The sequence below is a fragment of the Pseudophryne corroboree genome, chromosome 1 (assembly GCF_028390025.1).
Source record: "Pseudophryne corroboree isolate aPseCor3 chromosome 1, aPseCor3.hap2, whole genome shotgun sequence".
Taxonomy (NCBI): domain Eukaryota; kingdom Metazoa; phylum Chordata; class Amphibia; order Anura; family Myobatrachidae; genus Pseudophryne; species Pseudophryne corroboree.
The window spans coordinates 77477984-77622162 of record NC_086444.1 but is presented as its reverse complement, the minus strand read 5'-3'; the positions used below and the strand labels follow the sequence as shown (position 1 = coordinate 77622162).

Here is a 144179-nt window from a genome sequence, read left to right as displayed (position 1 = left end):
AAACGTTCGGTTCCCGCAGGGGAACGTCTAAATGTCCAACCGCAAGAAAAGGACACACCTGCCGTCCATTTAAAGAGGGAGCCCCACAATGACCACTTATGCCTGTGTGACAGCTGGTTGGCAGCGATTTCCCGCCACCAAGGTTTTCCAAACCGCCACCGCCATCCGCAAACAGAACCTTAACCAACCAGAAACTAACTAGCTCTAACGAAAAAGACCGAAAATATCTTCCAGAAAAAACTGCACTCCTTCCGGAGAAAGGTGAACCCCATCGTCTCTATAGAACTGCCTGTTCCGCAGCACCAGCAGAGGATGCTTAATTGCCACTCCGCCTATGGCCTTGACAAACAGAGACACCGTCGAGTTCACCTTTTTGCGTGCTTTCTCCAGCGCCGAGAAACGCACCGCACCACGCCAATGGAAACGGGGCACCATTTCCGACCAGACAATGCATACCCCAGGCCAGTGACAACGTATCGCCACCACATCCGCCTTTATAGACAAAATCAAGTCTATGCCTTTAACTCGGCCCAGATCATTACCACCCAGATGAATGATAATACAACTGGGGCGACCCCAGCGGCGCTCCCTAGAAAAAAGGATGCGCAACAAATCACCCCATAACATGCCCCTAACACCTAACCATCTAAATTGCCGGGACCCAAAAATCTCAGTCGCCCTAGATGCCATGGGATGTTTCTCCGCCCAAAAAACATATGAATGACCAACCATCCATATGTGGTCTCCAAAATTGCTGACAGCTGTAAAAGAAAATATCCTAATGTCAGATTATGCACATAATCTGTAACTTAAACACAACGTAACCAATAAAACCCAAGTGAAGGAGAAAACTCAAAAAACCTCCCGTGGACCTTGGTAGAACAGCCAATTGAAATTAGGCCCCCTCGGAGGAAAAATTTTAAAAATTCGCTTCACACCCTCGATTCCTGAACGGTAAGCGTTCAAAAACCGACGAGTAAACACGTTTTGGGGTTAGCGCAACAGGCGCACTTATAACTTATCTATACGGACATAGGACTTATAGGAGGCCGACTTCCAGCGACCCAACTCCCGAATAGCCGCTGGTGATGAACCAGCGGCCGCCGCATGGGTAGCCGCCCCAATCCGAAAGGAATGAGTACCGAAGTCCGCCTCCTGCAAGCCCAACGCCGTCAAACATTTCTTGAACACCGATGAGAACTGAAACTTTGTCAGAGGGTCCAACTGCGCGTGCACCAGCAACTGGTTGCCCCCCGGAGGTCTTAACCGCACATACTCTTGCGTCAACCGCAGCGGGCAAACGCCCATACCTCCCTGAGCCTCCAAGGACAACCAGCGACCCCGACCTGTTTGATCTGTCTTGGACCGCACAATCCTACAGAGCAACAGGCCCTCCTGCAAGCGCACATTCTCGTAGAGCAGACCCGATTCCCGGGACGCCTTGCTGCTCGCCACTAGCTCGCTCACCCGAAAAGCCCAGAAAAAGGCCAGGGCATACGCGCTACTAAACAATGCCACCTCAAATTCCGAGGACGCAATCCGAGGTAGCACACGCAGCAATTCCGCTAGCAGCTGCAACGTTATAGGCCTACGTGAATCCGCAGGCGCCGGGTGCAACCTAGCCCAACCTTTCAGCGCTCTGGAAAGGACAAACGACCCCGTGGGGTCCGTTGTCCCGTGGAGTCGCGAGTGAAAGGCGATGCCCGCAAGGGCAGTAGCCATGGCCGCTTTTGACCTACCGTTTTGGTAATGCTCCCAAACAAAGGTCAACAGGGCGTCGGCCGAGGACTCACCTGCTACCCCGTACCTACTCTGAAAGGCTGACCAATCCCGCCATGCAGCATCATACGCTCGTAGCGTAGAGGGAGCCAGTGCACACCTGGCCAACGCCGTTAAACCGCTTCGACCATCTGCCAGACAGAAGGTGGGCACTGTAACCCCTCTGCCTCCGCTCCCGGAACCAACGTCCTGAATTTGTCAAACTGGAACCGGGACAATGCATCCGCAATTCCATTGTCAACTCCAGGTACGTGGCGAGCCCTAAAATTAATATTGCGCTGCAAACAAACCAACACTAAATGCCTTAGCAATTGCAGCGCCTGCGGAGATGAGGAACGCTGGTTATTAATCGCATGCACTACCCCCAAGTTGTCGCAAAGAAACAAAATGTCCCTATTTGCGAACCGTCCGGCCCATAACTCAAGCGCCACTAAGATCGGGAACAATTCCAGCAGAAGCAGGTTCTTGGTAAACCCACGCGTTACCCAAGATGCCGGCCAGGCCGCAGCGCACCATGAGCCAGCGAAGAACGCGCCGAAACCTCGACTGCCTGAAGCATCCGTGAACAACTGCAGCTGCTTACTGGAACAACAAGGAGCGGGCCACAACACTTCCCTGTTGAAGGACACCAGGAACGAGACCCAAATCCGCAAATCATCCTTGATCTCGCGGGAAAGGTACACGGAGTGATTCTGTCGAACCGTCCCCGCGGTGGCCCGCTCAAGTTTGCGACAGAAAATCCTACCCATGGGGATAATCCGACACGCAAAATTGAGAGAACCAAGCAAGGACTGCACCTGTTTAAGCCGAACCCTGCGTTTTCCTAAACAGTCTGTAATCAAACCCAATAGTTTCCGCACCTTATCCTCGGGCAAGCGACAGCACCCCCCTACCGTGTCAATCTCGATACCTAAATAGCTAAGACAAGTGCAAGGACCCTCGCACTTATCCTGCGCAACCGGTACCCCTAAAGCGCAGAATAACGACCTGGCCACCGAGAGAATGTCCCCACAGACCGAACTGTCTCCGGGGCCTACAAAAAGAAAGTCATCCAGGTAGTGAGCCACCCCCATCTGCCCGGAGGCGGTCTGGACGCACCAGTGCAAAAACGTGCTAAAGCACTCAAAGTAGGCGCAGGAGACAGAGCAACCCATGGGGAGACACCGATCGACGTAGAATTCGCCCCCTATTTTGAAACCCAGAAACCGCAGGGAATCTGGGTGTAGCGGGAGTAGCCGAAAGGCCGACTCCACGTCCAATTTTGCCAACAGACTCCCCGGACCACAATCCCGCACTAATCGCAGCGCGTCGTCAAACGACTGATATCGAACTCTGCATTGGGCTTCCGGGATAGCGTCGTTGACCGACAGCCCCGGCGGGTGCGACAAGTGCTGTATCAAACGAAACTTACCTATGGCCTTCTTGGGCACTACCCCTACTGGGGAAATGCACAAGGAGGGCAACGGGGAAAGGGCGTAGGGCCCAGCCATGCGCCCAAGCCCAATCTCCCCGTCAACCTTCCGCCGGACTTCCTGCGGGAATTCCCGAGCCGATCTCAAATTCTGGCGTGCAACCACATACACCGAATCCGGGATTGGCAAACGAAAACCGTGCTGAAAGCCCTGCAAGAGAAACGATGCCGCCGACTCATCGGGGTACAAGGTAAGCCAGCGCTGCAACTCGGGAACTATAATCGGGGAGAAGGCCTTACTTGCCAATTCCACCGGCCTCGGTGGAAGCGGCAGGCTTACCGCCTGTCGCCGCGGTGCATTCCTTGGCCGGGTGACTGGCTCCGCACAACCTGCATGAGTGGCGAAAACGACAGCCCGTTCCTTTGCCGCATTTGCCGTCGTTGTAGGCAAAGCACTTGCCTTTTCCCGTCAATCGAGAAGCCACCGCCCCGGCCGCCCCGGGCTTCTTGGCCGTGACGTCCGGGGTGGGTTTGACCTGCTGCGTGACCTCCAACCACACCTCAACATCCTTAAAACCCGCGGGCAGGATGGGGTTGCCATCCTGATTGCGACGAAACTTCTCGTCGTAATCCCGCCACGCGGAACCCTTGGATTTTAAGTACATATCGTGTACTAAAAACAAATATTTCACCAAGTTGGCATATTCCGCGGGACGCGATTCCGTGTAGCAAGCCATGAACACCAAAAACCCACGCAGCCACTGGTGAAAATTGCGAAACGCATTTTCCCCAATACCACCCGGTTTCTTGGCCGCGTCAAAACCCTGCCGCATTTCCTCTGTAAGGGTGAATATGTCTACATACTTCCCCTTACGTATTTTTTCCCGCATGCGCTTACGAACCCCTCTTGTCACTGCCGTGTTGGCGCAATGTACCATCTCGCCGTAACGGGGAGGGTCGGAGGGGACCACCTGCGCAGGAGCGGCCACCTTGTGCGCCTCCTTGGCCATTCGCCGCGCGATGAGCCTAGCTAATTTACGCGGGCGCCGCGGAGAGCCGGATGATACGCTGCTAGAAGACGAGGAACTACAAGTTGAAACGTGTAAAGGAATATTTAGCTCACCGGAGTTTGAAGGACCCGGAACTGCGTCGTCCGCTGCACCCGCCTCCGCCGATGGCCGTACCTCCACGTTCGCAGTCGCGCTTGTCCGTGACCTTCGCCTCGTGACGGGCGTAGCCCCTGAATTAGACGGAACCTGCAAGGGAGAAAAAGAGGGGACAACCGGCACCGGGGGAACCAGAACATCATTAACACTTGTCCGCAAATGCGGAGGCGGAGAGCCCGTCCCCCCGTTCCGTGGCGGATGGCCGCCCGGCAGCTGCAGGGAGGGGGCCCCCGCCGAGGTGTACCCGATCGACTGCGTAAAGGCTGACCCGCTCACTGCACCGAAACTCGCGGGGTAAGACGGCCGCCACGCCGTATGCGGCGGGCAGCCGCCCGCCCCCGCCCATCCGTATGACGCCGGAAGGAACTGAGGGGGCGCCGCGAGAGGGGGCCAACTCTGTGCCACCTGATACCCACCGCCCGGTGCCTGCCCTGACTGCAGGCCCGCAAAGGCCGGCAAGGGCACCGCGACTCGGGGGCCACCGACCGATCACGTGGACTGCACGCCGGCGCCCGCGCTGGCCCCGTGCGGGGAAAACTGTGTGCCGGACACCGTCATGAAGCCCATGGAAGGCATGCTGGCGGCTAAGGGGAATGCTGGAGCCGGAGGCCACGCAAAACCCCCGGGGAAGGACTGGCTCCCCGCGAAGCCTTGCTGCGCTGCTACCGAAAGCGCCCCGCCGGGCGTCATATAAGCCGCCGAGACGGATGTCTGTGTGGACCCAAACTGAAAAGGACCGGGAAGGGCGTGGAGAGGGGTTTGAAAACAGACGAGCGGGGGCGCCGTTAATGGCGTCGGGGCGTCTGACACCCAGGAGGAGCCCGAGCAGGCCACCGAGGCCGGGGGAAAACCCTGCCATGTGACTGCCGCCGGGGCGGGTGTGGCGGCCGCCGCTGCCACGTCCCCCGCCCCGGCGACACTAGGCCCAAACGGCCCAATATTATTTAAATTGAGGTGCGGTGTGCTAAACCCCCCGCTGGAGGGGGGTAGTATGGGGCCCTGTATTGTCCCGGGGACAGCGGGAGCCGCTACCCGCTGCCCTGGGCTCATATCCCCCAGCTGCATATTGACCCCCCCCTCGCCCCCCGCAGCTCTGCCGCGGCCGTCCGGCACAGCTTGTGCCCCCAGGACGCCGCCGAGAGCCGACCGCGGGGATGGAGGAGGAGGGCCGGAGGCACTTATGGAAGGAGGGAGGGAAGTCGTTTCGCCCGCGGGAGGCGCCGGGGAGCGCGGCCCAGCCGGACCGCGCGCACCCGCGCCACGTGCAGAGCGGCCGCCGGCCGCCGGAGGGGAAGTGCTGCAGACGCCCGAGGCAGGAGGGAGAGGAGAGGCCCGTCCCGCTGCGAGCGCCGGGACGCGCGGCCCGGCCGAGCCGCACGCATCGGCACCACGTGACGAGCGGCCGCTGGCCGCCCGTCTCCGTGCGGCAGGGGAGCGGGCTGTAACTGCCCGTCCCCGCCGCCTGTCTGAAACAGGGGGAAGTCCTCTCTGTGGCGCAACGCTCGGGGAGCGGGAGCGGAAGGCGCTCCCCGCATCCACGGGCGCCGGGGGGGGGGAGCTGCACGTTTTGGACGAGGCATGGCAGAGGGGGGAGAATCTGCAAAAGTAGACAATGACACGCAGAGAGGGGGCACAGCACTGTATAATGCCCTAGAGAAGGCAAATGAAATTCAAAAAAAAAAAAAAAAAAAACAATTTACAGGCAGTGAAAATAAGCAATAGTACTTATCCTTCCTGGGGCATAAACTGAAAGGCAAGAGGGAGTCTAGCAAGATGGCCACCCCCTATATACTAACCTAAGACCCTCCTCTTCATCCTGATGCACAACCCCTTAAACCAATAGGAAAAAACCAACTGGGAAAACTGATCTGCCTAGCAACTGCTTAGTCATTTAACAACCAATCACAAAAAGTTGATCGCTTATATGGCCTCAGGCTTATGCAGCCTTCAGCTTATCTAAGCTGTGTGAGCTGAGCAGTCAGACAGATATATATAATATTATATATAGATAATAGATGATGCAGCACACTGGCCGGAGCCTGAGCAGTGCACACAGATATGGTATGTGACTGAGTCACTGTGTGCTGTGTATCGCTTTTTTCTGGCAGAGAACGGATTATAAATAAAACTGGTGGTCACTATCAGCAAAACTCTGCACTGTACTGAGTACTCCTAATGCTCCCCAAAATTAGTAAATCAAGTGTCTCTCTAATCTATTCTAAACGGAGAGGACGCCAGCCACGTCCTCTCCCTATCAATCTCAATGCACGTGTGAAAATGGCTGCGACGCGCGGCTCCTTATATAGAATCCGAGTCTCGCGATAGAATCCGAGCCTCACGAGAATCCGACAGCGTCATGATGACGTTCGGGCGCGCTCGGGTTAACCGAGCAAGGCGGGAAGATCCGAGTCGCTCGGACCCGTGAAAAAAAACATGAAGTTCTGGCGGGTTCGGATTCAGAGAAACCGAACCCGCTCATCTCTAATTAAGACCAGAATTGACATTGACAGCCTAACCCACTCCCCCCCGCAGCTGAACCGTAACCTCGCCCCACATCCTAACCCTACTCCATTCAGAGCCCAATCCTAACTTCACCCCGCAGCCTAACCCTACTCCCCCCCGCAGCTGAACCCTAACCTCGCCCCACAACCTAACCCTACTCCATTCAGAGCCCAACCCTAACTTCACCCTGCAGCCTAACCCTACTCCCCCCCCCGCAGCTGAACCCTAACCTCGCCCCACAACCAAACAACTCCATTCAGAGCCCAACCCTAACTTCACCCTGCAGCCTAACCCTACTCCCCCCCGCAGCTGAACCCTAACCTCGCCCCACAACCTAACCCTACTCCATTCAGAGCCCAATCCTAACTTCACCCTACAGCCTAACCCTACTCTCCCCCCCCCGCAGCTGAACCCTAACCTCGCCCCACAACCTAACCCTACTCCATTCAGAGCCCAACCCTAACTTCACCCTGCAGCCTAACCCTAACCTCCCCCGCAGCCTAACCCTAACCACCTCGGGGTGGCAGCTAAAGATACCCCCTCTGCAGCCTAACCCTAACCGTCCTGGCTATACTTACCTTTAGGATTCTGGGTGTCGGTATTCCAGCCTCATGATCCTGACCTTTTCTGGATTCTGGCGTCGGTGTTCTGTCGGGATTCCGGTGTCTGTATTTTGGCTGCTGGAATCCCGACAGTCGGGATCTTGAACGTAACCTGCACAGCATCATTATAGCCTGCTTATTACAGATATACAGCATCTAGAAATATATAAAAGGCTAACAGTACACTCACACTCTCAGCATCTCAGCACGACAGACCGCCGGCTCCCAGCAGCAGAACTTCCAGAAACCCGATAGCGAACCCCACCCCCCTTTTCCCTATAATCCGGTCCCGGTGTCCATCATTTTGACAGGCTTTTAACCAGTACTTACATAAATGGAGGTAATAATACTATTATGCCATTACTTCTGTTTCCAGTACATTGACAGTATATGACAAGAGCAGCACTTCTGCTCTTTATGTTCTCCTCTTACAGTTTTAGCCTTACTATTGGGTATCTGCTCATTAGAGCAGTTATTCTGTCTTTTCTTTCTCGTTGCTGTGGAGCGCTGTGAAGGGGAGAAGCTGCAGGTATGACATGAGTTAACGTCTCTTTCATGCTCTATTTAGCTGGTGGTGAGGGCTCATGTTTTAAACCATCAGGCTTTGCATGACATCTTTTAAAATCTGAGGAGTAAATGAATCAGCCAAAGTGCTGACAATGTATGCCACAAGTTGCCTTCCTCTAAATAAGAGATTTGCGCAGTGGTGGACTTTATCTTTGGGCAAGGGTGTATCTACCCCTTGGCCAGAACGGTACTTATTAGGGGCGTCGGTAGAGGAGGTGCAACACCCGGCGGTGCCACCCACAGTCAGGAGGTAGAATGACATAGTAGAGGCGGTATCCGGACTCCAGGTCGACAGCACAAAGGTCGACACACCTTAGATCGACGCCAATTGGTCGACACACCTTAGGTCGACATGGACAAAAGGTCGACAGGAACAAGGTCGACATGGAAAAAGGTCGACATGAGTTTTTCACAATTTTTTTCTTTTTTTTAACCTTTTCATACTTAACGATCCACGTGGACTACGATTGGAACGGTAAAGTGTGCCGAGCGAAGCGGTAGCGGAGCGAAGGCACCATGCCCGAAGCATGACGAGCGAAGCGAGCCATGCGAGGGGACGCGGTGCACTAATTGGGGTTCCCGGTCACTCTACGAAGAAAACGACACAAAAAACCCATAAAAAACTCATGTCAACCTTTTTCCATGTCGACCTTGTTCCTGTCGACCTTTTGTCCATGTCGACCTATGGTGTGTCGACCAATTGGCGTGGACCTAAGGTGTGTCGACCTTTGTGCTGTCGACCCTCAGTCCCAGAGCAAGTAGAGGCAGTACCTGTGTGCCCTCCTGGCTCAGAGATGGTTTCCGGTGCTTCAGTCGCATTACAATGAAGAAACAGTAAATAAACTACAACTCCCAGGAGCCCTTGCTGCCGGTAGTTTATTTAGCATTTCTTCATTGTAGTGCGGACGCTGTGCGTTGCTGGACAGTGGCTCCAATCACAATGGCTGCGGCCTACTTTGCTAGTCTCCAGGCCTAGCACTGCCCAGTAGGGCACACAGGTAAATGTGAGATACTGTGTATAAATAGCAGCTGCTGATACCTGCCATGGGCATGGGGAGGGAGAATAGGGGAATGACATTTTCTATGCCCTAGCATGTACTGGAGGTGACGACATCCCAGCAGGAGCTGGAGCGCACACACAGTGTGTAAGGGGCACTACTGTGTGGCATAATGTGTATAAGGGGCACTACTGTGTAGGGTAATACTAATACGAGGCTCTAGTGTGTGAGCAAAAAGTATAAGGGGCACTACTGTGAGGCGTAATGTGAATAACGGACACTACTGTGCTGTGTAATGTGGGTAAGGGGCACTACTGTGTGGTGTCATTTGAATTTGGGGTACTATTGTTTGGCCACGTGCCTTTTTCGGACTTTCCCCATTTCAAATATGGGGTGGGACGCCAGTCCATTACTTTACCAGTGGCAGTCGGAACCCTAGATACACTGCTGTTTTTGTGTTGCAGGACTGCTGGGCTGCGATTAGCCGTAGGAAACCACTCCCTGCCTCGTCAGCCCTAGATAGCTTCTATGGGCTGCAGCCGATGCAGTCCGTAGAAGCCAGTGAATTGCACATGCCCAGTACGGCCGCCGCTGGTGCGCATGCGCCAGTCCCGGCACTAGCCGGCTGATGGGCTGACTGTCTCCTCTTCTTCTCTCCCCTCTCCGGGCAAGCACGGGTAGCGGCAGCCCCCCTACCACCATCAGCTAGGAGTCGCCGCTGGATTCAGGCAAATGAAAGGTGTCTGATGGTGATTAATAAGGACAGGAATGCCCCTCTGGCCAACATATGGCGCATCGGGAAAAAATGAGGCCACACCCTTTTAGGGCTCTGAAAATATGAATATTGGGCCACTTATCTGGGCATGTATGGATTGCAGTTCAAAGAGATGGCAAAAGCAAAATCTCTCTTTCTTCACTAGTTTCTTTAAGGGAAGTAAGGGCTGAGAAGTGTAGACTTAAGTACATTATATAATATGGCACCAGGAGTGCTTTAGTTCTATTAATAGCATTTTCTGTAGAAAATGTTCATCTTCCCAAAATAGTGTGCACGTTTTTATTTGGAAGATAAATTGGCTAAAGGGAAGAGATCTGCATTTCTCAGGCTCATCCTAACCCTCCTCTTGCAACCTAACCCTAACCTCCCCCACGCGGCCTACACCCCCCACACCGCAGTCTATACCTAACCTTTACATCTCACAGTCATCCCCAATGTCGACATTTTGACAGTGCTGACACTTCACCTGTTACTTCACACTTTAACATAACTGTCAACATTGTGATGTGGACATTTTGAATTTTGACATTGAGACTGTCAACCTTTTGAGTACATCCCAATAGCCAGGCAATGCAGAAGCAACCCATGGTCTGACTGACTTGGAAAAGGGTGGCGATATTGGTGTATACTGTACCTGGCTCCTGTTCTCAGGAAAGTAAGAAACCTGATGATGCCTTATTATACTTGTCTGAGAAGGAAGCTGGGAAAAACAATGCCAGCATACTAGCATAGCCACCCCACATTGTTACTACAGAGGGCTTATTCTGGGTAATACAAATTAGTTTTAACCAGTTGTCTGAAATATAAGAACCTATATGACTGTGTGTAGATAGGGGTGTAGGCGAGATCCTGAAGGTCACAATCATGAGGGGTGGTCTTCAGTTTGCCGGCTGTTGGGATCCCGGTGCACAGTATACCGGCGCCGGAATCCCGACACCCGGCATACCGACATCTTTTCTCCCTCTTGGGGGTCCACGACCCCCCTGGATGGAGAATAGATAGCGCGCCACCGTGCCCACAAGAGGTTCATTTGCGCTTGCCCTGCTGTTGGTATGCCGGTGGTCAGGATTCCAGCACCGGCATACCATACTACACCCATCCTGAGAGATACCTACAGTGAGTATCAGGGTTAGTTTTATGGTTAGGCACTAGGGGGAGGATTAGGATTAGTTTTAGGGTTAGGTACAAGAGGATGGTTAGGGTTAGACTGCGGGAGGTGAGAGTTATGGTTAGGCTACTGACGGGGATGGTTAGGGTTAGGCTGCCGAAGGGGATGGTTGGAATTAGGCTTCGGGAGGAGAGGGTCAGAGTTAGGCTGCCGAAGGGTCAGGGTTAGGCTGCGAGAGGAGAGGGTTATGGTTAGGCGGCTGAAGAGGATAGTTAGAGTTAAGGTGCCCATACACTAGACAATATTATGAGTGAATGGGCCATTTTCCGACGCATCGGAATGACAAAACATTCATAATAGTGCAGATCGTTCAGTGTCTATCAATGTTAACGATGCGCGGTCCAGCAGGACGTTGGTCAGATGTTCTGATCTTCCCTGCTGCAGGGAAGATCTGAAGTTATCTTTAACGACAGCATGCTCCTGGATGTGGTCACTACTAGATCTTTTGCAAGGTCTTTAAGATATATCTTATGTGTAGAGGTGTGCGCCTACCCAAATCTTGGGCTTTGTATTCTTGTTTTAGATCTGTATCTCCTTCGTGTTTTGGATCTGTATTTGTTTTGCCAAAACCTTCCCTGCGAGTTTCGGATCTGTATTTGTTTTGGATCTATTTAAAAATAATAATCATAAAAACAGCTCAAATAGCAGAATTTGGGCCTGTTTTTGTTCCTACAGTATTATTAACCTCAATAACATTCATTTCCAGTCGTTTCCAATGAATTCTGACCACCTCGCAGTTCACAGTATTGTTTTCATCCATTTTAGGCCAAAGGTTGCAGCAAGCCGGCTGGTCACTAATGACACAGCAGAGGCACAAACACGCAGCAGTTTCTAACACATATATGAAACATTGCCAAATGGCAGTGCAGAGAAGAAAAGTGGTGCAAGATGGAATTGTCCTTGGGCCCTCCCTCCCACCCTTGTGTTGGATATTAAAAAGAACATGCACAATTTAACAAAAGCAAGCACTTCAGTAACAGGAATGTACACTTTTGTGTCTGAAGTGCTTGCTTTGTTTGGACCCCCACAATTTTTTTTTTAGAAGGACTAGCTCCAATCACTAATGATGAGGATGTTGATGATGAGCGTGTTAATTACATTATAATCTTGTATAATAAATTTCATGTCTTTGCCGCAAATGACATAACATGGAGGAGGTGCCTAGATGGCTAACGTTCCTACCTCTACTAACTTTGGCCTCCAAAATGGACCAGATGCCTTCACAAACATTGTCAGGATTGGGGTAAAAATAATCCCACACCCAAAGGGGGGCTTATTTGGTCTTCTTTCTTTTTATCATGGTCAACAACTGCAGCCACTAGTGGCTGACTTACACAAACAACATCAGCATCAACATCCTCACTGTCAGACAGTATACACATATCCCCTCGGATCCTGTCCTACTTTCACACACGAATCCTGAAGTTCTATTATGCCCTCCTCATCATCACCATCTTTACTTGTAGTGATCCCCACGTGCAAATGGTGCAGAAATGGTGGAAGGAGGTGAAAGAGACTTCTCTATGAGGACAGTGTGAGAAAAGTCAGACTTACACATAGCTGATGTGGTCACCCCTAAACATTCCTCAAGAATGTCTGATGGTTCTGTATGCACAGTTTGTCTAAATCTGTAGCTAACTTTCCTTTTTATGTTTTTTCTTTACCACTGTAAAATTAAATGATTTTACATGCGCTGACTTAAGCCCTCTATGCCCCTGGGCATTAGCATTAGTAGGTGACATTGACGGACTTGTATTGACATGACTGGTGGCAGCACCTGCACCCCTAATATGTGCTCCCTGCTCTCCTCTCCCTCCATATCTATCCACAAACACAAAAGAAGTGGGGTACAGCACACGCCACAATTTGTACAAAAAATGTAATAGTTACAAATAGTAATCAAACACTGCAGTTTAATTTCACCAACAGTGTTGCACTATGTGTGTTTGAATCAGAAATAGTAATCAAACACTGCGGTTTACTTTCACCAACAGTGTCATACAACACATGTATGAGTCAGAAATAGTAATCAAACACTGCGGTTTAATTTCACCAACAGTGTTGCATAATACGTGTAGGAGTCAAAAATTTTAATATAGTGCAGTCTGACGAGCAGTGTCACAGCTTTTATGAAAATAAAATAAAAATGGTATAGTACACTGGGGTACAGCACAAACAAACAAACAAAAAATATTTTTTAGAATTATATTTTAGGCATTTTAGCTTTTATTATTTTAATTTTACACTGGGGCAGTGCCCCTGGATGGACGGACAGATCACCCCTAGAATGGACAGATCACCCCTTGTTGTCAGATACACCACCAGACGACAGACAAAGCACCTCTGGACTGATACTGATACATAGGACACAACAGCCCCTTGATGTACACATGGGTCTGGGACTCAAGGTCGACACCAATTAGGTCGACGCCACTTAGGTCGACAGCAATTGGTTGACACACCTTAGATCGACACCTGAAATAGGTCGACATGGACAAAAGGTATACATGGACAAGGTCAACATGGAAAAAGGTCGACATGATATTTTTATGATTTTTTGGTGTCGTTTTCTCCGTAATGTGACCGGGAACCCCAATTAGTGCACGGTGTCCCCTCGCATGGCTCGCCATGCTTCGGGCAAGGTGCCTCGCTCCGTTACTGCTGCGTTCGACACAGGTTACCGTTCCCAGTTGTAGTCTATGTGGATCGTAAAGTATGAAAAAGTAAAAAAAATGGGGAAAAAAGTGAAAAACTCTTGTCGAGATTTTTCCATGTCGACCTTTTTCATGTCAACCTATTTCAGGTGTCGACATAAGGTGTGTCGACAAATTGGTGTCAACCTTATTGGTGTCGACCTGGAGTCCGGATACCGTACACACACAATGTACGGAGATATTTTTTTTATCACTGGTGCCCGCCAGTCACCGGGACCTTTATAGAATCCAAAACCATGCGAGAATCCAACAGCAGGATGATGACTGTCAGTAAAGTTCTGGCTGTGACTGGTGATTCCAAGCTGGATTGCGGTAGGGAGGCGGACTCTCCTGTACGGAAGCGGCCTGAAGGGTTAAAGTTCTCAGTGGACCCTGGGTTGACAACTGTGATCGAGACCTCTAAACTAGGTTCCAGTTGAGAAGTGGCCCTCTCTGGGATGGAAGCGAGCTGGTTGAATAAAGTTCCTTCTCATGTAGTGCGTGAAATTTGAAGATCCTTGGAGGACTGCGGACACTGACGTACTGTGATCTGGAACTGGATCACCCCCTCGCAGGCTGGAGCGGTGACGGAGGCAACTGTAGCGGAGGCGTGTCGGCTGTTGGACTTACACGGTGCCGGTACAGGTCAGGAAGCATGGGAGCTTAAGCAGAAGGAGACGCAGAAGAAACAAAGCTGTTATTAACAACAGGAACCGGGAGCGAGAGGAACTGGGAGCACAAAGCACTAGCTGCGTCAGACGTTGTACTGGCGTCAGACTGCCCCAGAATGCTCCCACAAATACCCAGTGCCTACCTGGGATTAGTGAAGCAGGAATTACCTGTCTCAGGCCTCTGATTGGTCCCTTGAGTCATGTGGCACATTAAGATTGCGACGCCCTGTACCCAGCACCGCCGGGACTCCAGCCACACAGAGCTCCGTATTAGCTTGCTCTCGCCCTCCTGCCACCCGGGCCAACAGCTGCACACACCAGCCCCCGCTCCCGCCACGGTGCTGCCGAGGGAGAGCCCACAGCGCCCAGACTGGTTAGCGCCGGTTCCCGGCAGCGCCGCTACAACTGGCCGTGACAATGTCGTTTAGTCTAGTTTTGGTATCCGAGTCTGTCGGGAACCTCCGAGCCGCACTCGAAACCGCTAATCTCTGCTTATGTGTATCGTTAGAACAGGACTGCTGGGTAGTTCAAGGGAAATCATTACCGAGATTGCAACGTTTACAAGTCGTCTAGTGTATGGGCACTATTAGGCTGCGGAAGCAGAGAGTTGGTTGGGTATGGTTAGGTGCCGAAGGGGACGGTTAGGGTTAGAATACTCACCAAGATCTGTTGTCATTGTGACTGTTGGGCTGCCGCTGTCTGGATTGTGACAGTTGGGATCCTGACCACAATAGATACAGTATACCAGCTGCAGCCAATATAACATAGGCCATCTACAGGTTCTGTATGGTATCTGAAGGATCAAAGGGGGGAATTCAAATGTTTGAAAAGTTAGTTGGGGGTCTGTTGGGGGTCTGTTTTTTCCTGTCTATTAGATAGGGAAAAACAGACTCCCAACTGACTTTTCAAACAATTGAATCTCCCCCAAAGTTTCAATGTTTTTAAAACAAGGTGTAAGCTCATGAGTACTGTATAAACAATAGATTGGATTTTATACAAAGGGCACAAGTGATACGGTGATGGAAATGTAATAGCATATTTAAGAATAAACTGAGCAAAATCTCAGCAGATACTGTACTTATCATGGCCTGAGGCTTTGCCTCTGGTATTACATAGCATGAGAGACACTCCCAGGGCTCCTATTAGTCTGTCATCTTTTGAAACCTATTTGGGGAAAAAACAACATGTGATAATAATAAGCCCAATCAACTCAAAGAAATGAAAACTCTATAGAGAAAATACTGTATTCCTCTAATGTACCCAGTAACAACTGCCAGTCAGTGGCGTTAAGAATGAGGGTGGAGGCGCGTGTACAAATTACCCGGGCCCGGGCTGCTGGAGGGGTCCGTGCGGGGGGGGGGGGGGGGGGGGGAAGGCCGCTAATACCCTGCCACCCCCCCAACCAGAGTACACCTGTGCTGTTGCCAGCCGATGGTGGTCATATCTTCAGGAAGATGGCGCCGCACATAGAAAGCAAAAACTACGGCACTGTACCAGAGTCTTTGCTCTCTAGTGACCAGCGTCATCTTCCCAAATATTACTGGGGAGATGGCGCTGGCAGAGGAGGAGGGACCCGCTTCCAGATCAAGTATGGTAGGAAGCGGGTGCCCACAAAGCCTCCTCCCTGCCCCCACTGTGTTAAAACGGCACCCCCGCAATTATTTTATTTTTTAAATAATTTTATAATAAAAGGGTAAGTAAAGCACACTGTCTTAAGCCACCAACCCCGCCCCTATACAGGGGCCCAGCGTGGCTCTTGATGACCCTGCTGACAGTACGTAACCCATAGACATCAGATTCACATTACAGTTTGTCTCTTACAGGCTCATCTTCTGTCAGTGTGTAAAAAATGTCTGCGCAACCTACATACGTGTAACAGTGACGTGCGGTGATGTCAGTGGCTGGGGAGGCACAGACAGCTAAACACTTACCCCCCACCCCCCCTTCCTATTGAGGAAAAATAAAAATAAAGTGTAGTCCCCCACACATCACTAAAACCAGCACCAGGCAGAACCAGCCAGGGGGGGATAATGCCATAGCAGGGGAGACACTCAGTGTGGGGTCCCCCTGCCATAACATTAAAGTGCCCCCCAAGCCAGTCAGCCCAGGGCTGGAATTCTCGGAAAGCGGGGCCCCCAAAAAATTAAATGGGGTCCCCCCTCCCGAGCAACAACCAGCACTGGGCTGAAAGCCCAGTGCTATGCCACGCACCCCTGGTGGCGGTGGGTGCGGGGTTCATTGTGTGTTGATATTGTTCTTTACAAGTGGCCTACAGGTCCCAGCAAGCCTGCCCCAGCATGCTGGCACTTGGAGAACCACAAGTGCCAGCATGCCCGGACATAAAGGGCCCGCTGGCACCTGTAGTCCACCTATAAAGAATATATAAAAAAAAAACACAACACCGTCTTTAAAAAAAGTTTTATTACTCAGGTTCTTCACCTGGGGGCGGCGGCCTTTAAGCTCTTATGCGTGGCCGCCGCTTTCCCAGTGTCTTCACCTGGGGGGCGCCACCTCCCCAGGGCTTCCGGCGTCTTCCCGCGGTGTCTTCACCTGGGAGGCGGCAGCCTTTGAGCTCTTTTGCATGGCTGCTGCCTTCCCAGGGCTTTCGGCATCTTCACCTGGTGGGCGGCGGCTGTTAAGCTCTTTTGCATAGCCGCCGCCCATCCAGGACTTCCGGAATCTTCTTTCTTCAGGAGCTCTTCACTGCTCCTCCTCTGCCATCGGTCTGATGCCGCTGCCTCGCACTGTCTTAAATAAGTCAGCCGGAGGGGGGCGGGGCGATGACGTGGTGAGCCGTGATTGACTCGCGGCGGCCATCTTGGATTTCAAAAATGACGCTGACCGTTGAAACTGGTACCGTTCCGCTGCCAAACTCTGGAGAATGGCAGGCAGGGATCTCAGATCCCTGCCGCGTCCTGCTGCCACCGCTGCCCGCACCTCTGCCGCATCCCGCCACCTGCACCTCTGCCGCATCCCCCCACCGCCCTCACCTCTGCAGCATCCCACCGCCCACATCTCTGCCAAGCCCACCAAGTGATGACAGTGACGGATCCGCTGGCCAATCACTGTGGCTTCACTCACAGGGGCGTGCTTTCATTGGTTGAAAGCACGTCCCTGTATGAAAGCGGCACCTCTAATGGTGCCGCTTTCCTATGTAATCTGAATGGGCTTTTACTGCCCATGGCTTGGCCCTGCCGGCGCCCGCCCCCCACACCTTTCCCATTCACAATGGGAGGCACCACGATCGGTGCTTCCCAACCCCATTTTACACCGTGATAATGATTAGAATAATATAAAGGAGATACTTATGACACAGAATATGTGTCATAAGTATCTTCTTTGTATTATTTTAATTATTAATGACAGGTGGGGCACTGCCTCCCCTGCCTCTCCTGACAGCACGTCCCTGACGTGTAATGTACAGCAGCGATGGGTCATCTCCATTTAGCAGGCGATGTGCACACTAGTCGCTCAATGTTATCCCACTAGAGTGTGTGCACGAGGAACCTCTAGAAACAAAGCTTTATGTGAGTTAATGTGTTTTATAATATTGTGTAATATTGTTTAATAATATTTAAGAATTTTTGTTTAATAACATACAGTAATATGATGAGCTGACAGCGCGCCGCCAAAATGGGGGCATGGCCTCACGGAAAGTGTGCGTGGCCTCATGGCTCTACCCCGTTTTCATCATCCCAGGATATGCTGAGCTGCCCCAGAAACTTGTTGGGCTGCTCTGCCGGCTCTTATACTGTGACGTAATATCACAGTGCAGCACCCATCTCCTGTTACTGAAAAGGAACTGCCATTTTCGTGTCACCCCTTGGAGGGTGACAGTGACACCATACTTGCCTACTCTCCCGGAAGCTGCGGGAGGCTCCTGTTTTGTGGGGTAGCCCCCCGCACCCCAGAAAGAGTAGGCAGGTCTCCCGCATCCTGCTCGCACCCTAGTGATGTGGGCAGGATGGAGATAATCTCCCGTATTTGCGGGTCATGGGGTGGAGAAGGGGTTAAAATTACGTAAATCGCGTCATTTTAGCCCCTTTCCGCGGACCCACGAATCGCGGCGTTTCCCGATGTGGGAGCGGGGATTGATGATGTCACAGCCCAGCCTCGCCCTCCGAAGTCTTCTGCAGCGTCTCCGCTCCAGGCTTCTCCCGGAGAGGAGAAATGTAAAGTAGGTAAGTATGAGTGACACCCTGATGTGGTTCGCACCCCCCTAGTGACACCACTCCTTTCAGCAATCCTTAGAATCTGCAAATCTCAAAGAAGAGTCCTGCAGAGTGATAATCTGCTCATATGTAAGAGATCATTAAGTAAATAAATAATGTGTGGTGGGCTACCACTGGGTGAGTTTTGTGTATTGTATGAGTGGCGACACCGTGATCAGTGACACCCAGTGCGTCCAATAACACCTCTGGCACGTGTGATCAAAAAGGGGCATGGCTTCGCTGGAAGGGGAATGGCCTCATGGGAAGCCCCCATTTACATTACTCCTAGGATGTGCAGGCCCGACAACAAGTGGGGGTCAAAGGGGACACCAGTCCCGGGCCCCGACGTTGTGAGGGGCCCCAAGGTCCAGCTGCGGCAGTGTGGCGGCAGCAGCATGGCATGGATTTATCTAATTGTATAAATCGTGGCATCGCGCTGGCCGCTGTGCACCCGCTGTGTAGTTAAAAGGTTTTTACTAATACCTTTTTCTGTGATTCAGCGGCCCCCCCCTGTGGTAAAGGCCTCACTGCCCCCGGCCAAGCCCCCAGGTCAGCTGTCCGGAACTCGGCAGCCAGTCCCCATGTGCAGTGACATAGTGCTATGCACGATGCTGCTTTCTCCCCTCCTCTCTTCCCCGCCGCCCTGTCGCTGCTGAGAGGAGCGGCAAAGTAGGAGCTGGACTGCGGCTAGAGACTGCAAGCTTGTTGTGGGGACTCGGAGCCTGGTTCATATAGTGGCGTTTGGGGCTTTGGGTTTGGTTTGGGCACCTGTCATGGGGGCATGAGAAGAATTACTCCGGTGGCTATATATCTCCTATATAATAGCCCAGATCTGTGACTTTGTGATTCATTTGCTAACGCTGGGCGGAGTCACAGTCACAGATCTGGGATCAGGGTGGCTGGATGCAGGCCAGGAACAGTCCCCTCCCTCGGTCCGCCCTTCCCAGCCCAGTCCCCTCCCAATCTCCGCCCACTCCCCTCTCTCCCACCACCCCGTACACTCCCTGCACCCTGGTGACACTGCAGCCGCTGACTGCTCAGCTGCCGCACAGTCCGGAGGAGAATGCCGTGGACGACCACTGACTGCTGCCCCCGCCCCCCTCCCACCTGCGGCACCCACAGCCTTCACAACATCCGCCACCCACCCGCGGCACACGCCCCGCACCCTCCCACCCGCGGCACCCACCCATAGCAGCCACATCTGCAGCACCCCCCACCCCTCCCCCACCCGCGGCACTCCCGCCCCTCCCCCACCAGCAGTAGCTGCCCCTCCCCCACCCACGGCATTCCCGCCCCTCCCCCACCCGCAGCACACGCCCCTCCCCCACCCACGGCACTCCCGCCCCCTCCCCCACCCATAGCACCCACACCTGCAGCACCACCCGCCGCACTCCCGCGCCCTCCCCCATCCGCAGTACCCCACGCCCCTCCCCCACCCGCGGCACACACAGCACCCACGACATCTGTCCCGCACCCACGGTACACGCCCCTCCCCCACCCGCACCACTCCCGCCTCCTCCCCCACCCGTAGCACCCACAAACCGCGCCGCCCCCCTCCTCTCACACCCGTGGCAGCCCCGCCCCTCCCCCACCCCCGTACCCACCTCTCCCCCCAACACCGCCGCACCCCTGCACCTCCCCAACCCCATACCCACCTCTCCACCCCACCCCCCCGCACCTTCCCCACCCGCGGCACCCACAGCATCCACCACATCTGCCCCCCACTCGCGGCACACGCCACTCCCCCGCCAGCTGCACCCCCTCCCCCACCCGCAGCACCCTCGCACCTCCCCCATCCCACCCCCATACCCACTTCTCCCCAGCGCACCCTCCACCCCACCTGCCCCTCCCCTAGACACTGCACCCACAGCATCCACCACATCCTCCCCACCCGCGGCACATGCCCCTCCCCCACCTGTAACTAACACCACCCCTCCCCCACCCGCGGCACCCCCATACCCACCTCTCCCCCCATACACCACCGCTCCCTCCACCCTTCCTGCCCCGCCCCTCCCCCACCGCCCCTCCCCCACCCGCGGCACCCACCACATTCGCCCCCCACCCGCGGTACTCCCGCCCCCTCCCCCACCCATAGCACCCACACACGCAGCACCCCCTCCCCTGCCCGCAGCGCATCCAGACCCCACCACACCCCTGCAGCTGCACCTCCCCCACCCCCACCTCTCCCCCGCACCCTCCACCCCACCCGCGGCACCCACAGCATTCACCACATCCGCTCCCCACCCGCGGCACACGCCCCTCCCCCGTGCGCTGCCCTCCTGCCCTCTCCCCCACCCGCAGCACCTTCGCACCTCCCCCACCCCACCCCCACCTCTCCCCCCCCGCTGCACCCTCCACCCCACCCGCGGCACCTACCACATCCATCTCCCACCCACAGCACATGCTCCTCCCCCACCCGTAGCACCCACAACCCGCGGCACCCCCTGCCCCTCCCCCACCCGCGGCACTCCCACCACTCCCCCAGCTACACCCCCGCACCATAAAACCTGCCCGCCCCTCCCCCACCCGCGGCACCCACCACATCCTCCCCCCACCCGCGATATCCGCTTCGCACCCCCTACCCCACCCGCAGCACCCACTGCCCCTCCTCCACCCACGGCACCCACCACATCTGTCCCCCGCACATACCCCTCCTCCACCCACGGCACTCCCGCCCCATCCCCCACCCGCATCACCCAAAAACCCCAAACCCCCCCACCCCTCCCCCACCCGCAGTACCCCCGCACCTCCCCCACCTCTCCCCCCGCTACACCCCCGCACCCTCCCCTCCACCAACCCACCCCCATACCCACCTATCCCCCCCCGCACCTCCCTTCCCCCCACCCGCGGCACACACAGCATCCACCACATCCACCCCCACCCGTGGCACACGCCCCTCCCCCACCCGTGGCACCCCCGCACCCCTATACCCACCTCTCCCCCCCGCTACACCCCCGCATCCTCCACTCCACCCGCCGCACCAACAGCATCCACCACATCTGCCCCCCAACCGCTGCACATGCCCCCCCTGCCACCCACAGCATCCACCACATCCCCCTCCCACCCGCAGCACTCCCGCTTCCTCCCCCACCTGTAGCACCCACACCCGCAGCACCCCCCGCCCCCTCCCCTGCCCACAGTGCATCCGGACCCCCAACACACCCCCGCAGCCGCCACTCCCCCAACCACAGCACCTCCGGCCCCCTCCCCCACCCACATCATCTATAGACACCTTCCCCCATTCGTGGACCTACCACACTTCCCCACCCGCAACACCACCGGACCCCATCCACGGCTCCCCTGCAGCTACCCCTCCACCCGCAGCACTTCTAGAACCTATCACCCAACCTCACCCCCCCTGCAACCCCACCTCCCCAAACACCCCCCCACTACATCGCCCCTCCCCCATGCACACCACCTCCAGACCCCCTCCTTCATCCACAGCCCCCCGCACCAACCCCTCCCCCACCAACAGCATCTACACTCCCCTTCTGCACCTGCACCTCCCCCACCCGCAGCACCTCTAGACCCCTCCCCCATCCGTGCCCCCTCCACACCTACGCCTCCCCCATCCACAGCACCTCTGCACCCTTTCCGCCATCCGTGTCACTGCACCCACCCCTCCACCACCCGCAACACCTCTGGACCCCCTCCCGCACCCACCCCTCCACCACACGTAGCACCTCGGACACCATCCGCAGCCGCTACAAGTGATTCCCTGAATCGGGGTGATCAGCGGCATGGATAGGCACCTCCACCTCACTGAACCCACCCTCTTTCCAAACCCCCCACACACACACTGAACTTCTGTGAGTATAGTTGCTACCAATGGACATTGGATTAATTAAAAAAAAGTAATACTGTGGCCATTATGTGTCTAAGCGACACTGCTACCTGTGGCCATTGTGTATAAGTGGCACAGCTCCCTGTGGCCACTGTGTGTATACGTGGCTCTGGTACCAGTGGCCATTGTGTGTGTATAAGTGACACTGCTACCTGTGGCCATTGTGTGTATAAGCGCCACTGCTACCTGTGGCCATTGTGTGTATAAGTGGTGCTGCTACCTGTGGCCATTGTGTGTATAAGTGACACTGCTACCAGTGGCCATTGTGTGTATAAGCGGTGCTGCTAAAAGTGGCCATTGTGTGTATAAGTGGTGCTGCTACCTGTGGCCATTGTGTGTATAAGCGGCTCAGCTACCTGTAGCCACTGTGTGTATAAGTGCCTCTGTTACCTATGTGAATTGTTTGCAGAAGTGGCACTGCTACCGGGGTCCATTGTGTGTATAAGCAACACTGCTACCTGTGGTCATTGTGTGTATAAACTGCTTTGCTACCTGTGGGCACGTTGTGTATCAACGTCTCTGCTACCTGTGGGCACTGTGTGTATCAACGTCTCTGCTACCTGTGGGCACTGTGTGTATCAGCGGCTCTGCTACCTGTGGGCACTGTGTGTATAAGCGGCTCTGCTATCTGTGGGTATTGTGTGTATAAGCTGCCCTGCTACCTCTGGCCACTGTGTGGATACGTGGCTCTGATACCTGTGTTCACTGTGTGTATAAGCTGCGCTGCTACCTGTGGGCACTGTGTGTATCAGCGGCTCTGCTACCTGTGGGCACTGTGTGTATAAGCGGCTCTGCTACCTGTGGATATTGTGTGTATAAGCTGCCCTGCTACCTCTGGCCACTGTGTGGATACGTGGCTCCGTTACCTGTGGCCATTGTGTGTATAAGCGGCTCAGCTACCTGTGTCCATTGTGTGTATACGCGGCTCTGATACCTGTGGCCACTGTGTGTATAAGCTGCGCTGCATACACTAGCAGTATATACTACACTATGTTATTCATTGTGCCCTGCGGCCACTCTTTACACCCTCACAAAGGGCTACGCCCCCTTGACAATCGCACGCCCTACCCCCTTGCAATATTTACCCAATAGCATAAACTTTTTTGCAGGTAAAACTCCATATAATTACAATTATAGCACAGCTGAAGCCCGTGCAGGGGTTAACGGGTCGTAGCCTCTTGCAACGGTATTTTCTATCTAACACCTTCCCTCTCTTTATCCTCTCCCTACCACCCTGACTCTCCCTATCCTTTACCGATCGCACCGCGTTTCTGTACATTCCCTTTCTCCCCCACGCCTCTCTATCTTTTCTCAACCGGACACCATTTCTGTATGCCCTCTATACTGCCCTGTGTTTCTTATTCTGTTATCTACCGGCCTGCGTATGTCCAAAGGTGTGCAGGGGTTAACGGGGCGTAGCCCCAAACAACGGTGTGAAGAGCGCCCGTAGGGCGCGATGAATCACCTAGTATGTATATATATATATATATATTAGTGCTGGGCAACGATTAAACTTTTTAATCGCAATTAATCGCAGAATTTCATGTGATTAATAGCGACTAATCGTATTGTTAGCCGACTAAAGTCAATAATGAATTCAAAAGTGGTGTATTGCGCACTTTTAGTGCTTCTATATGAACAACAGTGCAATAACATTAAACAACACTGCAATAACATTTGGTTTGCAGTTTTCCCTTAACACAGTAGCATTTAAAAAATGTTAAAAATTAAAATTAAAAATAAAATATGTTTTCTGAGAATCTAAATCTGTTTTCTTTCCCAGATTTTTGTTCCCACCAGATTGGACAGATATATTTTAGGTGTGTAACCTATTTACTGCTCTGCACCAAGCCAGTTGCTAAGACACACAAGGTTATTTACATTTTCAGATGATAAAGAAACTCTCTTCTTCTGTACAATATGACCAGCAAGAGAAAACAACCTTTCACAGGGTACTGATGTTGCAGGTGTGGCCAAGTACTTCTGTGCAATGGAGGCCAGCCTGCTGTGTGAGCCCGCATGTTTGGACCACCACTCTAATGGACAGGACTCTGTACTGATGGTGGGCTCCGCTCTGAATCGACGCACACTGTTCTCAACTGAATCTTCCTCCTGTTCAGAATCAGACTCTGATGAAGCAGCCAATAGGGCTAACTTTTTATTTGGTGGCTCTGATGTTGTTGCTTCCACAGGTTTCTCTGCAGCAAACCTCTGTTCCTTTAGTAAGTTGGTGACTAAGGCCCACACCTCACCCCTCTCAGCTCTGGGTATACACTTGAGGTCCTTGAATCTAGGGTCCAATGCGGTAGCAATCTTCAGATATGCAATGTTGGCATTTTCTTTGCGTGTCTCCAGGTCTGTTCTGAATGTAGACTTAAATTTGACCACGTAGGCAGGGTCATCATCTGAACTCTCCGTGACCCGAGAGAGATGGCAAAAAGCAGGCAGAACCACAGACCATGAAACATACTTTTCTCCTCCCAGAAGTTCAGTCACATACCTGTAACAGCAAAAAAAAATCAAACCCATTTCTTTGGGTACGGGAGAATGCTGGTGGTCAGAAGACCGACTGCGGCATCCTGGAATCCAGATACCCAAAAGTCCCCGGTAAGTATACTAACCCTCCCTACCCTTAACCCTCCCTGCATAGTGCCTAACCCTAAAAGTCCGCTGGTGCTGCCTAACCCTAACTCTCCCTCCATGCAGCCAAACCCTAACCCTCCCTACTAACTCTAGCCCTCCCTGCTCCCTACTAACCCTAACCCTCCCTGCTCCCTACTAACCCTCCATGCTCCCTACTAACCCTAACCTTCCCTGCTCCCTACTAACCCTCCCTGCTCCCTACTAACTCTAACCCTCCCTGCTCCCTACTAACCCTCCATGCTCCCTACCCACCACCAGTAAGTGCCTAAACCTACCTAACTACATCCCATTCATGCTATATTTTTTAAAGACAGGACAGTGGAAAAATGAAATATATGAAGTATGTAAAATATACCTGCAGGGCTCCAGTAGCGTTTCCAACCTCTGCAGTTTGTCCATTTCAGCTGTAGTTGGCATGGCAATCTTGGTGTTGTGTGTGGTGAGGACATCCCTCAGTGGCTGTTCATTTCTACAGACACTTTTTATCATGTCCAGAGTCGAATTCCATCTGGTTGGAATATCTTGTATAAGCGACTCCTTTTGTCTATGTTGAATTTGTTGCTTTTGTAATTCTGCAGCACTTGCTGGACTGTGTTTAAAGTAGAGATGAGCGCCTGAAATTTTTCGGGTTTTGTGTTTTGGTTTTGGGTTCGGTTCCGCGGCCGTGTTTTGGGTTCGAACGCGTTTTGGCAAAACCTCACCGAATTTTTTTTGTCGGATTCGGGTGTGTTTTGGATTCGGGTGTTTTTTTCAAAAAACACTAAAAAACAGCTTAAATCATAGAATTTGGGGGTCATTTTGATCCCAAAGTATTATTAACCTCAAAAACCATAATTTACACTCATTTTCAGTCTATTCTGAATACCTCACACCTCACAATATTATTTTTAGTCCTAAAATTTGCACCGAGGTCGCTGTGTGAGTAAGATAAGCGACCCTAGTGGCTGACACAAACACCGGGCCCATCTAGGAGTGGCACTGCAGGGTCACGCAGGATGTCCCTTCCAAAAAACCCTCCCCAAACAGCACATGACGCAAAGAAAAAAAGAGGCGCAATGAGGTAGCTGTGTGAGTAAGATTAGCGACCCTAGTGGCCGACACAAACACCGGGCCCATCTAGGAGTGGCACTGCAGTGTCACGCAGGATGGCCCTTCCAAAAAACCCTCCCCAAACAGCACATGACGCAAAGAAAAAAAGAGGCGCAATGAGGTAGCTGTGTGAGTAAGATTAGCGACCCTAGTGGCCGACACAAACACCGGGCCCATCTAGGAGTGGCACTGCAGTGTCACGCAGGATGTCCCTTCCAAAAAACCCTCCCCAAACAGCACATGACGCAAAGAAAAAAAGAGGCGCAATGAGGTAGCTGTGTGAGTAAGATTAGCGACCCTAGTGGCCGACACAAACACCGGGCCCATCTAGGAGTGGCACTGCAGTGTCACGCAGGATGTCCCTTCCAAAAAACCCTCCCCAAACAGCACATGACGCAAAGAAAAAAAGAGGCGCAATGAGGTAGCTGACTGTGTGAGTAAGATTAGCGACCCTAGTGGCCGACACAAACACCGGGCCCATCTAGGAGTGGCACTGCAGTGTCACGCAGGATGTCCCTTCCAAAAAACCCTCCCCAATCAGCACATGATGCAAAGAAAAAGAAAAGAAAAAAGAGGTGCAAGATGGAATTGTCCTTGGGCCCTCCCACCCACCCTTATGTTGTATAAACAAAACAGGACATGCACACTTTAACCAACCCATCATTTCAGTGACAGGGTCTGCCACACGACTGTGACTGATATGACGGGTTGGTTTGGACCCCCCCCAAAAAAGAAGCAATTAATCTCTCCTTGCACAAACTGGCTCTACAGAGGCAAGATGTCCACCTCATCTTCACCCTCCGATATATCACCGTGTACATCCCCCTCCTCACAGATTATCAATTCGTCCCCACTGGAATCCACCATCTCAGCTCCCTGTGTACTTTGTGGAGGCAATTGCTGCTGGTCAATGTCTCCGCGGAGGAATTGATTATAATTCATTTTAATGAACATCATCTTCTCCACATTTTCTGGATGTAACCTCGTACGCCGATTGCTGACAAGGTGAGCGGCGGCACTAAACACTCTTTCGGAGTACACACTTGTGGGAGGGCAACTTAGGTAGAATAAAGCCAGTTTGTGCAAGGGCCTCCAAATTGCCTCTTTTTCCTGCCAGTATAAGTACGGACTGTGTGACGTGCCTACTTGGATGCGGTCACTCATATAATCCTCCACCATTCTATCAATGTTGAGAGAATCATATGCAGTGACAGTAGACGACATGTCCGTAATCGTTGTCAGGTCCTTCAGTCCGGACCAGATGTCAGCATCAGCAGTCGCTCCAGACTGCCCTGCATCACCGCCAGCGGGTGGGCTCGGAATTCTGAGCCTTTTCCTCGCACCCCCAGTTGCGGGAGAATGTGAAGGAGGAGATGTTGACAGGTCGCGTTCCGCTTGACTTGACAATTTTGTCACCAGCAGGTCTTTCAACCCCAGCAGACTTGTGTCTGCCGGAAAGAGAGATCCAAGGTAGGCTTTAAATCTAGGATCGAGCACGGTGGCCAAAATGTAGTGCTCTGATTTCAACAGATTGACCACCCGTGAATCCTTGTTAAGCGAATTAAGGGCTGCATCCACAAGTCCCACATGCCTAGCGGAATCGCTCCCTTTTAGCTCCTTCTTCAATGCCTCCAGCTTCTTCTGCAAAAGCCCGATGAGGGGAATGACCTGACTCAGGCTGGCAGTGTCTGAACTGACTTCACGTGTGGCAAGTTCAAAGGGCATCAGAACCTTGCACAACGTTGAAATCATTCTCCACTGCACTTGAGACAGGTGCATTCCACCTCCTATATCGTGCTCAATTGTATAGGCTTGAATGGCCTTTTGCTGCTCCTCCAACCTCTGAAGCATATAGAGGGTTGAATTCCACCTCGTTACCACTTCTTGCTTCAGATGATGGCAGGGCAGGTTCAGTAGTTTTTGGTGGTGCTCCAGTCTTCTGTACGTGGTGCCTGTACGCCGAAAGTGTCCCGCAATTCTTCTGGCCACCGACAGCATCTCTTGCACGCCCCTGTCGTTTTTTAAAAAATTCTGCACCACCAAATTCAAGGTATGTGCAAAACATGGGACGTGCTGGAATTTGCCCATATTTAATGCACACACAATATTGCTGGCGTTGTCCGATGCCACAAATCCACAGGAGAGTCCAATTGGGGTAAGCCATTCCGCGATGATCTTCCTCAGTTGCCGTAAGAGGTTTTCAGCTGTGTGCGTATTCTGGAAAGCGGTGATACAAAGCGTAGCCTGCCTAGGAAAGAGTTGGCGTTTGCGAGATGCTGCTACTGGTGCCGCCGCTGCTGTTCTTGCGGCGGGAGTCCATACATCTACCCAGTGGGCTGTCACAGTCATATAGTCCTGACCCTGCCCTGCTCCACTTGTCCACATGTCCGTGGTTAAGTGGACATTGGGTACAACTGCATTTTTTAGGACACTGGTGAGTCTTTTTCTGACGTCCGTGTACATTCTCGGTATCGCCTGCCTAGAGAAGTGGAACCTAGATGGTATTTGGTAACGGGGGCACACTGCCTCAATAAATTGTCTAGTTCCCTGTGAACTAACGGCGGATACCGGACGCACGTCTAACACCAACATAGTTGTCAAGGCCTCAGTTATCCGCTTTGCAGTAGGATGACTGCTGTGATATTTCATCTTCCTCGCAAAGGACTGTTGAACAGTCAATTGCTTACTGGAAGTAGTACAAGTGGGCTTACGACTTCCCCTCTGGGATGACCATCGACTCCCAGCGGCAACAACAGCAGCGCCAGCAGCAGTAGGCGTTACACGCAAGGATGCATCGGAGGAATCCCAGGCAGGAGAGGACTCGTCAGAATTGCCAGTGACATGGCCTGCAGGACTATTGGCATTCCTGGGGAAGGAGGAAATTGACACTGAGGGAGTTGGTGGGGTGGTTTGCGTGAGCTTGGTTACAAGAGGAAGGGATTTACTGGTCAGTGGACTGCTTCCGCTGTCACCCAAAGTTTTTGAACTTGTCACTGACTTATTATGAATGCGCTGCAGGTGACGTATAAGGGAGGATGTTCCGAGGTGGTTAACGTCCTTACCCCTACTTATTACAGCTTGACAAAGGGAACACACGGCTTGACACCTGTTGTCCGCATTTCTGGTGAAATACCTCCACACCGAAGAGCTGATTTTTTTGGTATTTTCACCTGGCATGTCAACGGTCATATTCCTCCCACGGACAACAGGTGTCTCCCCGGGTGCCTGACTTAAACAAACCACCTCACCATCAGAATCCTCCTGGTCAATTTCCTCCCCAGCGCCAGCAACACCCATATCCTCCTCATCCTGGTGTACTTCAACACTGACATCTTCAATCTGACTATCAGGAACTGGACTGCGGGTGCTCCTTCCAGCACTTGCAGGGGGTGTGCAAATGGTGGAAGGCGCATGCTCTTCACGTCCAGTGTTGGGAAGGTCAGGCATCGCAACCGACACAATTGGACTCTCCTTGTGGATTTGGGATTTCGAAGAATGCACAGTTCTTTGCTGTGCTGCTTTTGCCAGCTTGAGTCTTTTCATTTTTCTAGCGAGAGGCTGAGTGCTTCCATCCTCATGTGAAGCTGAACCACTAGCCATGAACATAGGCCAGGGCCTCAGCCGTTCCTTGCCACTCCGTGTGGTAAATGGCATATTGGCAAGTTTACGCTTCTCCTCCGACAATTTTATTTTAGGTTTTGGAGTCCTTTTTTTTCTGATATTTGGTGTTTTGGATTTGACATGCTCTGTACTATGACATTGGGCATCGGCCTTGGCAGACGACGTTGCTGGCATTTCATCGTCTCGGCCATGACTAGTGGCAGCAGCTTCAGCACGAGGTGGAAGTGGATCTTGATCTTTCCCTAATTTTGGAACCTCAACATTTTTGTTCTCCATATTTTAATAGGCACAACTAAAAGGCACCTCAGGTAAACAATGGAGATGGATACTAGTATACAATTATGGACTGCCTGCCGACTGCAGACACAGAGGTAGCCACAGCCGTGAACTACCGTACTGTACTGTGTCTGCAGCTAATATAGACTGGTTGATAAAGAGAAGATGTCTATGTAACTATGTATGTATAAAGAAGACTGAAAAAAATCCACGGTTAGGTGGTATACAATTATGGACGGACTGCCTGCCGAGTGCAGACACAGAGGTAGCCATAGCCGTGAACTACCGTACTGTACTGTGTCTGCAGCTAATATAGACTGGTTGATAAAGAGAAGATGTCTATGTAACTATGTATGTATAAAGAAGAATGAAAAAAAACCACGGTTAGGTGGTATACAATTATGGACGGACTGCCTGCCGAGTGCAGACACAGAGGTAGCCACAGCCGTGAACTACCGTACTGTACTGTGTCTGCAGCTAATATAGACTGGTTGATAAAGAGAAGATGTCTATGTAACTATGTATGTATAAAGAAGAATGAAAAAAATCCACGGTTAGGTGGTATTACAATTATGGACGGACTGCCTGCCGAGTGCAGAGACACAGAGGTAGCCACAGCCGTGAACTACCGTACTGTGTCTGCTGCGACTGGATGATAAATGATATAAAAAATATATATATATCACTACTGCAGCCGGACAGGTATATATTATATATTATATAATGACGGACCTGCTGGACACTGTCTGTCAGCAGAATGAGTTTTATTTTTATAGAATAAAAAAAAAAAAAACACACAAGTGAAGTCACACGACGAGTGTTTAACTTTTTCAGGCAATCACAATATAAGTATACTACTAACTATACTGGTGGTCAGTGTGGTCAGGTCACTGGTCAGTCACACTGGCAGTGGCACTCCTGCAGCAAAAGTGTGCACTGTTTAATTTTAATATAATATGTACTCCTGGCTCCTGCTATAACCTATAACTGGCACTGCAGTAGTGCTCCCCAGTCTCCCCCACAATTATAAGCTGTGTGAGCTGAGCAGTCAGACAGATATATAATATATATAGATGATGCAGCACACTGGCCTGAGCCTGAGCAGTGCACACAGATATGGTATGTGACTGACTGAGTCACTGTGTGTATCGCTTTTTTCAGGCAGAGAACGGATATATTAAATAAACTGCACTGTGTGTCTGGTGGTCACTCACTATATAATATATTATGTACTCCTGGCTCCTGCTATAACCTATAACTGGCACTGCAGTAGTGCTCCCCAGTCTCCCCCACAATTATAAGCTGTGTGAGCTGAGCAGTCAGACAGATATATAATATATATAGATGATGCAGCACACTGGCCTGAGCCTGAGCAGTGCACACAGATATGGTATGTGACTGACTGAGTCACTGTGTGTATCGCTTTTTTCAGGCAGAGAACGGATATATTAAATAAACTGCACTGTGTGTCTGGTGGTCACTCACTATATAATATATTATGTACTCCTGGCTCCTGCTATAACCTATAACTGGCACTGCAGTAGTGCTCCCCAGTCTCCCCCACAATTATAAGCTGTGTGAGCTGAGCAGTCAGACAGATATATATAATATTATATATAGATAATAGATGATGCAGCACACTGGCCTGAGCCTGAGCAGTGCACACAGATATGGTATGTGACTGACTGAGTCACTGTGTGTATCGCTTTTTTCAGGCAGAGAACGGATATATTAAATAAACTGCACTGTGTGTCTGGTGGTCACTCACTATATAATATATTATGTACTCCTGGCTCCTGCTATAACCTATAACTGGCACTGCAGTAGTGCTCCCCAGTCTCCCCCACAATTATAAGCTGTGTGAGCTGAGCAGTCAGACAGATATATATAATATTATATATAGATAATAGATGATGCAGCACACTGGCCTGAGCCTGAGCAGTGCACACAGATATGGTATGTGACTGAGTCACTGTGTGCTGTGTATCGCTTTTTTCAGGCAGAGAACGGATTATAAAGTAAACTGCACTGTCCTCACTAGTAAACTCTCTCCACTCAGTCTCTACACTTCTACAGTAACAGTACTCCTCCTAGTCAGCTCCAGTAAATCTCTCTCAGTCTCTTATAATCTAAATGGAGAGGACGCCAGCCACGTCCTCTCCCTATCAATCTCAATGCACGTGTGAAAATGGCGGCGACGCGCGGCTCCTTATATAGAATCCGAGTCTCGCGATAGAATCAGAGCCTCGCGAGAATCCGACAGCGTCATGATGACGTTCGGGCGCGCTCGGGTTAACCGAGCAAGGCGGGAAGATCCGAGTCGCTCGGACCCGTGAAAAAAAACATGAAGTTCTGGCGGGTTCGGATTCAGAGAAACCGAACCCGCTCATCTCTAGTTTAAAGTGGCCTACAACTTTTCTGCATTTGGCCAGGAGATTGTCAAACGCACTGTTCTGCAGAGATACTGTGACAGAACGCTGGAAACTGTGCGCAGTGCAGGGGACATGTTCAAAAGGCAGGTGTCTTGCAGCAGCAATCATATTTCTTGCACTATCTGTGCTAAGTGTGCCGACTTTATGTATTCTTCTTGTGATGGTGCGTCTTGAGGGAGGCTCATACGCGCTGTCATTCGTTGCGATCCTAAGAACGTTCCTCAGACCGACATCTTCGACAATACTAATTGGCCTGCAGTTTGTAGCTATCCACTTCGCTATGTTTTTTGTTAGCTTTTCTTGCTTTTGTTTATCTATACTTCTCCCATACGCTGTATCCAATGTAGTCTGCCGAAGCTTCCCTCCACTGTTTGTTTGAGTGGGTGAGTTGCTGGCATCAACGGTGTGTATTGCATTTAAGTGATACTTCAGACTCGAAGTACTCCGGTGATAAGAAAATTCAGCTTTGCAGTGTTTACAAATAACTTTGGTTTTATCAACTGTGCCATCTGGTAGAGATTTAAAATGAAAATGTCCATGTAAGATTTCGGTTCCTTTCTCCATTTTCTGTGAAAACATTTTTAAATATGTGATAAAGAGACCGCTCCCCCTGTCTTCATATGGGAGGGAGAGGGGGGCGTGGTTCAGGTTGGCGCCTGAATCGGAATTAAAAATGGCCACTGAACAATCTTGGGGGGTGGGGAGGTTGTTCACTCTACCACCATCTCCCCAGTAATCAGCGCGTCTCACAGAGCCGCTTCTGACCCCCGCCAGCGTGCGCGCTGTGGGACCCGTCACATCCAGTCCCACAGCGGCGTTGATGGAACCAGTGAATAGCCGCTGGCGAGGAGAAGTGCTTCCTGCGCTGTCTCTGATACTTGCGCTCCGGCCAGCGCACACGCTGCGGGACCATTCTCATCCAGTCCCACAGCGGCACCCGCCAGAGAAGGGCTGCCCTGCGCGCTGCATCCCACGCGACCGATGTTTCTCCTCAGCCGCGGGACCATTCTCTAAGTTACCCAGCTCCGGCCAGCGCGCGCTACGGGATCCCACTCACCCAGTCCCACCGCGGTGCAGCTCCCGCTTGTGTTCTAACTTAGAACACAAGCGGGAGCTGTGCCGTGGTGGGACTGGGTGAGTGGGATCCCGTAGCGCGCGCTGGCCAAAGCTGGGTAACATCTAAGTTAATCGCTTAGAACTTCTAAGTTAATCGCTACCTATCTAACTAAAAACTAAATGCTAAAGAGCAGCTATAAGGGAATCCTATGCCTTTGCTAGGGCCCTGTATAAAAACCAGTACTCACAGAGATATTGTGAAGATGTCTCAGTCTCAAGAGGTTATAGCGGCTGGCGGCTTCCTCTTCACCGGCGGCATCCGGTGGCTTCCTCTTCTCCGGCGGCATCCAGCGGCTTCTCCATCAAGGGGGTCAGATGAATTACTGCTTCCGGCGGCTTCTTCCGCTACTGCTTCCGGCGCAGCAGCGTTAACGGCGTTAACAATATTATCGCCGTTATTGCGTTAACGCGTTAATAACGCGTTATCTTGCCCAGCACTAATATATATATATATATACACATATTTATGTGCTATTTTTTTAATACCACCCTCTGAATTAAAATGGGGGTCAAGGAGGGTTGTGGGGGCCCCAGAAATATCTTTTGTACCGGGCCCCAAGATATCTGTTGCCGGCCCTGAGGACATGCCCAATATTCCCTGAGATGCTGGGTTGCCCCCAGAGACTCAGCCTGCACAGTGACAGGAGCCGGGAGATGCATGATAATGTCACAGTGCAGGACCCGGCACCTGGTCACCCCCTAGTGACGCCTCTGTACTGTACAGTATGTAAGTTTTGTGGTCATCTACCAAAGAAGAGATGTACTGTATATTATGATGCTAAAATAACCTGTGAAAATGTCTCAGATTTGTACGGTATGTAAGAGGTAACATTAATTATGGGTGTATGGTTAACAACATAACATATATGACCATTCTTTCAGGTATGTAGGCAAGAAATTGCAAGTCTTTAAAAAATATTTTATTATTTTATCTCTGTAAGGGGAGAATATGGTATTATTGAAATAAATTTGAAGCATACTTGCCTACTCTCCCGGAATGGCCGGGAGGCTCCCGAAAAATCTGGTGACCATCCCGGCCCCCACGGAAGAGCAGGCAAGTCTCCCGATTTGCGGGGTCCCCAGTGCCCGTCCGCCCACGTAGTGTGTAAAGTGGGCGGTCCGGGCAGTCGATGACGCGATTCTTGCTGAATCGCGTCATCATAGCCACGCCCCCTGCAGTGTAATGCCAGTGATCGTGGCATCACAGAGCGGGGCTTAAAGGAGGTGTCACTGTGACCCCGCCCTTGCTCCGCCCCACCCTTGCTCCGCCCCCATCCCGCCTCCAGCCCACCCCCTTCTCTACGTAACAGCCTCCCCTGCCCGCCCTCTGAGCCGACCTGGCTGCTCTCTCCCACAGAGAACAGCCAGAATGTCGGTAAGCATGATCTAAAGTAACTGATCACACCCATATCATCCGCTATACAGATATTTCTGCAGAGGTAATTGAATATAAAGTAGCTGATTAAAACACTGCATGATTTTTATACAGTAATTTGAATCTGCAAAAATATATTGTCCACATGAAGTAGATTTTGCAATATTGGTCTTTGCTGTATTCTTATTGGTATGCGGATTAATGAAATAAAGAGGAGAGGTATTGAATAAAAATAGATTCTAAAGTGAATGCCAGAACACTAAGTAGTAAGGCAATTTAAAATCATTGGAAAAATACCTTAACTGTAAAACTGTGGGGCAGATTCATTAAAGAATCAGAGAGACAATAAAGTACCAACCAATCAGCTCCTGTCGTGTTACAGTCTTTGGGGCATATGTATTAACCTGGAGAAGGCATAAGGAAGTGATAAACCAGTGATATATGCAAGGTGAGAAAGGCAGCAGCCAATCAGCTCCTAACTGTTAATTTACATATTGGAGCTGATTGGCTGGTGCCTTTATCACCTTGCACATATCACTGGTTTATCACTTCCTTATCCCAACTCCAGGTTAATACATCTGCCCCATGTTTGAAAAATGACAGTTAAGAAATACATCACACCGCTGCATTTACTACAAGTAATATCTCTTGCTAACCTAAGTCTCTTTTTAAGATAAACACTTAAAATGGCTGCTGAGGGTGATGTGATAACCATACAGTATGTGGGTTGGTCCTGTGTTCACACTGAAACTACACGTTGTTTACACAGAAAATGGCTACACAAAAGGAAAGGAGCATGGCAATGGCTTTACAAAGTTTCTAAACAACACATTGGGGTCCATTTATCACCATCCACATCTGAGGATGTGTATATGAGGTGATAACATTGGCCCAATCCATAATTCGATAATTGATTACTTTGCATGGATGTATCAATTATCGCATGCAGGGACAGGGCTTGTGCAAAAGCTCTGACCCTGCGATGCTACACCACAGCCGCAGCATACGCCGCCGACACCACCTGCTACCACCGCCAGATGCACACCCCCATCGCTACTACTCTCTGCACCGATACCCCCCCCCTTCCCCGCATACTTACTAGAGATGTGCACCGGAAATTTTTCGGGTTTTGTGTTTTGGTTTTGGGTTCGGTTCCGTGGCCGTGTTTTGGGTTCGAACGCGTTTTGGCAAAACCTCACCGAATTTTTTTTGTCGGATTCGGGTGTGTTTTGGATTCGGGTGTTTTTTTCAAAAAACCCTAAAAAACAGCTTAAATCATAGAATTTGGGGGTCATTTTGATCCCAAAGTATTATTAACCTCAATAACCATAATTTCCACTCATTTTCAGTCTATTCTGAACACCTCACACCTCACAATATTATTTTTAGTCCTAAAATTTGCACCGAGGTCGCTGGATGACTAAGCTCAGCGACCCAAGTGGCCGACACAAACACCTGGCCCATCTAGGAGTGGCACTGCAGTGTCACGCAGGATGGCCCTTCCAAAAAACACTCCCCAAACAGCACATGACGCAAAGAAAAAAAGAGGCGCAATGAGGTAGCTGTGTGACTAAGCTCAGCGACCCTAGTGGCCGACACAAACACCTGGCCCATCTAGGAGTGGCACTGCAGTGTCACGCAGGATGGCCCTTCCAAAAAACACTCCCCAAACAGCACATGACGCAAAGAAAAAAAGAGGCGCAATGAGGTAGCTGTGTGAGTAAGCTAAGCGACCCTAGTGGCCGACACAAACACCTGGCCCATCTAGGAGTGGCACTGCAGTGTCAGGCCGGATGGCCCTTCCAAAAAATACTCCCCAAACAGCACATGACGCAAAGAAGAAAAAAAAGAGGCGCAATGAGGTAGCTGTGTGACTAAGATAAGTGACCCTAGTGGCCGACACAAACACCTGGCCCATCTAGGAGTGGCACTGCAGTGTCACGCAGGATGGCCCTTCCAAAAAACACTCCCCAAACAGCACATGACGCAAAGAAAAATGAAAGAAAAAAGAGGTGCAAGATGGAATTGTCCTTGGGCCCTCCCACCCACCCTTATGTTGTATAAACAGGACATGCACACTTTAACCAACCCATCATTTCAGTGACAGGGTCTGCCACACGACTGTGACTGAAATGACGGGTTGGTTTGGACCCCCACCAAAAAAGAAGCAATTAATCTCTCCTTGCACAGAGGCAAGATGTCCACCTCATCATCATCCTCCGATTCATCACCGTGTGCATCCCCCTCCTCACAGATTATCATTTCGTCCCCACTGGAATCCACCATCACAGCTCCCTGTGTACTTTGTGGAGGCAATTGCTGCTGGTGAATGTCTCCATGGAGGAATTGATTATAATTCATTTTAATGAACATCATCTTCTCCACATTTTCTGGAAGTAACCTCGTACGCCGATTGCTGACAAGGTGAGCGGCGGCACTAAACACTCTTTCGGAGTACACACTTGTGGGAGGGCAACTTAGGTAGAATAAAGCCAGTTTGTGCAAGGGCCTCCAAATTGCCTCTTTTTCCTGCCAGTATACGTACGGACTGTCTGACGTGCCTACTTGGATGCGGTCACTCATATAATCCTCCACCATTCTTTCAATGGTGAGAGAATCATATGCAGTGACAGTAGACGACATGTCCGTAATCGTTGTCAGGTCCTTCAGTCCGGACCAGATGTCAGCATCAGCAGTCGCTCCAGACTGCCCTGCATCACCGCCAGCGGGTGGGCTCGGAATTCTGAGCCTTTTCCTCGCACCCCCAGTTGCGGGAGAATGTGAAGGAGGAGATGTTGACAGGTCGCGTTCCGCTTGACTTGACAATTTTCTCACCAGCAGTTCTTTGAACCCCTGCAGACTTGTGTCTGCCGGAAAGAGAGATACAACGTAGGTTTTAAATCTAGGATCGAGCACAGTGGCCAAAATGTAGTGCTCTGATTTCAACAGATTGACCACCCGTGAATCCTTGTTAAGCGAATTAAGGGCTCCATCCACAAGTCCCACATGCCTAGCGGAATCGCTCAGTGTTAGCTCCTCCTTCAATGTCTCCAGCTTCTTCTGCAAAAGCCTGATGAGGGGAATGACCTGACTCAGGCTGGCAGTGTCTGAACTGACTTCACGTGTGGTAAGTTCAAAAGGTTGCAGAACCTTGCACAACGTTGAAATCATTCTCCACTGCGCTTGAGACAGGTGCATTCCACCTCCTATATCGTGGTCAGTTGTATAGGCTTGAATGGCCTTTTGCTGCTCCTCCAACCTCTGAAGCATATAGAGGGTTGAATTCCACCTCGTTACCACTTCTTGCTTCAGATGATGGCAGGGCAGGTTCAGGCGTTTTTGGTGTTGCTCCAGTCTTCTGTACGTGGTGCCTGTACGCCGAAAGTGTCCCGCAATTCTTCTGGCCACCGACAGCATCTCTTGCACGCCCCTCTCGTTTTTTAAATAATTCTGCACCACCAAATTCAAGGTATGTGCAAAACATGAGACGTGCTGGAATTTGCCCATATTTAATGCACACACAATATTGCTGGCGTTGTCCGATGCCACAAATCCACAGGAGAGTCCAATTGGGGTAAGCCATTCTGCGATGATCTTCCTCAGTTGCCGTAAGAGGTTTTTAGCTGTGTGCGTATTCTGGAAAGCGGTGATACAAAGCGTAGCCTGCCTAGGAAAGAGTTGGCGTTTGCGAGATGCTGCTACTGGTGCCGCCGCTGCTGTTCTTGCGGCGGGAGTCAATACATCTACCCAGTGGGCTGTCACAGTCATATAGTCCTGAGTCTGCCCTGCTCCACTTGTCCACATGTCCGTGGTTAAGTGGACATTGGGTACAACTGCATTTTTTAGGACACTGGTGAGTCTTTTTCTGAGGTCTGTGTACATTTTCGGTATCGCCTGCCTAGAGAAATGGAACCTAGATGGTATTTGGTACCGGGGACACAGTACCTCAATCAAGTCTATAGTTGGCTCTGCAGTAATGATGGATACCGGAACCACGTTTCTCACCGCCCAGGATGCCAAGGCCTCAGTTATCCGCTTTGCAGCAGGATGACTGCTGTGATATTTCATCTTCCTCGCAAAGGACTGTTGGACAGTCAATTGCTTGGTGGAAGTAGTAAAAGTGGTCTTACGACTTCCCCTCTGGGATGACCATCGACTCCCAGCAGCAACAACAGCAGCGCCAGCAGCAGTAGGCGTTACACGCAAGGATGCATCGGAGGAATCCCAGGCAGGAGAGGACTCGTCAGAATTGCCAGTGACATGGCCTGCAGGACTATTGGCATTCCTGGGGAAGGAGGAAATTGACACTGAGGGAGTTGGTGGGGTGGTTTGCGTGAGCTTGGTTACAAGAGGAAGGGATTTACTGGTCAGTGGACTGCTTCCGCTGTCGCCCAAAGTTTTTGAACTTGTCACTGACTTATGATGAATGCGCTGCAGGTGACGTATAAGGGAGGATGTTCCGAGGTGGTTAACGTCCTTACCCCTACTTATTACAGCTTGACAAAGGCAACACACGGCTTGACACCTGTTGTCCGCATTTCTGTTGAAATACTTCCACACCGAAGAGCTGATTTTTTTGGTATTTTCACCAGGCATGTCAATGGCCATATTCCTCCCACGGACAACAGGTGTCTCCCCGGGTGCCTGACTTAAACAAACCACCTCACCATCAGAATCCTCCTTGTCAATTTCCTCCCCAGCGCCAGCAACACCCATATCCTCCTCATCCTGGTGTACTTCAACACTGACATCTTCAATCTGACTATCAGGAACTGGACTGCGGGTGCTCCTTCCAGCACTTTCAGGGGGCGTGCAAATGGTGGAAGGCGCATGCTCTTCACGTCCAGTGTTGGGAAGGTCAGGCATCGCAACCGACACAATTGGACTCTCCTTGTGGATTTGTGATTTCGAAGAACGCACAGTTCTTTGCTGTGCTTTTGCCAGCTTAAGTCTTTTCATTTTTCTAGCGAGAGGCTGAGTGCTTCCATCCTCATGTGAAGCTGAACCACTAGCCATGAACATAGGCCAGGGCCTCAGTCATTCCTTGCCACTCCGTGTGGTAAATGGCATATTGGCAAGTTTACGCTTCTCCTCCGACGATTTTATTTTAGGTTTTTGAGTCCTTTTTTTACTGATATTTTGTGTTTTGGATTTTACATGCTCTGTACTATGACATTGGGCATCGGCCTTGGCAGACGACGTTGATGGAATTTCATCGTCTCGGCCATGACTAGTGGCAGCAGCTTCAGCACGAGGTGGAAGTGGATCTTGATCTTTCCCTATTTTTGGAACCTTAACATTTTTGTTCTCCATATTTTAATAGGCACAACTAAAAGGCACCTCAGGTAAACAATGGAGATGGATGGATACTAGTATACTTATGGATGACGAGTGACTGACGACACAGAGGTAGCTACAGCCGTGGACTACCGTACTGCGTCTGCTAGTATAGAGATGATAATGATATAAAATATATATATATATATATATCACTACTGCAGGTATATATAATATAATGACGGACCTGCTGGACACTGTCAGCAGACTCCTAAACTACTAGTATGAAGAAGATAGAAAAAAAACCCCCACCACAGGTAGGTATACAATTATGGACGAGCACTGACGACACAGAGGTAGCTACAGCCGTGGACTACCGTACTGCGTCTGCTAGTATAGAGATGATAATGATATAAAAAATATATATATATCACTACTGCAGGTATATATAATATAATGACGGACCTGCTGGACACTGTCAGCAGACTCCTAAACTACTAGTATGAAGAAGATAGAAAAAACAAACCCACGACAGGTAGGTATACAATTATGGACGAGCACTGACGACACAGAGGTAACCACAGCCGTGGACTACCGTACTGCGTCTGCTAATATAGAGATGATAATGATATAAAAAATATATATATATTACTACTGCAGGTATATATAATATAATGACGGACCTGCTGGACACTGTCAGCAGACTCCTAAACTACTAGTATGAAGAAGATAGAAAAAAAAACCCCACCACAGGTAGGTATACAATTATGGACGAGCACTGACGACGCAGAGGTAGCTACAGCCGTGGACTACCGTACTGCGTCTGCTAGTATAGAGATGATAATGATATAAAAAATATATATATATCACTACTGCAGGTATATATAATATAATGACGGACCTGCTGGACACTGTCAGCAGACTCCTAAACTACTAGTATGAAGAAGATAGAAAAATAAACCCCACCACAGGTAGGTATACAATTATGGACGAGCACTGACGACACAGAGGTAGCCACAGCCGTAGACTACCGTACTGCGTCTGCTAATATAGAGATGATAAAGATGATAGAGATAGAGAACAAAAAAAATATAACACTACTGCAGGTAAATATTTATATAATATAATGAATGACGGACCTGCTGGACACTGTCAGCAGAATGCGTTTATAGAATAAAAAAAAAAAACACCACAGGAGTGTTTAACTTTTTCAGGCAGACAATAATAAGATTTTACTTACCGATAAATCTATTTCTCGTAGTCCGTAGTGGATGCTGGGGACTCCGTCAGGACCATGGGGATATAGCGGCTCCGCAGGAGACAGGGCACAATAATAAAAGCTTTAGGATCAGGTGGTGTGCACTGGCTCCTCCCCCTATGACCCTCCTCCAAGCCTCAGTTAGGATACTGTGCCCGGACGAGCGTGCATAATAAGGAAGGATATTGAATCCCGGGTAAGACTCATACCAGCCACACCAATCACACCGTACAACCTGTGATCTGAACCCAGTTAACAGTATGATAACAACGAAGGAGCCTCTGAAAAGATGGCTCACAACAAGAATAACCCGATTTTTGTAACAATAACTATGTACAAGTATTGCAGACAATCCGCACTTGGGATGGGCGCCCAGCATCCACTACGGACTACGAGAAATAGATTTATCGGTAAGTAAAATCTTATTTTCTCTGACGTCCTAGTGGATGCTGGGGACTCCGTCAGGACCATGGGGATTATACCAAAGCTCCCAAACGGGCGGGAGAGTGCGGATGACCCTGCAGCACCGAATGAGAGAACTCCATGTCCTCCTCAGCCAGGGTATCAAATTTGTAGAATTTAGCAAACGTGTTTTCCCCTGACCAAGTAACTGCTCGGCAAAGTTGTACAGCCGAGACCCCTCGGGCAGTCGCCCAAGATGAGCCCCCTTCCTTTTGGAATGGGCTTTTACCGATTTTGGCTGTGGCAGGCCTGCCACAGAATGTGTAAACTGAATTGTATTACAAATCCAGCGAGCAATCGTCTGCTTAGAAGCAGGAGCACCCATCTTGTTGGGTGCATACAGGCTAAACAGCGAGTCAGATTTTCTGACTCCAGCCTTCCTGGAAACATATTTTTCAGGGCCCTGACAACGTCAAGTAACTTGGAGTCCTCCAAGTCCCTAGTACCCGCAGGTACCACAATAGGTTGGTTCATGTGAAAAACAGAAAACACCTTAAGGAGAAATTGAGGACGAGTCCTCAATTCTGCCCTGTCAGAATGAAAAATTAAGTAAGGGCTTTATATATGATAAAGCCGCCAATTCTGACACACGCCTGGCTGAAGCCAGGGCTAATAGCATCGTCACCTTCCATGTGAGATATTTTAAGTCCACAGTGGTGAGTGGTTCAAACCAATGTGACTTTAGGAAACTCAAAACAACATTGAGATCCCAAGGTGCCACTGGGGCACAAAAGGAGGCTGTATATGCAGTACCCCTTTTACAAACATCTGAACGTCAGGCACTAAAGCCAGTTCTTTCTGGAAGAAATTCGACAGGGCCGAAATTTGAACCTTAATGGACCCTAATTTTAGGCCCATAGACAGTCCTGTTTTCAGGAAATGTAGGAAACGACCCAGTTGGAATTCCTCTGTAGGGGCCTTCTTGGCCTCACACCACGCAACATATCTTCGCCAAATGCGGTGAAAATGTTTTGCGGTTACATCCTTCCTGTCTTCGACCAGGGTAGGGATGACTTCATCTGGAATGCCCTTTCAGGATCCGGCGTTCAACCGCCATGCCGTCAAACGCGGCCGCGGTAAGTCTTGGAACAGACAAGGCCCCTGCTGGAGCAGGTCCTTTCTTAAAGGTAGAGGCCACGGGTCTTCCGTGAACATCTCTTGAAGTTTCGGGTACCAAGTCCTTCTTGGCCAATCCGGAACCACGAGTATCATTCTTACTCATCTCCCTCTTATGATTCTCAGTACTTTTTGTATGAGAGGCATAGGAGGGAACACATACTCTGACTGGTACATCCACAGTGTTACCAGAGCGTCCACCGCTATTGCCTGAGGGTCCCTTGACCTGGCGCAATATCTAGTTTTTTTTTTTTTTCAGGCGGGACGCCATCATGTCCACCTTTGGTTTTTCACAACGGTTTACAATCATGTGGAAGACTTCCCGATGAAGTCCCCACTCTCCCGGGTGGAGGTCATGCCTGCTGAGGAAGTCTGCTTCCCAGTTTTCCACTCCCGGAATGAACACTGCTGAGAGTGTTATCACATGATTTTTCGCCCAGCGAAGAATCCTTGCAGTTTCTGCCATTTCCCTCCTGCTTCTTGTGCCGCCCTGTCTGTTTACGTGGGCGACTGCCGTGATGTTGTCCCACTGGATCAATACCGGCTGACCTTGAAGCAGAGGTCTTGCTAAGCTTAGAGCATTGTAAATTGCCCTTAGCTCCAGTATATTTATGTGGAGAGAAGTCTCCAGACTCGATCACACTCTCTGGAAATTTTTTCCTTGTGTGACTGCTCCCCAGCCACTCAGGCTGGCATCCGTGGTCACCAGGACCCAGTCCTGAATGCCGAATCTGCGGCCCTTTCATAGATGAGCACTCTGCAGCCACCGCAGAAGAAACACCCTTGTCCTTGGAGACAGGGTTATCCGCTGATGCATCTGAAGATGCGATCCGGACCATTTTTCCAGCAGATCCCACGTAAAGGTTCTTGCGTGAAATCTACCGAATGGGATCGCTTTGTAAGAAACCACCATTTTTCACAGGATCCTTGTGCAATGATGCACTGATACTTTTCCTGGTTTTAGGAGGTTCCTGACTAGCTCGGATAACTCCCTGGCTTTCTTCTCCGGGAGAAAACATCCTTTTCTGGACTGTGTCCAGAATCATCCCTAGGAACAGTAGACGTGTCGTCGGAAAAAACTGCGATTTTGGAATATTTAGAATCCACTCGTGCTGTCGTAGAACTACTTAAGATAGTGCTACTCCGACCTCCAACTGTTCTCTGGACCTTGCCCTTATCAGGAAAGCGTCCATATTTCTTTTAAGAAGAATCATCATTTCGGCCATTACCTTGGTAAAGACCCGGGGTGCCGTGGACAATCCAAACGGCAGCGTCTGAACTGATAGTGACAGTTCTGTACCACGAACCTGAGGTACCCTTGGTGAGAAGGGCAAATTTGGACATGTAGGTAAGCGTCCCTGATATCCAGTGACACCATATCGTCCCCTTCTTCCTGGTTCGCTATCACTGCTCTGAGTGACTCCATCTTGATTTGAACGCTTGTATGTAAGTGTTCAAATATTTCAGATCTCACCTAGCCGTCTGGCTTCAGTACCACAATATAGTGTGGAATAATACCCCTTCCCTTGTTGTAGAAGGGGTACTTTGATTATCACCTGCTGGGAATACAGCCTGTGAATTGTTCCCAATACTGCCTCCCTGTCGGAGGGAGACGTTGGTAAAGCAGACTTCAGGAACTTGTGAGGGGGAGAGGTCTCGAATTTCCAATGTACACCTGGGATACTACGTGTAGGATCCAGGAGTCCACTTGTGAGTGAGCCCACTGCGTGCTGAAACTCTTGAGATGACCCCCTACCGCACCTGAGTCCGCTTGTACGGCCCCAGCGTCATGCTGCGGACTTGGCAGAAGCTGTGGAGGGCTTCTGTTCCTGGGAATGGGCTGCCTGCTGCAGTCTTCTTCCCTTTCCTCTACCCCTGGGCAGATATGACTGGCCCTTTTGCCCGCCTGCCCTTATGGGGACGAAAGGACTGAGACTGAAAAGACTGTGTCCTTTTCTGCTGAGATGTGACTTGGGGTAACAAAAGGTGGATTTTTCAGCTGTTGCCATGGCCACCAGGTCCGATGGACCGCCCCTTTATACGGCAATACTTCCATGTGCCGTCTGGAATCTGCATCACCTGACCACTGTCGTCTGGCAGATATGGACATCACATTTACTCTTGATGCCAGAATGCAAATATCCCTCTGCGCATCTCGCATATATAGAAATGCATCCTTAAAATGCTCTATAGTCAATAAAATCTTGTCCCTGTCAAGGGTATCAATATTTTCAGTCAGGAAATCCGACCAAGCCCCCTCAGCGCTGCACATCCAGGCTGAGGCGATTGCTGGTCGTAGTATAACACCAGTATATGTGTATATACTTTTAGGATATTTTTCAGCTTCCTATCAGCTGGCTCCTTGAGGGCTGCCGTATCTGGAGACGGTAACGCCACTTGTTTTTATAAGCGTGTGAGCGCCTTATTCACCCTAAGGTGTGTTTCCCAACTCGCCCTAACTTCTGGCGGGAAAGGGTATACCGCCAATAATTTTCTATCGGAGGAAACCCACGTATCATCACACACTTCATTTAATTTATCTGATTCAGGAAAAACTACAAGTAGTTTATTCACACCCTACATAATACCCTTATTTGTGGTACTTGTAGTATCAGAAATATGTAACACCTCCTTCATTGCCCTTAACATGAAACGTGTGGCCCTAAAGGAAAATACGTTTGTTTCTTCACCGTCGACACTGGAGTCAGTGTCCGTGTCTGTGTCGACCGACTGAGGTAAATGGGCGTTTTTACAAGCCCCTGACGGTGTCTGAGACGCCTGGACAGGTACTAATTTGTTTGCCGGCCGTCTCATGTCGTCAACCGACCTTGCAGCGTGTTGACATTATCACGTAATTCCTAAATAAGCCATCCATTCCAGTGTCGACTCCCTAGAGAGTGACATCACCAATACAGGCAATTTGCTCCGCCTCCTCACCAACATCGTCCTCCTACATGTCGACACACACGTACCGACACACAGCACACACACAGGGAATGCTCTGACAGAGGACAGGACCCCACTAGCCCTTTGGGGAGACAGAGGGAGAGTTTGCCAGCACACACCAAAAACGCTATAATTATACCGGGACAACCCCTTATACAAGTGTTTTCCCTTATAGCATTTTTATATATGTAATCATATCGCCAAATAAGTGCCCCCCCTCTCTGTTTTAACCCTGTTTCTGTAGTGCAGTGCAGGGGAGAGCCTGGGAGCCTTCCTCACAGCAGAGCTGAGCAGGAAAATGGCGCCGTGTGCTGAGGAGAATAGGCCCCGCCCCCTTTTCGGCGGGCTCTTCTCCCGGAGTTTGTGAGATCTGGCAGGGGTTAAATACATCCATATAGCCTCAAGGGCTATATGTGATGTATTTTAGCCATAAAAGGTATTATACATTGCTGCCCAGAGCGCCCCCCCCAGCGCCCTGCACCCTCAGTGACAGTTGGTGACTGTTGGTGAAGTGTGCTGACAACAATGGCGCACAGCTGCAGTGCTGTGCGCTACCTTATGAAGACTGAAAGTCTTCTGCCGCCTGTTTCTGGACCTCTTCAACTTCGGCATCTGTAAGGGGGGTCGGCGGCACGGCTCCGGGACGAACCCCAGGGTGAGACCTGTGTTCCGACTCCCTCTGGAGCTAATGGTGTCCAGTAGCCTAAGAAGCAAATCCATCCTGCACGCAGGTGAGTTTTCTTCTCTCCCCTAAGTCCCTCGTAGCAGTGAGCCTGTTGCCAGCAGGACTCACTGAAAATAAAAAACCTAACATAAACTTTTATTCTAAGCAGCTCAGGAGAGCCACCTAGATTGCACCCTTCTCGTCGGGCACAAAAATCTAACTGAGGCTTGGAGGAGGGTCATAGGGGGAGGAGCCAGTGCACACCACCTGATCCTAAAGCTTTTATTATTGTGCCCTGTCTCCTGCGGAGCCGCTATATCCCCATGGTCCTGACGGAGTCCCCAGCATCCACTAGGACGTCAGAGAAATACTGGTGGTCACTGGTCAGTCACACTGGCAGCAAAAGTGTGCACTGTACTCCTGCTATAACTGCACCCCAGTCTCCCCCACAATTCAGCTGTGTGAGCAGTGAGCACTCAGCACAGTCAGATATACATAGATATATCATGCAGCACACTCAGTGGCAAACGCAGGATTTGCATGGGGGGGTTTCCAGAACTGGGCGGAGCCAATCACGGGGGTGGGGACTGAGGTGACCCAGTATATGCTGGGTCCGTAAAACTAGTGTGTCTGTGTGTATATATATATATATATATATATACAGAGTGAAGAAGAATGGATGGCACTCCAGCAAACGAATGAATACTCAGGAAACCAGGTAATAAGCCAATAAATATATATATACACATATATCTACACACACACATATATATATATATATATATATATATATATATATACATACACACATACATATACACGGGTGGTCTTCAGTATGCCGGCGGTCGGGCTCCCGGCGACCAGCATACCGGCGCCGGGAGCCTGACCGCCGGCATACCGACACTTATTCTCCCTCGTGGGGGTCCACGACCCCCCTGGAGGGAGAATAGAATAGTGTGGCGCGCGTAGCGTGGCGAGCCACACTGTTGGTAAGCCGGCGGCCGGCCTCCCGGCGCCGGTATGCTGGTCGCCGGGAGGCCGGCCGCCGGGAGATCGTAGTGAACCCATATACACATATACATACATAGCATATTAAACAGGCATACATATATATATATATATACACACACACATACAGTACACATATATATACACATGTATATATATATATATCATATGTGTGTGTGTGTGTTTATATGTATGTATATACATGTGTATATATGTAGGCACATGGATATATATGTACTATAATTAAAATAAAGTAAACTTTTATTGCACTTGCAAGTGCCACCAGGAAGACAGCAGGCTGCAGAGGACGCTAGACAGTCATTAATAATACTCATGCAGCTAAAAAAAAATAAAAAATAAAAAAAATATTTTTTTTTAGTGGTGGGGGGTTTCTGGGTACTCGGAAACCCCCCCTGGGTGCGCCACTGAGGCTGAGCACAGATATGGTATGGAGCGTTTTTTTCAGGCAGAGAACGGATTAAAAAAAACTAGCAAAACTCTGCACTGACTGTACTCCTCCTAACAGCTCTCCCCAATCCTCACCACAATAAGCTAAGCAGCAATCAGATCAACTAACTACTAACAGTAACTATAAACGGAGAGAACGCCAGCCACGTCCTCTCCCTATCAATCTCAATGCACGTGTGAAAATGGCGGCGACGCGCGGCTTCTTATATAGAATCCGAGTCTCGCGATAGAATTCGAGCCTCGCGAGAATCCGACAGCGGGATGATGACGTTCGGGCGCGCTCGGGTTAGCCGAGCAAGGCGGGAAGATCCGAGTCTGCCTCGGACCCGTGTAAAAAGGCTGAAGTTCGGGGGGGTTCGGATTCCGAGGAACCGAACCCGCTCATCTCTAATACTTACCTGGTGATTGAGGCTTCCCGCACTGTAACCCAGACATCTGACGCTGTAAACTGCTGTAAATGCCAGTTTACAGCAGATGACCGAGGTCAGAGTGCAGGAGCCGGAGATCACATGACCGGGCAGCTGGAGGAGGGCATGTAAGAAGGAGGGACCGCAGCATGTAAGAAGGAGGGACTGCAGCAGGTATCTTCCATTTGCAAAAGAATATTTTAAAATAATAAGGTATTGCGCTGACTCACTGGTAGAGAAATAGCTTACTTATAATTCCCTTTCAGGGGTATTCTAATAGTAATGCTGCGGCTGCTACCCAAAATGAGGGATGTTTTGCGCCCCTCGTGATTATGATAGAAACAAGAAAACAAACAGAGTGGGAGCGCTGCTAGTATTACTGCAAAATACAACCTTCTTTAGTCATATAATTAATACTCATTAGCGGTGTAAATAATAAATTAACTTTTAATTATTCACATAAAAAACAAAAATAAAAGAAAAAGAGAGAAAAAGAAAAAAGGAAAAGAAAAAGAAAAACAATATTGATGACACCAATGATAAAATCTAATGCTGAGATGGAATACCAGATCAGAAATGTTTTATCTAATTCACATAAAACATATGAAAATCCTGTGCAGGCTATAATAGTATTGCACAAAGCCCTCGCTTAATAGCGTAGTCCCATAGGGTAGTTCAGATAGTTACTTGTTGCTGGCCAAAAAGAAACATTGTTTTATTTTTCCATGAAGATATAAATACTTTGATATGGCTACGTCCACATGTACCACAATATAGCAGTACGGATCCAGCTGAATACAATGTCCTTTATAGAAATAAGGATCCCTTGATCACACAGTCTCTATATTGAAGTTACCTGGGTCCCACGGCACTGGTGCTGTTCCTCTATTTAACTCCTACTGGACCTGCCAGCGTTTTACAACAATGGAGGAGGGTTTTTGTCCGTATGTGCTCCGTGGTCCCGTTCTCTTCACTGACGTCAGTACTGTGTGCAGGTGATGTGCTCAGCGGTGATGTGCTTCCATTTGCGTCTGCAGCCGCATCCCCCATAGGTTTCTATGGGGGATGCATTGCTGCCCAATGTATCAATATCGGGAATGCTAAGCATTTCCGATATTGTTCCCTTCAGCTACTGCAATCTTTTGACTGCAGTAGCCTATTGTAGCCTATGGGCTATAGATGGTGGAAAGAAGTTCCAACTGGGTTCCCCAGGAACCCTCCACCAGAAAGCCTCAGTACATTGCGCATGCGCAGGACCCCTGGCCGCCCGCAGAGCACATTTGGTTCCCTGTCCCTGCAGGTACCGGGTGATACATTCACCCGAAGGGATCGCATATAGCAATCGCATTCAATATGTGATCATTGATAAATGGGCCCCAAAATCTCTCACTTCCTTATTCCCACACCATATTACATTCCCCCCATTATCTTCAATGACTGGAAATTGAAGGAAGAGCCAGAATATACAATCAGGCATTGTGTAATTTAGTTGACGTGCTTTGGACCGGTTGTTTACTCTGTTATAAATCCTATATAATGTGTAGTATTATCCTACTCTGTATCCACTCCATTTATTGTTTTATTATGTATACAAGATAATTCCACCCATTGGATGCAGAGCATTCTGGACTGATATGCTGATATTAGACACAATACATACCCAATCTGCCTAATCTAGAGCCATACACAACAGGGGTTAAAGTGGGGTGGAACGAGGTGGAACTGAGTTCCACAACCTGTAGTGGTAGGGGGAACTAGTTCCACCTCCTACATTGCCCTGCACAGTAATTCCAAAAGAAAAGCCTGCCCCATCACCTACGTCACTCAATGATAAAGGTGGCAGCAGTGTTACTGATGAGCTGCAGCCACCTTCCCCTTTCTCAGGTCCTGGTGGCTCCATGGTCCTCCTCCATCTACAGCTTTTATCCCCTCCTCAGGTTGGAATGGCATCCTTTTTCGGCACAACGTATGTGATGTCATGCTGACACTGTTGCTGAAGTGAAGACGAGCCATGAAGAGGAGTAGGCTCTTTGCATCTTGAAGACAAGATGAAAGGGGCTGGAGAGACAAGAGAGGTGGGGAAGCTGCTGGAGGAATACAGGGCATGGAGCTGCTGTTGGGACACAGGTGGTGAGCTGCTGGATTGACAGAGGCAGAGATGTGTATAAGGGGCATTACTGTAGGCATTATGTGTATAAGTGGCACTACTGTGGTCAATATGTGTAAGGGGCACTACTACTGTGGACATTCTGTATATAAGTGGCACTACTACTGTGGGCATTTGTGTATAAGCAGCACTTTTGTGGGAATTATGTGTATAAGCAGCACTACTGTGGTCGTTATGGGTAAGGGGCACTACAACTGAGGGCATTATGAGTAAGGGGCACAACTACTGTGGGAATTGTATATAAGGGGCACTACTGTGTGGCATAACGTGTATAAAGGGTACCATTGTGTAGCACAACGTGAATAAATAATAAATGAGTTCCACCACCTCTCCAGGACCACTTTAAGCCCTGATGCACACAGTGCGATTCTGCCTATGTGGCAGATTTGCACTGTGTAATTTCCCTTGATCAACCCCAAAGCTGTATACACACAGTGCGATATGCACTATGTTTACTACCAGTATGGACTATATACTGTAGTTGGCCCCTTAAATGTAGCAAAAACATAATTACTTACCTTTAATACATGTGATAGGGATTATAGATAGTAAATTCTACTGGGGCAGGGACTGATGTGAATATGTGTGCGCTATATACTGTAAATAGCTTTTAATCAACAATATTTCTAACGAGAAAAAAACATATTTTTATTGTTTACAAAGTGTCACCAATTACACAGCACTGTACAGGGACTATTTGCCATTCATATCAATCCCAACGGAGCTTTCAGTCTAGTTTCTTTTAATTTCTCCCTTTTCTAAAAATCCATTTAATATATGGCTCCCTGTTAGGGGGCGTATTAAATATTAAACTGATAAGAACCGATTTAAAAAAAAATCAATTTATTGAAGCCCGAGGTGCGTGCTCCAGTCACCCCCATCCGCTCGAAGTCAAAACGCCCCAGTGATGTGAACAAGAATCTTCATGTCCCCCTTTGCCAAAGCTAGGGCAAAAGGGTAAGGGTCTCCAGGCTTCCTCCTACAAGTTTTATGGAGCATGGGAGGAAATCAGAGAACCTGGAGGAAATTCATGCAAACATGGGGAGAACATGCAAACTCCACACATATATGTCCCTTGTCCAAAAATGTACTTATGCTTTGAGGCATTTTGTAATATCTATGTTATCAGTTGTGTTATCATAGTACAATACCAAACAACTACAAACTTTATTGTGCCATAGTTCTCAGAAGAGGAAGAAGATATAATGTACAGTACTTGTTCTACCTAGGCACTGAGCGACCTTCCTGTGTACATCTTTTCCCATTGTTATCAACACTCATCACTTCATACCCTGCTAGTGTTTCTTAGTGACCTTACACCCAACCTTTAACATCTTTAACTTTTAAAGGAACAGTGTTCTAATGTTTCTGGGTCAGAGTGGGCTGAGATCTGGAACACCACCTATTAAGGTTCAGGCATGTAACAAGTTTCCCTTTCTTCCAGTCATGCAACACATCTCCAGAAGTCCACTGTGTAACAGGAACATGATTCAAGTTTGCATCAGTCAATCATCAGCTCCCGTCCAGCAGCTACTGCGTGTTTGCAGGGAAAGAGCTCAAGAGTGTCTCGAGTGTCGGGATTAGTTTCGCATTGCTGAAATAAATATACAATGTAAGGGCTGCTGTCTATTTGAGGGCAGCGATGTAATCTGACTTACTAATCTTTCCCTTCTTTTTCCTTTTCTCTCGTTACCAGATAGAAGTTCAGCCGTAGTGTGCGGCCCAGAAAATGATCACAAAATTAGTATTCCAGTCACGGCGGCGTTGACAGTATAAGCCAGAGAAGGTGCAAGCATGCAGAAGTATTAAGAAACCTCCCTACAGTATATCTTATTTATATAAAAAGTGCTACTGCGTTTACAAAATTTTACGGTATTGAAATTGGCCGTCTCTGGGCCTTGTTCAGGTTTGTTAGCAAACCAAAAAAGCACACTAATGGGCAAATCCATGTTGCACTGCAGGTGGGGCAAATGTAACATGTGCAGAGAGATATATATTTGGGTGAGGTCTGTTCAAACTGAAATCTAAATTGCAGTGTAGAAATTAAGCAGCCCGTATTTACCCTGCACAGAAACAATATAACCCACCCAAATCTAACTCTCTCTGCACATGTTACATCTGCCCCACCTGCAGCGCAGCATGGTTTGCCCATTAGTGTGCTTTTTTTTGTTTGTTAACAAACATGAACAACCTCCCCAGTCTGCCAATTACAGTAAGAAACGGGGACAAAACCATAATTACATCATAGCAGTCAATCCCAAGGGAGCAGAAATCTGCTGAATAACTGCAGGTATTGGTTTAATAACATTATATTGTAGTTAGAGATGTGCGCGGTCCCCCATGTTTTGGTTATGATTCTAATTCATCATCGTATTTTGGTTTTGGCAAAACCACCCTCTAGTGTTTTGGTTCGGATTCGGGTTTTGTTGCTGTTCGATTTTCAAGAAATACGAATCCACCCAAATTTTGTGGATTTGAACAGAACCAAAACCAGGTCTGGATCTCCCAAGGAGATTTGATCCGGACCAAGTCCCGGTTCGGATCTTCATGTAGTTCGGAATTCATATTTTAAATCTGAATTTCGGATAGCAAAAATTACATGCTTTTAGCTGTTTTTATAAATTTTTATAGATTTTTATCAATAATTTATCAATTTTTTTATCAATTTTAAACAAAACCAAAATCCGAACCAATGACACTTAGATCTCTATTAAAAATCAATTTAAAATAACTGATACTGATTGATAAAAATAATAAAAAAGTTTAAAACAGCTAAAAACATGGATTTTTTGCAATCTAAGACCCAAAATTCAGATTTAAAATACATATTCTGAACTGCAGGAAGTTCCGAACTGAATCCGATCGTCCGTGGATCCCAAACCGGGTTTTGGTCGGTTCAGATCCACAACATTTGGGTGGTTCAGATCCACAACATTTGGGTGGATTAGGATTTCTGGAAAACCGCACATATCTAATTGTAGTTTGAAATTGATTTGAATAAGGTGGTAACTGCGTAACATGTACACATGAGGCTGATTATACAGCCAAGATGTCTTCCAGCATCTCAGGTCATCATACTGTAACTAATAGTCTGGAATGGAAATTGTGAAATCCGCCCACCTGACTCATCTGTTTTCTCAATAAAACTGACCCTATAAGATATTTTGCTTAACAGCAGAATAAATACATTTTTTAACAGAATGGTTTCATTTTTCATACATTAGTCAGAAGGGAAGAGATACAATGGGACCTTTATTTAATGAATGCAGAGGGCCTGATTGTGAGTCAGACTCAAAGGGACTATTTCTGAGCGTAACCATAGAATCCAATTTCATGCTAATGTGAGGTTCCATACAGCTAATGTGAGATTCCGTACGGCAAATGTGAGGTTCCATATGGCTAATGTGAGACTCCGTATGGCTAATGTGAGGTTCCGTATGGCTAATGTGAGGTTCTATACAGCTGATGTGAGATTCCGTATGTCTAATGTGAGGTTCCATACAGCTGATGTGAGATTCCGTATGTCTAATGTGAGGTTCCATACAGCTGTTGTGAGATTCCGTATGTCTAATGTGAGGTTCCATACAGCTAATGTGAGATTCCGTATGGCAAATGTGAGCTTCCATATGGCTAATGTGAGGTTCTATATGGCTAATGTGAGTCTCCGTATGGCTAATGTGAGGTTCCGTATGGCTAATGTGAGGTTCCGTACAGCTGATGTGAGATTCCGTATGTCTAATGTGAGGTTCCATACAGCTGCTGTGAGATTCCATATGTCTAATGTGAGGTTCCATACAGCTAATGTGAGATTCCATATGTCTAATGTGAGGTTCCATAAAGCTAATGGGAGATTCTGTACGGCAAATGTGAGGTTCCGTATGGCTAATGTGAGACTCCGTATGGCTAATGTGAGGTTCCGTATGGCTAATGTGAGGTTCCATACAGCTGATGTGAGATTCCGTATGTCTAATGTGAGGTTCCATACAGCTGATGTGAGATTCCGTATGTCTAATGTGAGGTTCCATACAGCTGATGTGAGATTCCGTATGTCTAATGTGAGGTTCCATACAGCTGATGTGAGATTCCGTATGTCTAATGTGAGGTTCCATACAGCTGATGTGAGATTCCGTATGTCTAATGTGAGGTTCCATACAGCTAATGTGAGATTCCGTACGGCAAATGTGAGCTTCCATATGGCTAATGTGAGGTTCTATATGGCTAATCTTAGACTCCGTATGGCTAATGTGAGGTTCCATACAGCTGATGTGAGATTCCGTATGTCTAATGTGAGGTTCCATACAGCTAATGTGAGATTCTGTATGTCTAATGTGAGGTTCCATAAAGCTAATGGGAGATTCCGTACGGCAAATGTGAGGTTCCATACGGCTAATGTGAGGTTCTGTATGGCTAATGTGAGACTCCGTATGGCTAATGTGAGGTTCCGTATGGCTAATGTGAGGTTCCGTACAGCTAATGTGAGGCTGTGTACGGCTAATGTGAGGCTCCATACGGCTAATGTGGGGTCCCATACTGCTAATCTGAGACTTTGTATGGCTAATGTGAAATTTTGGACGGCTAATATGAGGTTCCGTACGGCTAATGTGAGGTTCCGTACGGCTAATGTGATATTCCGGACAGCTAATGTGAGGTTCAATACATATAATGTGAGGTTCAATACAGCTAATGTGGGGTTCCGTACGGCTAATCTGAGACTCTGTATGGCTAATGTGAGATTTCGGACGGCTAATATGAGGTTCTGTACGGCTAATGTGAGGTTCCGTACAGCTAATGTGAGGATCAATACAGATAATGTGAGGTTCAATACAGCTAATGTGAGGCTGTGCACGGCTAAAGTGAGGCTCCATACAGCTAATGTGAGATTCCGAACGTCTAATGTGAGACTCCGTCTGGCTAATATAAGGTACTGTACGGCTAATGTGAGGCTCTATACGGCTAATGTGGGGCTCCGTATGGCCAGGGGTGAATTTAGAAAACAGGGTGCCCCTAGGCACAACTGTAATGGCTGCCCCCTTCTGCCTAATTTTATTATTTTATATATAGTGTGTATCAAATTGACTCTACACTATGTTTGGCACCTGCTGTTTTTTTATAACCGCTACAGATTACATCAATTGTGTGTTGGCAGATATCCGCTATATATGACTCCTTTAACTTTGCAAGTGTGCACTGTGCATCTCTATGGGGTGGGAGGAAAAGCCTGCGATGTGGCTGACCAGATTGTGCCTTTCAGGAGAGGCACATTGCATCTGCAGAATTTAATGGGTCCCAAAGGTTTTCAGGGGGCAATTCAGACCTGATCGTTGCTGTGCGTTTTTGCACAGCAGGCGATCAGGTCTGTACTGCGCTTGCACCGCAATGCGGCGGCGCGGCGGACTCCTGGAAATTTGGTGAGTTTTGATCAGAGATGTGTGGAGAAGATAACCAGGTGAGGCACTGCTCACCTGCCATAGACTTTTTACTCCAAGGTTTTGGCTATAAAAATTATTAGAATAATACAAAGAAGATATTCCAAACATATTCTGTGTATTTTTCATATACTTTATACAGTCAAAACTCTGGCACAAACGTTAGTATGACAGGAAAGGCTCTGCCTCACCTGCCTCACCCCACCGCACGTCACTGAGTACTGCGTCTTCAGGAGCTCTGAGATGATGGCAGGTGGAGTCTTTTTCCTTCAGATGGAAGGCTCTCTTTTCTCAGACATTTAAGCTGTTTCTGTCCCTCCATAGATATGTATTTAACATGTAAAACAATAATCTGAGCATAGCGCTACAGTATGTCCATACAGAAAAGAAGCTTTAGTCATTCAGCAGACGTTGGGGAATATTCTGTCATAATGGCTTACACACAGAATTGGATTGCTGATCAGAAATATGCTGTTGCAGCCATGTGAGGATGTTTTTTTATCCTCATTGCTGCAATAAGCATACATAGACAGTATTCCTGATCACAAGCTCAATACTGCGAACTGTTTCAGTTAGTTTGAGTCATCAGATGGTTTGCTTACCTCCTATTGATCCATTAACCCTCCGTCAGGCGCACCTCTGGGACTCCCGGGTTCAGGCGCGGTGCGCCTGACAGGCGTCTGTTAGAAAATCGTCATTAGCACCTAATTAACTCAATTCTAACACTCTTAAAGTGATCAGTGACCTTCACTAGGACGTACAAAGAGGGAAATCGTAGGTTTTACGGCCCATTTCAGCAGAAAATCTGAAGCAGAAAGGACAAAACACGAACATGAGTATAAGATTGGGCGCAGTGTGCCTGAGAGGCCCCCCTGGACAAACCTACATATTTCCACATAATATCCACAACCTTTGTCATTTTCATTCATAAAATGAGCAAAATAAACAATTAATAGTTGAAAATAAAAGGAAAAACTAACTTTCAAAATTGGGAGGAGTTTGGGCGCAGTGTGCCTGAGAGGCCAGGAGGGTCACTACTGCACTCCACGCAGCCGGCGGGAAAACTGACTAGGGGGGTTTCAAACAGCACCTAGAGATAGGAAGGTACTAGGAGGGATAGCGGGGGGAGCGAGAACAGCTTTGCGGCGCCTGTCAGGCCAGCTGCGCCTGACTGAGGGTTAAGTGCAATAGAACTAACACAATGAAGGAAGTATCATGCAAGAAAACTGGTAATAGCTATACCTTAACCCTTTTCTTCTCTTAGAGGAGGAAACAATTATGCTGCTACCAGGGACGGACCGGGGCTGTTATACAGCCCTGGTGTTTTATTGTGCAAAAAGAAGTGGGTGTGGTCATGACTCACAGGGGTGTGCCGTGAGTCAAAGGGGAACTGGCCTCATGACATACCCCCTTCTCTTGGGAGGCAGAGCTACTTGGCCAACCATCTATGTTAGCTGGGCAGTCGAACACAGCTCTTGGAGGCTGAGCTGCTCGGCTAACCCCAGTCTCTCTACATGGCTGGACAGCCCATCAGCAGACCGGAACTTCTGGCATTTGCCATAAGTGCCAGATAGGCAGTCTGGCCCTGGCTGCTGCAATCAGCATGGCCATTCCCATCCATCTTCCCCATTGTCACCGCTCCTGTACACAGGAAGTGCAATCGCCTTCAATTCCTGCTATAGTTATTGCATTAGTTGACCAGTAAGTGATGGCTGAGTTAGGAGTAGGGGTGGTATAAGAGCGGAAAGGATCCATGGGCTGACTCCGTGCTGACACCCTTCTCTCTGGCAGTGCAGACTGTAGCTTATGTTCCCAGAAACTTCTCTACTGCAAATCTGCGCCATTTTCCCCGTGATCCCTGTCTGCAGCACCAGCCAGCGTCGGGCTTCGGAGAGGTATGTGTAATGAAATGGGTGCAGGGTGTTAGGTGTGAGCCCCTCTGGACCCAGGAGCCTGTGTGCTCCACACACTCTGCACCCTTTATAGATACGCCAGTGATTTGGGGTATCAAGTTTCCCTCCCTCCAATACCCACAGCATACCTCCCAACTGTCCCGATTTTCGCGGGACAGTCCCATTTTTTGGGGACTGTCCCGCTGTCCCACCCGCGGGCCGCAGTGTCCCGCGGTGGGGGGGACAGTTGGGAGGCTCTGTCTGTCGCTGCCCTGCAGCGGTGAATAGACACTGTGCGCATGCGCACAGCGTCTATTCAGTGCAGACAGGGGGAGAGGGGGCATGCCAGTGGCTCACAGAGCGCTGGGCATGACCCCTCAGTGACGAAAACGGGGCATGGCTCGCGATCGCGGGTCCTCCCGCGAATCCACGCCCCCTTTTCATAGTCCACACCCCTTTTGGGGAGCGCACGCGAATTCGCCGCGCGTGTGTCCCTCTTTGGAAGGGGGCAAAGTTGGGAGGTATGCCCACAGGCATTTCCTTTGCATTTAAAAATGTAGGTTCGGTGGCCTGGCAGGTGTGGGGGGTGGTTGTGCTTCTCCTCTGCTCCTGCAGGCATAGCCCTTTTAGTGTTGTTAAAACCCCTATCTGCCCCCGAAGTTTGCCAGAGGCCCCCCTGTGTCCTTTCATGCCTGGCTGCTGGTGTCTGGGGGACCCGCGGAGTCGGGGAGCGCTTTTAAGTGCTCCTGCGGATTGCGGCCTTTCCCCCAGACGGAAGCCGGGGCCTGGAGTTCGGTGAAGGCCCGGACTGGCCTTCCGGAGGTGCATCCCTGCCGGGAATCGAGTGCTGGCGGACCCTGCCCTCGTTCTGCGGAGCTGCCCGGACCCCCTGTGCATTACCTGGGGAGAGGAGATCCGAACCTGTCTGCCGGGGTGAGTGTGCTCCTCGCTTGGGGCTCCGTCTGCGGCCGCCGCGCCTGCTGTCCCTCCGGAGCCGCCGGGACGCCTGACGGGCTTCCCCCCCTGCCTCCTCCTTCCGCCCGGCCGCCAGAGTCCCGCGGCGCTGTGAGATCTGCCACCCGGACTCCTCGGCTTCCTCTGTACCAGTCCGCTCTGCGGTGAGGGCTCCGGGGCTCCATCAGCGGGAGACGCGGCTGTCGTCTTGCGCGCTGCTGCGGGGGTCCCGTGGGCTGCCTGTGGGGGAGACTGGGCTGGTGTGCTCCACGGCCAGCTGCCAGTCATTGCATGCCCGGGTCCTGGGGGAGCGCGGGCGACTGCTAACACTTACTGTGCCAGGTTGGGCCCTTTTCCCCATAGGCTGCCTGGTCGCGCTGTGCGCCCCCTACTGCTCTCCTTGCTGGGTCGGCAGACACTGGGTGCTCCTAGGAAGGCCCCTTGGTGTCGGCACTGCTCTCGCCACCCCCCCGCTATCTGGTTGATCTCAGCCTTCCGAGTGGCACCTGCACTTGGTGGTCTGGTGGGGGCTCAGTGGTGCCCAGCTGCCCCGCTGTGTGTCTGCGCCCCCCAATGCCCGATACCCTCGCGGGGTACTACGCTGGGGCCCCCGCCTCATTCTGTTGCTACTGTACCCGCACCTCACTGTAACTGGACTGCTCCTCATTTACATGCTTATGTGCTCCTGCCCCGGGCTCGCTGACGGGATGTGAGTGTGGCCGCTCTCCACTGGCTATGCTGTTCCACTAGTGGGGGAAATGTGCCCCCCGCCATCCGCCATCCACCCTGCTGCGAACATGGTGTTGTCCTCCTGATATGGTCCTTTTCCACCCCCTCTTCTGATGGCCAGAGGCAAGAAAAATCAACAGGGAAAATCCGCTCGGTCTACACGTAGTACCTCGTCTCAGTCGAACCTCCGATCCTACTTATCTGTACCGCCGGTTGCTGATCCCTCTCCACCTGTACCTGCTGTGGGTACTGACCCGGCTACGATGGCTTCCTCCCCCACAACAGGTGATCTTCGGGCTCAAATGACCCAATTGAGGGGTGAGATAGGGGAAATTCTGACTCATGTCCGCTCCCTTCCTTCCAAACAAGATATGCAAGCCCTCGAATGCCGACTCCAGGACTCCATTCAGGCCCAGATCTCGTCGGTGCAATCTGATATTAAACACCTGGGCACTAGAGTCGTCTCTTTGGAAGAGGAAAGGGACACAGTTGAAGACCGACTTATCCAGCTTCGAGATACGGTCGCTCAGCAGGGGGCGGACATGGCAACGATGCAGAACAAGCTCGACGACCTGGACAACAGAGGCCGTCGGAATAATATTAGGGTCCGGGCCTTCCGAAAGAGGTGCCTCCATCCGGCCTCGTCGACGGGCTCACCAAAATATTCGGTGAAATCCTGGGCCTGGATCCCTCTGATACGATTGAATTCGACCGTGCACACAGAGCCCTTAGGCCGAAAGGCACGTCCTCTGATCCGCCGAGGGATGTCATCTATAGGCTCCACTATTTCTCACAGAAAGAGGAGATTCTTCGTAAGGTGCGCGACTTGGAAGGAGTCGATTTTAACGGTACCCGCATCCAAATCTTTCAAGACCTCTCCTGGCGTACGCTCCAACAGAGAAGGATGTTGAAGCCTTTGACCGAAGCATTACGCAAACATGGCCTAAAGTACAGGTGGGGATTCCTGTTTTCCCTGCAAGTCTCCAATGCTGGCAAGGCCCTCCGTCTCCAATCTCTGGAAGATCTACCTGGATTCTGCTCCACACTGAGACTAGGGGATGTTTCCCTTCCGGACTGGCGAGCTTTCACTCTTCCCGCCTTGGCCTCTGCCAACCCACCCAGGAGAGAACGGTGGCATAAAGTCCAGAATCCGAAGAGGAAATCCAAGGGCGAAGACCCCCCCCAAGTGTTCGACGCTACCTGATAAGGGCCCGGCTGTAGGGTCGTGTTGGTTCTTTTTTCTTCGTGTTACGGCCTTGATGGCCTCTTCTGCCGGGTTTGAAGTCAGACCCTCCTTGCCGGACTCCACTGTTTAGTTTCTCAGTTGATTTTTGCCTCTTGACCCCTGTTTTATTGTGCTATTCTTCCCTCCCTCCTTCTACCTCCCCCCCCCCTTTTTTTCCCCTCCCTCTCCCTCCCTATCCCGTCCCTCCTCCTCACCTTCTAAGGACCCTTTTAGTTTTTCCCTATTTCTTTTGCTGCTGTTACTATTATTGTACTGCTGTAATTGTTTCTCCCTACAGCAACACTTTTGTACTGTTTACACAAGACCGGTTCACTTGATTGCTTTTGTTCTACTTCTAATGTTTGATGTTAGGATGGCGGGGCCGCGAGCCCCTACTGTGCCCTCTGCCGCTATGGTTTTTCCGAGACAAGGACACCCTTATGGTCCCATCCCTGTCCGGCTGCGGTATCTTACTGTCCGACCTACTTTGGTCTGTCGTTTTTTTCTTTTCTGGTTCTTGACACTTCTCTCTCTTCGTTCTTTCCTTTATTTTCTCCTGTCTTCTTCCTTTTCCTTTCTTCACCTGGCCCACGGCCTTAGAGCTCAGATGCCCCCTACCTCTTTGACGCATGGCTTCCACACTTAGGATTCTCTCGATAAACGCTAGGGGTCTAAATGTCCCTGAGAAGAGAGCCGGTGCCCTCCGCTCATTTCACGCGGAGAAGGCAGATATTGTCCTAGTTCAGGAGACCCACTTCCGGCACTCTCCCTCGGCCCCCCATATGAGAAATAGGTTCTTCCCCACCGCGTACTATTGTAATTATTCCCACTCTAAGTCCAAGGGAGTAGCCATCCTTTTCGCTAAACACCTACCCGTCACCAATGTTGTGGTTCACAGGTTGGAGGAGGGGAGATGCCTCGTACTTGTTTGCTCAATCTTCAACACAACTTTTACCATTGTCAACATATATGCCCCTAACCAAGGTCAATTTGCCTTCCTCAAGGCTGTTTTGGACAGGGTGGACGCGCTGAAACAGGGGATCCTGATTGTGGGAGGCGACTTCAATTTGACTCTTGACTGCAACCTTGACACTTCCTCTGGGCCCACGCCACCGCAACGCCGCTTGTCCGGGAAGGTGGGACGCCTGTTACACCTCCATCAGCTGGCAGACATCTGGCGTATTCTCCACCCGTCTGACCGGGATTACACGCATTTTTCAGTCCCTCACCGCTCTTATTCCAGACTGGATCTTATTCTTCTTGGTCATAGACATCTGTCCCTGGCCTGTGACGCTACCATTGGCCAAATAACATGGTCCGACCACGGCCCAGTGCGACTTGACATTGCCGTCAGACCCTCATTCGCCCAGCGACGTTCGTGGCGCTTCAACGAATCTCTACTGCATGACCCGTATTGCAAAGCCCAACTTGATGAAGCCCTTGATATGTATATCACGTGCAACGTCTCTCCCGAGGTCTCTGACTTGACGGTCTGGGAGGCCCATAAATGCGTAATCCCGGGTAAGTGCATCCAGTTGGGCTCCTATCTAAAGAATCAACGTCTGGGCCAAATTGAGGGACTCCTGCGGCAAATAGAGTCACTCGAGGCTGCCCACAAGGCTACCCTCTCCCAGGACACCTACATAGATCTGCTCTCTGCCCATTCGTCTCTGAATAAATTGTTTTTGGATAAAGTGAAATTCTCCTTTCGGAAGTGCCGCAATCGGTATTATCGATGGGGCAACAAGCCAGGCAAAATGCTTGCCCGGGCTCTCCGGAGCCGGAGGGCGCTCTCGTTCATCCCCTCCATAAAAGACGTGCATGGGCACTCCTTCCATGACACTGATAAGATCGCGGAGACTTTCTGTTCATACTACACTTCCCTCTACAACCTCCCTTCTTCCGACCCGACCGGAGCTAGATCATGCGACGTGGGCACTTACCTCACAAAGACAGGCTTCCCTAAACTCTCCGAGGAGGAGGGGGAGGCGTTGGAAAGGCCCTTTACTTCCCAGGAACTTGAAGAGGCCATCAAATCTACTCCTTCTGGGAAGAGTCCGGGACCTGACGGATTCCCCATCACTTACTATAAGGCCTTTCGAGACAAACTGCTTCCTCTCCTCTTAGACGCTTGCAACACGGTTTCTGATACTAATCCTTTCTCTAAGCAGTCTCTTGAGGCTCACATTGCAATCATACCTAAGGAAGGCAAAGACCCCACCCTGTGCCCCAGCTACAGGCCTATATCCCTTCTTAATGTGGACGTCAAACTTTATGCCAAACTCCTAGCCAATAGGCTCAGGTCCCTCCTACCCTCCCTTATACATAGCGACCAAGTGGGGTTTGTCCCTGGCCGGGAAGCAAAGGACAATACGTCCAAGATCATTGCACTCATGCACCATGCCTCCCTACAGGGCTACCCGGCAGTCCTCTTATCCACTGACGCTGAAAAAGCGTTTGACAGAATATACTGGGGCTTTCTGGCCGGAGTGCTGCGGCACATGGGTTTGGGTCCGATCTGATTGCATCGCATCTTGGCTCTCTATACCTCCCCTTCGGCCAGAATCGTGATTAACAGTTCCCTGTCGGGGTCGTTCGCTATTAATAATGGAACTCGGCAGGGCTGCCCTCTGTCCCCATGATTTTTATTCTCTGCATGGAGGCCCTAGCTAGGTCTATTAGGTTGAACCCTGACATTTCTGGGATCAGGCTTCAGGATACTGACTATAAGCTTGCTCTCTTCGCTGATGACCTACTGGCTATAGTCACGAATCCTGTTGTTTCCTTGCCTAATCTGATGGCCGAGTTCAAACTCTTTGGCGAGCTCTCTAACTTTAAAATCAATTATTCGAAATCTGTGGCCCTGAACCTTACTGCCCCGCCTGCCATGGTATCGGGGCTCCAAGCGGCACTCCCCTTCACCTGGCACACTTCTCAATTGAAATACTTGGGGACCACTATTACCAGGGACCTTTCCCGTCTCTTTGACTCCAACTTCACTCCTCTTCTAGCCAAGCTCCGTGCGGACCTCCAGTCATGGACTTCCAAATCCTTTTCTTGGTTGGGTAGATTGGGGGTCCTCAAGATGAACTCTCTCCCTAGGATCCTATACTTACTGCAGACCCTGCCGATTTTGATCCCTTCCACTTGGTTTAAGGAGATCCAACGGTTATTCAGAGAGTTCATCTGGGGGGGCAAGAGACCTCGCCTGAAGTTCTCCACGATGGTTCGGCAGAGGGGTAAGGGCGGCCTCCGTCTGCCAGATATCCGCGGTTATTATCAGGCCTGCCACCTCCAACGGATTCTTTGGTGGTCCAGAGCCGCTTCATCGAAACAGTGGGTGCAGATTGAGAGCTAGGCTCTTTCCCTGCCTATCGTCATTGCTCCGTGGCTAATCACCCTCCCAGCCACCTCCCATCCCACTGTTGGCCCCACTTTGGCATGCTGGAAGGTGGTGAGGAAACTCGCCTCTGTGTCCTCGCCTACTTCCTCCTACATGTCTTTCTTATTTAATGAACGATTCCCCCCGGGAATGGATCCGCGGGCCTTTCAGCACTGGTTCAGCCTAGGCCTCTGTAGGGTCGGGCAGCTGGTGGACGGGGGCGGGGTTGTCTCCTTTTCGGACATACAGGCGAAATGGCACTTGCCACCTGGGGACTTTTGGCGCTACTTACAGGTTCGGCACTTCTTGGTCTCCCAAGGTAACCTGGGAGGGAGGCCCACGGCCTTTACGCCGTTCGAGCGCCTCTGCGACAGTTCGTCACCCCTGACTCACTCTATCTCCCTGCTATATAACCTGCTCTTGGCTGACTCTAGCACAACTCTCCCATCCTATACTGAGACGTGGGACAGAGACTTCGGACGGGAGCTCGGGGATGATGTCTGGGAGAAAATATTCAAACTGGCCCATGCTTGCTCTCCTAGCACACTGGTTGTTGAGACCCAGTACAAATTGATTTCTCGATGGTACAGGTGCCCTGACATTCTTTCTAAAATGGGTCTGGGCCTCCCTGACACCTGCTGGCGTTGCTCTTCCGGCCCAGGGAACCCGCTCCACATATGGTGGTCGTGTCCCTTACTCCAACCGTATTGGAAGGAGGTACTTTCACTCACTGCTGACATAACGGGGGAGACGGTGCCGAAGGATCCTCTGTTTTGGCTGTTTCATTACTCGTCCAGACCTGTCTCGGGCTACAAGCACTCCCTGCTATGCCATCTCAACAACGCTGCCAAAGCGGTGATCCCTGTCCGTTGGCGCTCCTCCTCTCCTCCAACTGTTAGGGACTGGCTGACCAGGATAGATTTATACATGGACTTAGATGATATAATGACCTCCGCTGATGGAGACTACTCGTCCTTCAGGGACAAGTGGGCCCACTGGCTTCTTTTCAAAGACTCCCCAACCTTTAGGTCCATCCTCGCTTCCTGCTCGCCCCCGTCTTCATAGACGCTTCCTTCCCTCAATGTACTGCTCTCCACTCTATGGCTAGCAGGAGGTCCGCGCATGGACCAGGTGAACTTGACTCTGTACCTGACCTGAACCTGAACCTGATTTGAGTTTGCTTCTGATGCTCCTTCTTTTCTTTCCCCTCTTCTTCTTCTTCTCTGTTCCTCTCTGTACCGCTTTTCTTTTTCTTTCCTTTTCTTCTCCACGTAGCTTTTTGTTTTTGATTAACACGACCAACATGATGTGTTTGCCTCCAAATAGTATATATCTGTGTGTTGTGTTGTTATATTACTTTGATATAGGCCTTTCTGCTAATGGCTAAGGTGGCTTAACAGTCCTCCAGTTATTTTACGACAATGTTCTCCGCCACGATTGTCTGTATGTTACTGTTTGTTACTGTAATTGGTCTTTCAATAAACACATTTTGCACTAAAAATGTAGGTTCAAATGCCCCCGAGAGCACAGGGCAAATATCAAGTGCATTTGGTTGACATGGTTGACATGTGTTGTAATGTAGACACTGAACATGTCATCATTCAGAGTGTCATCACAGATGTTATGTTTACATTGTTAGACTGTCGGCATACTGGTTTTCTTCTTATTCTAACCATAATAGCAACCCTAACTCATTTATCTACGATGAGGATATGAACCAACAAGGTAAAGCAAATGCTTACACAGAAGATCTGGTAACTATGCATACTGTACATATACACTTGACACTTAAATATTATTATTTTGTTTAACTGTATTTTTGTTATTATTTAGAAATTAATTTTAACAGGGAGTTCACTAGCTGACATCCAAACTCATCTTACAGAGGAGCTGGGACTAAAGGTCCGTACACATTAGACGGCCGACTGTACACACTGAGCGATATGACCGCTCATATCGCTCAGTGACGTCACGCCTCCGCCAGCCCTGCATGCAGGTCGTGGACGACAGTCCTGATCCTGCATGCATGCACTGGCGACAGTGACGATCGTTGCCGACCTACGGGGCCGCGCATCGGTCGTCGCTGGCGGCATACACACTTGACGATAAAATGACCAACGTCGCTCAGGGAGGGGGAAAATGAGCGACGTCGCTCATTTTATCGGCAAGTGTGTATGGGCCTTAAGAAGCCGTGTTTCTCTGTTTGTGCCTTTTATACTGGACCTGGCACAGTGTCCTGCCCTGCAGCCGTGGCACACAGCATCAGACAAGCGGTGTGCGACGTGTGGATGGAACAGCCTGCGGACACTCCAAATAGGCAATCTGCAGTCCTTATTGAAGCTGCTGGCCCCACCCCCTGTGTGTAATGTCATAACATCACAGGAGTGATGTCATGGTGTTGCACGCTGAGTAAGCGGAGCTGCACAGGGCAAATTTGTGCCTTGTTAATGTTATGGATGTGGGTCTGAGACCTGGTAGATAATGGAATGGGGTGACTGGGAGTACAGGTGAATGTGAACAGTAAAGAGGAATCTTTCTATAGCTAATAAAATGCTACATGCAGGGTGTTAACTAGATGCAAGAATTGTCCTATTGTTCACGTATAGGGCCTGATTCAGAATGGATGCTGCACCAATGCTCTTGCGTCTATTGCTGGAGTTGCAGCAGCAATAATATGCAAATGCTAATATTACCTTCCCCTGGTGTAGTAGCCTGCTCCTGAATGTATAAGCCCTGAGGTGCATAGGCGTAGGGACAGTAGGTGCAGCTGCTACGGGGCCCAGGTCGTCTCCGGGAGCCCGACCTTCCCCTTGCACACACACTGACTTCTCCTGTGCCCCGTGGCTACTTTTTTGGCAGTGTGCTGCTGCATGCACATTTGCTGTTGGTATTAGTGCTGGGTCTGTCTCTCTGTTCACGCTGGTGCTAGCAGGAGGCGTGGCATTGTTAAGCCTGGTCCTCTTGGCATCAGTGGGGACGGAGTGACGGAGCCGGCCAAGACACTGGCAGCAACTGTGCGGCAGCGCACTGCTAGAGGAGAGGCCACGGGCAGAGGAGGTGAGTGCGGCACCCCCGTTACACTCCTCAGACAGACTTTTATTGCGTTTCCTGCGTTTCCGTCAGGCCACCTTCCAGTCACCACCCACTTTGTTTCTCCATTTCTGATGCTGTCTGACCCAATCACGGCAGCACCGCTGTGTGTACACTGTGTAACGCATGCACTGTAGGGGTTGTCTTTTTTTTTTTTTTGCACGGTTGCAAATAATTGCTCAACTACGAGCACAGTGGCAATGCGTGTGGTTTGCTTGCGACGAAGAATCAGACCAATAGAATTGTGGCTGCTTCAACTTTATGCGACCCTGATGAAATACTGATCTACGATGCAGTAATACATTTACATGACAGTGATATTACTTAAATTATTACATAGTTTACACAGAGATAGATATCTATGTTTTGAAAGAAACGCATCAGGTATGCAACGGTCCGTTCCTATGTAATCAGCGCTCAGGTGCGACTTGTTTGCAGAATGACTGTACCTTTCAGGAAAGCAGGTCTTGTACTGTTCACTGAGATTTCACTGAGAGCCTGCAGGCTAAATTCTCTCTGAAATGTTTTTAATATGTAATTGTGAGCCCGTCTGGCTGGGGTTATTACCTACAGAACATGTGGAAATGTTATAGGTTCAAAATGTCATCAATAGAATGTCAACAGCTAATTTTGGATGATTTTAGCATTAGGGCTAAGTGTAGGTTATGATTAGGGTGAGGGTTAGGGCTAGGATTAGGAAGGCCAATACCGGGCCGTTATTTTAATCCCAGATATCGGGATTGAAAAACGATCAATGGCGTGATTTTCGGGATACCCGGGATTGGGTTGAAATTTGCTATAGTCAGCTGCTGGGTTCCATTATATGTTTTACTGCCACGGCAGGGCAGAGAACAACCCCTGAGATAGTGCAGACATCTCTGCAGCTGCACAAATCTGAAACTATCTCTGGCAGATTCCCAGTCATGCCCCTACTAGGATAAGCCATATATATGTAGCAACTAAGTAACGAATACTAAGGGGGTAATTTCGAGTTGTTCGCTCGCTAGCTGCTTTTAGCAGCATTGCACACGCTAGGCTGCCGCCCTCCGGGAGTGTATCTTAGCTTAGCAGAATTGCGAATAGAAAATTCTTAGCAGTTTCTGAGTAGCTCCAGACCTACTCACAGATTGCGATCAGCTCAGGGCGTTTAGTTCCTGGTTTGACGTCACAAACACGCCCTGTGTTCGGCCAGCCACTCCCCCGTTTCTCCAGACACCCCCGCGTTTTATCCTGGCACGCCTGCGTTTTTCCGCACACTCCCAGAAAACGGTCAGTTTCCGCCCAGAAACACCCACTTCCTGTTAATCACACTCCGATCACTTCAACGATGACAATTCTTCGTTCGGACGTGAGTAAATCTACTAAGTTTTGTGTTAAAATACTTAGCGCATGCGCATTTTAACCTTAATCGCTCCGTTGCGAAAATCGGCAACGAGCGATCAACTCGGAATGACCCCTAAGTACTGAGAGATTGCTGAGCGTTTCATAGGAGAAGCACTCAGAAAAGTAACATTTCACTACAAGTAAATTGTAACCTATACTGTAGAATTATCCAGTAAATCAGCTATTTATTACATTTCAGATTATCCGGGACACTAGTCCTAGACTGGCATTAGAGTCACAGTAAGCTAGCAATTCAGTAAATGTCTACACTGACGGCATTATGTGATATGTAATGAACAAGGCATGCAGGCAGCACGGGTAACTACTCTTTAGATCATCAGCTCCGTGCCCTGCCTCCCACGTAATCATCCGTTTACAAACATGAAACCTACAAGCCTGTGACGTATGTGAGAAATGACTGGGTGTCGCTGAGGTGCTGAGGAAGGACTGCGCTGTTTTCAGGTTGTCATCAATAGTATCTGGGTTCAGCTGCTGGTCTCAGGGTAATCAGCTGTCATTGATGTTGCCATCTCTGTTCCTCTCTATCCAGACTGTAGGTCGACAGTGTCTTGGTCGACACCCATTAGGTCGACAGCCATTAGAAATAGGTCAACACGGTCATTAGGTTGACATGAACAAGGTTGACATGGAAAAAGGGCGACATGAGTTTCTCACAATTATTTTCTTTTTTTGAACTTTTTCATGCTTTACGATCCACATGGACTACAATTGGGAACGCGAGCGCAGCGGTAGCAGAGCGAGGCATCTTGCCTGAAGCATGGCGAGCGAAGCGAGCCATGCGAGGGGACGCGGTGCACTAATTGGGGTTCCCGGTCACTTTACGAAGAAAACACCACCAAAAAAACATAAAAAACTCATGTTGACCTTTTTCCATACTGACCTTGTTTATGTCACTCCTAATGGCCGTGTCGACCTATTCCCTGTGTCGACCTGTGTGTCGACCTAGACACTGTCGACCCTGAGTCCCATACCCGTTCCTCCTACTGTGATCTCCCTGACAGCAGCAGCTGCCATACTGTGAGATGCACTAAGATGTATTCCCTTCTTACCAGAGGCGTCTTAAGAGAGGAGGAGGCCCGCGTGCAGTCTCCTAAAGGCCACCTCCTCTCTAGCCCTCAGCGCTGTTGACTCTGGGCACTAGGGTCACTAGGGGACCTTAGCACTGTCCCGGAGTCTAGTGCAGATGTGTGTAGAAGCCATTTTACTGTTGTTTTTCCTACTGCACATGTGCGAAACGTGCAGTGATTTCCACAGCTCTGCAGCTGCTGACATGCGACTCCAGAGGGTAAGTATTGAAAAAATATGGGCACAGGGTGTGCAGTGTTATAAATACGCCAGTGCTTCTTACATACCCTCCAACATTGGCCAGCTGAAAACCAGTACAAAATTGGAAAATGGCCGTGGTCATGGGTAAAGAGGGCGTGGCTAAGCAGCGCTTCCTTAGCCTTCCATTGTAATGGCAGACACTGAATGCCGGTACAAGGACCCTTTTGGCCGGTACAGACCTAAAAAACTGCACTGTTCTTAGGGACTTCAGTATGTGTACTGCATACCCTCCAACTGCACCTTTTTAATAGGTACAGTACCTTTTTTTTATGGTCTGTACCGATTTTTAGCTCTCCAAACTTCCATTGAAAGTATAGGAATCCCGCGGCACAGCAGCAGCGCTGCAGAAATCACTGGGAAAGTGGCGCGGCGCCATTTTCCCATGTTTCACGCTTGCGCAGTAGGAAAATCACTGGGAAAATGGCCGCAGCGCCAATTTCTCGGAGATCTGTGCATGCGCTGTAGACTCTGGGACAGCGCTATGGTCCCCTAGGGACCCTAATGCCCAGAAATACAGCGCTGCCGGCTGAAGTGGAGGGGGACCAGACGGAGCCTGCAAACGGGCCTCCTCCTCTTTAGTAATGCCCCACTTGCAGTGCAGCATGGTTTTGCCCATTAGTGTGCTTGTTTTGGTTTGCTAACAAACCTGAATAACCTCCTATATGTGCATAATAATAATAATAATAATAATAATAATAATAATAATAATAATTGTAACAGGAGTCTTGCTAGAATGTGCTCTGCTACAAAAATTCCACCAACGACCGACTCCAGACTTGTGCAAAAATAACAATTACCTTTTATTCAGGTAGCTCAAAAACAAAGATATACATAAAACAAAGATCACTGTATCTAGTATAAACAACCAGGGAGGATAGGCCCTGCCTCACTCCCTCTTACTTAATAAGGAACCCTTCAGGCCCCGACATCTTGACACTAGTGTCCCAGCCCTCCGGATCCCACTGTCCCTAGCAGGCCTATCACCTGGACACTAATACCCCTTTCACATCGCACAAATAACCCGGTATCGACACGGCATATTGCCGTGTCGACACGGGTCAGTGTGCGATGTGAAAGCACTTTGTCAGAATTAGCGGGTCGCCTGACCCGGTAATTCAACCCGGTATAAAAGAAGGATTATACCCGGGTTGAGTACCGGGTCAGGCGCAGTGTGAATGGGAGCCGCGTCGATGCGACACGGTTCCCATTCACAGCACAGGGAGAGGCGGCGCAGGAGATGAGCTCATCTCCCAGCGCTGCTCCCCCCCCCCGCTGCTATGGCAACCGACCCGGTATATTGCCGGGTCGGAAAGCCAACATAGCAGAGCAAATGCCGGATCCCACCCGGTAAGGACACATTTCTCTTACCGGGTGGGATCCGGCATTTGCGATGTGAAAGCGGTATAACTGCCTTCAGGAGCCCTGACTCATGGGAGAGACTCTGCTTTAAACCCAGCATCCAGGTGCTGGCTGATGAAGCAGCTTCTTGGGCTAAGAAGCCTATAAGACCTGGTCTGGGCCAAATGGATGGGAACCCGGTCCATCCATGCTTCCCATCCACCCCCAGGACCCTGTGTGTAGCTTACATGTGGCAAAGTACCTCTCCTGCCACATAATAATAATAATTATTATTATTATAATTATCAATTATTCATCTTATTTCAGTCTAGAGCATAAGAGATTGCATGTACTCATGATGAGAGCCTTGGAATAGTATAGAAGTGTATTATTATCAGTAAATGTACCCTTCAGACATAGCTGTGTAGATAATGGCACACATTGCTACAGAAGATGTCATAACACATGATCCATTCCCCCAATTTCAGTTATTAGATACTGTATGCACAAAAGGAAGAATCTCAACAGTAGATAAGATTATATATGATTTTTTTCACTCTTCATTGTCTGCCTTACGTCATGCATATATGTTGTGATAATTCCTTTTATCTTGGTAGCCTTGTGTCCTTGGTCTAGCACTGGCATTCCCAACCACGGTCCTAAAGGCACACCAACAGTGCAGGTTTTAGTGATATCCAGGCTGCAGCACAGATGGTTAAATCAAAATAACTGAGCTACTAATTAAGTCACCTGTGCTGAAGCCTGGATATCACTAAAACCTGCACTGTTAGTGTGCCTTGAGGACCATGGTTGGGAATGCCTGGTCTAGCATAATATCAGGAATGTATCACAGCAATAACTCCTCCATCTCATCCTGCTGCCTCCAGCCCGTTGAGTTATGACTCATTGCCTGCCATAATAGAGAATATATACTGGAAGCACATAAGGGGAGTAAAGCTGCTCCGTAGAGCTGCCGTATTTTAACTAGAGATGAGCGGGTTCGGTTCCTCGGAATCCGAACCCGCCCGAACTTCATGTTTTTTTACACGGGTCCGAGCGACTCGGATCTTCCCGCCTTGCTCGGTTAACCCGAGCGCGCCCGAACGTCATCATGACGCTGTCGGATTCTCGCGAGGCTCGGATTCTATCGCGAGACTCGGATTCTATATAAGGAGCCGCGCGTCGCCGCCATTTTCACACGTGCATTGAGATTGATAGGGAGAGGACGTGGCTGGCGTCCTCTCCATTTAGATTAGAAGAGAGAGAGTGAGATTGAGACAGAGACACTTGATTTACTGGAGCTTAGGAGTACTAGAGAGTGCAGAGTTTACTAGTGACTGACCACTGACCAGTGACCACCAGTGCAGTTTTATTTAATATAATCCGTTCTCTGCCTGAAAAAAACGATACACAGTGACTCAGTCACATACCATATCTGTGCTCAGCCCAGTGTGCTGCATCATCTATGTATAATATCTGACTGTGCTCACACAGCTTAATTGTGGGGGAGACTGGGGAGCAGTTATAGGTTATAGCAGGAGCCAGGAGTACATACTACATACATATTATTAAAATTAAACAGTGCACACTTTTGCTGCAGGCAGGAGTGCCACTGCCAGTGTGACTGACCAGTGACCTGACCACACTGACCACCAAGATAGTATACTATATTGTGATTGCCTGAAAAAGTTAAACACTCGTCGTGTGACTTGTGTGGTGTTTTTTTTTTTATTCTATAAAAAACTCATTCTGCTGACAGACAGTGTCCAGCAGGTCCGTCATTATATAATATAATTATATACCTGTCCGGCTGCAGTAGTGATATATATATATTTTTTATATCATTATTTATCATCCAGTCGCAGCAGACACAGTACGGTAGTTCACGGCTGTAGCTACCTCTGTGTCGGCACTCGGCAGTCCATCCATAATTGTATACCACCTACCCGTGGTTTTTTTTTTCTTTCTTCTTTATACATACTACATCTCATTATCATCCAGTCTATATTAGCAGCAGACACAGTACAGTACGGTAGTCCACGGCTGTAGCTACCTCTGTGTCGGCACTCAGCAGTCCATCCATAATTGTATACCACCTACCCGTGGTTTTTTTTTTCTTTCTTCTTTATACATACTACATCTCATTATCATCCAGTCTATATTAGCAGCAGACACAGTACAGTACGGTAGTCCACGGCTGTAGCTACCTCTGTGTCGGCACTCGGCAGTCCGTCCATAATTGTATACCACCTACCCGTGGTTTTTTTTTCTTTCTTCTTTATACATACTACATCTCATTATCATCCAGTCTATATTAGCAGCAGACACAGTACAGTACGGTAGTCCACGGCTGTAGCTACCTCTGTGTCGGCACTCGGCAGTCCGTCCATAATTGTATACCACCTACCCGTGGTTTTTTTTTCTTTCTTCTTTATACATACATACTACATCTCATTATCATCCAGTCTATATTAGCAGCAGACACAGTACAGTACGGTAGTCCACGGCTGTAGCTACCTCTGTGTCGGCACTTGGCAGTCCATCCATAATTGTATACCACCTACCCGTGGTTTTTTTTTCTTTCTTCTTTATACATACTACATCTCATTATCAACCAGTCTATATTAGCAGCAGACACAGTACAGTACGGTAGTCCACGGCTGTAGCTACCTCTGTGTCGGCACTCGGCAGTCCATCCATAATTGTATACCACCTACCCGTGGTTTTTTTTTCTTTCTTCTTTATACATACATACTACATCTCATTATCATCCAGTCTATATTAGCAGCAGACACAGTACAGTACGGTAGTCCACGGCTGTAGCTACCTCTGTGTCGGCACTCGGCAGTCCATTCATAATTGTATACTAGTATCCATCCATCTCCATTGTTTACCTGAGGTGCCTTTTAGTTGTGCCTATTAAAATATGGAGAACAAAAATGTTGAGGTTCCAAAATTAGGGAAAGATCAAGATCCACTTCCACCTCGTGCTGAAGCTGCTGCCACTAGTCCAGCAGGTCCGTCATCAGTCATTACATAATATAATATATACCTGTCCGGCTGCAGTACTAGTGATATTATATATGCATATATATTGATTTCATCTCATTATCATCCAGTCTATATTAGCAGCAGACACAGTACGGTAGTCCACGGCTGTAGCTACCTCTGTGTCGGCACTCGGCAGTCCATCCATAATTGTATACCACCTACCCGTGGTTGTTTTTTTTTTCTTTCTTCTTTATACATACTACTATAGTAGCTTACTGTAGCAGTCTGCGGTGCTGCTGAGCTGACAGTGTCCAGCAGGTCCGTCATCAGTCATTACATAATAAATATATAATATATACCTGTCCGGCTGCAGTACTAGTGATATTATATATACATATATATTGATTTCATCTCATTATCATCCAGTCTATATTAGCAGCAGACACAGTACGGTAGTCCACGGCTGTAGCTACCTCTGTGTCGGCACTCGGCAGTCCATCCATAAGTATACTAGTATCCATCCATCTCCATTGTTTATCTGAGGTGCCTTTTAGTTGTGCCTATTAAAATATGGAGAACAAAAATGTTGAGGTTCCAAAATTAGGGAAAGATCAAGATCCACTTCCACCTCGTGCTGAAGCTGCTGCCACTAGTCATGGCCGAGACGATGAAATGCCAGCAACGTCGTCTGCCAAGGCCGATGCCCAATGTCATAGTACAGAGCATGTCAAATCCAAAACACCAAATATCAGTAAAAAAAGGACTCCAAAACCTAAAATAAAATTGTCGGAGGAGAAGCGTAAACTTGCCAATATGCCATTTACCACACGGAGTGGCAAGGAACGGCTGAGGCCCTGGCCTATGTTCATGGCTAGTGGTTCAGCTTCACATGAGGATGGAGGCACTCAGCCTCTCGCTAGAAAAATGAAAAGACTCAAGCTGGCAAAAGCACCGCAAAGAACTGTGCGTTCTTCGAAATCCCAAATCCACAAGGAGAGTCCAATTGTGTCGGTTGCGATGCCTGACCTTCCCAACACTGGACGTGAAGAGCATGCGCCTTCCACCATTTGCACGCCCCCTGCAAGTGCTGGAAGGAGCACCCGCAGTCCAGTTCCTGATAGTCAGATTGAAGATGTCAGTGTTGAAGTACACCAGGATGAGGAGGATATGGGTGTTGCTGGCGCTGGGGAGGAAATTGACCAGGAGGATTCTGATGGTGAGGTGGTTTGTTTAAGTCAGGCACCCGGGGAGACACCTGTTGTCCGTGGGAGGAATATGGCCGTTGACATGCCTGGTGAAAATACCAAAAAAATCAGCTCTTCGGTGTGGAACTATTTCAACAGAAATGCGGACAACAGGTGTCAAGCCGTGTGTTCCCTTTGTCAAGCTGTAATAAGTAGGGGTAAGGACGTTAACCACCTCGGAACATCCTCCCTTATACGTCACCTGCAGCGCATTCATAATAAGTCAGTGACAAGTTCAAAAACTTTGGGTGACAGCGGAAGCAGTCCACTGACCAGTAAATCCCTTCCTCTTGTAACCAAGCTCACGCAAACCACCCCACCAACTCCCTCAGTGTCAATTTCCTCCTTCCCCAGGAATGCCAATAGTCCTGCAGGCCATGTCACTGGCAATTCTGACGAGTCCTCTCCTGCCTGGGATTCCTCCGATGCATCCTTGCGTGTAACGCCTACTGCTGCTGGCGCTGCTGTTGTTGCTGCTGGGAGTCGATGGTCATCCCAGAGGGGAAGTCGTAAGCCCACTTGTACTACTTCCAGTAAGCAATTGACTGTTCAACAGTCCTTTGCGAGGAAGATGAAATATCACAGCAGTCATCCTGCTGCAAAGCGGATAACTGAGGCCTTGACAACTATGTTGGTGTTAGACGTGCGTCCGGTATCCGCCGTTAGTTCACAGGGAACTAGACAATTTATTGAGGCAGTGTGCCCCCGTTACCAAATACCATCTAGGTTCCACTTCTCTAGGCAGGCGATACCGAAAATGTACACGGACCTCAGAAAAAGACTCACCAGTGTCCTAAAAAATGCAGCTGGACCCAATGTCCACTTAACCACGGACATGTGGACAAGTGGAGCAGGGCAGGGTCAGGACTATATGACTGTGACAGCCCACTGGGTAGATGTATGGACTCCCGCCGCAAGAACAGCAGCGGCGGCACCAGTAGCAGCATCTCGCAAACGCCAACTCTTTCCTAGGCAGGCTACGCTTTGTATCACCGCTTTCCAGAATACGCACACAGCTGAAAACATCTTACGGCAACTGAGGAAGATCATCGCGGAATGGCTTACCCCAATTGGACTCTCCTGTGGATTTGTGGCATCGGACAACGCCAGCAATATTGTGTGTGCATTAAATATGGGCAAATTCCAGCACGTCCCATGTTTTGCACATACCTTGAATTTGGTGGTGCAGAATTTTTTAAAAAACGACAGGGGCGTGCAAGAGATGCTGTCGGTGGCCAGAAGAATTGCGGGACACTTTCGGCGTACAGGCACCACGTACAGAAGACTGGAGCACCACCAAAAACTACTGAACCTGCCCTGCCATCATCTGAAGCAAGAAGTGGTAACGAGGTGGAATTCAACCCTCTATATGCTTCAGAGGTTGGAGGAGCAGCAAAAGGCCATTCAAGCCTATACAATTGAGCACGATATAGGAGGTGGAATGCACCTGTCTCAAGCGCAGTGGAGAATGATTTCAACGTTGTGCAAGGTTATGATGCCCTTTGAACTTGCCACACGTGAAGTCAGTTCAGACACTGCCAGCCTGAGTCAGGTCATTCCCCTCATCAGGCTTTTGCAGAAGAAGCTGGAGACATTGAAGGAGGAGCTAACACGGAGCGATTCCGCTAGGCATGTGGGACTTGTGGATGGAGCCCTTAATTCGCTTAACAAGGATTCACGGGTGGTCAATCTGTTGAAATCAGAGCACTACATTTTGGCCACCGTGCTCGATCCTAGATTTAAAGCCTACCTTGGATCTCTCTTTCCGGCAGACACAAGTCTGCTGGGGTTGAAAGACCTGCTGGTGAGAAAATTGTCAAGTCAAGCGGAACGCGACCTGTCAACATCTCCTCCTTCACATTCTCCCGCAACTGGGGGTGCGAGGAAAAGGCTCAGAATTCCGAGCCCACCCACTGGCGGTGATGCAGGGCAGTCTGGAGCGACTGCTGATGCTGACATCTGGTCCGGACTGAAGGACCTGACAACGATTACGGATACGGACATGTCGTCTACTGGCACTGCATATGATTCTCTCCCCATTGAAAGAATGGTGGAGGATTATATGAGTGACCGCATCCAAGTAGGCACGTCACACAGTCCGTACTTATACTGGCAGGAAAAAGAGGCAATTTGGAGGCCCTTGCACAAACTGGCTTTATTCTACCTAAGTTGCCCTCCCACAAGTGTGTACTCCGAAAGAGTGTTTAGTGCCGCCGCTCACCTTGTCAGCAATCGGCGTACGAGGTTACATCCAGAAAATGTGGAGAAGATGATGTTCATTAAAATGAATTATAATCAATTCCTCCGCGGAGACATTGACCAGCAGCAATTGCCTCCACAAAGTACACAGGGAGCTGAGATGGTGGATTCCAGTGGGGACGAATTGATAATCTGTGAGGAGGGGGATGTACACGGTGATATATCGGAGGATGATGATGAGGTGGACATCTTGCCTCTGTAGAGCCAGTTTGTGCAAGGAGAGATTAATTGCTTCTTTTTTGGGGGGGGTCCAAACCAATCCGTCATATCAGTCACAGTCGTGTGGCAGACCCTGTCACTGAAATGATGGGTTGGTTAAAGTGTGCATGTCCTGTTTATACAACATAAGGGTGGGTGGGAGGGCCCAAGGACAATTCCATCTTGCACCTCTTTTTTCTTTTATTTTTCTTTGCGTCATGTGCTGTTTGGGGAGGGTTTTTTGGAAGGGCCATCCTGCGTGACACTGCAGTGCCACTCCTAGATGGGCCCGGTGTTTGTGTCGGCCACTAGGGTCGCTAATCTTACTCACACAGCTACCTCATTGCGCCTCTTTTTTTCTTTGCGTCATGTGCTGTTTGGGGAGGGTTTTTTGGAAGGGACATCCTGCGTGACACTGCAGTGCCACTCCTAGATGGGCCCGGTGTTTGTGTCGGCCACTAGGGTCGCTTATCTTACTCACACAGTCAGCTACCTCATTGCGCCTCTTTTTTTCTTTGCGTCATGTGCTGTTTGGGGAGGGTTTTTTGGAAGGGACATCCTGCGTGACACTGCAGTGACACTCCTAGATGGGCCCGGTGTTTGTGTCGGCCACTAGGGTCGCTTATCTTACTCACACAGTCAGCTACCTCATTGCGCCTCTTTTTTTCTTTGCGTCATGTGCTGTTTGGGGAGGGTTTTTTGGAAGGGCCATCCTGCGTGACACTGCAGTGCCACTCCTAGATGGGCCCGGTGTTTGTGTCGGCCACTACGGTCGCTAATCTTACTCACACAGCTACCTCATTGCGCCTCTTTTTTTCTTTGCGTCATGTGCTGTTTGGGGAGGGTTTTTTGGAAGGGACATCCTGCGTGACACTGCAGTGCCACTCCTAGATGGGCCCGGTGTTTGTGTCGGCCACTAGGGTCGCTTATCTTACTCACACAGCGACCTCGGTGCAAATTTTAGGACTAAAAATAATATTGTGAGGTGTGAGGTATTCAGAATAGACTGAAAATTAGTGGAAATTATGGTTTTTGAGGTTAATAATACTTTGGGATCAAAATGACCCCCAAATTCTATGATTTAAGCTGTTTTTTAGGGTTTTTTGAAAAAAACACCCGAATCCAAAACACACCCGAATCCGACAAAAAAAATTCGGTGAGGTTTTGCCAAAACGCGGTCGAACCCAAAACACGGCCGCGGAACCGAACCCAAAACCAAAACACAAAACCCGAAAAATTTCAGGCGCTCATCTCTAATTTTAACCCTCTCTGAGCCTCCAAGATCGGTTCCCCATCTCAGGCTTTTAGCTCTGGGGTTGCTATAGACTGATGGAGACTTTTATTTTATTTTTATACACAATACAATTTTTTTTCTTCTTATTTTTACATAGAAACATTTTATAATGCAAAAAGAAGTCTCTGGCCTGGTTCGTATGCGAGGATGAATGCGGTTGCGTCTACTGATTTTTAGCACACTCCATACGCATCTATAAGCCCCTATGAGCAATTCTGACACCTACTCTATGCGTTCTACTCATTTCTCTGCGACCGCTGAGTGGGCACTACTGAATGTCAACTGTGGGACGACACGTTCTGTAGGGGTCTCATGGGCATGTAGCCAGAGTTGCGTCCAGTGGTGGCTCCAGAGCTGGGGCTGCAGCACAGTCCAAAATTCAAATAGGGGAGCCACACCAACTGCCACCAACCGACCTTTCAAACTGACTCACTGCCAGTTGGTGCTGCTCCCCTATTTGACCTTTGGACTGTGCTGCAGCCCCGCCTCTAGAGCCGCCACTGGTTGCGTCCTTTTCTGAATCGAGCGCAGGCAGTGCATCTCCTGCACCTTGCATGAGGTAGGTGTGACTGCAGTTGAACGTGATGATAGCTGCTTTTGCCAATGGAGGACTGGGGTGGTGCCCCCCTCTTCACAAGAACAGATGTCATGAGGGAAGTAGTATGTGTAGAAAAAGTATTAAACTAAAAAAGGGAGATTTTTGGATCAAATTGTTTAAACGTAGAACCCTACAGGGCCCCTTAACCCTCAGTCAGACGCAGCTGTTCTCGCTCCCCTCTCCGCCCCAAGGGGGCGCAGTGGCCTGTCCCTCCTAGTACCTTCCTATCTTGCTGTTCGAAACCCCGCTAGTCAGTTTTCCCACCGCCAGCGTGAAGTACAGTAGTGACCCTCCTGGCCTCTCAGGCCCACTGCGCCCAAACTTATACTCATGTTCGTGTTTTCTCTTTTTTACTTCAGATTTTCTGCTGAAATGGCCCGTAAAACCTATGATTCTTCTCTTGTATGTCCTAATGAAGGTCACTGATCACTTTAAGGGGCTAATTCAGACCTGATCGCTGCTAGCGTTTTTTGTACGGCTGCGCATGCACAGGTACAAAGCGGATCGCCGCTCAGCGATGGGTTTGTGCAAATAATCCATTCGCATGGCCGTTCACAAGGAGATTGATAGGAAGAAGGCGTTTGTGGTTGGAAAAATGCAGGTGTGTCCAAGTATTTGCAGGGCGGGTGTCTGACGTTAATTCCGGTCCCGGATATGCTGAAGTGATCGCAGCGGCTGAGTAAGTCCTGGCCTACTCATAAACTGCACAATCTCTTTTTGTACCGCTCGGCTGCACATGTGATCGCACACTTGCAGAGCTAAAATACACTCCCCGGTGGGCAGCGACTATGCTAACGCTGGAAAAAACCCTAGCGAGCGATCAGGTCTGAATTACCCCCTAAGAGCGTTAGAATTGAGGCCCTCATTCCGAGTTGATCGCTCGCTAGCTGCTTTTAGCAGCATTGCAAACGCTAAGCCGCCGCCCCCTGGGAGTGTATTTTAGCTTAGCAGAAGTGCGAACGAAAGGTTAGCAGAACAGTGCTGAAATATTTTCAAGCAGTTTCTGAGTAGCTCCAGACCTACTCCTTCCTTGCGATCACTTCAGTCTGTTTAGTTCCTGTTTTGATGTCACAAACACGTCCTGCGTTCGGTCAGCCACTCCCCCTTTTCCCCAGACATGCCTGCGTTTTTACCTGACACGCCTGCATTTTTAGCACACTCCCGGAAAACGGTCAGTTACCACCCAGAAACGCCCCTTTCCTGTCAATCACTCACCGATCAGCAGTGCGACTGAAAAGCGTCGCTCGCCCCTGTGTAAAACTGCATCGTTTTTTGTGTAAGTACGTTGCGCGTGCGCACTGCGGCCCATACGCATGCGCAGAAATGGCGATTTTTAGCCTGATCGCCGCGCTGTGACCGAAAGCAGCTAGCGATCAACTCGGAATGACCACCTGAGTTAATTAGCTGCTAATGACGATTTTCTAGCAGGCGCCTGACTGCGCCTGAACCCGGGAGTCCCAGAGGTGCGCCTGACGGAGGGTTAACCTAAAGCATGAGTTGCCACATATAAAAGACCTTTCAATATCAGACAGAAATGTAAATCTTTCCACACATAGATATTACTTGAGATATCTGAAAAATTCTCTTTAGAATTCATGAGCAGCTTGAATCCCCACTACTTGCACTGCCCATAATGTATCCCTCATACCCAGTGCTTAAAGTGGTCCTAGAGACGTGGTGGAACTCACCCCCCCTCCCTCCGGCGCCAATGCAACAAAAGGGGCATGGTCACACAATAGTAATAATTTCCACAGTAGTTGCACCCCTAATACACATAGGTGGTCATTCCGAGTTGTTCGCTCGCTAGCTGCTTTTAGCAGCATTACAAACGCTAGGCCTTCGCCCTCTGGGAGTGTATCTTAGCTTAGCAGAATTGCGAGCGAAAGATTAGCAGAACTGCTACTAAATATTTTCTTGCAGTTTCTGAGTAGCTCCAGACCAACTCCTAGATTGCGATCACCTCAGTCCGTTTAGTTCCTGGATTGACGTCACAAACACGCCCAGCGTCCGGCCAGCTACTCCCCCATTTCTCCAGCTACTCCTGCGTTTTTACCTGGCACGCCTGCGTTTTTTAGCACACTCCCTGAAAACACTCAGTTACCACCCAGAAACACCACTTTTTTGTCAATCAGTCACCGATCAGCTAAGTTTTGTGTTAAATAACTTAGCGCATGCGCGCTGCGTACCATGCGCATTTTCCACCTAATCGCTGCATTGCGAAAAACGGCAACGAGCGAACAACTCGGAATGACCACCAAAATGCCCACAGTAGTAGCACCCCGTAATACACAATGCCCACAGCAGTAGCGACCCTTATACAATGCCCACAGTAATAGTGCTCCTTATGCAATGTACACTGTACTGGTAGTGCCCACAGTGGTAGTGTCCCTTATATAGAGCCCATACTAGTGGTGCCCCTTATGGAATGTCCCGTGTAGTAGTGCCCCTTATGTCCCCAGGAGTGATGCCCCTTATGAAGTGCCCCCTTTACAATGCCCTCATTAGTAGTGCCCCCAGTAGTAATGCCCTTAATGGTAATGCCCCTGTGTAGTATTGCCCCCAGTAGCAATGTCACCTGCAGTAATGCCCCCAGTCATTTAGCCCCCTGTAGTTTAGCCCCAGTAGTTATTCCCCCAGTGGTAATGCCCCTGCAGTTATGACCCCACTAGTTTACCCCGACTTTAGTTTAGCCTCCCAGTGGTAATGCCCCAGTAGTTTAGTCGCTGTAGTTTAGTCCTCATGTAGTTTGCCCCCAGTAGTTTAGTCCCCCAGTAGTAATGCCCCCAGTAGTTTACCCCTTGTAGTTTGCCCCCAGTAGCTTGCCCCCAGTGGATAGCCCCTTGTAGCTTGCCCCCAGTAGTTTACCCCTTGTAGTTTGCCCCCAGTGGTTAGCTCCCTGTAGCTTGCCCCCAGTAGACGCGCCGCAAACACACTAAACTGCGTTCCGTCTCCAAGTGGAACTGACAGAACGCAGTTCCGCCCCGTTCCGGCTCACTTTAACCCCTGCTCATACCAGTAGCTTGTGGCTTCGGTCTGCACCGTGTCCCCCCCCCCCCCATACTGTAATGGTTGCTGTCTCACCCCTTTATTATAACTAATAGCTTATGTCTCCATTTTGTGTTTCACAATAAAGGATCAGTATGATATACCGATGTCGGGATGCCGGCATCAGTATACGACACTGGCATCCCGGCTATCAGTATGCCGGCAGTGGGGCAAGCGCAAAAAGTCCCCTTGCGGGCTTGCTGTACTTTCAACGCTGCAGGCTGGCTACGCTTGCCACACTGTGGCCTGGTGACTTGTTGCATTCGCAACAGGTTCTATTCCCACTCTATTGGTGTCATGGACACCCACCAGGGGGAATAGCCCCTGCTAGCCGGGATACCGGCTGTCGGCATTGTCAGCGGTTGGGAACTCCTTCCCCTTGTGTAAGCCATGTCCCCTCATTCTCCTATGTGAGTGATATCACTCCTTCCCCCTGTGTAAGCCATGTCCCCCCATTCTCCTATGTGAGTGATATCACTCCTTCCCCTTGTGTGAGCCCTGTCCCCCCATTCTCCGATGTGAGTGATATCACCCCTTCCCCCTGTGTGAGCCATGTCCTCCCATTCTCCTATGTTAGTGATATCACTCCTTCCCCCTGTGTGAGCCATGTCCTTCCATTCTCCTATGTTAGTGATATCACTCCTTCCCTCTGTGTGAGCCATGTCCCCCCATTCTCCTATGTGAGTGATATCACTCCTTCCCCCTGTGTGAGCCATGTCTTCCCATTCTCCTATGTTAGTGATATCACTCCTTCCCCCTGTGTGAGCCATGTCCTCCCATTCTCCTATGTGAGTGATATCACCCCTTCCCCCTGTGTGAGCCATGTCCTCCCATTCTCCTATGTTAGTGATATCACTCCTTCCCCCTGTGTGAGCCATGTCCTCCCATTCTCCTATGTTAGTGATATCACTCCTTCCCCCTGTGTGAGCCATGTCTTCCCATTCTCCTATGTTAGTGATATCACTCCTTCCCCCTGTGTGAGCCATGTCCTCCCATTTTCCTATGTGAGTGATATCACCCCTTCCCCCTGTGTGAGCCATGTCCTCCCATTCTCCTATGTTAGTGATATCACTCCTTCCCCCTGTGTGAGCCATGTCCTCCCATTTTCCTATGTGAGTGATATCACCACTTCCCCCTATGTGAGCCATGTCCTCCCATTCTCCTATGTTGGTGATATCACTCCTTCCCCCTGTGTGAGCCATGTCCTCCCATTTTCCTATGTGAGTGATATCACCCCTTCCCCCTGTGTGAGCCATGTCCTCCCATTCTCCTATGTTAGTGATATCACCCCTTCCCCCCCGTGTGAGCCATGTCCTCCCATTTTCCTATGTGAGTGATATCACTCCTTCCCCCTGTGTGAGCCATGTCCTCCCATTCTCCTATGTTAGTGATATCACTCCTTCCCCCTGTGTGAGCCATGTCCTCCCATTTTCCTATGTGAGTGATATCACCCCTTCCCCCTGTGTGAGCCATGTCCTCCCATTCTCCTATGTTAGTGATATCACTCCTTCCCCCTGTGTGAGCCATGTCCTCCCATTCTCCTATGTGAGTGATATCACCCCTTCCCCCTGTGTGAGCCATGTCCTCCCATTTTCCTATGTGAGTGATATCACCACTTCCCCCTATGTGAGCCATGTCTCCCTTTCCCAAAGCCCCTGTGTGAGCCATGTCCTCCCATTTTCCTATGTGAGTGATATCACCCCTTCCCCCTGTGTGAGCCATGTCCTCCCATTCTCCTATGTGAGTGATATCACCCCTTCCCCCTGTGTGAGCCATGTCCTCCCATTCTCCTATGTGAGTGATATTACCCCTTCCCCCTGTGTGAGCCATGTCCTCCCATTTTCCTATGTGAGTGATATCACCACTTCCCCCTATGTGAGCCATGTCTCCCTTTCCCAAAGCCCCTGTGTGAGCCATGTCCTCCCATTTTCCTATGTGAGTGATATCACCCCTTCCCCCTGTGTGAGCCATGTCCTCCCATTCTCCTATGTGAGTGATATCACCCCTTCCCCCTGTGTGAGCCATGTCCTCCCATTCTCCTATGTGAGTGATATCACCCCTTCCCCCTATGTGAGCCATGTCTCCTTTTCCCAAAGCCCCTGTGTGAGCCATGTCCCACCCCCTCCTTTTTGGGTCATACCATTACTGTTCTGTCCATCCTCTGCTGCCTGTGCATGCTGCTCTCCCAATTCCTGGTCCACAGAGAGTGACAGCCGCATCACCCTCCTCTCTGAATGCCCACTGGCCAGCTTCTCAGTCAGGTACAGGGTTGTGGTAAGATGTCAGGTGACAACTGCGACCGCACAGCAGAGCACCAAGTCTAGGTCACAGAGAAGGTGCGCGGCTGATGCTGATCGGCGCTCCGCTCGGTGGCTCTTCTATTACAGCAGGTCCAGGCACGGACAGGGGACAGTGGAGGAGGTGCCCCCTTCAGGGCTGGGCCCAGCGGCAACTAACTCCATGTTCTCTGGGAGTTCCTCCCCTGCATGTCCAGGACACATACTATCACAGTCCCTCTTATATTCCGCACAGTACACTTGCAAACTGGACTCTATATCATCTCTTGTCAAGGATACCAATGACAATGGTGCATATAACACATCCTGGATGTCTGAGACTATGGTTCTACCTTTTAAGTGATTGTCCCTACTATGATTGTCCCTACTTTTGTGGCTATAAGGACTTTGGGGGCTATTTACTAAGCCTTGGATGGAGATAGAGTGTACGGAGATAAAGTACCAGCCAATCACTGTCTAACTGCCATGTCATAGGCTAGGTTTGAAAAATGACAGGAGCTGATTGGCTGGTACTTTATCTCCATTCAATGCTTAGTAAATAGACCTTTATCTCCGATCCGCTGTTTGAGGATAAATATGGGGAATTAAAAGAAGGGGTGGCGGCTGCAGAAGATCACACTTTGCATGGGGGAGGGGGCGGTTAGCACATATCAACATACATGCAATGTTCTATGTAATACATATGCTGCTGGGTCTTTCCAACAGAGGAGGGGGTCCCTCCCGGTGGGCCCCCTCCTCTGCTCGACGCAGTAGTCTCCTGCCAGAGTCTACTGTGCATGCGCAGGTCTCCGGAAACATGGCACCCGCCATTTTGCAGTCGATTTTTGCCGCAATTGCAGCACCCGACGCTGGACTCCGGAAAAGTAAGTATTCAATAAAGGGTTCAATGGGTTACACCCATTATAGAAACACCAATGATGTGCTGGCTGCTTGTCCTCGGGGATCAGCAGCGTTCTGCTATTCACAGCCGCCGCCGCTACAGGATGCAGCATTTGGCTTCACTTCTCCTTCAGGACTGGAGCTTACAGTCTAGAAATAAAGCAAATATGTTGCAAGGAGATGATTTAAAGTTTTTGTTTTTTAACCACTCTGTGATATGATGGAAAATATCTTTTAACGATGCTGTATGCAAAGTGATGTTGCAGAAAAAGTGATATCTGCAGTATAGTGGGATGTACTAAGTGACAACTAGAGATGTGCACTTGAAATTTTTCGGGTTTTGTGTTTTGGTTTTGGGTTCGGTTCCGCGGCCGTGTTTTGGGTTCGACCGCGTTTTGGCAAAACCTCACCGAATTTTTTTTGTCGGATTCGGGTGTGTTTTGGATTCGGGTGTTTTTTTCAAAAAACACTAAAAAACAGCTTAAATCATAGAATTTGGGGGTCATTTTGATCCCAAAGTATTATTAACCTCAAAAACCATAATTTCCACTCATTTTCAGTCTATTCTGAATACCTCACACCTCACAATATTATTTTTAGTCCTAAAATTTGCACCGAGGTCGCTGGATGACTAAGCTAAGCGACCCTAGTGGCCGACACAAACACCTGGCCCATCTAGGAGTGGCACTGCAGTGTCACGCAGGATGGCCCTTCCAAAAAACACTCCCCAAACAGCACATGACGCAAAGAAGAAAAAAAGAGGCACAATGAGGTAGCTGTGTGAGTAAGCTAAGCGACCCTAGTGGCCGACACAAACACCTGGCCCATCTAGGAGTGGCACTGCAGTGTCACGCAGGATGGCCCTTTCAAAAAACACTCCCCAAACAGCACATGACGCAAAGAAGAAAAAAAGAGGCGCAATGAGGTAGCTGTGTGAGTAAGCTAAGCGACCCTAGTGGCCGACACAAACACCTGGCCCATCTAGGAGTGGCACTGCAGTGTCACGCAGGATGGCCCTTCCAAAAAACACTCCCCAAACAGCACATGACGCAAAGAAGAAAAAAAGAGGCGCAATGAGGTAGCTGTGTGAGTAAGCTAAGCGACCCTAGTGGCCGACACAAACACCTGGCCCATCTAGGAGTGGCACTGCAGTGTCACGCAGGATGGCCCTTCCAAAAAACACTCCCCAAACAGCACATGACGCAAAGAAGAAAAAAAGAGGCGCAATGAGGTAGCTGTGTGAGTAAGCTAAGGGACCCTAGTGGCCGACACAAACACCTGGCCCATCTAGGAGTGGCACTGCAGTGTCACGCAGGATGGCCCTTCCAAAAAACACTCCCCAAACAGCACATGACGCAAAGAAGAAAAAAAGAGGTGCAATGAGGTAGCTGTGTGAGTAAGCTAAGCGAACCTAGTGGCCGACACAAACACCTGGCCCATCTAGGAGTGGCACTGCAGTGTCACGCAGGATGGCCCTTCCAAAAAACACTCCCCAAACAGCACATGACGCAAAGAAGAAAAAAAGAGGCGCAATGAGGTAGCTGTGTGAGTAAGCTAAGCGACCCTAGTGGCCGACACAAACACCTGGCCCATCTAGGAGTGGCACTGCAGTGTCACGCAGGATGGCCCTTCCAAAAAACACTCCCCAAACACCACATGACGCAAAGAAGAAAAAAAGAGGCGCAATGAGGTAGCTGTGTGAGTAAGCTAAGCGACCCTAGTGGCCGACACAAACACCTGGCCCATCTAGGAGTGTCACTGCAGTGTCACGCAGGATGGCCCTTCCAAAAAACCCTCCCCAAACAGCACATGACGCAAAGAAAAAAAGAGGCGCAATGAGGTAGCTGTGTGAGTAAGATAAGCGACCCTAGTGGCCGACACAAACACCGGGCCCATCTAGGAGTGGCACTGCAGTGTCACGCAGGATGGCCCTTCCAAAAAATACTCCCCAAACAGCACATGACGCAAAGAAAAATTAAAGAAAAAAGAGGTGCAAGATGGAATTGTCCTTGGGCCCTCCCATCCACCCTTATGTTGTATAAACAGGACATGCACACTTTAACCAACCCATCATTTCAGTGACAGGGTCTGCCACACGACTGTGACTGAAATGACGGGTTGGTTTGGACCCCCACCTAAAAAGAAGCAATTAATCTCTCCTTGCACAAACTGGCTCTACAGAGGCAAGATGTCCACCTCATCATCATCCTCCGATATATCACCGTGTACATCCCCCTCCTCACAGATTATCAATTCGTCCCCACTGGAATCCACCATCTCAGCTCCCTGTGTACTTTGTGGAGGCAATTGCTGCTGGTCAATGTCTCCACGGAGGAATTGATTATAATTCATTTTAATGAACATCATCTTCTCCACATTTTCTGGATGTAACCTCGTACGCCGATTGCTGACAAGGTGAGCGGCGGCACTAAACACTCTTTCGGAGTACACACTTGTGGGAGGGCAACTTAGGTAGAATAAAGCCAGTTTGTGCAAGGGCCTCCAAATTGCCTCTTTTTCCTGCCAGTATAAGTACGGACTGTGTGACGTGCCTACTTGGATGCGGTCACTCATATAATCCTCCACCATTCTTTCAATGGTGAGAGAATCATATGCAGTGACAGTAGACGACATGTCCGTAATCGTTGTCAGGTCCTTCAGTCCGGACCAGATGTCAGCATCAGCAGTCGCTCCAGACTGCCCTGCATCACCGCCAGCGGGTGGGCTCGGAATTCTGAGCCTTTTCCTCGCACCCCCAGTTGCGGGAGAATGTGAAGGAGGAGATGTTGACAGGTCGCGTTCCGCTTGACTTGACAATTTTCTCACCAGCAGGTCTTTGAACCCCAGCAGACTTGTGTCTGCCGGAAAGAGAGATCCAAGGTAGGCTTTAAATCTAGGATCGAGCATGGTGGCCAAAATGTAGTGCTCTGATTTCAACAGATTGACCACCCGTGAATCCTTGTTAAGCGAATTAAGGGCTCCATCCACAAGTCCCACATGCCTAGCGGAATCGCTCTGTGTTATCTCCTCCTTCAATGTCTCCAGCTTCTTCTGCAAAAGCCTGATGAGGGGAATGACCTGACTCAGGCTGGCAGTGTCTGAACTGACTTCACGTGTGGCAAGTTCAAAGGGCATCAGAACCTTGCACAATGTTGAAATCATTCTCCACTGCGCTTGAGACAGGTGCATTCCACCTCCTATATCGTGCTGAATTGTATAGGCTTGAATGGCCTTTTGCTGCTCCTCCAACCTCTGAAGCATATAGAGGGTTGAATTCCACCTCGTTACCACTTCTTGCTTCAGATGATGGCAGGGCAGGTTCAGTTGTTTTTGGTGGTGCTCCAGTCTTCTGTACGTGGTGCCTGTACGCCGAAAGTGTCCTGCAATTCTTCTGGCCACCGACAGCATCTCTTGCACACCCCTGTCGTTTTTAAAAAAATTCTGCACCACCAAATTCAAGGTATGTGCAAAACATGGGACGTGCTGGAATTTGCCCATATTTAATGCACACACAATATTGCTGGCGTTGTCCGATGCCACAAATCCACAGGAGAGTCCAATTGGGGTAAGCCATTCCGCGATGATCTTCCTCAGTTGCCGTAAGAGGTTTTCAGCTGTGTGCGTATTCTGGAAAGCGGTGATACAAAGCGTAGCCTGCCTAGGAAAGAGTTGGCGTTTGCGAGATGCTGCTACTGGTGCCGCCGCTGCTGTTCTTGCGGCGGGAGTCCATACATCTACCCAGTGGGCTGTCACAGTCATATAGTCCTGACCCTGCCCTGCTCCACTTGTCCACATGTCCGTGGTTAAGTGGACATTGGGTACAACTGCATTTTTTAGGACACTGGTGAGTCTTTTTCTGACGTCCGTGTACATTCTCGGTATCGCCTGCCTAGAGAAGTGGAACCTAGATGGTATTTGGTAACGGGGGCACACTACCTCAAGAAATTGTCTAGTTCCCTGTGAACTAACGGCGGATACCGGACGCACGTCTAACACCAACATAGTTGTCAAGGCCTCAGTTATCCGCTTTGCAGCAGGATGACTGCTGTGATATTTCATCTTCCTCGCAAAGGACTGTTGGACAGTCAATTGCTTACTGGAAGTAGTACAAGTGGGCTTACGACTTCCCCTCTGGGATGACCATCGACTCCCAGCAGCAACAACAGCAGCGCCAGCAGCAGTAGGCATTACACTCAAGGATGCATCGGAGGAATCCCAGGCAGGAGAGGACTCGTCAGAATTGCCAGTGACATGGCCTGCAGGACTATTGGCATTCCTGGGTAAGGAGGAAATTGACACTGAGGGAGTTGGTGGGGTGGTTTGCGTGAGCTTGGTTACAAGAGGAAGGGATTTACTGGTCATTGGACTGCTTCCGCTGTCACCCAAAGTTTTTGAACTTGTCACTGACTTATTATGAATGCGCTGCAGGTGACGTATAAGGGAGGATGTTCCGAGGTGGTTAACGTCCTTACCCCTACTTATTACAGCTTGACAAAGGCAACACACGGCTTGACACCTGTTGTCCGCATTTCTGTTGAAATACTTCCACACCGAAGAGCTGATTTTTTTGGTATTTTCACCAGGCATGTCAATGGCCATATTCCTCCCACGGACAAAAGGTGTCTCCCCGGGTGCCTGACTTAAACAAACCACCTCACCATCAGAATCCTCCTGGTCAATTTCCTCCCCAGCGCCAGCAACACCCATATCCTCCTCATCCTGGTGTACTTCAACACTGACATCTTCAATCTGACTATCAGGAACTGGACTGCGGGTGCTCCTTCCAGCACTTGCAGGGGGCGTGCAAATGGTGGAAGGCGCATGCTCTTCACGTCCAGTGTTGGGAAGGTCAGGCATCGCAACCGACACAATTGGACTCTCCTTGTGGATTTGGGATTTCGAAGAACGCACAGTTCTTTGCGGTGCTTTTGCCAGCTTGAGTCTTTTCATTTTTCTAGCGAGAGGCTGAGTGCTTCCATCCTCATGTGAAGCTGAACCACTAGCCATGAACATAGGCCAGGGCCTCAGCCGTTCCTTGCCACTCCGTGCGGTAAATGGCATATTGGCAAGTTTACGCTTCTCCTCCGACAATTTTATTTTAGGTTTTGGAGTCCTTTTTTTACTGATATTTGGTGTTTTGGATTTTACATGCTCTGTACTATGACATTGGGCATCGGCCTTGGCAGACGACGTTGCTGGCATTTCATCGTCTCGGCCATGACTAGTGGCAGCAGCTTCAGCACGAGGTGGAAGTGGATCTTGATCTTTCCCTAATTTTGGAACCTCAACATTTTTGTTCTCCATATTTTAATAGGCACAACTAAAAGGCACCTCAGATAAACAATGGAGATGAATGGATACTAGTATACTTATGGATGGACTGCCGAGTGCCGACACAGAGGTAGCTACAGCCGTGGACTACCGTACTGTGTCTGCTGCTAATATAGACTGGATGATAATGAGATGAAATCAATATATATGTATATATAATATCACTAGTACTGCAGCCGGACAGGTATATATTATATATTTATTATGTAATGACTGATGACGGACCTGCTGGACACTGTCAGCTCAGCAGCACCGCAGACTGCTACAGTAAGCTACTATAGTAGTATGTATAAAGAAGAAAGAAAAAAAAAACAACCACGGGTAGGTGGTATACAATTATGGATGGACTGCCGAGTGCCGACACAGAGGTAGCTACAGCCGTGGACTACCGTACTGTGTCTGCTGCTAATATAGACTGGATGATAATGAGATGAAATCAATATATATGTATATATAATATCACTAGTACTGCAGCCGGACAGGTATATATTATATATTTATTATGTAATGACTGATGACGGACCTGCTGGACACTGTCAGCTCAGCAGCACCGCAGACTGCTACAGTAAGCTACTATAGTAGTATGTATAAAGAAGAAAAAAAAAAAAAAACAACCACGGGTAGGTGGTATACAATTATGGATGGACTGCCGAGTGCCGACACAGAGGTAGCTACAGCCGTGGACTACCGTACTGTGTCTGCTGCTAATATAGACTGGATGATAATGAGATGAAATCAATATATATGTATATATAATATCACTAGTACTGCAGCCGGACAGGTATATATTATATATTTATTATGTAATGACTGATGACGGACCTGCTGGACACTGTCAGCTCAGCAGCACCGCAGACTGCTACAGTAAGCTACTATAGTAGTATGTATAAAGAAGAAAGAAAAAAAACAACCACGGGTAGGTGGTATACAATTATGGATGGACTGCCGAGTGCCGACACAGAGGTAGCTACAGCCGTGGACTACCGTACTGTGGCTGCTGCTAATATAGACTGGATGATAATGAGATGAAATCAATATATATGTATATATAATATCACTAGTACTGCAGCCGGACAGGTTTATATTATATATTTATTATGTAATGACTGATGACGGACCTGCTGGACACTGTCAGCTCAGCAGCACCGCAGACTGCTACAGTAAGCTACTATAGTAGTATGTATAAAGAAGAAAGAAAAAAAAACAACCACGGGTAGGTGGTATACAATTATGGATGGACTGCCGAGTGCCGACACAGAGGTAGCTACAGCCGTGGACTACCGTACTGTGTCTGCTGCTAATATAGACTGGATGATAATGAGATGAAATCAATATATATGTATATATAATATCACTAGTACTGCAGCCGGACAGGTATATATTATATATTTATTATGTAATGACTGATGACGGACCTGCTGGACACTGTCAGCTCAGCAGCACCGCAGACTGCTACAGTAAGCTACTATAGTAGTATGTATAAAGAAGAAAGAAAAAAAAACAACCACGGGTAGGTGGTATACAATTATGGATGGACTGCCGAGTGCCGACACAGAGGTAGCTACAGCCGTGGACTACCGTACTGTGTCTGCTGCTAATATAGACTGGATGATAATGAGATGAAATCAATATATATGTATATATAATATCACTAGTACTGCAGCCGGACAGGTATATATTATATATTTATTATGTAATGACTGATGACGGACCTGCTGGACACTGTCAGCTCAGCAGCACCGCAGACTGCTACAGTAAGCTACTATAGTAGTATGTATAAAGAAGAAAAAAAAAAAAAACAACCACGGGTAGGTGGTATACAATTATGGATGGACTGCCGAGTGCCGACACAGAGGTAGCTACAGCCGTGGACTACCGTACTGTGTCTGCTGCTAATATAGACTGGATGATAATGAGATGAAATCAATATATATGCATATATAATATCACTAGTACTGCAGCCGGACAGGTATATATTATATATTTATTATGTAATGACTGATGACGGACCTGCTGGACACTGTCAGCTCAGCAGCACCGCAGACTGCTACAGTAAGCTACTATAGTAGTATGTATAAAGAAGAAAGAAAAAAAAAACAACCACGGGTAGGTGGTATACAATTATGGATGGACTGCCGAGTGCCGACACAGAGGTAGCTACAGCCGTGGACTAACGTACTGTGTCTGCTGATAATATAGACTGGATGATAATGAGATGAAATCAATATATATGTATATATAATATCACTAGTACTGCAGCCGGACAGGTATATATTATATATTTATTATGTAATGACTGATGACGGACCTGCTGGACACTGTCAGCTCAGCAGCACCGCAGACTGCTACAGTAAGCTACTATAGTAGTATGTATAAAGAAGAAAGAAAAAAAAAAAACACGGGTAGGTGCTAGGTGGTATACAATATTATATATATATTATATACAATTATATATATATATATATAATATATATTAAACTCATAAACTGGTGGTGATTATTAAACTGGTGGTCAGGTCACTGGTCACACTATCAGCAACTTGCAAGTAGTACTCCTGAGTCCTAAGCAGACAATCACAATATATATTATACTGGTGGTCAGTGTGGTCACAAACAATGGCAGTGTGGCTGGCACTCTGGCAGCAAAAGTGTGCACTGTACGTTATATGTACTCCTGAGTCCTGAGTCCTGCTCTCAGACTCTAACTGCTCCCCACTGTCAGTGTCTCCCCCACAAGTCAGATAATACAGTCACACTATCTCTCTCTATCACTTCAGCAAGTACTAGTAGTAGTAGTACTCCTCCTAATGCTCCCCAAATTACTACTGTGTCTCTCTCTGTCTCACTCTCTTCTCGAATCTCTATAAACGGAGAGGACGCCAGACACGTCCTCTCCCTATGAATCTCAATGCACGTGTGAAAAATGGCGGCGACGCGCGGCTCCTTATATAGAATCCGAGTCTCGCGATAGAATCCGAGCCTCGCGAGAATCCGACAGCGTGATGATGACGTTCGGGCGCGCTCGGGTTAACCGAGCAAGGCGGGAAGATCCGAGTCGCTCGGACCCGTGTAAAAAAACATGAAGTTCGGGCGGGTTCGGATTCCGAGGAACCGAACCCGCTCATCTCTAGTGACAACACCAGACTGAATAAAAAGAGGGCAAAAGTTATTGGAAATGTATTCTGGAACTACGGGCAAATGTTGTTAGATATGGACCGACTGTAATGACGTCCAAGGTGCGGGTTCCAGGGAGAACTTGGACATATTTTTAAAGCGGCAAAACCATGCCTTGTAAATGTATGCCGCTTTAAAAAATATCAGAGTTCAGCCGGGAACCCGTACCTCTGGCCAACTCAGACATCATTACACCTGGCCCTATGTATAAACTACCGCTACTCCGGAACAATGGGGTAAGAAATGCTGATGGGATCAGGTTAATACTCTCACATTACATTACCTATGTGATATAGTGGAAAAGAAAAAACCTTTGTGTATCGATACTCAGCTTAATTATCAGAAAAAATACATTTAGTTTTCAAGTGTACTTATGAATGCATACTGAGATGTTTGAACGTCATTAGTCATAAGCTCCTGTGAAACTGAGGGGGATATGTACTAAGCAGTGAAAAGAGTGGAGAAGTGAGTCAGTGGAGACGTTGCCCATGGCAACCAATCAGCAGTGAAGTAACATTTATAATTTGCATACTATAAAATTATACAGAGCAGCTGATTGGTTGCCATGGGCAACTTCTACACTGGCTCACTTCTCCACTTTTACCACTGCTTAGTACATCTCCCAGTGAGTGCTACAAGACTTATAGGCAGAGGCGTAACTGGGGTAGGGCGAGTGGGGCACGTGCCCTGGGCGCCTTGGCAGGCCCAGCAGGAGGGGGCGCCGCCGGCGGCCAGGGCATCATGCCCCACTCACCCCCGTCACGCCGCAATGTGAGGGGAGGAGAGCGCAGCGTCTTTCCCTCCCCTCACCGCCGCTGCCAGCAGCGCTGCGTGTGTCCGGTCTCCGGCGGCGTTAGCTAATCAGAGCTTGCGGACCGGCTCCTGATTGGCTGCCGGTCCGTGAGCTCTGATTGGCTAGCGAACCAGCGCCACATAGCCGCCGCCGGAGACCTGGAGCGGTGAGGGGCAGGAGAGGCGCTGTGGGGCAATGTATCTGGCACTGTGGGGAAATGGAACTGGCACTGTGGGACAATGTAACTGGCACTGGGGCATGTTTCTGGCACTGTGGGGCATTGTAACTGGCACTGTGGGGCATTGTAACTGGCACTGTGGGGCAATATAACTGGCACTGTGGGGCATTTTCAGTGGCCATACCCCTACTGGTGCATGGCCACACCCCCTCTGGAGTGTGGCCACGCCCATTTTCCCGGCGTGCGCACATACTTCTTTTGGTGTGTGTTTTTTTTTGGGGGGGGGGCACTCTTCATCTTGCCCTGGGCTCCGAAAACCCTAGTTACGCCTCTGCTTATAGGATGGGATTCAAATGATATATCACGCCTAAACTCATTTCTAAAGTGATCCCCATTATCGCACATACTGCAGCCATAGTAATCAGGTTTAGCTGCGTAAAGGGTTGGGCGCCCTTGCTACCTAGGGGGTAGCCATCTGAAATGATTATACCACACCCATCGGCAGAAACAGAATGAGTGTGTAAGGGGGTGAAAAGAATTGAATTCCGCCCATAGGGTGGTATTTAAGTTATATATCATGCCCAATCTCTTTTCTAAAGTGATCCCCGTTATCGTGCATATTGCAAACATAGTAATAAGGTTTAGCTGCGTAAAGGGTTAGGGCGCCTGGGGTAGCGAGCTGAATATATGATACCACGTCCGTCAGCTGAAACAGAATGGGTGTGGAAGGGAGTACTGCCTGTTAAATACTTTTTTTGAACTGTTTGTTTCCTTGTTGCATGAAGTAACAGATTGAATTGAATTAGGCTTAATAAAACAATTAATTATTTATTTGAAAGCCCACACCCATATAAAGGCTGAGAGGCAGCACCCTGTCAGCTCGGTTAAGATGACAATAACAATTTTAACATGGTGGTGCACTTATTTTATAATACTTGGTTACACCCAATTCACTTAACACACCCACTGACCTCATACGTTCTAGAAGAATATCTCTACACTTTTAAGTACATATTAGGAACTGGTAACAAGCTAGAAGCTGGGTAGTCTTATTTAGGGCTAATTCCAATTCTATTACACACACTAAGCCACACTGAGCTATAAGTGAACTATTGTGTGTATAAAGGTCACATATCTAACTCTACGGAATATGCTACTTTTCTAGGTAAGGTTCTGTATATTATATGATAGGTATACCTATATATCTACAAAATATGCGAGTATATGTGTGATACCCGAGACTGGGGATTTGATATGGGTAACCATGGACAACGAGAATAACCTTCTTAGGGTGACTTTCCTGTGTTACTGTTAGTGTTATGATTGATTGTGGACAACGGAGGCGTTGGGACCTAGGAGGAGCCGGTGCTTTACCAGTCAGATCTCACGCGCGGCTGACGGGACAGATGCGGGGACCTGGGAGAGGAGTTTAAAAGGAGAAGGGGCTCGAGCGCCGGCAGTTGGTGTGGCGTTGGTGAGGAGGACAGGCGTAACGTAGCGGCGGACGGCAGAAGAACGGATACCGGGTGACGGCTGACGAGAAAAGAGGACCCCGCGACTTACCACAGGAGGAGAGAGACGGGGCTGGTGTCCTGATGACCGGAGTGACGAGCTGAAAGAGGCGGCTTCGTCCAAGAGTGACAGAAGCGGGAGGACGGCCGCAGAGATATCCGACCACTCAGACGGGAGCAGGGAGGAGAGAGAGAGAGAGACGGAACAGTGCCTCCCTTAGCAACCGCGATACGCTGCTACAACACTAATAAAGGTATTTATCGCAAAACCCTGGTTTTACCTCATATTCAGTGGCCCGACCACTCAAATAGTACCAGGACAGTTAGCCTCCTTATTCAGAATAATATACGCCACAGACAAGGACTTTTGTCAGCTACCCGCTCCTATTAATTTGTGAAGCAATCAGCAAATGCAGGACAGTTAGCCTCCTTATTCAGTATAATCTTCGTCACATACAAAGACTTTTGTCAGCCACCCGCTCCTATTAATTTGTGAGGCAATCAGCAAATACAGGATAGTTCGCCTCTTATTTAACCCATTGCACCTAGCCTAGTGCACAATAAAGAAGAGGATAGAAACTGTGACACTATTGAAGGATGTAGATAGCTACCTAAATGAATTCAGACAGAGGAAGAGCAAGTGGGGATAAGGATTCAGTAAGCTGCCGCAGAGTTATTGTTACCCCTACTTCACCTCCATATAGTCAGTTAAAAACTTACCAAGCTATATTTTATTAGTAACCAGAACAGATATCCTATATCGAGTTTAGTACTAATTGGGGGAAAGGATATTTTCCTAAGAGGTGTAAAAGGATAATTGTTACAACAGGAAACAACGGTATTGACATACTAGTCAGAGTTGAACTGTAGTCTGATCGCAAGCACAACCACCATTAATTATAGAATTTGTCGTCAGAGCTCCATAGTCTATAGACTATAGACTATAGTACTGCTCTACAGAAGATCAAGAGAGAATTCTAAAACGGAGGTTAATAACTAACTAGGAGATATTCCACGACTTCTTCTATGTGCACCAACGTATGAAGCTTCAGCTGAACTGTGGGGTAACAGGGAGTGGGTATGTGATGTGGTGATTTAATACTGTACTTGTATAAATTTGCTTAAAGGATATTATAGCGAGTTGTGATAAGGAAAAATATACTAACCATTATCTAGGTAGTGGAAGTGGATCGACGTGATCAAAGAACGGTGTTCCCGGTTCCAGTCTAATAAAACCTTTAAAATGTGATTTGGTTGCATGTCATTGATATTGCAGATATTGTATGCTTGGCCGTTGTGATTTATGAATAACAGTTCTTAATCACGTCAATAGCCGTAAGGACCTGCGGAGAGAGAACAGAAACAAAAGGTAAAACTTACCAACCTTTCAGAACTTACCTGATATTATCTATATGTAGATATAAAGACACTAATTGGGTATTACATATAGAATTAGTAAATTAAATGATATGCACTTAAGGGACTTAACACGCCCATAATGTATTTTAAATAAAGGGTCCTGAAAATAGCATCTCCATAGCAGTTGACTTTACAATATGAGTCCATCATTATAGCTTACAGCATGACTGATTATTACAAGGCCACCTGCCCTGACAACAGTATAATTGGGCACCTGGTAACTAGGCGCCCCAAATGTTTCAGCTGTCTATACCTTTCAATGTGTGTAGGTGAACTATAGAAACGGCTCATTTTCTTTAGTTAAATAAGCACCGGTTGAACTATTTGGCAATAATAACCTGACATTATCTCTGCAAATTGTTACAAAGGGTGACTTTAATTGTGTACATTGAATTAGCTTTTGGCAATAAAGTTAAAGCACAAATAATTTGTGGAATGGTAACAGTACAATGGTTCCGTTTAGTGCAGAGATCAGATCGATTTTACTTGGTGTTCCTTCCCTCCAGGGACGTGCAGTCAGGGGAGGCAGGGGAGGCAATGCCTCCCCTGTCATAATAATTAAAATAATAAAAAGAAGATATTTATAACAGAGTCTGTGATCTCCCCCCCCCCCCCCCGTGAAAATGTTGGGCTGGGAGGCAGCGGGAGAGGTGCCTCCCGCACCTAACATTAAAGTCCGGGCAGTGGGGGGCGGGCAGGGGGCGGGGCGCTGCAATGGGCTGTGAAAGCCCATTGAGAAAGTACAGGGAAGCGACACCTATACTGGTGCCGCAATGACAGGGGCGTGCATTCAGCCCCGACAAATGCACGCCCCTGCCACTGCCCCAGATGTGATTGGCCCAGCGGATCCAGTGCTGGATCCGCAGTCCAATCACTAGCGAGCCCCCTTCCCGGCTGCAGCAGGCGCCGTGGGCTGTGTGGGCGCCCGCTGCAGCCGGCGCCGCTGACTGACAACAGGGGTCATAATTGACCCCTAGTGTCTGAGCGGCGCTACAGTGGGAGAGACGTCATGAGTCATGACGTCTCTCCCATAGTACAGCAGAGACGAGCCGGCGGCCGGAGACGGAGGACGGCACTTCAGGAGCGGTAAGTATGTTTTTATTTTTTTTATATATGTGTGTGTTTGAGGCGCAGCTACGGGGGCACAACTACCAGGGGCGCAGCTACGGGGGCACAACTACCAGGGGCGCAGCTACGGGGGCACAACTACCAGGGGCGCAGCTACGGGGGCACAACTACCAGGGGCGCAGCTTCGGGGGCACAACTACCAGGGGCGCAGCTACGGGGGCACAACTACCAGGGGCGCAGCTACGGGGGCACAACTACAAGTGGCGCAGCTACGGGGGCACAACTCCCAGGGGCGCAGCTACGGGGGCACAACTACAAGGGGCGCAGCTACGGGGGCACGACTACCAGGGGCACAGCTACGGGGGCACAACTACCAGGGGCGCAGCTACGGGGGCACAACTAACAGGGGTGCAGCTACGGGGGCACAACTACCTTGGCGCAGCTACGGGGGCACAACTACAAGGGGCGCAGCTACGGGGGCACAACTACCAGGGGCGCAGCTACGGTGGCACAACTACAAGGGGCGCAGCTACGGGGGCACAACTACCAGGGGCGCAGCTATGGGGGCACAACTACCAGGGGCGCAGCTACGGGGGCACAACTACCAGGGGCGCAGCTACGGGGGCACAACTACCAGGGGCGCAGCTGCGGGGGCGCAGCTACGGGGGCACAACTACAAGGGGCGCAGCTATGGGGGCACAACTACCAGGGGCGCAGCTACGGGAGCACAACTACCAGGGGCGCAGCTACGGGGGCACAACTACAAGGGGCACATCTACGGGGGCACAACTACCAGGGGCGCAGCTACGGGGGCGCAGCTACGGGGGCACAACTACAAGGGGCGCAGCTACGGGGGCACAACTACCGGGGGCGCAGCTACGGGGGCACAACTACAAGGGGCGCAGCTACGGGGGCACAACTACAAGGGGCGCAGCTACGGGGGCACAACTACCAGAGGCGCAGCTACGGGGGCACAACTACAAGGGGTGCAGCTACGGGGGCACAACTACAAGGGGCGCAGCTACGGGGGCACAACTACAAGGGGCGCAGCTACGGGGGCACAACTACAAGGGGCGCAGCTACGGGGGCACAACTACAAGGGGCGCAGCTACGGGGGCACAACTACCAGAGGCGCAGCTACGGGGGCACAACTACAAGGGGTGCAGCTACGGGGGCACAACTACATGGGGCGCAGCTACGGGGGCACAACTACAAGGCGCGCAGCTACGGGGGCACAACTACAAGGAGCACAGCTACGGGGGCACAACTACAAGGGGCGCAGCTACAAGGGCACAATTACAAGGGGTGCAGCTACAGGGGCACAACTACAAGGGGCGCAACTACAGGGGCACAACTACAGGTGGCACAGCAACTTGGGACACAGCTACAAGGGGCACAGCAACTGGGGGCACAACTACAAGGGGCACAGCTACAGGGGACACAGCTACAAGGGGCACAGCAACTGGGGGCACAGCTACAAGGGGCACAGCTACAGGGGGCACAATTACAGGGGGCACAGCTACAAGGGGCACAATTACAGGGGGCACAGCCACAAGGGGCACAACGACTGGGGGCACAGCGACTGGGGGCACAGCTACTGGGGGCACAACTACAGGGGGAACAACTACTCAGGGCACTGCTACAAGGGGCACAGCTACAGGGGGCACAGCTACAGGGGGCACAACTACTGGGGGCACAGCTACAGGGGGCACAGCTACAAGGGGCACAGCGACTGGGGGCACAACTACAGGAGTCACAACTACTCGGGGCACTGCTACAGGGGGCGCTGCAACAGTGGGGAAAGCTACTGGGGGCACAGCTAGAGGGATCACAATTACTGAGGGGCACAGCTACTGGGCTCATAACTATTGGGGGCGCCTGCTCCATCCTGCCAACCGGCAGCAGCAACTGGGGGCACAACTACAAGGGGCACAGCTACAGGGGGCACAGCAACTGGGTACACAGCTACAAGGGGCACAGCAACTGGGGGCACAACTACAAGGGGCACAGCTACAGGGGGCACAGTAACTGGGGGCACAGCCACAAGGGGCACAGCTACTGGGGGCAAAGCTACAGGCCAGCCGGCAGTAGCACTCTCCCCTGTCTGTGCTAACGTCTTCCCGCGTCAGCGAGTGCATAATATTCATTAATTTCTCTCTCTCTCTCTCTCTCTCTCTCTCTCTCCTCCTGTGGATTACTTTGTTTGTAAGTATAATTTTCATTTTTACAGGAACCACCTATGGGATTCTACTGGACAAGTGGACGTGACCGGCGTGGGATGTAGGTAAGTAATCTCTCTCTCTCATTTTTACAGGAACCACCTATTGGATTCTACTGGACAAGTGGACGTGACCGGCGTGGGATGTAGGTAAGTAATCTCTCTCTCATTTTTACAGGTACCACCTATTGGATTCTACTGGACAAGTGGACGTGACCGGCGTGGGATGAAGGTAAGTAATCTCTCTCTCATTTTTACAGGAACCACCTATTGGATTCTACTGGACAAGTGGACGTGACCGGCGTGGGATGTAGGTAAGTATGTGTGAGTGTGTAAGTGTGTTTTAATAAATTTTTACTTTCACGGTGTGTGTGTTGTGTTTTTATTTGGGTATTTTTTTTGTTGTAGAACTACAGGTACCAGCGGGCCCATTATTTCCCCACATGCTGGTACTTGAGGTTCTCCAAGTACCAGCAAGCGGGGGAGGCTTGCTGGGCCTTGTAGCTCCACAACAAAAAACAATATTCTTTTTTTTACACACTTATGGCTATCAGCCCGGCACCCACCGCCCAGGGGTGCTGGGGACAGCCTCGGGCTTCACCCCTAACCCTTGGGTGCCTGGAGGGGGGGAGACCCCTTGATTTAAGGGGTTCCCACTCCTCCAGGGAACCCTGGCCAGGGGTGACTAGTTGGGGGGTAATGCCACGGCCGCAGGGACCTACATAAATGTGTCCCCCGGCTGTGGCATTATGTCCCTGGCTAGTGGAGCCCGGTGCTGGTTTTAAAAATATGGGGGACCCCTACATCTTTTGTCCCCCGTATTTTTGGAACCAGGACCGGTCTAAGAGCCCGGTGCTGGTTGTCTAAATACGGGGAACCCCTGTCCAATTTTTTCCCAGTATTTAAACAACCAGCACCGGCTCAAAGAGCCCGAGGCTGGTTATGCTTAGGAGGGGGGACCTCACACATTTTTTTTTTACATTTTTTTAACCCATTCAGACCCTTCTCCATTAAGTTAATGGAAGCCCTGGACAACAAAATTGCATTCATGTCCTCCTCCCACTCCCTTCCCAAACACTAATTTTTATTTATTTTTCTATAAAAATGTACAATATATCACAAGTATAATGAGCAGGCAGGCAGCGGGCATTGGCGGCATCGGACTGAGATGCAAATTAGTGGCGGAGGGCTGGGTCAGTTGATAGTAGGCAAGTTTGTAAGCCATTGGCGGTGGCTGCAGACATTGGCTCAGAGGCAGTAGTGGGCATTGGCTCGGCGGCGGTAGGGGTCATTGGCAGGATCTGGCGGACATTATGGCTGTAGTGCCTCACCAGCCACTGACCTCACCGCACGCCACTGCTTCCCTCCATGCAAAGATTTGTTCTTCCAAGAACTAAATTGTTATATAACAGAGAACAAAGATTTAAATGTCTGAAAGGCAATGACATCTCTTTAGAAAAGAATAACAGTGCTGCAGCATTTGCTCACACAGCAGCCGCAAAGCGTGGTAAATTCTGATTGTATATTGCAGATTATAAGGTTAATTACTGAGCATCAAAAATACGACCGAACAGAGCAAATCAGAGTCACCAAACAGCCCAGTAGTTAACCAGTAGAATGGTTTATTGAGCAGTAGTATGTATGGAAAGCCGTACTCACTGTTTCATACACTCAGGGGTATATTTACTAAAGAGTGCGTTTAAAGAAGTGGAGATGTTGCCCGTAGCAAACAGATTCTATTTATTTATCTAGCACCTTCTAGAAGATAATAGCTAGAATCTGATTGTCTGCTATTGGTGACATCTCCACTCAGTATCTGGATGATGGAGCAAAACATACAAAGCACCAGCCCGGTGATGTATGAGGGTAGCAGTGTATATGCAAGCGTTAACAGTGTAGCTTGGTAGTAGGGATCTCAGGGATATTACAGAGCCTCTTGGAGCTAAGTGGAACACATTCCTGTCCCATTGTGGTGCTCTAACACAGTGACAAGATGGTGCAGTGCATGGCTCCATCTTGGAAGAGGATTTAATGCCTCTCTAAAGGAACACTGGGAAACTGCAGTAGCGCATGCCATATCTCGACAGTAATGTCAGACATTTTTGTTTCTAAATGTTCTTTGATGGCTTGTGCTGTGACAATGAGGGTGCAACATTTTATCCCGTCTGATGTGAGAGGCTGAGGTGGGCAGTGTCCTTACTGTTTACCTGGTAAACTAGGAAAGTTCCTAATTCTGTCTCCATATGTGAAGATGTAACACCCTCAGTGGCGGATCTTGCCACGGGCAAGCAGGACTTTTGCCCGGGGCGCCGCCTTACGGAGGGCGCCGGTGCCATCCGGAGGGCGCCGCACCATGGCAAGATCCGCCACTGTGCAGAGTGCCCCTCAGCAGTGCCCCCGCGCTGTGCCTCCCCCCGCTGTGAGAAGGGAACCAGACGCTACGCGTCTAGTTTCCCTTCATGGCGCTGCCCCCCCCCCCCTCCCGCTGTGAAGGGAATCAGACGCTAAGCATCTAGTCTCCCTTCATGGAGAGGACCTTTGCTGTGCGGTGCGCGATGACGTCATCGCGCACCGCAGAGCATTGTAGCACAGACGCTAGGGGTCATAATTGACCTCTAATGCCTATGCTGTGCTATGGGGGAGACGTCTCTCCCATAGATCTGAGGAGAAGAGCGGCGCCGGGGGGAGGTCTGCAGGTCTGGAATCAGGAGCGGGGTATAGTAAGTATACTTTGGTTTTTTTTAAGAGTTGGTTTCAGCGGCGCTACAAATGGGGGCGTGACTGACCACGCCTCCGCATTAAGCCACGTCCCTAACTTTTGCCCGGGGCGCCACAAGGGCAAGAACCGGCCCTGAACACCCTGTTAAGTATCTAGGATGGTGAGGTAAGTTGGTAACTCATATTCCATGTGTTCGCCTTTACCTGGTGGTCGTAGTTTCTTCCTTTTATGCAGGTTCCTTGAATCTTCTACCAAGAGAGAGGTGGGGAGAATGGATCAACACGGAGACATATAACAAGGACTTCTGAACTACAGTTAGAATTTATTGATAAAAGCCTTCTAGTCAGTAAAACTTTGAATGGCTAGTGAACACCAGTTTCCTCACATTAGCTTGCAATTACAGCGGTTTACAATTTTACCATAAATCACACATAAAAACAATAAACTTGTTTTATTGTTCTAGAGCTTGTTCTGAGTCTTCTTTTCTGCAGGAACAGTGTAAGTTTACCTATATCAGAGATTCGGATTGATAACGCCTCTAAGTATAACATAAACATCTATATATCTGAACTATTTTCTTGCAGTACTGATAGTAGCAGAAATTAGATTCATTACCAGAATTAGACTAAATTGTAACAACTGTTAATAAATAATGACCTGTCTAATAGCCAGTCACCCGAATACACATGCAATTAACATTACAATAAGTCTGTACACTTATGATCTACCAGGGACAATAATGTCCCCCCTTAGTTCCAGTCATAAAGTTCAGCTGTGCTCTTTACCGGTGGTGCACATACTGTAGAATGATTTTGGTAGAGAAGTAGCTGTAGTAGTAGGAATAAGTGAATGTTACTGAGCAGATTTTCTGAAACGTTGCCCGAGATTGCTAATTAAGAAGGAATGTTTTTCACTAATACCCATTTCAGACCGCCACCTATGAACACGGGTTATTGGCACATGAGCGTGCATAACCCGTGTTCATGTGCAGTCTGAAAGGTGCCAGGGATGAAATACTGGGTCGAGTGACCCGGTATTTCAACCGTAGTTGTGAGCAGGGTTGAACACGTCTTCAACCTGGCTCGCTGTGCTGTGTAAACGGGCTGCTAGGTGGATGTGACCCATTTCCCATTCACTTTCTGTGTATGGGCGGCGATTGGAGATCATGTGGTCTCCAAGCGCTGACCCCTCTGCGTCACCGCTGACGTCACCAACCCGGCAATATGCCGGGTTGCAGACAGCGACAGGCACCCATGTGCGTCCCGCCTCAGGCAGTCTGAAAGGGGTATAATCCTGACTGTAGAGAGAAAACTCAGTGTTATTTTACAATACAGTACATTGAATGCTGCGTACTTGGAGTACTGGACTGCCATAGCTCAGTTCAATACAAACTGAGCTACCTCTGAGGGGTACTATACATAGCACTGCAGCGGAGCAACTTTACATGCACAATACTGCAGGAACTGTGGTGGTCATTCCGAGTTGATCGCTCGCTAGCAGGTTTTTAGCAGCCGTGCAAACGCTATGCCGCCTCCCACTGGGAGTGTATTTTAGCCTAGCAGAAGTGCGAACGAAAGGATCGCAGAGAGGCTACAAAGTTTTTTTGTGCAGTTTCTGTGTAGCTTAAAACCTACTCAGCGATTGCGATCACTTCAGACTATTCAGTTCCTGTTTTGACGTCGCGTACATGCCCCGCGTTCGCCCAGCCACGCCTGCGTTTTTCCTGGCACGCATGCGTTTTTACGAACACTCCCTGAAAACGGCCAGTTGACACCCAGAAACGCCCACTTCCTGTCAATCACTCTGTGGTCAGCAGTGCGACTGAAAAGCTTTGCTAGACCCTGTGTGAAACTACATCGACCGTTGTAATAGTACGTCACACGTGCGCATTGCGCCACATACGCATGTGCAGAAGTGCCTTTTTTTTGCCTCATTGCTGCACAGCGAACGAATGCAGCTAGCGATCAACTCGGAATGACCCCCTGTGTTGCTTCCTGTTTAGCTAGTGTCTGTTAAGCTGAGGTAACTCCTTACTGCTCTGTAGTGTTAAGGCAATGCATTATTATACCTCTCCCACTGTCCGTATGAGGGCTTCGGCTGTCAGCAGCTGTCAATGAAATGCCAGGTATCTCCTCCAATGGGCTGTCTCGGAAATGACATCCCTCGGCACTACTGTACATCCTTGCTCTCTCCTCCTGGCAGGTAACACACACCGAAGCTCAGCTTGTAATGATAGGAGTGTCGGTAGGTCTCACTCTAGGCAAGTTTATTTATTTACTTAAACTGCTGACACCGCTCATGTGACCTGCTCCTGACATCATGAGCCGCTGCGAGGGATGCTGGGAATTTTCTGCATTATAGATTAAAACAACTGACATTATATTGCCATAAATAATGATCCATACACATCCATGTTATTGGAGCATGAGGCAGGACATATAAGCTCCCTTATTAAAACAAGTGTGATACCCATATATCTACACAGAAGACCATTTGCTGGGGTATCACAAAGATCCCATTTTGTGCAGCAAGATAAAATGTGTAATGAGGTACTATAGGCAGGTTTCTCTGATGCTTGAGCCTATTGAACATGATTTTAGGGTAGGGGAGAGGTTTTGCTGAAGGCATAGCAATTTGAAGCATTTACCACACCCCCGTGGGTGCCCCATCGAACATATCGCTGCTATGCCTCTTTTTGGAGCCATGCTCTAATGAGGCATGCACAATGCGTGTCACCACTGTGAAGTGGGCATGGCCAGCACAATGTAGAGCATAGCTAATGCCTCCCACCAACCACCTCCATCTCCTTCCTCTCTCCTAACCAGACAATGGTTTGCAATGTAAGAAAACGAACTCTTGCTCATGCTGGATCAAAATGCTCCTGGCAGAGCAGGACAGTTCCCCAAAATCAGGGCTATCCTGATGGAATGACTAGCCACTGAAGAAAAAAATACAAGCTGTGCATCATTATGAAGATTTATTTCAACCGACACATATACATACAGCTTCCTAATTTCCCAGTAGTTTATGCAAGTTGCATAACTTGAAACCACAACAGAATTGATGCAAGTTGACCGTAGATGCGGCCGCATTGCATGCTCATACATAAATGCTAATCCTCTCCTGTATTCAGAGTTGCATGCTCCCATCTGTTTGTGAAAGTAACCATCATCTCTATCAGTGCACATTTGCTATGTGCACTGATCAGGGCAGCCAATAGAAATTCTGGGCCCCGGGCCAACAACTTCCTGGGCCCGCCTGCCCCCACTGGAGGAGGTGTGACCACAGCATGCTGAGGGCATGGCAAGTCCTCTTTGTGGGCGTGTCTAGCACATCAGAAGCACCCACTCACAGAAGCATGGCATACCTCCCAGCGAGGGTAGTAGAGAGACTGGCTGGGCCCAGGTGCTTTTCAGGGGGCATGGCCTAATCAAAGGAGGCATGGACCTGGGCCCCTCTATTAGACCTGGGCCCTGGTAATTTGTACCCTCTCCCCCTCTCTCGATGCCACTGGCACTGAGAGCCTATGTGCAAACATCCACTTGCTCCCCAGTCAACCTATTCGCCTACAAGTGGAGATGCAAGTGAAATGCGCAAGACTCTGGATCCCCTGTAGTTGCTCATAGTTGCCTATGCTCGCCATGTAAGCAGGTGCAGTATAATCGCCGGATCACATGATCCATCAGTGCATGGATTTGCTTGCAGCTCTAAATCATCCACTTTGGGTCCAGCATCATCAATTTACCAGGTTTAGATCAAAGCAATAGTGAAAGTGATACAGTATTATAGTAGTCTATGAGAAATTCAGCAAAGACATTGGCGCGCCATATAGACCGCAGCAGCAGACAGCGAGCCGTTGAGCCCACACAGAGAAAACGGAGAAGACATGGCTGTAATGAATGAGTCTGTCAGCACTCAGACATTGCATTGTAATTATAAGAGATCCAAAGCTCTTTGTGTATTCAGAAAACACTTAAGTAAAATGAAGATCATGTGCTTTTATATAAATCACATTTTACTTTCATCTTGTAATAGAAAACAGTAAGTTATATAAAAGAATAAAAAAAAACAATAAACAGCTAAAACCAAGTAAAAACAAATAATTAGAAAAATATTGTTCAACATTTATTTATTGTGCGTTTGGACTGGAAAATTCTACTATGTCATTTTGGAATGGTATCAAAATCCCAGCAGTCATCCTGGTGGTTGGAATGTCCCGGCGGTCGGAATGTCCCGGTGGTTGGAATGTCCTGGTGGTCAGAATGCTGACAGCGGCATCCCGACATTCAAAATCCTGATGGATCCTAGTCAGTATTTTAACCCACTCCACCACTCCCGCAGCCTAACGTAACTCTCCTCCCACAGCCGAACCTATACCCTCCACCTCGTGCCTAGCCCTAACCCTCCCCCTATTTCCTAATCTTAATCCTAAACCTTACCCTAAACCCAGTACTTACCATCGGGATCCATTGGCTTTCTGACCATCAAGATTCCGCTGTCGACAAAATGGCCCTGGTGGTCTAGTGGTGAATTACCTGTTCCAGCGGCTCCAGAGATTTCTTCAGGGTCCGGCAATGATGTCCTGGTGACTTCCAGCAGATCCTACAATGCTTCCAGTGGTGAGTATTGCTAACCATGACTCCTAACACTCCACCTTGTGTCTAACCCTTACCTTCCCACATGCAGCCTAACCCTAACCTTCCCATACTGCCTAACCTTAACTCTTTCCTCCTGCAGCCTAACCCTCCCCTCCAGCAGTGAAAACTTAACCCTCCCCCTAGTGTGTAACCCTCCCTTCCTGCAACCTATCCCTAACTTTACATCTAGTGCCCAATCCTCCCCCTAGTACCTAACCCTAACCCTTCCATCCTGCAGTCTAACCCAAACCGCCCCTCCAGCAGTCAAACACTAACCCTCCCCCTAGTGCGTAACCCTCCCCTCCTGTAGCCTAACCCTAACTCTCCTTCAAATGCCTAACCCTAACCCTGTCCTCCTGCATTCTAACCCTCCCCTCCTATTGCCTAACCCTCCCCCAGTGCCTAACCTTAAACCACCCCTCCCGTAGCCTAATCCTCCCCCCAGTGCCTAACCTTAACCCTCCCCTCCTGTAGCCTAACCCTCCCCCTAGTGCCTAACCTTAACCCTCCCCTCCTGTAGCCTAACCCTCCCCCTAGTGCCTAACCTTAACCCTCCCCTCCTGTAGCCTAACCCTCCCCCTAGTGCCTAACATTAACCCTTCCCTCCTGTAGCCTAACCCTCCCCCTAGCGCCTAACCTTAACCCTTCCCTCCTGTAGCCTAACCCTCCCCCTAGTGCCTAACCTTAACCCTCCCCTCCTGTAGCCTAACCCTCCCCCTAGTGCCTAACCATAACCCTCTCCTCCCGTAGCCTAACCCTAACCCTCCAGTCTCTTTGAAATGTCCATATTGGGAGCAATGTTGATATCATAACTGTTCACATTCTGAACATTGTCTGGACATTATGGCTACATACAGTTATGACCAATACCTGTATAATTAGAGGTCCTTTCATAATTAGAGGGCATTTCATCTCTTTGCTCTCATATGTGTCTTATTTGCACAAGTAGGAAAAGTAAAAAAAATAGATATGCATCTAGGCAGAATTTAGTAGCACTTTGTCGAGTAAGGTTCAAGGACTATCTATAGAATACAATGGCCAAGATTTATCAATCCTTGGAAAGTGATAAATTGCACAGTGATAAAGTAGCACCCAACCAGCTCCTAGCTACCATGTTACAGGCTGTGTTTGAAAAATGACAGTTAGGAGCTGATTGGTTGGTACATTATCACCGTGCAATTTATAACTCTCCAAGGCGTGATAAATCTGGGACAATATATTTATCTAATGTATGCTTCTTTTGAATCCAACATTTTTATCTTGAAATAAAGATGTTTCCCTACTTTTCACCTACTCTGCAAACTCTGAACATTGGGGATAAGGCAGAGGTGAAAGCAAATATCACGGGCGTCTTTGTATTCAGCGACTGTGAGAAATTATGCAAAGCCACAGGAGGCATCTTAAGTAAAAAAATGCTTACTGCCGGCTTCTCTGATGCGCTGCTGCGTCAGATCTGTGATACATGTTTGCTCCCAGAAAGAAATAAAAAGGGGTCAAGACCACCAAGTGTGGTAAAACATACTGTACTCACACATCGTCCACAGTATGGGATTGAAGTTGATGGATAGATGGCATGGAGCTTAGAGGGTACCAAGTACCATCTGGTGTATACCTTGTAACATGTTTCCCTTAAGGCCAGACTAATAGAGGCTTTAGTGGTCCTTGACCTAATGGCAGAGCATCCCTCATCATCAACAAGAGCAGGTAAATCAGCCTCCCATGTGACTTGATGAGGTTCCCAATAACAAGGGGTCTGGGCCAAAATGGAAAGATACAGTACAGAAACAAATAATCTGCAGGTTCTGGATAGCAGCATGAGGATAGAAGGGAGCAACGAGCTTGAATATCTGCAAACGATGATGGGGCAAATTCGCCCTGTACATACTGAAAATAGTCAATCCGAACCCCATTCCAAAAGGAGGCCATAGCACTACTACACCCAGGAGGAAATAAAATGGGAGGGGTAAGGGGCTAAACCATGGGCACCCATTTTTTATTCCACACCTCAAGATTGAACCGAACTGTCAGGATCATACAAGCTGAGGCTGGTCTTAGCTAGCCAGATGATCACATCCTGAAGTATAACATTCTCAAGATCCACCCACCTTTTATAACCTGGGTCAGAATGCCATGATATGACATGGCTAAGTTGTGCTGCATGGTAGTAAGAGTGAAGTATCAGGAGACCAAGGCCTCCCTTAGGTACCAGTCTGGCTAGGATGTGCCCCCCCCCCCCCCCCCCCCATAAAAAAACGGTCACAGAGGATTTGCACGGAGCTCAGGGCTGAAGCTGGGATAGGGTGGGCGCAGTCTGGAACAAGTATAATTGCCAAGTGAGCAGGTTCGTTTTACCAAGAGGATTCACTTTTGCACAAACCAGCAGTTGTGTATTTCCCACTAGCACATGAGGCATGTTCCTAGGGGTGACACTTGCTGGAGGGGCGGCACAGCATGCCCACTTGAGAGCCCTGCTAAGTCGTAGGCCAGATGAAGGCAGGTGATTTTTTTTTGTCATTGCAACTTAATTTTTATTTTGTAACTGGTGAGGCAAAGGTCAGTAAATTGTGGTGAGGGGTGGGGGGAGGTTGGTGCTGCTGTGGCAGTTGGGAGGCCCCAACAGGAAGGTGGCAGTGATATGATGGGAAGGGGGGGGGGGGGGGGGGTGACCTTTAATGTTGTCCCTAGAGGAGTCCTGACCCCTAAATTCGCCCCTGCAAACCAGGGGTAATTCTTTGGGCAAAGAGCACTTTTAAGCACACACATGATGTAATAAAGACACTAAAATGTACATTGGAACATATATATTATTTATTAACAGCATACCTCCCAACTTTGCTTGAATAGAAATCAAGACTTCTGAAATTAGGGGGCGTTGCCTACCAAAAGGGGCGTGGCCTCGCGGCAAGTGCCGCGATCGCAAGCCACGCCCCATTTTCATCATTATGGGGGCATGGAAAGCGCTGTGAGAGCTGCTGGCCATGCCCCCTGTCCCTCTCTGCCAGGAATAGACGCTGTGCACATGCGCACAGCGTCTATTCCCCGCTGCTCTCCTCAGAGCAGCGAGTGACGGGGAGGGGGGGTGATCTCCCAACTGCCGCCCCCCCCCCCCCCACTCGCGGGACACTGCGACCCGCGGGTGGGACAGCGGGACAGACCGTGAAAAACGGGACAGTTGAGAGGTATGTTAACAGTGTCTTATATAGCGCAGCAAATTCCGTTGCACTTTACAATTGGAAATAACAATGATATAACAAAACTGGGTAATAACAAACAGTCATAGAGATAGGAAGGCCCTGCCCGCAAGCTTACAATCTATAGGGAAATAGGCATGGATACACAAGGATAGGGGCTATCTATTGCATAGTTGTCCACCCCAGATTGCAAAGGTTCTTGGTGGGCTGTATGATATGGTCATACAGCAGTAAAATATATATATATATGTATATATAAAATGAATATATATATATATATATATATTAGCTGAATACCTGTGCTTCACTACGGGATGAGGATGGTAAGTTAGAATTATAGTTGTTCGTTAACTTACGTTGGTTGGAGATCTAGTATATGCATATCTTGCTTCCCTGACCCACTTTGTGTAGTGGGCGCACCCCTTTTTGGTCCCTCAAGGGACCCTGCTCTTCCCGCTATACACCTCTCAGTCTGTGGCTTCCTGCTGCCTCCATTCCCCTCTTCACATCATGTCAGTGCCCCTGTGAAATGATTGCTTTATTTACAGTTTCTTATACAGCACAGCACATTATGCATCTCCTGATATACTCTGTGTTGCTGGGGGACCCTGCTACTTCCACTATATAACTTTCAGCGTGTGGGTTCATGCTAGAGATGAGCGCCTGAAATTTTTCGGGTTTTGTGTTTTGGTTTTGGGTTCGGTTCCGCGGCCGTGTTTTGGGTTCGAACGCGTTTTGGCAAAACCTCACCGAATTATTTTTGTCGGATTCGGGTGTGTTTTGGATTCGGGTGTTTTTTTCCAAAAACACTAAAAAACAGCTTAAATCATAGAATTTGGGGGTCATTTTGATCCCAAAGTATTATTAACCTCAAAAACCATAATTTACACTCATTTTCAGTCTATTCTGAATACCTCACACCTCACAATATTATTTTTAGTCCTAAAATTTGCACCGAGGTCGCTGTGTGAGTAAGATAAGCGACCCTAGTGGCCGACACAAACACCGGGCCCATCTAGGAGTGGCACTGCAGTGTCACGCAGGATGTCCCTTCCAAAAAACCCTCCCCAAACAGCACATGACGCAAAGAAAAAAAGAGGCGCAATGAGGTAGCTGTGTGAGTAAGATTAGCGACCCTAGTGGCCGACACAAACACCGGGCCCATCTAGGAGTGGCACTGCAGTGTCACGCAGGATGGCCCTTCCAAAAAACCCTCCCCAAACAGCACATGACGCAAAGAAAAAAAGAGGCGCAATGAGGTAGCTGACTGTGTGAGTAAGATTAGCGACCCTAGTGGCCGACACAAACACCGGGCACATCTAGGAGTGGCACTGCAGTGTCACGCAGGATGTCCCTTCCAAAAAACCCTCCCCAAACAGCACATGACGCAAAGAAAAAAAGAGGCGCAATGAGGTAGCTGTGTGAGTAAGATTAGCGACCCTAGTGGCCGACACAAACACCGGGCACATCTAGGAGTGGCACTGCAGTGTCACGCAGGATGTCCCTTCCAAAAAACCCTCCCCAAACAGCACATGACGCAAAGAAAAAAAGAGGCGCAATGAGGTAGCTGTGTGAGTAAGATTAGCGACCCTAGTGGCCGACACAAACACCGGGCCCATCTAGGAGTGGCACTGCAGTGTCACGCAGGATGTCCCTTCCAAAAAACCCTCCCCAATCAGCACATGATGCAAAGAAAAAGAAAAGAAAAAAGAGGTGCAAGATGGAATTATCCTTGGGCCCTCCCACCCACCCTTATGTTGTATAAACAAAACAGGACATGCACACTTTAACCAACCCATCATTTCAGTGACAGGGTCTGCCACACGACTGTGACTGATATGACGGGTTGGTTTGGACCCCCCCCAAAAAAGAAGCAATTAATCTCTCCTTGCACAAACTGGCTCTACAGAGGCAAGATGTCCACCTCATCTTCACCCTCCGATATATCACCGTGTACATCCCCCTCCTCACAGATTATCAATTCGTCCCCACTGGAATCCACCATCTCAGCTCCCTGTGTACTTTGTGGAGGCAATTGCTGCTGGTCAATGTCTCCGCGGAGGAATTGATTATAATTCATTTTAATGAACATCATCTTCTCCACATTTTCTGGATGTAACCTCGTACGCCGATTGCTGACAAGGTGAGCGGCGGCACTAAACACTCTTTCGGAGTACACACTTGTGGGAGGGCAACTTAGGTAGAATAAAGCCAGTTTGTGCAAGGGCCTCCAAATTGCCTCTTTTTCCTGCCAGTATAAGTACGGACTGTGTGACGTGCCTACTTGGATGCGGTCACTCATATAATCCTCCACCATTCTATCAATGTTGAGAGAATCATATGCAGTAACAGTAGACGACATGTCCGTAATCGTTGTCAGGTCCTTCAGTCCGGACCAGATGTCAGCATCAGCAGTCGCTCCAGACTGCCCTGCATCACCGCCAGCGGGTGGGCTCGGAATTCTGAGCCTTTTCCTCGCACCCCCAGTTGCGGGAGAATGTGAAGGAGGAGATGTTGACAGGTCGCGTTCCGCTTGACTTGACAATTTTGTCACCAGCAGGTCTTTCAACCCCAGCAGACCTGTGTCTGCCGGAAAGAGAGATCCAAGGTAGGCTTTAAATCTAGGATCGAGCACGGTGGCCAAAATGTAGTGCTCTGATTTCAACAGATTGACCACCCGTGAATCCTTGTTAAGCGAATTAAGGGCTGCATCCACAAGTCCCACATGCCTAGCGGAATCGCTCCGTGTTAGCTCCTTCTTCAATGCCTCCAGCTTCTTCTGCAAAAGCCTGATGAGGGGAATGACCTGACTCAGGCTGGCAGTGTCTGAATTGACTTCACGTGTGGCAAGTTCAAAGGGCATCAGAACCTTGCACAACGTTGAAATCATTCTCCACTGCACTTGAGACAGGTGCATTCCATCTCCTATATCGTGCTCAATTGTATAGGCTTGAATGGCCTTTTGCTGCTCCTCCAACCTCTGAAGCATATAGAGGGTTGAATTCCACCTCGTTACCACTTCTTGCTTCAGATGATGGCAGGGCAGGTTCAGTAGTTTTTGGTGGTGCTCCAGTCTTCTGTACGTGGTGCCTGTACGCCGAAAGTGTCCCGCAATTTTTCTGGCCACCGACAGCATCTCTTGCACGCCCCTGTCATTTTTTAAAAAATTCTGCACCACCAAATTCAAGGTATGTGCAAAACATGGGACGTGCTGGAATTTGCCCATATTTAATGCACACACAATATTGCTGGCGTTGTCCGATGCCACAAATCCACAGGAGAGTCCAATTGGGGTAAGCCATTCCGCGATGATCTTCCTCAGTTGCCGTAAGAGGTTTTCAGCTGTGTGCGTATTCTGGAAAGCGGTGATACAAAGCGTAGCCTGCCTAGGAAAGAGTTGGCGTTTGCGAGATGCTGCTACTGGTGCCGCCGCTGCTGTTCTTGCGGCGGGAGTCCATACATCTACCCAGTGGGCTGTCACAGTCATATAGTCCTGACCCTGCCCTGCTCCACTTGTCCACATGTCCGTGGTTAAGTGGACATTGGGTACAACTGCATTTTTTAGGACACTGGTGAGTCTTTTTCTGACGTCCGTGTACATTCTCGGTATCGCCTGCCTAGAGAAGTGGAACCTAGATGGTATTTGGTAACGGGGGCACACTGCCTCAATAAATTGTCTAGTTCCCTGTGAACTAACGGCGGATACCGGACGCACGTCTAACACCAACATAGTTGTCAAGGACTCAGTTATCCGCTTTGCAGTAGGATGACTGCTGTGATATTTCATCTTCCTCGCAAAGGACTGTTGAACAGTCAATTGCTTACTGGAAGTAGTACAAGTGGGCTTACGACTTCCCCTCTGGGATGACCATCGACTCCCAGCGGCAACAACAGCAGCGCCAGCAGCAGTAGGCGTTACACGCAAGGATGCATCGGAGGAATCCCAGGCAGGAGAGGACTCGTCAGACTTGCCAGTGACATGGCCTGCAGGACTATTGGCATTCCTGGGGAAGGAGGAAATTGACACTGAGGGAGTTGGTGGGGTGGTTTGCGTGAGCTTGGTTACAAGAGGAAGGGATTTACTGGTCAGTGGACTGCTTCCGCTGTCACCCAAAGTTTTTGAACTTGTCACTGACTTATTATGAATGCGCTGCAGGTGACGTATAAGGGAGGATGTTCCGAGGTGGTTAACGTCCTTACCCCTACTTATTACAGCTTGACAAAGGGAACACACGGCTTGACACCTGTTGTCCGCATTTCTGGTGAAATACCTCCACACCGAAGAGCTGATTTTTTTGGTATTTTCACCTGGCATGTCAACGGCCATATTCCTCCCACGGACAACAGGTGTCTCCCCGGGTGCCTGACTTAAACAAACCACCTCACCATCAGAATCCTCCTGGTCAATTTCCTCCCCAGCGCCAGCAACACCCATATCCTCCTCATCCTGGTGTACTTCAACACTGACATCTTCAATCTGACTATCAGGAACTGGACTGCGGGTGCTCCTTCCAGCACTTGCAGGGGGCATGCAAATAGTGGAAGGCGCATGCTCTTCACGTCCAGTGTTGGGAAGGTCAGGCATCGCAAACGACACAATTGGACTCTCCTTGTGGATTTGGGATTTCAAAGAACGCACAGTTCTTTGCGGTGCTTTTGCCAGCTTGAGTCTTTTCAGTTTTCTAGCGAGAGGCTGAGTGCTTCCATCCTCATGTGAAGCTGAACCACTAGCCATGAACATAGGCCAGGGCCTCAGCCGTTCCTTGCCACTCCGTGTGGTAAATGGCATATTGGCAAGTTTACGCTTCTCCTCCGACAATTTTATTTTAGGTTTTGGAGTCCTTTTTTTTCTGATATTTGGTGTTTTGGATTTGACATGCTCTGTACTATGACATTGGGCATCGGCCTTGGCAGACGACGTTGCTGGCATTTCATCGTCTCGGCCATGACTAGTGGCAGCAGCTTCAGCACGAGGTGGAAGTGGATCTTGATCTTTCCCTAATTTTGGAACCTCAACTTTTTTGTTCTCCATATTTTATAGGCAGAACTAAAAGGCACCTCAGGTAAACAATGGAGATGGATGGATTGGATACTAGTATACAATTATGGACGGACTGCCACGGTTAGGTGGTATAAAAAAACCACGGTTAGGTGGTATATAATACAATTATGGATGGACGGACTGCCTGCCGAGTGCCGACACAGAGGTAGCCACAGCCGTGAACTACCGCACTGTACACTGGTTGATAAAGAGATAGTAGTATACTCGTAACAACTAGTATGACGACGGTATAAAGAATGAAAAAAAAACCACGGTTAGGTGGTATATAATACAATTATGGTTGGACGGACTGCCTGCCGAGTGCCGACACAGAGGTAGCCACAGCCGTGAACTACCGCACTGTACACTGGTTGATAAAGAGATAGTAGTATACTCCTAACAACTAGTATGACGACGGTATAAAGAATGAAAAAAAAACCACGGTTAGGTGGTATATATTATAATACAATTATGGATGGACGGACTGCCTGCCGAGTGCCGACACAGAGGTAGCCACAGCCGTGAACTACCGCACTGTACACTGGTTGATAAAGAGATAGTAGTATACTCGTAACAACTAGTATGACGACGGTATAAAGAATGAAAAAAAAACCACGGTTAGGTGGTATATATTATAATACAATTATGGATGGACGGACTGCCTGCCGAGTGCCGACACAGAGGTAGCCACAGCCGTGAACTACCGCACTGTACACTGGTTGATAAAGAGATAGTAGTATACTCGTAACAACTAGTATGACGACGGTATAAAGAATGAAAAAAAAACCACGGTTAGGTGGTATATATTATAATACAATTATGGTTGGACGGACTGCCTGCCGAGTGCCGACACAGAGGTAGCCACAGCCGTGAACTACCGCACTGTACACTGGTTGATAAAGAGATAGTAGTATACTCGTAACAACAACTAGTATGACGACGGTATAAAGAATGAAAAAAAAACCACGGTTAGGTGGTATATATTATAATACAATTATGGATGGACGGACTGCCTGCCGAGTGCCGACACAGAGGTAGCCACAGCCGTGAACTACCGCACTGTACTGTGTCTGCTGCTAATATAGACTGGTTGATAAAGAGATAGTATACAATACTACTAATATACTGGTGGTCAGGCACTGGTCACCACTAGTCACACTGGCAGTGGCACTCCTGCAGCAAAAGTGTGCACTGTTTAATTTTAATATAATATTATTTATCATGTACTCCTGGCTCCTGCTATAACAACCTGCAGTGCTCCCCAGTCTCCCCCACAATTATAAGCTTTATATACAATACATTGATGTGCAGCACACTGGGCTGAGCAGTGCACACAGACTGAGTCACTGTGTGACTGTGTATCGTTTTTTTCAGGCAGAGAACGGATATATTAAATAAAACAAACAACTGCACTGTCTCTGGTGGTCACTGGTCACTGTGGTCGTCAGTCACTAAACTCTGTCTGCACTCTCTTCTAATCTACAGTATCACAGCAATCTCTCTCTCTCTCTCTCTTCTAAATCTAATCTAAATGGAGAGGACGCCAGCCACGTCCTCTCCCTATCAATCTCAATGCACGTGTGAAAATGGCGGCGACGCGTGGCTCCTTATATAGAATCCGAGTCTCGCGAGAATCCGACAGCGTCATGATGACGTTCGGGCGCGCTCGGGTTAACCGAGCAAGGCGGGAAGATCCGAGTCGCTCGGACCCGTGAAAAAAAAAGTGAAGTTCGTGCGGGTTCGGATTCAAAGAAACCGAACCCGCTCATCTCTAGTTCATGCTACTTCCATTCCCCTCCTCACATCATGTCACTGCCCCTGTCACATGCAGCCCTGTCCTGCCTGACATATCATGCATCTCCTAATATAGTCTGTGCTGCTGGGGACCCTGCTCCTCCCATTATTTAACTCTCATTGTGTGGCTTCCTGCTACCTCCATTCCCCTCCTCACATCATGTCACTGCCACTGTCACATACAGCCCTGTTGTCACTGACATATCATGCATGTCCTGATATAGTCTGTGCTGCTGGCCCACCCCTAGAGGTGCTAGGGGTGTCTTACCCCCACAGTGTTTGTTCCCAGATTGTAAGCGATATGTGTACAAAGTTTGGTGTAAATTGCACCAGGCATTCGTGAGTTATGCTGTCTGCTGAAATACTCTGTGCTGCCGCCTCATCCCCAGGGGTGCTAGGGGTGTCTTCCCCCACAGTGTTTGTTCCCAGATTGTAAGTCATATGTGTAGCATGTTTGGTGTAAATTGGTCCAGGCATTCAGGAGTTATGCTGTCTACTGAAATACTCTGTGCTGCTGCGTCACCTCTAGGGGTTCAAGGGGTGTCTTCCCCCACAGTGTTTGTTTTCAGATTGTAAGTTATATGTGTACCAAGGGGGTCATTCCGACCTGATCGGACACTGCATTTGTTCGCAGCGATGCGATCGGGTCAGAACGCAGTGCGCCGGCACATGCCAGACGGCCAAAGGCCGTCATTGCCTAGCGATCGCCTCTGCCTGATTGACAGGCAGAGGCGGTCACTGGGCGGGAGGGGCCTGGACGGAGCCGTTAAGCCGCTGTTTAGGGGGCGTGGTCGGGCCAATGCAGGCGTGAAGAGGTTCTCCTGGCCAGCCGCAGGAGCTGCGTTGTCCGGGAGGTACTCCTGAAATGCAAAAGCATCGTCGCTGTGCGATGATTTTGCACTTCTGCGGGGGGAGGAGGCACTGACATGCGGGGCGGACCTGTGCTGAGTGTCCCCCCGAATGTCTGAGTGCCTGATCGTAGCTGTGCTAAATTTAGCACAGCTATGATCAACTCGGAATAACCCCCTAAGCTTGGTGTCAATTGGTCTAGGCTGCGGCGTTTCTAGAGAGGAGGGGACCTGTGTGCAGACTCCTTGTGTGGGCCCCCTCCTCTCCTGTAGCCGTCACCGCCGCTGCTAGCGCTCTCAGCACTGAGATTCTGGCACAGTGCCAGAGTCTACAGCGCATGCGCAGGACTCAGAAAAATGTCTGCCACGCCATTTTTCCGGAGTCCTGCACTTGCGATGTAGACTCTGGCACTGTGCCAGAATCTCTAGCGCTCAGTGCGCTAGCAGCGGCGGTGACGGCTATGAAAGAAGAGGGGGCCCACACACAGTCACCGATGGATGCCGGAAAGGTAAGTATAGAAGAAATGGGTTCAGTGTGTGCGGTTTGTGCCCCCCTGGACCCAGGGGCCCGTGTGCACCGCGCACACTGCACCCATTATAGATACGCCAGTGGGTCTAGGTATTCCGGAGTTATGCTGTCTCCTGATATACTCTGTGCTGATGTCCCACCCCTAGGGGTGCTAGGGGTGTGTTACCCCCACAGTGTTTGTTCCCAGATTGTAAGTTATATGTGTACCGTTTGGCGTAAATTGCTCCATGCATTCCAGAGTTATGCTGTCTGCTGAAATACTCTGTGCCGCTGCCTCACCCCTGGGGTGCTTGGGGTGTCTTCCCCCACAGTGTTTGTTCCCAGATTGTAAGTCATAGGTGTACCAAGTTTGGTAAAAATTGGTCCAGGCATTCCAGAGTTATGCTGTCTCCTGATATACTCTGTGCTGCTGCCCCCCCTAGGGGTGCTAGGGGTGTCTTCACCCACAGTGTTTGTTCCTAGATTGTAAATCATATGTGTACCAAATTTGGTGTAAATTGGTCTAGGTATTCTGGAGTTATGCTGTCTCCTGATATACTCTGTGCTGCTGCCCCACCCCTAGGGTTGCTAGGGGTGTGTTACATCCACAGTGTTTGTTCCCAGATTGTAAGTCATATGTGTACCAAGTTTAGTGTAAATTGGTCCAGGCATTCGTGAGTTATGCTGTCTGCTAAAATACTCTGTGCTGCCGCCTCATCCCCAGGGGTGCTAGGGGTCTCTTCCCCCACAGTGTTTGTTTTCAGATTGTAAGTCATATGTGTAGCATGTTTGGTGTAAATTGGTCCAGGCATTCCGGAGTTATGCTGTCTACTGAAATACTCTGTGCTGCTGCTTCACCTCTAGGGGTTCAAGGGGTGTCTTCCCCCACAGTGTTTGTTTTCAGATTGTAAGTCATATGTGTACCAAGGGGGTCATTCCGACCTGATCGGACACTGCATTTGTTCGCAGCGATGCGATCGGGTCAGAAGGCAGTGCGCCGGCACATGCCAGACGGCCAAAGGCCGTCATTGCCTAGCGATCGCCTCTGCCTGATTGACAGGCAGAGGCGGTCACTGGGCGGGAGGGGTCTGGACGGAGCCGTTAAGCCGCTGTTTAGGGGGCGTGGTCGGGCCAATGCAGGCGTGAAGAGGTTCTCCTGGCCAGCCGCAGGAGCTGCGTTGTCCGGGAGGTACTCCTGAAATGCAAAAGCATCGTCGCTGTGCGATGATTTTGCACTTCTGCGGGGGGAGGAGGCACTGACATGCGGGGCGGACCTGTGCTGGGCGTCCCCCCGAATGTCTGAGTGCCTGATCGTAGCTGTGCTAAATTTAGCACAGCTATGATCAACTCGGAATAACCCCCTAAGCTTGGTGTCAATTGGTCTAGGCTGCGGCGTTTCTAGAGAGGAGGGGACCTGTGTGCAGACTCCTTGTGTGGGCCCCCTCCTCTCCTGTAGCCGTCACCGCCGCTGCTAGCGCTCTCAGCACTGAGATTCTGGCACAGTGCCAGAGTCTACAGCGCATGCGCAGGACTCAGAAAAATGTCTGCCACGCCATTTTTCCGGAGTCCTGCACTTGCGATGTAGACTCTGGCACTGTGCCAGAATCTCTAGCGCTCAGTGCGCTAGCAGCGGCGGTGACGGCTATGAAAGAAGAGGGGGCCCACACACAGTCACCGATGGATGCCGGAAAGGTAAGTATAGAAGAAATGGGTGCAGTGTGTGCGGTTTGTGCCCCCCTGGACCCAGGGGCCCGTGTGCACCGCACACACTGCACCCATTATAGATACGCCAGTGGGTCTAGGTATTCCGGAGTTATGCTGTCTCCTGATATACTCTGTGCTGATGTCCCACCCCTAGGGGTGCGTTACCCCCACAGTGTTTGTTCCCAGATTGTAAGTTATATGTGTACCAAGTTTGGCGTAAATTGCTCCATGCATTCCAGAGTTATGCTGTCTGCTGAAATACTCTGTGCCGCTGCCTCACCCCTGGGGTGCTTGGGGTGTCTTCCCCCACAGTGTTTGTTCCCAGATTGTAAGTCATAGGTGTACCAAGTTTGGTAAAAATTGGTCCAGGCATTCCAGAGTTATGCTGTCTCCTGATATACTCTGTGCTGCTGCCCCCCCTAGGGGTGCTAGGGGTGTCTTCACCCACAGTGTTTGTTCCTAGATTGTAAATCATATGTGTACCAAATTTGGTGTAAATTGGTCTAGGTATTCTGGAGTTATGCTGTCTCCTGATATACTCTGTGCTGCTGCCCCACCCCTAGGGTTGCTATGGGTGTGTTACCTCCACAGTGTTTGTTCCCAGATTGTAAGTTATATGTGTACCAAGTTTAGTGTAAATTGGTCCAGGCATTCCGGAGTTATGCCGTCTCCTGATATACTGTGTGCTGCTGTACCCCCTTAGGGGTGCTAGGGGTGTCTTACCCCTACAGTGTTTGTTCCCAAATTCCGTGGATAGACAGTGACATTTGTAAAACCAGTTCTTAGCAAGCACCTGGGACCTAAAGAGAAGCTACCTGCCAAGTTTCAAGATTGTAGGCCTTGTGGTTTAAGAGATTTTGTGATGAGTCAATCAGTGAGTCAGTCTCCTTTTTTGTCTTTTTATATATAGATATATAAATATATTAGGAGATACTGCTCACAACCTAAATGACAAACCAGTCACTCTAGTAAAACTAGCAACCTTAAAAGTACACTGGCACACTGGCATGTTTAATTAGTGCAACAGGAAATGAAGAAGCAGATTGTCTCAGACACACAGAGTATTTAGCATTTTGTGAAACCTGCAGCAATATCTTGTGAGACATACAAGTAAGATTTATTTCTGTATTACATACTATTAAATGTCCGTCTCTGTATTGAGCAGACAAGGCAGTAGTAGAATTGTGGTCCCTAGAGGATGCTGAGTCTTAGAGTGCACAATTATTTAGAAAGTAGAAGATTAAAATGGGATTTGCGACTGGCCGAAGTGGAACGTTTGGGATTCACACCCACACACTGGACGTTAAAATGCTGCTCTAAGCATCAGCTAGGATATTGCTACATGGTAAAATAAACACATTACAGAAGAGATCTGGAATTAGGAAGATCATTTCTATTGGATAAATTAAAATGAATATGTTCTCTCCAGTGATTTCCTCTTACTGCACAATACAAGTGTAACAGAGTTACAGTATATGAGATCATATCTGTACACTGCAGTGGGGTCAGACGCACTGTATGTGTGACTAATACGCCAGAGCGGGCCAACCACATTTATTGAAGTGGAAGGGTCAGAATATATTCTTAACAAGGTCTTTGTACAGGGCCGTTTCTTGGGGCAGGCGAGCAGTGCAACCGCACTGGGCGCCCGCCGTGGCACTAACTGTGGCTCCCTGCTTCCCCCTCCTGTTTCTCCCCGAGTAACCCGCTCGGGGGGGCGGAGTTTCACGGAATGATGCGGTTGCGTCGTTACGTCACGACGCAACCCTGTCACTCCGCGAAACCCCCCCCCTCCCCCGAGCGGAGTACATAGGGGGATCCAAGTTAGGAAGAGGGAAAGGCCGGCGCGAGGAGCGACTGGTGAGGCGGGCCAAAGAGCGGTAATCGCCTCTGTAAGTATTCTCTCTCATTCTCTCTCTCTCTCAATGTGTAAAATGGGGACACCTGCCGTAATGTGTGAAATGGGGACTTGCCTGCCGTGGTGTGGGGATTTAATGTATCAAGGGTATTGTGGTGTGTGGCATAATATGGTGCAGGGGGCATAACTGTGTGGGGCTTAATATGGTAGAATTTTTTTTTCCTGCGGTGGTCGTGATCTTTTGGAGCAGGGTCAAAAACTGGATTGTAAGGTAGTCTTTTCAGAAGAGGCCATGCCCATTTAAATGAGGCCACACCTATTTAGATGAGGTCACGCACCCTTGCCGGGTGCGCGCACAAGTTTTTTTTTTAAATCTAGGTGTGTGTGTGGGGGGGGGGTGCACATTTTTTTATGTCATGGGGGGGGCGCATTTTTAAATCTCGCACTGGGAGCCAAATTGGCTAGAAACAGCCCTGTCTTTGTATATACGATATACAATGCCATTATTTCTAGAGATGAGCGGGTTCGGTTTCTCTGAATCCGAACCCGCCCGAACTTCATGTTTTTTTTCACGGGTCCGAGCGACTCGGATCTTCCCGCCTTGCTCGGTTAACCCGAGCGCGCCCGAACGTCATCATGACGCTGTCGGATTCTCGCGAGGCTCGGATTCTATCGCGAGACTCGGATTCTATATAAGGAGCCGCGCGTCGCCGCCATTTTCACACGTGCATTGAGATTGATAGGGAGAGGACGTGGCTGGCGTCCTCTCCATTTAGATTAGGGTTGAGAGAGAGAGAGAGAGATTGACCTGAGGCTGTGATACTGTAGAAGAGAGTGCAGAGTTTAGTGACTGACGACCACAGTGACCACCAGACAGTGCAGTTGTTTGTTTTATTTAATACAGGTTGAGTCTCCCTTATCCAAAATGCTTGGGACCAGAGGTATTTTGGATATCGGATTATTCCGTATTTTGGAATAATTGCATACCATAATGAGATATCATGGTGATGGGACCTAAATATAAGCACAGAATGCATTTATGTTACATATACACCTTATACACACAGCCTGAAAGTAATTTTAGACAATATTTTTTATAACTTTGTGCATTAAACAAAGTGTATCTACAGTCACACAATTCATTTATGTTTCATATACACCTTATATACACAGCCTGAGGGTCATTTAATACAATATTTTTAATAACTTTGTGTATTAAACAAAGTTTGTGTACATTGAGCCATCAAAAAACAAAGATTTCACTATCTCAGTCTCACTCAAAAAAGTCCGTATTTCGGAATATTCCGTATTTCGGAATATTTGGATATGGGATACTCAACCTGTATATCCGTTCTCTGCCTGAAAAAAACGATACACACAGTGACTCAGTCACATACCATATCTGTGTGCACTGCTCAGCCCAGTGTGCTGCATCAATGTATATATATATCTGACTGTGCTCAGCTCACACAGCTTATAATTGTGGGGGAGACTGGGGAGCACTGCAGTGCCAGTTATAGGTTATAGCAGGAGCCAGGAGTACATAATATTATATTAAAATTAAACAGTGCACACTTTTGCTGCAGGAGTGCCACTGCCAGTGTGACTAGTGACCAGTGACCTGACCACCAGTATATATAATATTAGTAGTATACTATCTCTTTATCAACCAGTCTATATTAGCAGCAGACACAGTACAGTGCGGTAGTTCACGGCTGTGGCTACCTCTGTGTCGGCACTCGGCAGCCCGTCCATAATTGTATATACCACCTAACCGTGGTTTTTTTTTCTTTCTTTATAGTCATACTAGTTACGAGTATACTATCTCTTTATCAACCAGTCTATATTAGCAGCAGACACAGTACAGTGCGGTAGTTCACGGCTGTGGCTACCTCTGTGTCGGCACTCGGCAGCCCGTCCATAATTGTATATACCACCTAACCGTGTTTTTTTTTTCTTTCTTTATACATACATACTAGTTACGAGTATACTATCTCTTTATCAACCAGTCTATATATTAGCAGCAGACAAAGTACAGTGCGGTAGTTCACGGCTGTGGCTACCTCTGTGTCGGCACTCGGCAGCCCGTCCATAATTGTATATACCACCTAACCGTGGTTTTTTTTTCTTTCTTTATACATACATACTAGTTACGAGTATACTATCTCTTTATCAACCAGTCTATATTAGCAGCAGACACAGTACAGTGCGGTAGTTCACGGCTGTGGCTACCTCTGTGTCGGCACTCGGCAGCCCGTCCATAATTGTATATACCACCTAACCGTGGTTTTTCTTTCTTTCTTTATACATACATACTAGTTACGAGTATACTATCTCTTTATCAACCAGTCTATATATTAGCAGCAGACACAGTACAGTGCGGTAGTTCACGGCTGTGGCTACCTCTGTGTCGGCACTCGGCAGCCCGTCCATAATTGTATATACCACCTAACCGTGGTTTTTCTTTCTTTCTTTATACATACATACTAGTTACGAGTATACTATCTCTTTATCAACCAGTCTATATTAGCAGCAGACACAGTACAGTGCGGTAGTTCACGGCTGTGGCTACCTCTGTGTCGGCACTCGGCAGCCCGTCCATAATTGTATATACCACCTAACCGTGGTTTTTCTTTCTTTCTTTATACATACATACTAGTTACGAGTATACTATCTCTTTATCAACCAGTCTATATATTAGCAGCAGACACAGTACAGTGCGGTAGTTCACGGCTGTGGCTACCTCTGTGTCGGCACTCGGCAGCCCGTCCATAATTGTATATACCACCTAACCGTGGTTTTTCTTTCTTTCTTTATACATACATACTAGTTACGAGTATACTATCTCTTTATCAACCAGTCTATATATTAGCAGCAGACACAGTACAGTGCGGTAGTTCACGGCTGTGGCTACCTCTGTGTCGGCACTCGGCAGCCCGTCCATAATTGTATATACCACCTTACCGTGGTTTTTTTTTTCTTTCTTTATACATACATACTAGTTACGAGTATACTATCTCTTTATCAACCAGTCTATATTAGCAGCAGACACAGTACAGTGCGGTAGTTCACGGCTGTGGCTACCTCTGTGTCGGCACTCGGCAGCCCGTCCATAATTGTATATACCACCTAACCGTGGTTTTTCTTTCTTTCTTTATACATACATACTAGTTACGAGTATACTATCTCTTTATCAACCAGTCTATATATTAGCAGCAGACACAGTACAGTGCGGTAGTTCACGGCTGTGGCTACCTCTGTGTCGGCACTCGGCAGCCCGTCCATAATTGTATATACCACCTAACCGTGGTTTTTCTTTCTTTCTTTATACATACATACTAGTTACGAGTATACTATCTCTTTATCAACCAGTCTATATATTAGCAGCAGACACAGTACAGTGCGGTAGTTCACGGCTGTGGCTACCTCTGTGTCGGCACTCGGCAGCCCGTCCATAATTGTATATACCACCTAACCGTGGTTTTTTTTTCTTTCTTTATACATACATACTAGTTACGAGTATACTATCTCTTTATCAACCAGTCTATATATTAGCAGCAGACACAGTACAGTGCGGTAGTTCACGGCTGTGGCTACCTCTGTGTCGGCACTCGGCAGCCCGTCCATAATTGTATATACCACCTAACCGTGTTTTTTTTTTCTTTCTTTATACATACATACTAGTTACGAGTATACTATCTCTTTATCAACCAGTCTATATATTAGCAGCAGACACAGTACAGTGCGGTAGTTCACGGCTGTGGCTACCTCTGTGTCGGCACTCGGCAGCCCGTCCATAATTGTATATACCACCTAACCGTGGTTTTTTTTTCTTTCTTTATACATACATACTAGTTACGAGTATACTATCTCTTTATCAACCAGTCTATATTAGCAGCAGACACAGTACAGTGCGGTAGTTCACGGCTGTGGCTACCTCTGTGTCGGCACTCGGCAGCCCGTCCATAATTGTATATACCACCTAACCGTGGTTTTTCTTTCTTTCTTTATACATACATACTAGTTACGAGTATACTATCTCTTTATCAACCAGTCTATATTAGCAGCAGACACAGTACAGTACGGTAGTTCACGGCTGTGGCTACCTCTGTGTCTGCACTCGGCAGGCAGTCCATAATTGTATACTAGTATCCATCTCCATTGTTTACCTGAGGTGCCTTTTAGTTGTGCCTATTAAAATATGGAGAACAAAAATGTTGAGGTTCCAAAATTAGGGAAAGATCAAGATCCACTTCCACCTCGTGCTGAAGCTGCTGCCACTAGTCATGGCCGAGACGATGAAATGCCAGCAACGTCGTCTGCCAAGGCCGATGCCCAATGTCATAGTACAGAGCATGTCAAATCCAAAACACCAAATATCAGAAAAAAAAGGACTCCAAAACCTAAAATAAAATTGTCGGAGGAGAAGCGTAAACTTGCCAATATGCCATTTACGACACGGAGTGGCAAGGAACGGCTGAGGCCCTGGCCTATGTTCATGGCTAGTGGTTCAGCTTCACATGAGAATGGAAGCACTCAGCCTCTCGCTAGAAAAATGAAAAGACTCAAGCTGGCAAAAGCAGCACAGCAAAGAACTGTGCATTCTTCGAAATCCCAAATCCACAAGGAGAGTCCAATTGTGTCGGTTGCGATGCCTGACCTTCCCAACACTGGACGTGAAGAGCATGCGCCTTCCACCATTTGCACGCCCCCTGCAAGTGCTGGAAGGAGCACCCGCAGTCCAGTTCCTGATAGTCAGATTGAAGATGTCAGTGTTGAAGTACACCAGGATGAGGAGGATATGGGTGTTGCTGGCGCTGGGGAGGAAATTGACCAGGAGGATTCTGATGGTGAGGTGGTTTGTTTAAGTCAGGCACCCGGGGAGACACCTGTTGTCCGTGGGAGGAATATGGCCGTTGACATGCCAGGTGAAAATACCAAAAAAATCAGCTCTTCGGTGTGGAGGTATTTCACCAGAAATGCGGACAACAGGTGTCAAGCCGTGTGTTCCCTTTGTCAAGCTGTAATAAGTAGGGGTAAGGACGTTAACCACCTCGGAACATCCTCCCTTATACGTCACCTGCAGCGCATTCATAATAAGTCAGTGACAAGTTCAAAAACTTTGGGTGACAGCGGAAGCAGTCCACTGACCAGTAAATCCCTTCCTCTTGTAACCAAGCTCACGCAAACCACCCCACCAACTCCCTCAGTGTCAATTTCCTCCTTCCCCAGGAATGCCAATAGTCCTGCAGGCCATGTCACTGGCAATTCTGACGAGTCCTCTCCTGCCTGGGATTCCTCCGATGCATCCTTGCGTGTAACGCCTACTGCTGCTGGCGCTGCTGTTGTTGCCGCTGGGAGTCGATGGTCATCCCAGAGGGGAAGTCGTAAGCCCACTTGTACTACTTCCAGTAAGCAATTGACTGTTCAACAGTCCTTTGCGAGGAAGATGAAATATCACAGCAGTCATCCTACTGCAAAGCGGATAACTGAGGCCTTGACAACTATGTTGGTGTTAGACGTGCGTCCGGTATCCGCCGTTAGTTCACAGGGAACTAGACAATTTATTGAGGCAGTGTGCCCCCGTTACCAAATACCATCTAGGTTCCACTTCTCTAGGCAGGCGATACCGAGAATGTACACGGACGTCAGAAAAAGACTCACCAGTGTCCTAAAAAATGCAGTTGTACCCAATGTCCACTTAACCACGGACATGTGGACAAGTGGAGCAGGGCAGGGTCAGGACTATATGACTGTGACAGCCCACTGGGTAGATGTATGGACTCCCGCCGCAAGAACAGCAGCGGCGGCACCAGTAGCAGCATCTCGCAAACGCCAACTCTTTCCTAGGCAGGCTACGCTTTGTATCACCGCTTTCCAGAATACGCACACAGCTGAAAACCTCTTACGGCAACTGAGGAAGATCATCGCGGAATGGCTTACCCCAATTGGACTCTCCTGTGGATTTGTGGCATCGGACAACGCCAGCAATATTGTGTGTGCATTAAATATGGGCAAATTCCAGCACGTCCCATGTTTTGCACATACCTTGAATTTGGTGGTGCAGAATTTTTTAAAAAACGACAGGGGCGTGCAAGAGATGCTGTCGGTGGCCAGAAGAATTGCGGGACACTTTCGGCGTACAGGCACCACGTACAGAAGACTGGAGCACCACCAAAAACTACTGAACCTGCCCTGCCATCATCTGAAGCAAGAAGTGGTAACGAGGTGGAATTCAACCCTCTATATGCTTCAGAGGTTGGAGGAGCAGCAAAAGGCCATTCAAGCCTATACAATTGAGCACGATATAGTAGGTGGAATGCACCTGTCTCAAGCGCAGTGGAGAATGATTTCAACGTTGTGCAAGGTTCTGATGCCCTTTGAACTTGCCACACGTGAAGTCAGTTCAGACACTGCCAGCCTGAGTCAGGTCATTCCCCTCATCAGGCTTTTGCAGAAGAAGCTGGAGACATTGAAGGAGGAGCTAACACGGAGCGATTCCGCTAGGCATGTGGGACTTGTGGATGGAGCCCTTAATTCGCTTAACAAGGATTCACGGGTGGTCAATCTGTTGAAATCAGAGCACTACATTTTGGCCACCGTGCTCGATCCTAGATTTAAAGCCTACCTTGGATCTCTCTTTCCGGCAGACACAAGTCTGCTGGGGTTGAAAGACCTGCTGGTGACAAAATTGTCAAGTCAAGCGGAACGCGACCTGTCAACATCTCCTCCTTCACATTCTCCCGCAACTGGGGGTGCGAGGAAAAGGCTCAGAATTCCGAGCCCACCCGCTGGCGGTGATGCAGGGCAGTCTGGAGCGACTGCTGATGCTGACATCTGGTCCGGACTGAAGGACCTGACAACGATTACGGACATGTCGTCTACTGTCACTGCATATGATTCTCTCAACATTGATAGAATGGTGGAGGATTATATGAGTGACCGCATCCAAGTAGGCACGTCACACAGTCCGTACTTATACTGGCAGGAAAAAGAGGCAATTTGGAGGCCCTTGCACAAACTGGCTTTATTCTACCTAAGTTGCCCTCCCACAAGTGTGTACTCCGAAAGAGTGTTTAGTGCCGCCGCTCACCTTGTCAGCAATCGGCGTACGAGGTTACATCCAGAAAATGTGGAGAAGATGATGTTCATTAAAATGAATTATAATCAATTCCTCCGCGGAGACATTGACCAGCAGCAATTGCCTCCACAAAGTACACAGGGAGCTGAGATGGTGGATTCCAGTGGGGACGAATTGATAATCTGTGAGGAGGGGGATGTACACGGTGATATATCGGAGGGTGATGATGAGGTGGACATCTTGCCTCTGTAGAGCCAGTTTGTGCAAGGAGAGATTAATTGCTTCTTTTTTGGGGGGGTCCAAACCAACCCGTCATATCAGTCACAGTCGTGTGGCAGACCCTGTCACTGAAATGATGGGTTGGTTAAAGTGTGCATGTCCTGTTTTGTTTATACAACATAAGGGTGGGTGGGAGGGCCCAAGGACAATTCCATCTTGCACCTCTTTTTTCTTTTCTTTTTCTTTGCATCATGTGCTGATTGGGGAGGGTTTTTTGGAAGGGACATCCTGCGTGACACTGCAGTGCCACTCCTAAATGGGCCCGGTGTTTGTGTCGGCCACTAGGGTCGCTAATCTTACTCACACAGTCAGCTACCTCATTGCGCCTCTTTTTTTCTTTGCGTCATGTGCTGTTTGGGGAGGGTTTTTTGGAAGGGACATCCTGCGTGACACTGCAGTGCCACTCCTAGATGGGCCCGGTGTTTGTGTCGGCCACTAGGGTCGCTAATCTTACTCACACAGCTACCTCATTGCGCCTCTTTTTTTCTTTGCGTCATGTGCTGTTTGGGGAGGGTTTTTTGGAAGGGACATCCTGCGTGACACTGCAGTGCCACTCCTAGATGGGCCCGGTGTTTGTGTCGGCCACTAGGGTCGCTAATCTTACTCACACAGCTACCTCATTGCGCCTCTTTTTTTCTTTGCGTCATGTGCTGTTTGGGGAGGGTTTTTTGGAAGGGCCATCCTGCGTGACACTGCAGTGCCACTCCTAGATGGGCCCGGTGTTTGTGTCGGCCACTAGGGTCGCTAATCTTACTCACACAGCTACCTCATTGCGCCTCTTTTTTTCTTTGCGTCATGTGCTGTTTGGGGAGGGTTTTTTGGAAGGGACATCCTGCGTGACACTGCAGTGCCACTCCTAGATGGGCCCGGTGTTTGTGTCGGCCACTAGGGTCGCTTATCTTACACAGCGACCTCGGTGCAAATTTTAGGACTAAAAATAATATTGTGAGGTGTGAGGTATTCAGAATAGACTGAAAATGAGTGTAAATTATGGTTTTTGAGGTTAATAATACTTTGGGATCAAAATGACCCCCAAATTCTATGATTTAAGCTGTTTTTTAGTGTTTTTTGAAAAAAACACCCGAATCCAAAACACACCCGAATCCGACAAAAAAAATTCGGTGAGGTTTTGCCAAAACGCGTTCGAACCCAAAACACGGCCGCGGAACCGAACCCAAAACCAAAACACAAAACCCGAAAAATTTCAGGCGCTCATCTCTAATTATTTCCTGTGCTGTCTTCATGAAAATAATTATTTTTATCGACTATTTAATTCAAATCTGGTAATTCACAATTTTTTAATATGCAACCTAGTTCGTTGCAAAATAAACATTCCAACTACAACATCTGCTATCTTTCAATAAACCAACTCCACTGGCAAAGTAACTAGGCTGTTCATAGTTTGCATCATCCGCTGGTGTGTGCCTATATAACTCTGCAATAGCAACGCCTGTACACACATCATATCCAACATGCTCCAGCATTCCTTGCTATTTAGCTTCCATTGTGATCTCCTTTGTATTAGACCTCTAGCTTGCTTCCTTAACATTCATTTTTGCTTGTGACCTTGACCTTAGGTTGTCTTGACCATTCTATTCACCATTCTATTCACCCGACGATTCTGTACTGTCGCTGCCTGCCGGTTACATCTCGGTCTGTTCTGACCTTCCCTTTGGCTGCAGTGTACCAGCAAGTTATACCTAGAACCTTGGAAGTGATCTACGCTTCACCTTGCACCGTAACCAAACTCCCTTGAATGGGATTCTTGGGGAATAATGGTGGACGGTTAGGGTGTGGCGGTAGATTGTGGTTAGGCTGTGAGGTGGGCGAGATTAGGATTAGGCACTAGTGGGGGTGTCAGGGTTAACGATTAGGACTAAGGATATAGCGGAAATACTCAATGGAACACCACTGCTGAGACTGAACTGATCCCCATGTGACCGCTGGGAGCTGGAAGAAGATATTAGTGCCGTTGCAGCCCCACCGGGAACAAGGTAAATCATTGCTAGACTACCAGGGACCGCTTTGTAGCCATATCATTCACGTAGACACAATAAATGTCAACAGTTTGACCATGTCGACATTCTCATTTCAATACCCCATCAGTTGGCTCAACTGATCCATTTCTCCAATGGTTTGGGACATATTCTCAGAGTTTTTGGAAACATTTCCATTATAAATTCTGAGGTATCATGTGGCGTTCCACAGGGATCAGTTCTTGGACCTCTTACTTCTAAAGTGTGCATGTTACTCATTGGACATACACAGTAATATGAGCTAGGGACATACATTTTCCTAGCTATGCTTTGAATCTATTATTTGCATATACAGTATAAAATATATTAATCAGTGGATGTCTTCATTTTGTTTGCAATTAATTCGTGATAAAAGTGAGTTTTTTTCGTCTTGGGAGCTAACGTACAAAGACACAAAGCGTCAGCATTTTTGTAATCTAACTCAATTAAAGCCAAGTCACAGAATAAACATTTGGGTGTGGTGATACTGTGGCCTAAATTGAATAAAGCCCTTAATCGAATAAAAGTCCTTGTAAACCCTACTTCCCGATCAGCCTTTTATCATTCTAGGAATATTGCTAGAGTGCAGGGTTTCATTTATTTTGCAGACTCACAGAAACTAGTTCATGCTTTTATGTGAAGCAGATTAGATTACTGTAATACACTTCCCCCCCCCCCCTGGTTTACCCTCCCAAAAAATGAGAAGAATGAGTATATTAAACCAGATCGTTGACTGTCTTGCAGTTTCATTTGATTTTAAAACTTTACTTATGGTATCGTCAGGAGATCAAGGTAGGGGCACAGTGGCAAACGCAGGATATAGCGAGGGGGGTTTCCGTGGGTGGGTGGGTGGGTAGGTGGGTGTGTATGTATATGTGCAGGTATGTGTAATATATATATAGATATACACACACACACACACACATACACACACACACACACACAAACATACATACATATGTATGTACGTACGTACGGAGACAGGACAGCACTCATTGAGACTGGTAAACCATAGAAAATCAGCACAGGACGCTGAAGCTGTTTGTCAACGTTTCAGAGATAGACTCCTTTAAAAGAGTCTAACTCTGAAACGTTGATATACAGCGACAGCGTCCTGTGCTGATTTTCTATGGTTTACTAGTCTCTATGAGTGCCGTCCTGCTTCCATACATATTATCTGATTTGGACGGGCTCCGGAGCATGTTGTGTGGTATTAGTAAGGAGTGCCATTCATCATTTGCAGATATATATATATATTAGTGATGTGCACCGGACATTTTTCGTGTTTCGTGTTTTGGTTTTGGATTCGGTTCCGCTGCCGTGTTTTGGATCCGGACGCGTTTTGGCAAAACCTCACCGAAAATTTTTTGTCGGATTCGGGTGTGTTTTGGATTTGGGTGTTTTTTTACAAAAAACCCTAAAAAACAGCTTAAATCATAGAATTTGGGGGTCATTTTGATCCCATAGTTTTATTAACCTCAATAACCATAATTTCCACTCATTTCCAGTCTATTCTGAACACCTCACAATATTATTTTTAGTCCTAAAATTTGCACCGAGGTCGCTGGATGGCTAAGCTAAGCGACACAAGTGGCCGACACAAACACCTGGCCCATCTAGGAGTGGCACTGCAGTGTCAGGAAGGATGGCACTTAAAAAAAATAGTCCCCAAACAGCACATGATGCAAAGAAAAAAAGAGGCGCACCAAGGTCGCTGTGTGACTAAACTAAGCGACACAAGTGGCCGACACAAACACCTGGCCCATCTAGGAGTGGCACTGCAGTGTCATGCAGGATGGCACTTCAAAAAAATTGTCCCCAAACAGCACATGATGCAAAGAAAAAAAGAGGTGCACCAAGGTCGATGTGTGACTAAGCTAAGCGACACAAGTGGCCGACACAAACACCTGGCCCATCTAGGAGTGGCACTGCAGTGTCAGGCAGGATGGCACTTCAAAAAAATTGTCCCCAAACAGCACATGATGCAAAGAAAAATTAAAGAAAAAAGAGGTGCAAGATGGAATTGTCCTTGGGCCCTCCCACCCACCCTTATGTTGTATAAACAGGACATGCACACTTTAACGAACCCATCATTTCAGCGACAGGGTCTGCCACACGACTGTGACTGAAATGACTGGTTGGTTTGGGCCCCCACCAAAAAAAGAAGCAATCAATCTCTCCTTGCACAAACTGGCTCTACAGAGGCAAGATGTCCACCTCATCATCATCCTCCGATTCCTCACCCCTTTCACTGTGCACATCCCCCTCCTCACAGATTATTAATTCCTCCCCACTGGAATCCACCATCTCAGGTCCCTGTGTACTTTGTGGAGGCAATTGCTGCTGGTAAATGTCTCCACGGAGGAATTGATTATAATTCATTTTGATGAACATCATCTTCTCCACATTTTCTGGAAGTAACCTCGTACGCCGATTGCTGACAAGGTGAGCGGCTGCACTAAACACTCTTTCGGAGTACACACTGGAGGGAGGGCAACTTAGGTAGAATAAAGCCAGTTTGTGCAAGGGCCTCCAAATTGCCTCTTTTTCCTGCCAGTATACGTACGGACTGTCTGACGTGCCTACTTGGATGCGGTCACTCATATAATCCTCCACCATTCTTTCAATGGTGAGAGAATCATATGAAGTGACAGTAGACGACATGTCAGTAATCGTTGGCAGGTCCTTCAGTCCGGACCAGATGTCAGCACTCGCTCCAGACTGCCCTGCATCACCGCCAGCGGGTGGGCTCGGAATTCTTAGCCTTTTTCTCGCACCCCCAGTTGCGGGAGAATGTGAAGGAGGAGATGTTGACGGGTCACGTTCCGCTTGACTTGACAATTTTCTCACCAGCAGGTCTTTGAACCTCTGCAGACTTTTGTCTGCCGGAAAGAGAGATACAATGTAGGTTTTAAATCTAGGATCGAGCACGGTGGCCAAAATGTAGTGCTCTGATTTCAACAGATTGACCACCCGTGAATCCTGGTTAAGCGAATTAAGGGCTCCATCCACAAGTCCCACATGCCTAGCGGAATCGCTCTGTTTTAGCTCCTCCTTCAATGTCTCCAGCTTCTTCTGCAAAAGCCTGATGAGGGGAATGACCTGACTCAGGCTGGCAGTGTCTGAACTGACTTCACGTGTGGCAAGTTCAAAGGGTTGCAGAACCTTGCACAACGTTGAAATCATTCTCCACTGCGCTTGAGTCAGGTGCATTCCCCCTCCTTTGCCTATATCGTGGGCAGATGTATAGGCTTGAATGGCCTTTTGCTGCTCCTCCATCCTCTGAAGCATATAGAGGGTTGAATTCCACCTCGTTACCACCTCTTGCTTCAGATGATGGCAGGACAGGTTCAGGTATGTTTGGTGGTGCTCCAGTCTTCTGTACGAGGTGGCTGAATGCCGAAAGTGGCCCGCAATTCTTCGGGCCACCGACAGCATCTCTTGCACGCCCCTGTCTTTTTTTAAATAATTCTGCACCACCAAATTCAATGTATGTGCAAAACATGGGACGTGCTGGAATTTGCCCAGATGTAATGCACGCACAATATTGCTGGCATTGTCCGATGTCACAAATCCCCAGGAGAGTCCAATTGGGGTAAGCCATTCTGCGATGATGTTCCTCAGTTTCCGTAAGAGGTTGTCAGCTGTGTGCCTCTTCTGGAAAGCGGTGATACAAAGCGTAGCCTGCCTAGGAACGAGTTGGCGTTTGCGAGATGCTGCTACTGGTGCCGCCGCTGCTGTTCTTGCTGCGGGAGGCAATACATCTACCCAGTGGGCTGTCACAGTCATATAGTCCTGAGTCTGCCCTGCTCCACTTGTCCACATGTCCGTGGTTAAGTGGACATTGGGTACAACTGCATTTTTTAGGACACTGGTGAGTCTTTTTCTGAGGTCTGTGTACATTTTCGGTATCGCCTGCCTAGAGAAATGGAACCTAGATGGTATTTGGTACCGGGGACACAGTACCTCAATCAAGTCTCTAGTTGGCTCTGAATTAACGGTGGATACCGGAACCACGTTTCTCACCGCCCAGGCTGCCAAGGCCTGAGTTATCTGCTTTGCAGCAGGATGACTGCCGTGATATTTCATCTTCCTCGCAAAGGACTGTTGGACAGTCAATTGCTTACTGGAAGTAGTACAAGTGGTCTTCCGACTTCCCCTCTGGGATGACAATCGACTCCCAGCAGCTACAACAGCAGCGCCAGCAGCAGTAGGCGTTACACTCAAGGATGCATCGGAGGAATCCCAGGCAGGAGAGGACTTGTCAGACTTGCCAGTGACATGGCCTGCAGGACTATTGGCTTTCCTGGGTAAGGAGGAAATTGACACTGAGGGAGTTGGTGGTGTGGTTTGTAGGAGCTTGGTTACAAGAGGAAGGGATATAGTGGTCAGTGGACTGCTTCCGCTGTCACCCAAAGTTTTTGAACTTGTCACTGACTTATGATGAATGCGCTGCAGGTGACGTATAAGGGAGGATGTTCCGAGGTGGTTAACGTCCTTACCCCTACTTATTACAGCTTGACAAAGGCAACACACGGCTTGACACCTGTTGTCCGTATTTGTGTTGAAATAATTCCACACCGAAGGCATGTTAATGGCCATATTCGTCCCACGGACAACAGGTGTCTCCCCGGGTGCCTGACTTAAACAAACCACCTCACCATCAGAATCCTCCTTGTCAATTTCCTCCCCAGCGCCAGCAACACCCATATCCTCATCCTGGTGTACTTCAACAGTGACATCTTCAATTTGACTATCAGGAACTGGACTGCGGGTGCTCCTTCCAGCACTTGCAGGGGGCGTGCAAATGGTGGAAGGCGCAAGCTCTTCCCGTCCAGTGTTGGGAAGGTCAGGCATCGCAACCGACACAATTGGACTCTCCTTGGGGATTTGTGATTTAGAAGAACGCACAGTTCTTTGCTGTGCTTTTGCCAGCTTAAGTCTTTTCATTTTTCTAGCGAGAGGATGAGTGCTTCCATCCTCATGTGAAGCTGAACCACTAGCCATGAACATAGGCCAGGGCCTCAGCCGTTCCTTGCCACTCCGTGTCGTAAATGGCATATTGGCAAGTTTACGCTTCTCCTCAGACGCTTTTAATTTAGATTTTTAGGTTATTTTACTGAACTTTTGTTTTTTGGATTTTACATGCTCTCTACTATGACATTGGGCATCGGCCTTGGCAGACGACTTTGATGGTATTTCATCGTCTCGGCCATGACTAGTGGCAGCAGCTTCAGCATGAGGTGGAAGTGGATCTTGATCTTTCCCTATTTTAACCTCCACATTTTTGTTCTCCATTTTTTAATGTGTGGAATTATATGCCAGTAACTATCATTAGCAATGGCCTACTACTATATATACTGCGCACAACTGAAATGCACCACAGGTATGGATGGATAGTATACTTGATGACACAGAGGTAGGTAGAGCAGTGGCCTTCCGTACCGTACTGCTATATATACTGGTGGTCACTGTCAGCAATCTGCAAAACTAAAATGCACCACAGGTATAGAATGTAGATGGATAGTATACTTAATGACGACACAGAGGTAGGTACAGCAGTGGCCTTCCGTACCGTACTGCTATATATAGTATACTGGTGGTCACTGTGTCAGCAAACTGCAAAACTAAAATGCACCACAGGTATAGAATGTAGATGGATAGTATACTTAATGACGACACAGAGGTAGGTACAGCAGTGGCCTTCCGTACTGCTATATATAGTATACTGGTGGTCACTGTGTCAGCAAACTGCAAAACTAAAATGCACCACAGGTATAGAATGTAGATGGATAGTATACTTAATGACGACACAGAGGTAGGTACAGCAGTGGCCTTCCGTACTGCTATATATAGTATACTGGTGGTCACTGTGTCAGCAAACTGCAAAAGTAAAATGCACCACAGGTATAGAATGTAGATGGATAGTATACTTAATGACGACACAGAGGTAGGTACAGCAGTGGCCTTCCGTACTGCTATATATAGTATACTGGTGGTCACTGTGTCAGCAAACTGCAAAACTAAAATGCACCACAGGTATAGAATGTAGATGGATAGTATACTTAATGACGACACAGAGGTAGGTACAGCAGTGGCCTTCCGTACCGTACTGCTATATATAGTATACTGGTGGTCACTGTGTCAGCAAACTGCACAACTGAAATGCACCACAGGTATAGAATCTAGATGGATAGTATACTTAATGACGACACAGAGGTAGGTACAGCAGTGGCCTACTGTACCGTAATGCTATATATTATATAATGGTGGTCACTGGTCAGCAAAACGCTGCACTGTACTCCTCCTATATAATATTATACTGGTGGTCCCCAGTCCCCACAATAGCAGCACACTGAGCACAGATATGGAGTGTTTTTCAGGCAGACAACGTATACTGGTGGTCACTGTCAGCAAAACTCTGCACTGTACTCCTGCTATATAATACAGCTGCTCCCCAGTCCCCACAATTAAGCAGTGTGAGCACAGATATATGCAGCACACTGAGCACAGATATGGAGCGTTTTTTTTCAGGCAGAGAACGGATAACTGGTGGTCACTGATCAGCAAAACTCTGCACTGTACTCCTCCTATATTATACAGCTGCTCCCCAGCCCTCCCCACAATTAAGCAATAGTGCACAATCAAGTTCAACAATAACGGAGAGGACGCCAGCCACGTCCTCTCCCTAACATTTCCAATGCACGAGTGAAAATGGCGGCGACGCGCGGCTGCTTACATAGAATCCGAATCTCGCGAGAATCCGCAGCGGGATGATGACGTTCGGGCGCGCTCGGGTTAACCGAGCCATACGGGAGAATCCGAGTATGCCTCGGACCCGTGTAAAATGGGTGAAGTTCGGGGGGGTTCGGTTTCCGAGAAACCAAACCCGCTCATCACTAATATATATATATATATATATATATATACAGGTATATATTTGTGTGGTCGTCTGGCACTCTGGATGATAAAAAGCAAAGATGCCAGGGTGCCCTCCTGAAATTAATATAACCGGTAATCCTCCTTGGGTCCTGTGATAGGACCTCTATTGAAGAAAAATAGGCGGCACTCCAGGGACTTAAATAAAGTCAAACTGTATTAAAAAAAAAAAAAATTATGGCGCAAAAAACAAAGTTTCAAGGCTCAACAGCCTTTCCATCTGGTTATGCATTATAGGTGAGGTGAAAAAAAACAGAGGTATTTTGTTTATTGTTTTTGACCTCACCTATAATGCATAACCAGATGAAAAGGCCGTAGAGCCTTGAAACTTTGTTTTTTGTGCCATTAAATTTTTTTTTAATACAGTTTGACTTTATTTAAGTCCCTGGAGTGCCGCCTATTTTTCTTCAATAGAGGTCCTATCACAGGACCCAAGGAGGATTACCGCTTTTATATCTATCTATCTATCTATATCTATATATATATATCTATATATGGGGTGTGGGGGAGTTGCTATGATTAATTGGGAGGTGGGACTTATGGGGGTATTTAGGTAGCACCAGTTCACTGTACTGGTATCCTGACAAAGGTCAGAAACATGACCGAAACGTCGATCTAACCTGCTTGTCATTGATGACCTGAATAAAACTTATACCTTCTTGAAGACTGGTGAGTGCTCCCCTTATTTGGAATTACATTGGAGTTGGAATTCTTTTCCCTCATTGGATGTCACCCCAGCATATTACTGCTCTAACGTGAGTGCGGACCCTCTATCTGTATATATATATATATATATATATATATATATATATATCTCACACATGTATACATATATATTCACAAACTCACACATGTAAACACACATACATACACTCACACATGTAAACACGCATACATACATACATACATACTGTACATAAACAAGCACACACACAAACCCACATACATACATACATACATACATACATACACACACACACACACACACACACATACACTGCTCAAAAAAATAAAGGGAACACTAAAATAACACATCCTAGATCTGAATGAATGAAATATTCTTATTAAATACTTTGTTCTTTACATAGTTGAATGTGCTGACAACAAAATCACACAAAAATTATTAATGGAAATCAAATTTATTAACCCATGGAGGTCTGGATTTGGAGTCACACTCAAAATTAAAGTGGAAAAACACACTACAGGCTGATCCAACTTTGATGTAATGTCCTTAAAACAAGTCAAAATGAGGCTCAGTAGTGTGTGTGGCCTCCACGTGCATGTATGACCTCCCTACAACGCCTGGGCATGCTCCTGATGAGGTGGCGGATGGTCTCCTGAGGGATCTCCGCCAACTTCTGGACAGTCTGTGGTGCATGGTGGATGGAGCGAGACATGATGTCCCAGATGTGCTCAATTGGATTCAGGTCTGGGGAACAGGCGGGCCAGTCCATAGCATCAATGCCTTCGTCTTACAGGAACTGCTGACACACTCCAGCCACATGAGGTCTAGCATTGTCTTGCATTAGGAGGAACCCAGGGCCAACCGCACCAGCATATGGTCTCACAAGGGGTCTGAGGATCTCATCTCGATACCTAATGGCAGTCAGGCTACCTCTGGCAAGCACATGGAGGGCTGTGCGGCCGCCCAAAGAAATGACACCCCACACCATTACTGACCCACTGCCAAACCGGTCATGCTGGAGGATGTTGCAGGCAGCAGAACATTCTCCTTGGCATCTCCAGACTCTGTCACGTCTGTCACATGTGCTCAGTGAGAACCTGCTTTCATCTGTGAAGAGCACAGGGCGCCAGTGGCGAATTTGCCAATCTTGGTGTTTTCTGTCAAATGCCAAACGTCCTGCACGGTGTTGGGCTGTAAGCACAACTCCCACCCTCATGGAGTCTGTTTCTGATCGTTTGAGTAGACACATGCACATTTGTGGCTTGCTGGAGGTAATTTTGCAGGGCTTTGGCAGTGCTCCTCCTGTTCCTCCTTGCACAAAGGCGGAGGTAGCGGTCCTGCTGCTGGGTTGTTGCCCTCCTACGGCCTCCTCCACGTCTCCTGATGTACTGCCTGTCTCCTGGTAGCGCCTCCATGCTCTGGACACTACGCTGACAGACACAGCAAACCTTCTTGCCACAGCTCGCATTGATGTGCCATCCTGGATGAGCTGCACTACCTGAGCCACTTGTGTGGGTTGTAGGGAGGTCATACAGGCACGTGGAGGCCACACACACTACTGAGCCTCATTTTGACTTGTTTTAAGGACATTACATCAAAGTTGGATCAGCCTGTAGTGTGTTTTTCCACTTTAATTTTGAGGGTGACTCCAAATCCAGACCTCCATGGGTTAATAAATTTGATTTCCATTGATAATTTTTGTGTGAATTTGTTGTCAGCACATTCAACTATGTAAAGAACAAAGTATTTAATAAGAATATTTCATTCATTCAGATCTAGGATGTGTTATTTTAGTGTTCCCTTTATTTTTTTGAGCAGTGTACATTCATATCATACAAAAACACACTTAAACAATGATTTAAAACTTACATACAGAGGGGCGGCAGCGTGAGGACAGAGGGAGCTGCTGTGGCTGAGCATGCGCAGCCAGCAGCTCCCCCGGCACCCTGGACATTCTCTAAGCAGAGAGCTGCATAGCTCTCTGCTCTTGCTACAGCTCCGTCTGCGATCGCGGTCGCGGCTTTTGCTTTTGTTGAGATGGAGACAGCTGTGTCTCCATCTCAAAACATTTTTGGGGGTCATCAGGGGGGGTTTCCAGGTACTCGGAAACCCCCCCCCCTGCGTGCGCCACTAGGGCAACCTCTCTTGGGGTAGATAGACACTTCCAAACACATAGCTTGGAAACAGCACACCAGTCCAGGGTATATGTGCAACCTAGCTGTAGCTAGTTTTATTGTGCAGTACCAAAGAACACAAAACATAAAAACAAATCCTAGCCCGTCTAGGCACTATCTAAACAGAATGGTACTCACTGTCAGTACAGTACACCATAGCTTGTCTACTTGCCTACTTGTTACCCCAGGTAGTAAGACTCACTTTTATTGGTCTCTACAGGTGCGAGCACTAATTAGCCTGATTTCAGGCTGTAGTCCTGAAGACCCCAAATGGGCCTAATGGATTGAGCCCGCCCTCTCTCTCCATCCACAACCCCAGGAACTCTTAACTGACTTTTACTAAAGCCCAAAACATCTATTCAGTCTGTTTTGCAATCACAGACATTTTTCTGGGGTTTTAAATCAAATAAGTCCGAAACCTGGGACAAATGTATCTCCCATATAAAGCTTTACCAGTGCTTTCATCACAGGTGTATAAGTCTGTATGTCCTAGGTCTGACATATGATGAAATGCTGACCATAAATATTTATTATTATTATTAATAATTTTTAACAGTTTCATATTATAGCGCAGCATATTTTGTTGCACTTTACAATTGGAACAACAGTAATAGAACAGAACTGGATAAAAACAGACAGACCTAGAGATAGGAAGGCCCTGCTCACAAGCTTACACTCTATAGGGAAATAGGCACTGGTACACAAGGACAGATGCTACCTATTGCAGAATTT

General features: G+C 48.7%; 1 long non-coding RNA gene across 1 annotated transcript; it reads right to left on the bottom strand.

The window, feature by feature from the left end:
- Positions 1-67685: 67685 nt before the first annotated feature.
- LOC134932774 (uncharacterized) lies at positions 67686-104943 on the bottom strand. The gene is made up of 3 exons (XR_010179546.1): positions 104897-104943; positions 98436-98612; positions 67686-67977 (listed from the first exon to the last, which is right to left on the bottom strand). It is a non-coding gene; the product is annotated as an uncharacterized LOC134932774 (long non-coding RNA).
- Positions 104944-144179: the final 39236 nt, after the last annotated feature.